The sequence below is a fragment of the Vanacampus margaritifer genome, chromosome 3, assembly GCF_051991255.1.
Source record: "Vanacampus margaritifer isolate UIUO_Vmar chromosome 3, RoL_Vmar_1.0, whole genome shotgun sequence".
In the NCBI taxonomy this organism is placed as follows: domain Eukaryota; kingdom Metazoa; phylum Chordata; class Actinopteri; order Syngnathiformes; family Syngnathidae; genus Vanacampus; species Vanacampus margaritifer.
The window spans coordinates 25,560,494-25,704,672 of NC_135434.1; the positions used below are offsets into that span (position 1 = coordinate 25,560,494).

At 40.8% G+C, this 144,179-nt stretch overlaps 1 protein-coding gene and 1 long non-coding RNA gene across 6 annotated transcripts; both read right to left on the reverse strand.

Annotated features, from left to right (window-relative positions):
* Positions 1 to 6,062: 6,062 nt before the first annotated feature.
* Positions 6,063 to 115,578, reverse strand: tncb (tenascin Cb). 5 transcript variants are annotated; one of them, XM_077560905.1, is made up of 22 exons: positions 115,447 to 115,578; positions 54,711 to 55,257; positions 52,347 to 53,567; positions 48,581 to 48,844; positions 48,378 to 48,493; positions 47,562 to 47,715; positions 45,039 to 45,308; positions 43,471 to 43,656; positions 38,239 to 38,328; positions 36,772 to 37,035; positions 26,240 to 26,515; positions 20,589 to 20,711; positions 17,001 to 17,144; positions 16,459 to 16,578; positions 16,074 to 16,217; positions 15,803 to 15,933; positions 14,581 to 14,713; positions 11,798 to 11,949; positions 10,090 to 10,186; positions 9,544 to 9,705; positions 9,292 to 9,455; positions 6,063 to 8,703 (listed from the first exon to the last, which is right to left on the reverse strand). In XM_077560905.1, the coding sequence occupies exons 2-22, from the start codon at positions 55,189 to 55,191 to the stop codon at positions 8,593 to 8,595; spliced, it is 4,803 nt and encodes a 1,600-aa protein (XP_077417031.1). In that variant the 5' UTR covers positions 55,192 to 55,257; positions 115,447 to 115,578; the 3' UTR covers positions 6,063 to 8,592. The 5 variants fall into 5 exon arrangements, with proteins under 5 accessions (XP_077417031.1, XP_077417032.1, XP_077417030.1 ...); XM_077560906.1 differs by lacking the exon at positions 115,447 to 115,578 and adding an exon at positions 71,826 to 72,096 and having other exon boundaries at positions 16,074 to 16,214; XM_077560904.1 differs by lacking the exon at positions 115,447 to 115,578 and adding an exon at positions 71,826 to 72,095.
* A 680-nt stretch (positions 115,579 to 116,258) lies between these two features.
* Positions 116,259 to 119,703, reverse strand: LOC144048392 (uncharacterized). The gene is made up of 3 exons (XR_013293332.1): positions 119,575 to 119,703; positions 118,436 to 118,632; positions 116,259 to 118,217 (listed from the first exon to the last, which is right to left on the reverse strand). It is a non-coding gene; the product is annotated as an uncharacterized LOC144048392 (long non-coding RNA).
* Between the last annotated feature and the right edge of the window lie 24,476 nt (positions 119,704 to 144,179).

The window sequence follows — 144,179 nt, forward strand, 5'->3', positions numbered from 1 at the left end:
GGGCCATCACCTGACCCACCTGGACAACCAGAATCACCACCAGCACCACCTGGGCCATCAACTGACCCACCTGGACCAGCAGTTACTCCAAATCAAAACGATCCATCTGTGCCAACACCAGGACTACCTGATCAACCACCAGCATCACCTGGGCCATCACCTAACCCTCCTGGACCATCAGTTACCCCAAATGAAAATGGTCCATCTGTGCCAACACCAGGACAACCTGATCCACCACCAGCAACACCTGGGCCATCACCTGATCCACCTGGACAACCAGAATCACCACCAGCACCTCCTGGGCCATCAACTGATCCACCTGGACCAGCAGTTACTTTAAATGAAAACGATCCATCTGTGCCAATACCAGGACAGCCTGATCAAACACCAGCATCACCTGGGCCATCACCTGACCCACCTGGACAACCAGAATCACCACCAGCACCACCTGGGCCATCAACTGACCCACCTGGACCGGCAGTTACTCCAAATCAAAACGATCCATCTGTGCCAACACCAGGACTGCCTGATCAACCACCAGCATCACCTGGGCCATCACCTGACCCTCCTGGACCATCAGTTACCCCAAATGAAAACGGTCCATCTGTGCCAACACCAGGACAACCTGATCCACCACCAGCAACACCTGGGCCATCACCTGACCCACCTGGACAACCAGAATCACCACCAGCACCTCCTGGGCCATCAACTGATCCACCTGGACCAGCAGTTACTCCAAATGAAAACGGTCCATCTGTGCCAACACCAGGACTGCCTGATTCACCACCAGCAACACCTGGGCCATCACCTGACCCACCTGGACAACCAGAATCATCACCAGCACCACCTGGGCCATCAACTGACCCACCTGGACCAGCAGTTACTCCAAATCAAAACAATCCATCTGTGCCAACACCAGGACTACCTGATCAAACACCAGCATCACCTGGGCCATCACCTAACCCTCCTGGACCATCAGTTACCCCAAATGAAAACGGTCCATCTGTGCCAACACCAGGACAACCTGATCCACCACCAGCAACACCTGGGCCATCACCTGACCCACCTGGACAACCAGAATCACCACCAGCACCTTCTGGGCCATCAACTGATCCACCTGGACCAGTAGTTACTCCAAATGAAAACGATCCATCTGTGCCAACAGCAGGACTGCCTGATCAACCACCAGCATCACCTGGGCCATTACCTGACCCTCCTGGATCATCAGTTACCCCAAATGAAAACGAACCATCTGTGCCAACACCAGGACCGCCTGATCCACCACCAGCATCACCTGGGCCATCACCTAACCCTCCTGGACCATCAGTTACCCCAAATGAAAACGGTCCATCTGTGCCAACACCAGGATCACCTGATCCACCACCAGCAACACCTGGGCCATCACCTGACCCACCTGGACAACCAGAATCACCACCAGCACCACCTGGGCCATCAACTGACCCACCTGGACCAGCAGTTACTCCAAATCAAAACGATCCATCTGTGCAAACACCAGGAGTACCTGATCAACCACCAGCATCACCTGGGCCATCACCTAACCCTCCTGGACCATCAGTTACCCCAAATGAAAACGGTCCATCTGTGCCAACACCAGGACAACCTGACCCACCACCAGCAACACCTGGGCCATCACCTGACCCACCTGGACAACCAGAATCACCACCAGCACCTCCTGGGCCATCAACTGATCCACCTGGACCAGCAGTTACTCCAAATGAAAACGGTCCATCTGTGCCAACACCAGGACTGCCTGATTCACCACCAGCAACACCTGGGCCATCACCTGACCCACCTGGACAACCAGAATCATCACCAGCACCACCTGGGCCATCAACTAACCCACCTGGACCAGCAGTTACTCCAAATCAAAACGATCCATCTGTGCCAACACCAGGACTACCTGATCAAACACCAGCATCACCTGGGCCATCACCTAACCCTCCTGGACCATCAGTTACCCCAAATGAAAACGGTCCATCTGTGCCAACACCAGGACAACCTGATCCACCACCAGCAACACCTGGGCCATCACCTGACCCACCTGGACAACCAGAATCACCACCAGCACCTCTTGGGCCATCAACTGATCCACCTGGACCAGTAGTTACTCCAAATGAAAACGATCCATCTGTGCCAACAGCAGGACTGCCTGATCAACCACCAGCATCACCTGGGCCATTACCTGACCCTCCTGGATCATCAGTTACCCCAAATGAAAACGAACCATCTGTGCCAACACCAGGACCGCCTGATCCACCACCAGCATCACCTGGGCCATCACCTAACCCTCCTGGACCATCAGTTACCCCAAATGAAAACGGTCCATCTGTGCCAACACCAGGATCACCTGATCCACCACCAGCAACACCTGGGCCATCACCTGACCCACCTGGACAACCAGAATCACCACCAGCACCACCTGGGCCATCAACTGACCCACCTGGACCAGCAGTTACTCCAAATCAAAACGATCCATCTGTGCCAACACCAGGACTACCGGATCAAACACCAGCATCACCTGGGCCATCACCTAACCCTCCTGGACCATCAGTTACCCCAAATGAAAACGGTCCATCTGTGCCAACACCAGGACAACCTGATCCACCACCAGCAACACCTGGGCCATCACCTGACCCACCTGGACAACCAGAATCACCACCAGCACCTTCTGGGCCATCAACTGATCCACCTGGACCAGTAGTTACTCCAAATGAAAACGATCCATCTGTGCCAACAGCAGGACTGCCTGATCAACCACCAGCATCACCTGGGCCATTACCTGACCCTCCTGGACCATCAATTACCCCAAATGAAAACGGTCCATCTGTGCCAACACCAGGACAACCTGATCCACCACCAGCAACACCTGGGCCATCACCTGACCCACCTGGACAACCAGAATCACCACCAGCACCACCTGGGCCATCAACTGACCCACCTGGACCAGCAGTTACTCCAAATGAAAACGATCCATCTGTGCCAACACCAGGACCACCTGATCCACCACCAGCAACACCTGGGCCATCACCTGACCCACCTGGACTATCTGAATCACCACCAGCACCATCTGGGCCATCAACTGACCCACCTGGACCAGCAGTTACTCCAAATCAAAACGATCCATCTGTGCCAACACCAGGACCACCTGAACCACCCCCTGGGCCATCAGTTACTCCAAATGAAAACAATCCATCTGTGCCAACACCAGGACCATCTGGGCCATCACCTGGACAACCTGAATCACCACCAGCACCACCTGGGCATTCATCTTACTTATTCATCAGTTACTCCAAATGAAAATGAACCATCTTTGCCAACACCAGGACCACCTGATCCACCACCAGCACCTCCTGTGCCACCACTTGACCCACCCGGATCACCACCAGCACCACTTGACCCACCTGGACCATCAGTTACTCCAACCAATAATGACACACTTGGGCCACCAACTGGACGACCTGAGCCACCATGTGGACCACCAGGGCCTTCATCCGGGCCCCCTGGACCACCAGGGCTACCACCTGGAACCCCAGGTCCTCGAACTGGGTCACCTGGTCCACCACCTAGTCCATCTGGACCACCACCTGTCACCCCTGATGAAAATAGCTCACAATGACCACCACCGAGGCCATGCAGATCACGACCAGAACCACCTGTACCACCCAACGCCTGCAAATGAAAACAATCAACCTGGGCCCATTATTTTAATCTGCACCTTCAGAATTATTTTTCGACTAAATTTCAAGGCTGCCATTAAGACTTTTGTTTTGATTGCTTGTAATCTGTGTGTCACCCAACCTTTGGTTCCAGTTCTAATTATTACCATGCAGTCTTTATTTAAATACTCGATTCCTGTTCTTGGAAGTCAAGATCAGTTTCCAAGTTCAGATCCTTTGGCGTCAAGACCACCTCCCTATTTTGTGTGGTCTTTTAGTTCGCCACTGACACGTTTCCTGAATGTGCTTGTGTAAATTATCAAGGTGAGTGGTTTATGAGTCTGCCTCAGCTTCAAGTTTCAGCGTTGAATGAATGTGTATAATTTTGTATTTATACAATGATTAAAATTAATTTTCTGGTTTCCATGGTGATTGACACTGGTTCCTGTTGGACTTTTTTGCCTGAATAAAAATCATGAAAGCTCTCATAGTCTTGACACGCGTGCATCTTGCGATTGTGTTACCATGTTTCAGATGTTCTGTGTTTAAAAAGTTAAACACAATCGTGCTTGCGTGGGTTTGCTCCGGTTTCCTCCCACATTCCAAAGACATGTGTGGCAGGTTAATTGAAAACTCCAAATTGTCCATAGGTGTGATTGTGAGTGTGGATGGTTGTTCGTCTATGTGTGCCCTACGATTGGCTGGCAACCAGTTCAGGGTGTACCCCGCCTACTGCCTGAAGCCAGCTGGGATAGGTTCCAGCGCCCCCCGCGACCCTTGTAAGGAGAAGCGGTTAAGAAAATGGATGGATGGATGGATAATAACAATAATGACGATAATAATAGTGATCTTTCAATACTTTGGCTTATCTGTGTAAAGGTTATCATAGTTAACAAAAATTAACGAAATAACTAGTGCTGTCAAAGTTAAAGCTCATTGATTAATCATAAAAAATTATCGCATTAATCATGTAATAATGCAGATTAATCACACTATTAAATATGACCACATATGATCCTTTAGCTTGACAGCGGATGGTTACGTTAAAGAGACACTCAGTAGTCCCTAGCAGCATCTAGTGTTGAACTAATAATTCATTCATTAAAAATAACGACTGCTTATGTCAGTCGTATGTAAAAAAAAAAATAATTGTATCGCATAAACATTTATATACATATATATATATATATATATAATCGTAAGTCTAGTAATCACTAATTATTTTACATGGCTGTCGTCTCACCTTGTGTCCGCCATGTTTTCCCGCCATCTTTCTCGAAAAAGACAATTTCAGCAACGCGTTTCTCATCGCGTTTAGAGACTCGTTTGCAGCCGAACTTCCGGTTTGTACGCCAACCCCCACCATACCAAAGAGAAGAAGAAGAAATTACGGTCTGCGCGGAGAGCATTGAAAAGTATCACACCATCGAACCTTCAGCTGCCCGATGTGTGAGGACGACTAGTCGTTGACTGAGATACGGCCAAAAATAAATGAGTCTTATGGTGTGTACCATTTGAGCACTTCCGGTAAGCTTCACATGCCTGTAGCGAAATAGATTTTTCATCTATATGTGAAAGCTTATGTGCATTTCATAGGCTGTACTTTAAGATGTCCTATGGAGTTAACATGCAACAGAAATTTATATTTTGTATCCTTGAAAACAAAACAAAGCAGTGGTTGATACTTCCCACTCATGAAATGTTATGGCAGAACCGTTTTAATGAAAGAATGCTTTAACATGAAAATAGTCATATTCTTGTTGGAACTATTATTATTATTATCATTATTATTATTATATATTGTTATTTTTTCTTAACATTGGATGAAATTAATGGCAACTTTGTGTTCATATAATTTGTAATTCCTGATCGTGAAACGGCCGCACTGCCACGAGAACCGATCTTTTTTTTTTTGTGTGTGTGTTTAGCTTAGGGGCTAGCTAGTGTTGACATTTAAAACAGTTAAAATATAAATTGAAACAGTTAAATGTCAACACTAGCTGCCTGGTTTGGTTAGATACTGTAGCTGTGTGTTTTTAGACAGGGAGCTAATTAGCTGCTTGCCTGGAGTCCAACAAAACATGCGTCCCTAAATGTCTTAAAACGGAGACCAAAATTGCCACCATTGTCAGATAAAAACACATTACATCACTACGGATTAAAAAAAAAATGTTTGGGGGGGGGTGAATGGTTAGTGCTGACATCCTTTTTACATACATAGAAACCTTTCATTTAAGCGCCCATGTTTGCTCATCCCAATCAAGTGTTCCTTTAAGGATAATAAATATTCATGACTCCAAGTTTCTTCTATGTATTTCTTTGGTCTGCCATTTTAAATAATGTTAGAATTGTCTAGACTAGAGAGTAAATTGTCAGAAAAAAACATAATTTAAAACAAAATTTTATTGTAATACAGTTTACAGAGAAACACCTGTTGTCCACCCAGTTATAAACAAACAAATCCATAAGAACCAAATAAACGTACACAGACATTCTATTGATGGTGAGTGGTTAAGTATCCTGCCATGGTGGGAAACAGAGGGGCTTGAAAACATTTACCAGTTTTCTACTTTGCTCATCCAAACATTTTCAACAACAAACTTATGAACTAATGAGTTTACCAGGGTTATACATTGAGAGCATCAAACTCTTTTGTGTCACAACACAACAAATCCTCTTTTTCCACATATAGCTATCGTATTCGCATTATTCCAAGTATGAAAAAAAAATATATTTACTCAATAATAGGTCCTGCCTTGGTTTCATCAAACACATTAATATAAAGGAGTGTTTCAGTGTTTTAAAGGGGACATATTATGACAAAATGTCATTTCTGGTGTACAAATGCTTGGGTAAGAGAGTTCCTGCCCGCCCATCAAGTGTGAAATTAAGCAAGTCAATCTTTTGAGATGCCCATTTCTGGAAATGCGTCTCAGCGAGCTGTTTTGAATTTTGAGTCACTGTGACCAACCGTGTGACTAACAGCACCTCCATAACAAATTTCTCCACCCATGACTTGACAGGTAGGCGTGGCCAAGATACACAGTTTTCAAAACGACTAGCATATTTGTGTCTGGCCAAATGTCTGCTGCATAGATTTGCAGAAAATAAACTGAAAAGTGTATATTTGAGTGTGGCTCGGTAATAAATTTCTGCCTCTAAGCTCGCCTTTCTCTTCGGACTCGGAAGCGTTTGAGGACAAATAGCCTCTACCATAAACAAAACACTTAAGCTGCACTCAATGTCATCGAAAAGAAAGCCCATTGGCTCTGTAGAACAAGGGGCACAGTAGATGCCCCCCCAATTTTAAGTAGAGCGTTATAAGTGGATATTACATTATTAGCTGATGAATTGTTAAAAAAAAAAAGAAAGAAAAAAAGCACAATATGTCTCCTTTAATTCACAACACAGTGGCTATTGACTCAGGGGCTCCTGAAATGAGTGGAAAGTATTGATGGGAAAATGAAGCTTCATGAATCACTTGTGATATTTTTTGACTCCTCTAGATGGCACTGTTGGTTTAAACATGTAGTGGTAATTTAAGTCATTCACTCCCAGCCATTTTCACTTCGCTCCCAGCTGTTTTACTGGATTTTGACTGATTTTGCAAGACCCACGGACTATCCATCCATCCATCCATTTTCTTAGCCGCTTTTCCTCACAAGGGTCGCGGGGAGTGCTGGAGCCTATCCCAGCTGGCTTCGGGCAGTAGGCGGGGTACACCCTGAACTGGTTGCCAGCCAATCGCAGGGCAGACCCACGGACTATTGTGTTCGATTGTTATAAAAACATGGAACATACCAAAAGAAAGATTAGAGTCTCTTCTTTCATCAGGATAAAAAGTATATTCGTATCTGTTTCTGTTTTGCAGCGATTAGCATGAGAATATAGCTAAGTTTCATCATTATTCAAAAATATGTTAAAAACACTGGGAAAAAGAGCTTTTTTGCAACATGGCCCTGGTTCATCTCTTATACTCTGCTGCCACCTGCTGGCCGTTTTTTGTGATAACTACCATTGCTTTACGCGACCTCTTCAGGTCAGAAGCTGCATCAAAACCTTCTGTGTGCTCTAGCATAAGAAAAACCCCATAAAAAACATATACATGTGTTTTTGGGACCATGGCAATATTCAAGAGAACATGTTTATATGTTTTTGGTAGCCATTACCTTTAAACCATTTAGAGTAGTAAAAAATATCCCAAGTGCTTCATTTCCCCATGACTAGTGGAAAGTATTGCATCCAATATGTCTTTCATTTTGTTTGTATCAATATCTATCCTATCATCAATTCGCTAGCTGTAGAGGGGTGTGAGGAAACCAGGGGAGGATAAAGTGGCACAGAGACGACAAGTTAAGTCACACAAAGACCAACAAACGGCAATTTACGTTGAGGGGGGTTCAAAGGTGTGGAGAAGGGGGGTCAGTGTCTTTGATTTGACTTGTGCTATTATCTCTTCTAATTTTGTAATCATAACTGTGCTTTGCACGCTATAGAGCTAACGGTGAAATCCACAAACTTAACATGGCTTGGCTCGTGAGATAGATCAATTCATTAATTTATATAACATAATGCCCAAGCTGCACACATGCCTCGTGACAAATGCTGCAAACACAAGAGATTTGGATAACCAGGTCTCGTATAATTGTTCTGTTCTCTTTGGTGTGACTGAGGATCTGTTCGGGCTTCACTTAAGTCCAGTTTGCAACAAGCATACAAATTTTGGCACAGGCAGCAGTGAGTGGGTATAGACAGCCTGTAAGAGAACAGTAGGTTGTGTTGATCTGCATGGAAGCAGCACGGGCCTTGGCAGTGGCTTTGGTTGTTGCATGGTGGGTCGAGGTTTAGGTCTGGGTTGAGGTGTCTTGTGGGGACGCCAAAAAGAATAGTAGCAATGTTGTTGTAGACGATGCGCTTATGAGCGTTTCCTCCGTCCCTCCAGATTCCTGAAGTTGGATGGCCTAATTTTCATCTCTGCAAACTCAATGGAGTGCTCGTGGCCCTTCCAGTGGAACCAGTTGACGCCCTGGGGATGAACAAGTGCAATCCATTTCAAAATAAGTCTGGTTTGGAAAAAGCCAAAATGATGTTGTAAATATTATGTTTTGTCAGAAGAATCAGCCTTGTTTTAATGAATACTTTTGTCCATATAGTGTAGTTTAGGGCTGCTCGATTATTAAAAAAATAATAATCAAGATTATTTTGGCAATAATTGAAATCACGATTATTCAAACGATTATTATTATTTTTTTGGTTAAGAACAATTAAAAAAATAGAAACACTATAATTATCTAAGTTCCTTTTGGACCAAATAGCATTTATAAGAATATAATTATTTATTTATGTTGGCAAAAACTTGAAGTTGGAGTGTAGCATATGCACTGTGTGGTAGGTAGTGTGTTTAAATGTAAAAAAACAATAATATTAATATTAAGACAAATGAAATTCTTCGAAACACAATAATTATGCAAGTTATTTTTGGATGAAACAAAATGTATTAAATTAGTTATTCTATAATTTAAAAAAGGTGTTAAAATAAGTTGCTGATAAAAATGTTCATTGCGGCGAGTGTGCCCTTCTCCCTCTTCCCAGGAACTTATTCAATCAATCGTACCTTGCTGTGACTGTTATCACCATATCTTCCCATGAGGTTGACACGGTGGCAGTTTTTATACCAGAAAGCACCCTTGTATGAAAGAGCACAGTTGGTAACAGCGATGTCATTGTCATGGTCATAAGTTGAGAAAGGACGACCATGGTGGTAGGTCATTGAATCACCTTCAAAGACAGACAATAGTGTCATTTTTGTGTACACTACCACAAGAGATTTGTTAAGAACATACAAAATACTTTTAATCATCTTTACCTGCCGTTCCACTATATCCCCCAACATGAACTTTGTAACGAGTACGAGGTTCGGAGACAGAGAACTTGTCGTAATGAGCGTAGGCTGTTTCTCCTTTATCCCTTAGGTCTACTCGCAGCTCATATTGACCGCCTGCGGTAATCTTATGCAGGTTGGACAGGCCTGCGGGCATAACAAAGTGTTAGAATTGCACATTGAAGGATAGTCAAAGACAGATTTTAAAGGTTTGATATCCACGGTGAAGTATTTTTAGTATTCACTGTAGGGTCATCTTGAGACCAAACTCTGCTAATTAGTCGCCAAATAAATATTGGTCAGCCAATTTAATGGGAAGCTAGCAAAGTAAAACATACGCCTTTTTCCTACCCATTAAACATGATCATGAATCAATGACACTACATTTTTACAGAAATATATACATGACAATAATAAAGGGATTGATGTATTACATTATTATGTATGAAAAGTATGAAAAATTTGCCCAATTGAAAACAATAACCAGAATCTTTGACAAAATGATTTGGTGTATTGTTTACTAGAAATTACCCAGCCAGAATTCATCATTCAAATCTCCGAAGCCAGTTGTGTAATTCTTCCAGTTGCGGAAAAACTCAAGTCTGCCACTTTGACGTTTGAGGAAAATCTGTAATGAAAAAAAGATTTTTAAAAAGATAAGATAAAATGCATTTTATTTTGCAGGATCAAAAAAAGAATGGTCTAAGTCATTTTCTTGTTCCCACTTTTTTTCTTCTGCCAGAAAACACAAAAAACTGAACCAAATACCGGTTATGTTGTATTTATTAATAACTTCATTTCAGGGGTAGAATTCAATAATCTAGTAAGGCGGTCAATATTAATGCGTTAATTTAGGAGATGAATTTAGAATTAACTCAGTGTGCAGTCAAACTTGAAGGAGTGACTGGCAGGAAGAAGAATAAACATGGACTATACTATATATACTGTATATATATATATATAGGTAGTTTTACTTCCTGATTTACTTGATTGATGCTTGTTGGAGAAGTAATTTGTACACTTTGCAGAGCCAAATTCAAACAGCATATTATGTGTACACCTTTGGCGTATCATCTCAGAGCAAAATTCCGTGCTCAAGTTTCTTCCATGGGGCCTCGCAAACCAATAATGCTGACGTGTGGAGCTCGTGAGTAGAACTAAACCTGTAAGCAAGAAGTTCTGAGAATTGTTTGAGTCCATTTTCATCATTTTGTTTAATACTTGTGTTTTACAGGAGAAGTATTCTATTTAAGGATCAAAGAAAGTTATCAGAAGTCTGATTTTAAATATACTTTCTATTTGATGATTTTACATTCATTCCAAGATTTTACCCAAATAAATATCTGTTATAACCTTTCAAGAAAACAGTAGAAGCAGAAGCAGAAAAATGTGATTAATCACGATGAATCTCGATTAGTTAGAGAACATTGTGTGATTGATTAGTTAGAAAAATTTGAATCGTTTGACAACACTAATAATCTGTTTAATTAAAAGGTAGAGTCTTAAGTTTTCACTCAGAAATAAACACTTCATATGAAATCCTTCTCAATCAACACCTCTGGGCGTTAATGTGTGGTGGTCATTTTGTCATCAACCACCACCCTTCCAATCTGTATTTTGCTATTTTGTTGAGTTTTGCCATAAGACGGACGTTTCTGGGCGGAAAGTCAATGTTTACCCCTCCAGCCAATCACAAAGCAGGGGGCGTGTCGCTGAAGGCAGGCGCAATGTTGACGAGAAGAGTGGGGGTTGAGCCATGGGTTGAGCCACTGGTAGAGTCCGTTTTGAATTGTTTGTTTACAAACAGAAACAGTCAAAACTTAAGACCCTACCTTTTAAATTTGAGCAAATTTTAGCAGAGGTGGCCAGCCTCATGAGGAAAACATTTTTTTTTCAGTCAAAATATGACTTATTTTTAAAATGTGTTGATACGGTACTACTGTATACAGAGGTTTCATGAAAAAAAAAGAGAGGTATAGAATACAAAAACCTGAATCATGATGATCAAACACCTCGCTATAAGGCAAGCAGAAACAATGGATATATAATGACAGTTATCAAGTTCATTTTATTATAGAGCTTTTTTAAAACAATTTTGAGAAAGTTACTAAAGTAAAAGTAAAATTTCACTGCTGCTACTATCATTTTCTGGAATTTCAATAAGTGACCTCTAAACGATTTTAAAGTAACTACGTTTACAATCTCTATTCAACATATGTGGAGTATGTCAGGAACTCACAATCCATCCACCTCCATCAGAGGTCATGTCGCAGTTGACTTGAAGGGGCTGGCTCTCATCTCCACCCAGATAGATGGTGTACAGGCCAGACGTGGTGTCACCATTTAGCAAAGCCTGGGAACAGTCCCTCGGATATTTGTAGAGCACGCCAGCTAGAGAGACAGATACACACACACGCTACATAAGTTCTGGCTCCCAAATGGAATGGATCTTTATTGTTATTGCAGATGCAAAAACACAGAGCAACACAATTGACTTAACAGATTCAACCCATCCGAGAAAAATTAAAAAACAATGATAAACAGAGGGAGACAGGACTGAAAGTCTTGTTGGTACTTGTTTATCACCGCCCCCGAGCTCTTAGAAAAGACGTTGCTCTTAGAAGAGCTGACCAATAAAGAGCAATAATTGTAAAAATAATAATGATTAAAGCATGATGTCATAGCATCATGCTATTAAGGCAATCGAAATAGTTTGAACACTATATGAGAGAGATCGCTACAGAAATACCCGAGCAACACACCAATGTCATGAGGTCGGCATGCGAGGGGGTTCTGTATAGTATTAAATGGAATTGGACAATTTACAATGGCCCATCAGTTGACAATGGCAGCGGTTGGAAACCCGCGGCTCTCGAGCCACACAAACATGACATAAACATAACGTTTTCCAGTGCTGTCAAAATGGCATTTTATGGAATGAATATTTTTCCCTCTTTTTTATTCATTCCATGGATACCACAAGTTCACAAAAACTTTTGTGCTATATACCTTATTGACAATTCCGAGATGACGTCACAAGTCAAGATGGCCGTCAATTTGTTGAACGAAATCTATCTGCTATTGAAAAGCGTTGGACTTTGGATTGTTGTTATTTGATTTGTGAAGATTATTTTGATTTCAAAATGCAATGAAATGTCGTTTGTATGATAGTCACAGGAAAAAACATTACATATTGCCATTTGTTTTCACCGTATAAAGGAAGCATTTGCATTGTGTTGCATTGGGGACATATAAGAAATGCCCGGATGTTCGGAAATGTCAATAGAAGCTCTTAAATAAACATTACACACACATAATAATAATTAATAATACCCCACAGCTAGTTTTAATGACAGCCTATTAGCCCAACATCACTGCAAGACTTGTAGCATAGAAGTAACTTACACTTATGGTTTGTACTAAATAATAGTTAATAATTTAGCTAATAATAGTTTCATGCCAGCTGATTTAGTTAGATTTAAAAATATATATTTTTCAACACAATTAACCTCAATGCAAATGCTTCGATCACCAATGACGTATTGGATTGTTTTTGCTTGTGACTACTAATAATAATACTAACCGGACACAAACAACAGTTCATCACATTTTGAAGTCAAAATAATCCCCACAAAACAAATTACAATGATTCAAAGTCCAATGCTTTTCAATGCACGGATCACAGAGAGCTTCCTTTCATTACTCTTACTATGTGGTGGTTATCACGTTATCTATTATTGAATTAGCATATAGCATTTTAATCTAGGTGGCTTATATCGGCTAATTTATGCTCAATTGTTTGTGCTGTATGAGACTTCATAACAAAATTATTATAGGTAGGGAATAGAGGACAAACAAACAATACAATTTCACTGAATTCATAACACAGTTACCTGGCTGGGGTGGAGCAGCAGGGGAAGGAGATGCATGTGTGTGTGTGTCTGTTCCACACGGCGATGTGGGTAATTAGCGTTCACGTGACAAAGGAAGCGAGCGAGAGAGAGAGAGAGCTAGGTCGAGTGTATGTACGCAGAGGACGCATATTGTTGTTGTTTTTTCACACACGATTAATCATGCAGCTTTTCTAAAAGATTGTGTCAACGTTGACCTGTCCTCAGAAAAGCGCACACTGGCAGCCTCGCTTCCGTCAGCCTGCCCCAAGGCAGTTGTGGCTACTTAAGTAGCTTATCACCACCACAGAGTGAATGTGTGAGTGCATGAATAATAATATCCATTGTGAAGCGTCTTTGAGTTTCAACAATGAAAAGCGCTATATAAATCTGATGCATTATTATTAGTAAATAATCTAGCGAATTATTATATTGGCGTGCAATTGTCAAAGGATATGGAATGAATATTAAATTTAAACATGTCTGTCAACGAAGATTTGCGTCAGCTTGGTATGGTGCCAGGGAAGTGGTTGTCGCAAACACTTCACAAAGACAGTGAAGGAAAGGGCCATTAAAATGGCCGGTGACATAGCCAATCAGCAATAATTTCAGTAATTAATCAAAGAAGCGAACATTATTGCCATTCTCGATGGAAAACAACATCAACAACTGTGGTTGTGTGTTGTCAGGATGACACTATATGATGGCGAGTTTCAAAATAAACCTTTGCATAGCCAAAGATTACACGAATATCAATGCCTTGGTTAACTTTTATTTTGAAGTAGTGTCCGGCAGCATGTGGTAGCATGACAGCTCTCTTGACTCATCTCTTGACTCGTTTGTTGAGACCAGTTCATATCGTCACAAACTGTGGCCACCAGTGTCAACACAACTCCATCCCGAAATTCACATTCAACTGTTAATTAAGGATGCTCCAGACAAATTTTTTGGTGGTACAATATGGCACAACATTTTTGGGCTACCGATCCCTGCTTTATGGTGATAAAATGAGTTTGTAGCCCCGTCTCTTTATAGGGTGAATAATAAAGTTTTATAGGACTGAAAACACTTTCTCTCAAATTGAACCTGATGTTTGATGTTTTTATTATGATTTTTTTTAAAATCTCCTTACTGGTGGCGAAGACAGTGCTGATGACTCTGCTTCTCTTGGGCCCGGCGATGGCCTGCAGCCTAGCTGAGTATTCTGTTGAGGCGCTGAGCTGAACCATGTTGTAGGAAACTGCATTGGGACTGAGAACCACCTCCTGAGATGAAGCAAAATTCTGTTACTGAGTGTATTTCTTATATTTAAAGTGAGAAATGCCAACAAATATTGTCAGTGTCTATCTTTAACCCTATAATGTCAAATGTATCATATTAACTCATTCAATCCCAAAAACATATAAATACATTTTTAATGTTTTGTCTTGCACTCCCAAAAACGTATTTATATATGTTTTATGTTTTTTATTTATTTATCCTAGAGCATACAGAAGGCTTTGATGCAGCTTCTGACCTAAAGAGGTTGCTTAAAGCAACGGCAGCTATTGCAAAAACAGTCAGCAGGTGGCAGCAAAGGAAAAGAGATCAACCATGGCCATGTTGCAACAAGCTATTTTTGCCAGTGATTTGTGACAGGTTTGTGAATAATGGTGAAACTTAGTTATATTCTAATGCTAATCGCTGCAAAACGGAAACCGATACAAATATACTTATTTTTCTTGATAAAAGAAGAGACTCAAATTTTTCTTTTGGTAGGTTCCATGTTTTTATAGCAATAAAACTGAATATTCTGTGGGCCTTGCAAAATCAGCCAAACTACTAAAACAGCCAGGAGCGAAGGAGATTGCTTCAGTGAAAATGGCTGGGAGTGAATGAGTTAAATACAAGACATTTTAAGCCCTCAATTTCATGAGTAGAATATTTTTTCCCCCCATTAAAACCCTGACGTATATGATCTGACACAAGTATTGCACGAATAATCCATTAGAGGGCAGTATCACCCAGCTGAACAACCTTGCAAGATTGCCCCATTTGAGAAAGGAGAGACACTTATTAATAGTGGGAAATGTTCTTTCAGATTTTTTTGAAATACTAATATGTTTGATATGTCTGTTTATTATATTTTTGCAAGTTATAAATGTACGAATTTAAAGCATTGTGACCGGTTGTATCAAATATGACACAGATCAAAAGCCATATGTGGAAGTTGATTTTCAAAAAAGTTTGTTTGTTTTTTTTTGTCCAAAAGGACCAATACATACTCTATTTACAAAGAATCAGAATTTTATCTCATATATTTCATGGTTGAGGCTTTATAGGGTTAAAATGTGGGAAGTGCGGTATCTATTCACCCGGATGATGCCATCTGCGGATTCAAAACTGAGGATGTAGCCAGTAATGTCAGCACGTGGCGGTCTCCACGTCAACATGCCTGACTCTGTCTGGATGTTGCTGGCTGCCAAGTCTTGAGGGGCATCCACATCTTAACAGAGAAAGAAAGGGCTGTTAGCGGCTATGAATTGCAATGTTCATTGTCTAATGAATCACAATGTGATCAACATTTTCATTAATTCAATCTGCAACATAATAACTGGATGCTTTTATACTGAAACAAAAACACACCTGTGATAAATTCCGTTGAAGTGACTGCGCTTTTGGCCAAATCTCGAATGGCATAGACCTTTACAGTATATCGTGTTGCTGGCACCAGGGTGGTCATTGCAAACTCCACCACATTTCCTGACACGCGCTCCATCACTGGAGCTACTGGGGGACACAAAAAGGCCAGAATAAAAATCATGCAGCGTGAAAAAGGCTGTGTGTAGTTTAAATGGATTAAATGGTGCGTTGAAATAATTTCTTAATGATGTTTGAGGTATCAAACCCCCAACCATGAAGCTCTTAGGATCACTTGTGTATGCCTACTACTAATATGGCAAATATGCCCCACAGTTGATTGTTGGTAATTGTCCTCGGGTTCAAGCAATGTATGCAAATTCTTACTTACCTGAGTCTGCACTGTAGGTGATAACGTAACCATCTACTGTAGCGATGGCAGGCTGCCAGAGAAGTAGAGCTTCAGTGTCTGTGATGTTGACTGCAGTCAGACCACGGGGTTTATCTAAGGCTGCAACACAAACAAGGATAGACAAACATTAGTAGCTGGTTGAAACGTCTGAAGTAGGAGGCAAATCCAGGTCCAGGAAGTAAAAACCCTGCCACAGTTTGGCTTTAGCCCCAGGTGCTAGCTAGCTAGCTCCCTAGGGCCAATCTAGCTCCCATGGTGTTTGTTTACCTGCTAGCGAGCTAGCTAGCTAGCATCAGGGGCTAAAGCTATACTGTGGCAGGGTTTTTACTTTCTGGACCTGGATCTGTCACCTCTGGTCTGAAGGATGTGGGATAAAGGCTCACCAGCCACTATTAGTGATAAATATATATTTTTAAATCTTGCATCTCATTTGATTGTGTAAGTCTACCTAGTGAAGTTTCTGGCAATTGTATAGCTAAAACGGCATGCATGTTTTTTAGTCAGTGTGACACAAATCTTACCAGTAGTGACACTGTCTGATCCAGGCTCACTCTCCCGTTGAGCTTTGAGTGCAATGATAGTAACCTCGTAGGTGACACCAGGTATCAGGTTGGGAAGGACGGTTTGTGAGTTTGATCCATCCACTGTCACAGTCTTAGCATTTCCTGAGTGTCCAAACAATTCAGTCAGTCAAGAAATATTAATGGCACTGTATATGAAGTACCACCATACAAAATGTAAATCACACACACCATGAAAATAATTCAATTATTAAAGAGCTTATATTGCACATTTGACAAAAGAAGTTGATTTTTTAACATTGACTTTAATTCATAAAAATAATGTCACACAATTGAAATATAAAAATGACCATATTCTTAATTTCATGACTGTTTTGTTACTGTCAAACAAACCGAAATGAGCCACAATTGGACCTCTCTTTCTCCCATTTTCCCTCTTTTATTTCTTCCTTGTGATATAGATAGTTTTGGTCTGCTTTGACATGTTTCCAAAGTTCTAGGGCCACATCAATGAATTTGTGCTCACAGAGAGCGAACAGTAAACCGGTCAGCCAGAAGAGTGCATATTTGGAACACTGAGGGAAAAAAATGTATGTTGGATATTTTTTAAAATTTAAAAAAGGATGGATGCATACATTTAAATCATGTTTTACCAACATAAATATGATTTCATTTTGTGCAATTTCCATGTTGGTGAAACATAATTATTATGTGTGTCCATGTCCATACTATTTTACATGTAAACTGAACAGGCTCTTTTCTTTTGCATTGCTTTAAATTTTATTCTGTTAGTTGTTTCATATACAGGCTTAGTTGTCATTGTCCAGCTTTTGTAAATACTGTAGGCACACAAAGCTTCCCCACTTGAAAGAAATTAAATCACAAATAAGTCTTATTTTAACATTCAGTAGTTTGACAGTTCATCAAGAAGTTTCATTCTGTTAGTCACTGGCAATGGCATTAGGTGAATTTGCATTTGAACTAAATTTAGCATTTTGAGAAAAAATTGCAAAAATAACAAGAGAAAATGTGTTATTGTAAATACGTGTAATTCGTTAGAGCAACATAATACACACTATTTTAATTTCCATGACAGCCTTAGATTTACTCATTTCACTTTTCTCCACATCAAATGAGACTATCACTGTTGTTTGGCGGCCCCTGCAGTAGATGGCGCCATAGGCGACCAGCTGGTTCACCTTTGGCCAGGGCGGGCACTGACTATACCAGGGGTGGGCACACTCGGTCCTCTAGGGCCGGAGTCCTGCAGGTTTTGGATGTTTCTCTTCTCCAACACAGCTGATATATGAACAGCTCATCAACAAGCTCTCCATAAGGTTCGTAACGATCCTGTTGATTGGAATCAGCTGCATTGCAGCAGGGAAACCTCCAAAACCTGCAGGACGCCGGCCCTTGAGGACCGAGTTTGCCCACCACTGGCACTATACTGTATCTGTATACAGACAAATATTTTGCATCATATGCGTATGTACCCTTTGAGTCAGATTTTAATATACTAAAATATATACCTGCTCTATACTATATAATACAGAGCAGGGATGGGAAACTTAAATAATAATAATAATTTTATTTATATAGCACCTTTCAAGCAACACAGCACAAGGTGCTTTACAAACAAATACAATACAAACACATAAAGGCCATCAGGCAGTTAAAACAGTTAGGCATAAGACAATTAAAAAAAGAAAAAGAAAAAGAACAAACATACAAATACAATAAAAGTCAAACAATGTAAAATCAGAAAACGCAAGCCCAAAAAAATAAGTCTTTAAAGGAAACTTAAAAGATGTTAGAGACTCCGCATTTCTAACATGATTAGGAATGCTGTTCCAGAGTCTCGGGCCTTAACAGCAAAAGCTCGATCGCCCTTAGTTTTTAACTTGGATTCTGGGACTACCAATAATTTTTGATTGGCGAATCTTAACAATCTTTTTGGTCTATACGGATTTAAAAGCTCATTAATATATTCTGGTGCCATGCCATGGAGTGCTTTGGTTATTAAGTTATTAATTACATTTTAAAATAAACTCTAAATTGTACCGCCATATATATGAGTGATATGAGTTATTTTACTATTTCTAGTAAGGAGTCATGCAGCAGAATTTTGAACTACTTGTAGTTTGTTCTAAAAAAAATTACTCAAGCAAGAAAATAAAGATTTACAATAATCCAACTTTGACAATACTAAGGCATGAATAATTTTCTCGGTATTCTCAAATGAGAGAACAGACCTAATTTTAGCAATATTGCGGAGTTGCAAGTAGCATGACTGCACGAGCTTCTTTACATAGATATCAAACTTCAGTCCTGAATCAAATATCACACAAAGATTTTGACAAGAAGGTCTAATATTTGAAACAAGAAGGCCAAGTAAGGATTGTAGTCTATCTGAGACTTCCTTTGGGCCAAATAAAATAACTTCTGTTTTGTTTGAATTTAATTGCAGGAAACTATTTGCTAACCACTTTTGAACATCAGCTAAACAGTCCTGTAAAACCAATACATTGCTAAAATCAGTGGGTTTTACTGAAATATATAATTGAGTGTCATCAGCATAACAATGAAATGCTATTTTATGACGGCGAATAATTGATCCCAGCGGTAACATGTAAATTGATATGCTGGAGTTATCAGTGCTAATGAAGGGCCACTTACAAGCCCACACACTTCCTGACCAGATGAATGACAATAAATAAATAATAAATACATATTAAAATAAATGTTTTGTTTATCAATGACCTCGCATTTAACAGTGCTATCCTTGTGGGAGCAGCAGGGGTGCATGGCCCTTACGTCCGGCGGTCTCGACAAAGCTCCTTCAGAAGCTGGAGGTCAACACCGCGTCCAAAACGCAGAGGGCAGCACGGCCGAAGCTTTTCGGGTGAACCGACGATCGGTAGCAGCCAGGAGTCAAAAGGGTCCACGATACGCCACAACGGAGTACATCCATGCGTTCGGGAACGAGAAGGGGATGAAGCTTGTTCCAGCGCCCGTTTTCGCTTCACCAGCTGGCCGCCGCGTTTACCCCGGTATGAGTTGTTTACGTTTTTTTCCGGTTGCCTTTAGGAATAATGACTACCGCCGCCGATGGTATAGATGGGAATTACTTCTCGCGCATGCGCTGAAGGCACGTAATAGTCGGTGTCGTTTCGGTGTGTATGACGCCACAGGGGGTAGGTGTCAGTCACATTTGGCCAACGTCAGATTGGTGTATCTAGGCCTTTAGACATGTCTGCCATCTAGTAATGAATTGTGACATTACAACTTAAAACTACAGTCGACCCCTGCATATTTGAAATTCATCCCCTGTGGAATTGCCTTTTCACAGATTAATTGAAATTTTTTAAAATATTTTTTTAATATTTTGAATTTTCCCATTTTTTCCAGGTTCCCCCATGGATTTGAATAATTATTTTTTATATTAATCAAGGGGCCGGCAGTTGCCCTTGCCTGGTATAGAGTTAAAGTGGCAGCAGTTGTGATTCAAATCTCAGTCTTGAGTTGTTTCTTTCGACAGAGCTCATCAAGTTGTCTTAAATAATGCTGGTCAAACATAATGTGACTGACCTCCATGAGCAGGCACATACGTGACCCTGTAGCTGTCCACTCGGGCTCTTGCAACTGCCCAATGGACAGTAGCAGATGAGTCAGTGACATCAGAGAAGCGTATTCCTTTGGGTGGCCCCAGATCTGGTAGCAATGACACATGGGACACAGAATGGACAAATCAGAAGGTTGTGAGTCAATATGGTCTTTGCATTGTCAGACTGCTGAGTCCTACAGAACAAGAACATAAGAGGAAGTGGGTCAATGAGCATCTAATTATGCATGAAATCAAGCACTTTAGCATTTGTTAAAGCAGAAAAGAAGACTAGCTTGATCAGAGTCCTTCACTACAAAGCACGGACGAAAGCAGAACAGAGTGAGCTTGTGAAGTGATGTAGACAGACAAAAGGAGACCAGTGGAAGCCAGCGCTGACAGAGCACTTCCCAGTAAACGGCCAGTAGTAACAGTATCTTGCGTGACAGACCTGAGGAGATTAACTTGCCCCCATTTCATCAGGAGACAAAACATCCACAAGACAACCCAAGAGTAAAGCCTTACCCCCAGGGAGGAGAAAAAGGACACAGCCATAGACACCGATTTTACAAAGAGACAGTAACCACACCTCTTTTTTGTGAAAAAGATCCAAAGACATCACTGGTAGGATAACAAGACAAAAATGACATCACAGTAGGATTGTAGGAAAGCTCAGTAAATGTCCTGAGTGGTAGTAAACTGACATTTTTGACCCAGTTTGCAATCTCTCTCGTTTTCAAGACGGCTGTAGTTCACTTCAACCACTCAGGAGTACTGGTAGACACCAAGCCACTGACACATGGCCACACAAAAAATGCATGTTCGAAATTTGTTTCTTAAAGAAAATATAGGTTTTAGAGTTTCCTGCATCAAGTGGCCTGGAAAGAACTGTTCATTGTTTGGTTAGTGAACAAATAATACGAGAAATGAGATATGACCCTTCACCTTCCCATGCTTGTGAAAATGTACATAATTAGACAAAAACACTGATCACGTTGACAAGACAAATACAACTAAAAAAAACAACAACCTGTCCCTTCCCAAATTGACATTATTATTACCATCCTTTCAAGATGTACCTGTTCTCATCCCCTCGATTAGCGACTTGGAGCGCCTTCCCAAAATTAGTCCAAAGATTTCAATTTTGTACTCTGTGTCCTGGCTGAGGTCTGTCACTTGAGCGCTTCTCTCTTCGCCGGCCAACACCAGCTCTTGTGGTTGGTCAGGGCTCTCAGCCTGGCTCACCATTATGACAAAGGTGTCGAAAGAATCTTCTTCTGCCGTCCAGACCAATCTAAAGCTCTCAGGAGTGATGTCAGACAGCAGGAGAGCCTGCACCTGTGGTTCAATCTCTGAGTGATAAGGGAAAGTCAGTTTTGCTCTTATGTGAAACTCAAGAATGCTTTGATGTTAGAGAAGCATTGTGATAAATGAGTGGACCAAGTATTGGTGATGTGGACGATCAGCAGCATAAAGCCCGAGTTTTGTTTGTAGAAATACTGTCTTTTAGTAAAGCTCAGTACAGCAAAGATTAAACTAACTAACTTTAGACTATAGTCACTCATCGTATTACATTAGGTTGGATCACACAACAAAAATATGATTTTGAATGCTACTCAAATTCACTATATGTTCTCTGCTAGACTAAGAATAAATATCAGGATGCATAGTAAAAACCTTTGTCCAAGCGCCGAAAGAACATTGTTTTTGCAAATGGTGTTTGTGTAAATGTTTTGCATTTACACAATTATTCCTACCCCAATTTATATTTAACTGTTGAAAATGAATTGAAAGTGTTAGTGTAAAAGAAACGCAGAAAAAATAAATCAATCCCGCCTGTAATTTTGAAGAAGCCAGCAAGTGCATTAAAGCCATGTTTTGTTTGATTTAACTTGCACGCCCTGGGTGCTTGTGAATTGGATTCATCCTGCCTAACACTGAGTTTAAGACTTGGGACGGCACATCTGAAAAATTGCTCCAGGACAGGCCAGCACCAATTGACACAGTGCGCTGAAAGCAAATGACCCAGATGCAAGGAAAGTTGAAAAGGAGTTTTGTCAAGCAATATGGCATGACTCCTCCTTGTGAATAGCTTCAAGTCAGTCCTTAGGTAATCTATAAACTCCTAAATTTCATTAGTGAATACAGTGGTACCTCAGAGTTTGAACATAATTCGTTCCTGTGAAGTTTTCAAAGTCTGATTTGTTCAACCTCCGAAGCATTTCTTTCCCATAGGAAATAATGTAAATGCAATTAATCAGTTTCCAAGCTCTAAAAGCTGATTTTTTTATTTTAATTTCTTTATAATTTAATTTCATTTCTATTTATGTAAAAACATGTACACCCTGTGCAGTATTTAAACAATGAAAAAAATACCATACCATTTTTTGTTGTGGTGTGATGGCATCAGTATATGGAAAATGCACTCGCAAATGTACTGTTCTAAGTTCATCCTCATTGCTATGTTAATGCTTGCTTTAGTTCAGCGCCGACTTTGTGTATTTTACATTGGGCATATTGTTAGACTACTAAGGGGTCCTTGCATGCACTGTTTATCGTCAGGGACATCGTTGAACAGCTAAGGCAGGGTTCCTCGCGCCAGTATTTACGGAAGTAGTCATGGTAGATACAATGGCGCGATTATCTCCTTCCATAAATGCGCTGTGGTTTGTTGCACTTGATTTTTTTCCTTGCTGTCACTGACAGTTGTCTTTCTTTGGGACCATGACGAAGAAAATTGTTGTGGAAAAATCAAAATCCGGGAGTGTTCACGCTCTGACTTGAAATGAGCAGAGGCTTGTCTCGACTACCGTGACGTTTACATTCGGCATCACTGAGCTTGACTCGGCTACCCACATTTTTTACTCTGATTTTTTGGTCGAAGTCCGATTTGTACGAGTTCCGAGATGTTCGAACTCCGAGGTTCCACTGTAGATGATATGCTGCAAAAACATTTATATATATAACAGGGTCTTATTTTCATGTTTAAGTGCTTTAACACTTTTGTGCAAATCATGTACGAGAGGAGAAAACACTTCAAGGGTTTTGTGCACCAAGTGCTTACAAATGAGTGTATGGGTTGATGACAAGCTGCTAGACGAGCAGCCATATTAGCAGCTAGTGAAAACCCGCAAGCTAATAAGGCATAGAAACTTCCGGTATGGCCACAAGTACACATGGACCAGGCTGAGCTTTTAAAGCTGTCTGGAAATATAAAAGGCATGTTAAAGCACAGAAAAACCTCAGAATAAAGGATAGTGCCGCTGCTCATTAAAACACCACCAAATGTGGGGTCTCAGGGGTCTGCCTCAAACCCCATTTTTCCTATGAGGAAAAAAATGCATGAGGCATTTGAGAAAAAGAAGTGGAAATGAGAAGCGGAGCAGACAAATCCCAGCGAGCTGTCACTTTTCATTAGCCACCAGCAGCAGCTTTAACTGGTCAGTGCAACAGAAAGAGGGTCACATCCATCAGTTTACAAGCCTTAGCTTGCTACTGATTTCACCCTCTCGCTACTTCCACTGTGTGTCTCAGTCGCCACACAGCCCCACGTTTGGAGGAACAGAATCCCCGCTCACCAAAGCAAGCTTGTTATTTGGATGAGGTTATGCAGCAAAGCCTGCATTAACAAGGGTCTGCAAGCAGAAATGATGTGCCACTCTCACCTGACAACTTTACTGTTAGATTGTGGTGAGCGAATTTGGCATGCTGTCCACGTCTATTTGTGGTTCCATCGGTCATTTGCTCCATCAAACTATTCGGCTAATCAAAGTTTCCTCGGTTGATGCTTTTCAGTTAAAGGACTTAATCTCCCTTGTAATGTCTTTCTCCACTTGACTAGTGTTGACGACTGTGCACAACATAATTAAGTTAGTCAGTGCCTGCATTCACTACTCGGAATGTTTAATGCTCTTGAAAAAAACATGGTTTGATCGACCATTAACATGCAGACAATAGACTGTGTTGAGTGTATGCCATATTCTGCATGGCCTCAGAAGCCCCTGGCACCCAAGCCCGAGAGCCCAGCAGCAATGGCAGCCTGAGAATGAAGAGCGGCCCAGTCTTTGGGAGACCTGGGTTGCATACAGACGAGCAGCCTTAAACAAATTCACAAAAGCTTCAGGGTTTTGATTTAATTCCTGTCAGTTTTCTCTTTTTCCCTCTTACTTGACTGATCTAAGTCTTTAAAATGTTGAATGATGCTGGAAAGACACACACTCACAAAACTGTAGACGAATGAACGAACGAAGGATCGGCTCAGTTTTACTATTATGCAGACTCTTATTATTTCTCAAGAGGTTATTGTTTTAGGTCAGGCTATATTATATTTGAAAAGGTTCTCTGGAGACATTACAATGTATCATACAGTCCACTGACAGTTAAATTCAGAGCATTGTAATTGATAATAAGTGTAATTGGTGATGTGGAGCGACACCAGCACACCTGTTTTACCATTTACACATTCAATGAATGCTCATCGATTGGTTTATGCCTGGCCACGTAACAGAACAAGGGCCCTATTTTTCGTGCCCATTGGAAGTCTAGCGTAAAGAGTGATTTAACTGTGCGCATGAGTTCATGCAGAAGAGCAAAACGCAAGTATGTTAATAAGGAACTGCAAGCGGCACAGATCACTGCTGTGAAGTGCGCCATCGTTCGTGTCCGTGTGTGAACCTCCCCTCTCCTCCAGCAACAGCTGTGCCGTGGCCAAGAAGGGTGATATTAAAAATATAATAATACAGTTGTCCCTGACTACTTTGCGGTTCACTTATTGCGGATTCACTCTATCACGGATTATTATCTGTGTACGTTTATGCTGCTATTTTTGTCCTTTTTGTAATATTTGAGTAAATAAAAACAGCTTTCTTTCATTCAACACAATCCATTACATTTTAAAACTAAATGTAGAATATTTCGTAAATTAAGAAACGTGTACCATAATAAGTTAACATTTTTCCAGACATTTTTCTTCTTTTAATTCTTCTTAGCAAGTCAGTGTCCCATCACTGGTGAGCTATTTTGGAACAGGCTACGGTTAGTAAGGCTATTCCATGTGTCTCATGACCTCTCTATTGCCTGTAATGAAGCACTAGTGCCTGAATTATGTCTTTTGATAGGGCGTTGTTTGTGAATTTAAATTGGTTACACTGCCTGAGTGGCGTGTCTGGCATCAATTCTGGCACAGTGTGTGATGGTTAGTCTGTGTTTGTGTTCTCCTTTTAATGTGTTTTTCCAACAATTTAAATGTTTATGCTCACGAATGAGAGGGAACAAAACCTTTCTTCATTTCTATGCAGAGTTTCAACCAAAGAAGATTTTCAGTCACATGGCAAATGCCAATCATTTCACCTTTTATAAAACAAGCATCCCAAGGTAATTTTCTGGCTGCAGTTTTCAGTTTTTCAAAGGAAAAGATAAGGAGAAAATAGGAAATGTTTTCTAACCTAACCAAGAGTCAGTTGAACTCTTTGGGACGATGCTGAACACAGCAAAATTCCAAGAACAGAGTGTGATAGACAGTCTCAACTACCTCTCATTTGGAAAGTCCACACAGATAGTCACTCTCACAAGTTTGAAGCAGCAAGACAGGAATCAAGCAAAGGAAAGCGCAAGGCCCCAGCGTTGACTGTGTTTATACCTGTGATGGTGTCTGCAAAGACAGGGTCTAAGACGAGGCCCCTGTACACCCCGTACAGATTGACCCTGTACCAGGTGGTGGGAGTGAGGCCAGAGATGACAATGCTGCGAGCATCGGCGGGCGCAGTGTGATTTTGACACTCAGCGCCCGTCTCTGCATCAGAAACTTCGATCTGAAAGGCTTCAAAGGCCCCCTCCTCTGCGGACCAGGACAGGAGGAAGCTGTCCCATGACACATCGCTGACAGTGACATTAGTCACCATGGGCTTCTCCTCCGCTGGGTGATGAAAAACATATCAACATGGGAGTTATAATATTGGACAAAGAATGAGCAGCCACATTTTATTTTTATTTTTTTTTACATGATCTTGTGGAACCCCCAAACACACACACGCACACACCTCACATTGTAGAAGCTCTGGGTTAGAACAATACGGAGTTAAATTTTTGCCTGGTGGTGCTGATGTCATGTTTATTTTCAGTCTTGTCTACTCCCTGTCATGTTTTCCCCTTGTCTTGTCATTTCCTGTTTTATTCTGAAAAGTCTGACTCCTCTCGTTTCTGGTCACTTGCCCTTCCTCGTGTGGCGTGTGTGTCAACCCTGACTCCTGATTGTTTCCACCTGTGTCCCCATTACCCTCATGTGTCATCCAATGCCCTCAGCCAGGTGTGTCTTGTCATGTCATTAGTGTTGGTGTATTTAGTCGGTTGTCTCCCCCCTGTCTGTGTCGGTTCATTTTTGCTGTTGCCACTGTCGTAAGTCTTTCGCCACGTCACTCCGACCTTGTTAACTTATCAGGATCCATGTCATATTTTTAGTCTCGCCTTAGTTGTTTTGTCATGTTTAGCTTCATCTTTTGTTAGTTCAGTTTATTTTGTATTTTGAAGTTAGTTTTTTTTGATTAGAAATTAAAACCTCTTTTGGACTGCACCTCTGCCTCCTTGCTCTGCCTTCCCGCATCTGGGTCCTAAAGCCCCCACCTTACTGACAGAATGAACCGACCAAGATCAGACCCAGCGGGAGCGCTGAAAGCCATGATAGGGAATCAGGAGGCGCGCCTGTCGCGCCAGGAGGAGCTCCAGCACGCCATGGCCGCCCAAATGGACCTGCTGTCCACTTTGATTGAGGGAGTTGGGCGTCGTTGGGCTTCAGATGGTGGCGCTCGGAGTCGCCAGCCGCAACTCCCCGAGCCACGTCTGCCGCCGCAGCCTCATGTCCCTTTTCCTGCCAGGACTGCCGCCGCAGCCTCATGTCCCTTTTCCTGCCAGGACTGCCGCCGCAGCCTCAAGTCCCTATCCTGCCAGGTCTACCATCACAGCCTCAAGTCCCTATCGTGCCACGTCAGCCACGTCCGCCCCAAGTCCCTATCGTGCCACGTCTGCCACCGCTGTTCCCAGTTCCCGAACCACGTCTGCCGCTGTTCTCAGTCCCTGAGCCACGTCTGCCGCCGCAGCCTCAGGTCCCTGAGCCACGTCTGCCGCCGCAGCCTCATGTCCCCGAACCACGTCAGCCGAAGTCCAAAGTCCCTGAACCACGTCAGCCGAAGTCCAAAGTCCCCGAACCACGTCAGCCGAAGTCCAAAGTCCCCGAACCACGTCAGCTGATGTCCCAGGTCCCCGAACCACGTCGGCCGTCGGAGCCTCAGGTCTCCGAGCCACGTCGGCCGTCGGAGCCCCAGGTCTCCGAGCCACGTCGGCCGTCGGAGCCCCAGGTCTCCGAGCCACGTCGGCCGTCGGAGCCCCAGGTCTCCGAGCCACGTCGGCCGTCGGAGCCCCAGGTCTCCGAGCCACGTCGGCCGTCGGAGCCCCAGGTCTCCGAGCCACGTCGGCCGTCGGAGCCCCAGGTCTCCGAGCCACGTCGGCCGACGCAGCCCCAGGTCTCCGAGCCACGTCGGCCGACGCAGCCCCAGGTTCCCGTCCCGGCTCCGCGGCAGCCCCAGGATTCCGGCTCAGCTCCGCGGCAGCCCCAGGATTCCGGATCAGCTCCGCAGCAGCTTCTGGCCCCAGTACCGGCTCCGCGTCAGCTCCAAGTTCCCGTATCAGCTCCACAGCAGCCCCCGGACTCCGTGCCGGCTCCGCGACAGCCCCCGGACTCCGTGCCGGCTCTGCGACAGCCCCCGGACTCCGTGCCGGCTCCGCGGCAGCCTCAAGTCTTCGCGTCTCGTCGGCAGCCTCAAGTCTTCGCGCCTCGTCGGCAGCCTCAAGTCTTCGCGCCTCGTCGGCCGCTTCCACGGCAGCCTCAAGTCTTCGCGCCTCGTCGGCCGCCTCCACGGCAGCCTCAAGTCTTCGCGCCTCGTCGGCCGCCTCCACGGCCGCCTCGTCGGCAGCCTCAAGTCTTCGCGCCTCGTCGGCAGCCTCAAGTCCTCGCGCCGCCACGGCAGCCTCAGGACCCCGGGCATCCTCGCCTCTGCAGCCCCGGGCCTCCTGGCTTCGGCCGCTCTCGTGCGGGGTCTCTTCGCTTCTTCCATGGCGGCGTCAGGCCCATGGGGGTGGACAGGAGATGTTCATCCCACGGCCGTCCTATTCCGGTGTGGCGTCCGGGGCGCCCTCCAGATCGGCGCCGCCGGGCTCCCCTCGTCTGGCGTCCGGGACGTCCCCCGGACTAGACTGGAGGGATGTGTCAGGTTCCCGCCTCCGCTCCCCCTTCGCCCGCCCTGTTTTTGAACTTTTTAAGGGACGTATGGAAGCCGTCCCTTGACGGAGGGGTTCTGTCATGTTTATTTTCAGTCTTGTCTACTCCCTGTCATGTTTTCCCCTTGTCTTGTCATTTCCTGTTTTATTGTGAAAAGTCTGATTTTGAACTTAGTTTTTTTTGATTAGAAATTAAAACCTCTTTTTGGACTGCACCTCTGGGTCCTAAAGCCCCCACCTTGCTGACAGTTTGGACTGGATCGCTGGTAGTATAATGACAATGTTTTGATAAAGTCCAGCTGATATTGGTCTAACTGTCAGCAAAAAAATAGAAAGCATTGCAAAATGCTTGTTATGATGCATGTGTTGAACATCCAAGCAAACACGAGAGGGCTTTTGTGAGGCAGTGGATGATAGTAGCAGAAAATGGCTGTTGACACTAATGGCATCACATTTGTATTTCAGCAATTTAATTTTGCTGTCTTGAAGGAAAATGCTGCTTTCACTTGACTGGGGTAGAAGTATTCCGCTATTTTCGCTACAAAAGACCAGACTGAACAAAGTGGCTCATTATTGATGGCTGCCTATAGCCATCCCCTCCATATTACCATATGAGAGAGAGTAGTAGCGAGACATGCAATGCGGCTTAGGTGCATTAATGACCAAGAATGAGTCATTAACATTTGAAGGTGCAGCGTAGCCCTGCCCGGACGGTAGAAAGTACGCTGTCCACAGCCATGCAGAACAATGCGCAGCAGCCTGTAATTGGAGTCCATTATATGCGCGGCATTCAGAGAATAGATTAGAATGAGATAGAGGGTGCAGATAAACATCACAACTCCTATTATCCTCTCAACACTGCCAAGCTTATGGAGAGCAGATGTCATAAGAAACAGTAAGTAAGTGACATGTGGTGAGTGCCCCGTTGAAATCAGATTATCGCTGATGAAGCATTATGCTATGCTATGCTATGCCTTTCCATTCCAATCAATCCTGTACAACTTTGGAAAAAGTCTTAATTAGTGGACCTCTAAAGTGACATTTGTTTGAAGTCCTTCTCGTACTCAGCCGAACCTAACTTATGCTCCTGCAGCAAACCAAAAAATGCTTATCACGTGTGGAGCATGCAGTCAGCTGTTGACTAGAATTATGAAGGACTATTTTACATAACAATATGAAATATATTGCAATTAAAATGAGACTTGAGATAAAACAGCAAACACAATCTCATTCACTCCCAGGACCTTCTGTGCTGCCATCATGTATTGTGTGAGCCTGAAAACTAAACTATTTTTAGTATTGTCGTGTGTCATGTAAGCGGAAAGCTTTTGCACTGGGAGGCCAGAAGTTCCACCTTCGCACCCTCAACCATCCAATCACAAATAGTGTTCGTGTAGTTTTATGATTGATGTGAGATAAAAATCCATCCATCCATTTTCCGAACCGTTTATCCTCATGAGGGTCGCAGGCATGCTGGAGCCTATCCTATGGAGGACCAAAACTGCCAAACTTAGAAGTAAATAAATGACTAAATAAATGAATAAAAGTGAAAATAAAAACGGATATAAAAAATGCACATATATATATATATATATATATATATATATATATATATATATATATATATATATATATATATACATATACATAAATACCTAAATAAAAAATAAATAAAAAAATTAGAAACGAGATTCCCCCTCCGTGAGTCATCACCTTATCGTGCGTGTCCCAATGAGCCTAGGAGCTATGTTGTCTGGGGCTTCATGCCCCTGGTAGGGTCACCCATGGCAAACAGGTCCTAGGTGAGGGACCAGACAAAGCATGGCTCAAAAGACCCCAATGATGAACACAAACTTTGGATCTTCGTTTTCCTTGCCCGAACGCGGGTCACCGGGGCCCCCCTCTGGAGCTAGGCCTGGAGGTGGGGCTCGAAGGCGAGCGTCTGGTGGCCAGGCCTATACCCATGGGGCCTGGCTGGGCACAGCCCGAAAAGGCAACGTGGGTCCCCCTTCCCATGGGCTCACCACCGGTGGAAGGGGCCAAAGGGGTCGGGTGCGTAGTGAGTTGGGTGGCAGCCAAAGGTGGGGGCCTTGGCGGTCCAACCCCCGGCTACTGAAGATAGCTCTGGGGAAATGGAATGTCACCTCTCTGGCAGGGAAGGAGCCCGAGCTGGTGTGCGAGGCTGAGAAGTTCCGACTAGATATAGTCGACTCGCCTCCACACACGGCTTAGGTTCTGGTACCAATCCTCTCGAGAGGGGCTGGACCCTCTTCCACTCTGGAGTTGCCCACGGTGAGAGGCGCAGAGCAGGTGTGGGCATACTCATTGCCCCCCGGCTAGGCGCCTGTACGTTGGGGTTTACCCCGGTGAATGAGAGAGTAGCCTCCCTCCGCCTTTGGGGGGACGGGTCCTGACTGTTGTTTGTGCTTATGCACCGAACAGCAGCTCAGAGTACCCACCCTTTCTGGAGTCCTTGGAGGGTGTGCTGGAGAGCGGTCCCCCTGGGGACTCCCTCGTTCTGCTGGGGGACTTCAAGGCAATGAGACCTGGAGGGGCGTGATTGGGAGGAAGGGCCCCCCCAATCAAAACCCGAGAGGTGTTTTGTTATTGGACTTCTGTGCTCGCCACGGACTGACCATAACAAACACCATGTTCAAACACAAAGGTGTCCATATGTGCACTTGGCACCAGGACACCCAAAGCCGCAGTTCGATGATCGATTGTAGTCGTGTCATTCGATTTGCGGCCGTATGTGTTGGACACTCTGGTTAAGAGAGGGGCGGAGCTGTCAACTGATGGCGGGGTAAGATGCTGGTCCGACCAGGCAGACCTAAATGTATTGTGAGGGTCTGCCAGAATCCCCTGTCAGAAAGAGTTTCAACACCCACCTCCGGCAGACCTTCTCTCTTGTCCCGAGGGAGGCAGGGGACATTGAGTCCGAGTGGACCATGTTCCGCGCTTCCATTGTTCAGGCGGCCGATCGGAGCTGTGGCCATAATGTGGTTGGTGCCTGTCGTGGCTGCAATCCTCGAACCTGCTGGTGGACACTAGCGGCAAGGGATGCAGTCAAGCTGAAGAAGGAGTCCTATTGGGCCTTTTTGGCCTGTGGGTCTCCGGAGGCTGCTGACGGGTACTGGCTGGCCAAGCGGAATGCAGCTTCGGCGGTCGCTGAGGCAAAAACTCGGACTTGGGAGGAGTTCGGTGAGGCCATGGAAAACGACTTCCGGACGGCTTCGAGGAAATTCTGGTCTACCATCTGGCGTCTCAGGAGAGGAAAGCAGTGCGCCATTAACACTGTGTATAGTGGAGATGGGGTGCTGTTGACCTTCACTCGGGACGTCGTGAATCGGTGGGGAGAATACTCCGAAGACTTCCTCAAATCCACAAACACGCCTTCCTTTGAGGAAGCAGGGTCTGGGGACTCTGAGGTGGGCTTCCCTATCTCTGGGGTCAAGGTCACTGAGGTGGTTGGAAAGCTTCTCGGTGGCAGGGCCCCCGGGGGTGGATGAGATCCGCCCGGAGTTCCTAAAGGCTCTGAATGTTGTGGGGCTGTCGTGGTCGACACGTCTCTACGGCATCGCGTGGACATCGGGGACAGTGCCTCTGGATTGGCAGACCGGGGTGGTGGAGGGTGTGTTCCAACTTTAGAGGGATCACACTCCTCAGCCTCCCAGGTAAGGTCTATTCAGGGGTGCTGGAGAGGAGGGTGTATCGGGAAGTTGAATCTCGGATTCAGGAGGAGCAGTGTGGTTTTCGTCCCGGCCGTGGAACATTGGACCAGCTCTACACCCTCAGCAGGGTCCTCGAGGGTGCGTGGGAGTTCGCCCAACCAGTCCATATGTGCTTAGTGGACTTGGAGAAGGCGTTTGACCGTGTCCCTCGGGGAGTCCTGTGGGGGGTGCTTCGGGAGTATGGGGTACCAGGCCCCCTGATACGGGCTATTCGGTCCCTGTACGACCGATGTCAGAGTTTGGACCGCATTGCCGGCAGTAAGTCGAATTCATTTCCTGTGAGGGTTGGACTCCGCCAAGGTTGCCCTTTGTCACCGATTCTGTTCATAACTTTTATGGACAGAATTTCTAGGCATAGCCGAGGCTTTGAGGGGGTCCGGTTTGGTGACCTCAACATTGCATCTCTGCTTTTTGCAGATGATGTGGTGCTGTTTGCTTCTTCAAGCCGTGATCTCCAGCTCTCACTGGAGCGGTTTGCGGCCAAGTGTAAAGCGGTTGGGATGAAGATCAGCACCTCCAAATCCGAGATCATGGTCCTCAGTCAGAAAAGGGTGGAGTGCCCTCTCCGGGTCGGGGATGAGATCCTGCCCCAAGTGGAGGAGTTCAAGTATCTTGGGGTCTTGTTCACGAGTGAGGGTAGGTTAGAGCAGGAGATCGAGAGGCGGATCGGTGCAGTGTCTGCAGTGATGCGGACGCTGTATCGGTCCGTTGTGGTGAAGAAGGAGCTGAGCCGAAAGGCAAAGCTCTCGATTTACCGGTCGATCTACGTTCCTGCCCTCACCTATGGTCACGAGCTGTGGGTCGTGACCGAAAGAACAAGATCCCGGATACAAGCGGCCAAAATGAGTTTCCTCCGCAGGGTAGCCGGGCTCTCCCTTAGAGGGTGAGAAGCTCGGTCATCCGGGAGGGACTCAGTGTCGAGCCGCTACTACTCCGCGTTGAGAGGAATCAGTTGAGGTGGCTCGGGCATCTGGTTCGGATGCCTCCTGGACGCCTCCCTGGGGAGGTGTTCTGGGCATGTCCCATTGGCGGGAGGCCCCGGGGACGACCCAGGATACGCTGGAGAGACTACGTCTCTCGGCTGGCCTGGGAACGCCTTGGGATCCCGTCAGAGGAGCTGGCTGAAGTGGCTGGGGAGAGGGAAGTCTGGGCTTCCCTGCTAAAGCTGCTGCCCCTGCGACCCGACCCCGGATAAGCGGTAGAAGATGGATGGATGGATGGAAAACGAGATTCAAAAAATAAAAATATGAAAATAAATATATAAATAAAATTTAATATCAATCAATCAATAAATAAAAACGCTCTGCTCTCACTTTTATTTATTTCAAGTCGAAATGTTATTCAACTGAGGAGGCAGTCCTAGGCGAGTCTTGGGTTGGGCTCCGCTGTTGCAAACTGTCTAGAGTGAGTGGGTCGGCGAACAAGGAAGTCTCGTGGAAACCTCCAGCAATGGATGACTATCTTGTCCACTGCACAACTTGCGTCTTGATTTGCTCGACAACAAGTTGTGGTGACAGTGGACAAGATAGTCGTTCATTGCTGGAGCTCTCCATGCAAGCCGGCGAGACTTCTTTGTTTGCTGACTCGCTCACTCGACCATTGAAAGGCAGTTTGCAACGCTTAGGGCCGCCCCCTCATTTGAATAACATTTTGACCTGACAAACCTGGTAAAAGTGATTTTTGCACCTAAAACTCAGGTTACAGCGCCAGCATATTTTCACACTGAATTTTAAGCTGTGATCCGTGAGGCTTAAGCGATTGTTTTTATTAATATAGTTAATAAAGCACATAACATAAAAAAATCTGAACCTTTTCTATCCTCGGATGCACGCATGGTTTTGCCTACTGGGGGCCGAATAGTTCAATAAATCTTGGTGCCAGGTGTCATACTTTGCATATTTTGAGCAACAAAAAAGCAAATGTTTTATTTCAGTTACAAGAGTACCATAACCTTCAAATTTAGAAACATATTTTAAAAATGAAAGAGAATAATTAAAATGTAAATAATTAATTATTTTCCAAAGTCACAGACAGCCACAGCAAAAGATAGAAGGGCCACATGCAGGTCCAGAGCTACATGTTGTAGACCCTTGCTATAATCATTTTCACTACATGCATTTGAGCTAGATGAATAGTGTGACATCATACCATGAAGACAGTGCAGGCCACCATTAAATTCATTATATATAAGTAGCGTGGCACAATGGACATGCTGCGACATAAAGTGCATTAAAGCACTTCAAAATCGATAAGTGGAACACTGAACTGAACCAAACTATTGTTCATCCATGACCATTCAGATCCGCAACATCCACCTTCAGAATGAAAGGCATGTGACGGTATTCCATCACAAATTGGTGTAAATCTCACGATGACAGAGGTTTGTTTCTCCATTGATCATTCATTTCCAATATTACATTTGTTTGATGTATTTGCGTCTCGTGTTGCCTCTCAGCAGGTCACTTCAAACACTCAAATCAAATTATTTTAATCCTGTCATTGACACCAAGGCAGTAAGGAGATCCCTGAAACATCCATCAAACCTCGCTTCACCTCCACCCCTCCTCTTTTCTCCAATTGCTCCTGTAAAACGAGACCAATCTATGTTCATGTCTGGAGATGATAAAGGCTGCAGACCAGCGCAGGCTGTGGATTAGAAGGCTGCTGATTTGGGAGACAATGTTTTAACAGGAGTCCCAGCATGTGGCCTTTTATCTGACACACCCAGAGTTCATCGTGGTCAAATCGCACAAAACCAGAGGGGAGCTAGGCTGACATCAACAATTACCACATGAATGAACATTGTTCAGTGCCGCACCACACCACCAATGCCATCACCCTACCCATTATACTTACTATGCAGTCCAAAAATACACAATGGACAGTTTGTATAAGCTTTCCAAGGTATCCCCCCCCCCCCCCCAACCCCGTCTTGTTCCCTTGTATTATGATTTCTGTCCACAGACGTTGTTGCATAAGTGGAAAATGTATTCATGAAATGTGTGGTTTAGAAGGCGGTTTGACTGCCACAATTATGTTATATTTTTAGCAGTGGCGTACCGTAAGGGCCTTCAAGGCTGTAAATACTGCAAATACTGTATACATTTATTTCCAACAGACTTTTGTCTTCATTTAATTGCGTGTCTTGGCGGGGCTGCCTACAGTCTTGTGGGTTATCATCATTATTATTATTATTATTATTATTATTATTATTATTATTATTATTATTATTATTATTATTATTTGTCCAATCAAATTTCAGCTTTTGTGTGTTAATATACCGGCGCCATAAACTTCCCAAGGGCTTCAGACGCAGGTTTTCAGGCTCTGTACAATTGAAACAATGGCAGCTTTTTAAAAAGAACATTTGAACCAATCAGATTTCATTTTTCAATTTCCGGGACCTTCTGGCAGGCCTCGGGGGATATCAGCACTTTTACGTCCTCTGATGATTCTGATGAGTGAGCTTCATTACATAAAGCCGGGAGCACACACACACACGACTGTACATTACTGGAAATTCATTTTCCAACTTAAAAATGCTGGAAAGCCTGGCAGGGCAAGTTGTTCAACAACTGTTTTTGCCTGTAGCTGTAATTTCCTGACCTTCTTTATGAAGAGCGCAGTCTGCGCAGAGACAGAAAAAGCATGACAGAATATTAAATGAGATAGCAAAAAGTGGTAAAGCTCATTCAAAATTGAGATGCTGCCATCACGGGACATTTGACAAAAGCAATGATGTCACTTTTATTGCAAAACAGGAAATTCTGTGGAAAAGAGCTTAAATATGGTGGTGATTTTTGAAGGAAAAGTAATGTTAATTGTTCTTAATTGCCTGAAAAATAAACACTACAACTACAGATATGTAGCCAAACTGAAAAGTGAAGCAGAAGGTTATGTATTGATCACTCTGTTTGTTGCTTCAGTAAGATACAGTATTTTGGATGAGTTAAGCATGGATCAAGGAGGGAGACATAAAAATGTTGTTATCCTCCATGAACAAATAAGTAACCCGCAAACAAACAAACAAATATGGCATTCCACATTTTTTTAAGAGCTGAAGTCTGTGTTTTACTGTAACTTCATTGATACCTTCAATACCGTCAGTTAGTCCAATATGAAACAAGGTTACATTTGATAACATCACTCTTAATGTTTCATATTCACCGACCTGTTGGTGCTGAGATGGTGGTTGGTGCGCTAGTCCTGCGACCCCGTTCAGCAGTGATGCTGATGGTATAGAGCATGCCTGGTGTCAGGCTTCTCAAAGTGTGAGACTCTGAGCCTCCTGGGACCACTTCCTCTGCCCTTTGGCCATCAGCAGAAACATAGACAAGTCGGTAGGAGTCCAGCTTGGACAGGGGGCGTCTCCACTCCAACATCATTGTTGTTTCTGTCACATCTGCAACAGTTAGACTCTTTGGTGCATCCAGAGCTGGAAAATAGAGGACAGTAGCTTGTAAATTGAGATTTGACTTCACTTCAGGGTCACAGGTGAGCCAGAGCCTATTTCTGCTGACTAGAGGTGGGGTATACCCTAGACCAGGGGTGCTCAAGTTCGGTCCTCGAGAGCCCCTATCCAGCCTGTTTTCCATGTTTCTCTCCACTAACACACCTGATTCCTGATCAAGATCGTTATCAGGCTTCTGCAAAGCTTGCTCATTAGCTGACCATTAGATTCAGCTGTGCTGCAGGAGGGAAACATGGAAAACAGGCTAGATAGGGGCTCTTGAGGACCGAACTTGAGCAGCCTTGTTTTTTAACCTTGTTACAAATGTGCAGCTTTTAAAATCATGACATGACAAAGAGAATATTGTGGCCCTTTTAATATTGTGATATCATGATATTGCATTATCGTGACATCCCTACTGAGCACCGACTGAAGCATGTTTACGTCGATTACATAGATTGGAGTGATTATGCCATGAATTTTTGCGAGGCTTCGCATCATAAAGCATTTGCTGAATATGCGGAAGCACTTGATGAAAGGTGGGCATCGTCATTAACAGGACTTGACAATTAATGTAAGTGCCCAGCTCTGACAGTAATTAAGTTACTTTTACATTCAAGTGATTAGTAAAGTAACTAAATTACTTTTTCAAGGTACCTGTGGCAACACTGCTCATCAGTCAATCACAAAGCAGGTACTTGATTTGACCAAACAACGCAAAATAAAACGATAGCTAAAATAAGGACACAGATAATGTTTGCCCCACGTAGAAGTGATTTACAGGCCCTGTGCCTGAAAGTTATCAATGGTTAATAATGAAAAATTGCAACATTTCACAAATACTCCCGTTAGGGTCTTCCCCTTCCATTCATCTTTCACTAAATTATACCCATTGATGACAATAACTGCGTTCACACAAAATGGAAGTTAATATGCTAGGTTGACAACTGAGAGAACTTGTGACACAATTACTTATAAAGGGCCAAAATTTGTTGCAAAGATGTGAACCCCAGAAGAAAAAATGTAGGTGTATAAGCTAATGCATGGACAAAACAAACTGAACAATTTTGTATATATGCTACTAGTATTACTGTAATGTAACTGTTGAATAATATACAAACATTGCTGAGTTTTCCCTAGATTGTTAAGGTATTAATTGTGTTATTGTAGTAAGAGAAAGCATCATACCAGTCACAGCATTGGTGGTCGTCGGCAGACTTTCTCGTTCCCCTTTTACTGCTGTCACTCCCATTCCATACTCGGTGCCCGGTCTCAGGCCTAGGTAAGCAAGCAAAAATAAAACAACTTAAAATAAATAAAATCATGTAATTATTTGCTGAAATCTTTCACCAGTTGAATGGCCGGGAGGCTGTGTCGTCAAGTGGCCAGCTGTTTCTGCTAATGGCTTCGGTGGCCATGACAAACACAAAAACACTTTCATGTGGCGTGATGGCACAATAGGTTGCAGCCAAATTGCATTTCATGGTAAGCTTGAGCACATAGTGGAACACGGCTGGTGTATTTGCATTGATGGATCTATAGGGCCCTTGTCGTGCAGCACAAACACTACACCCAATGATATAGCTGGCTTTGGAAACCCTCTGCTTTCCACAATTAAGCCCTCTCTAGGCCTGATCGCCTTTAATTCCTTTATTAAGTCCCACAGAGGTCATCACACACAGAGTTCTGCAGCATGAAATTACACCTAATACCCAGGAAACTCATTATCAATAAAATCACGAGCGTGAAGGCAATTATAGATAATAACTGTGTGAAAGCACTACTGAGGTGTGTGGAGAAGAGGGGGACGTCTGCTGAATGGACACAATGCTTTATTTCCATGAGATGGGCCTCCCAAGGACAAAGAATTGCGCCAGACAAAGACACTATTAGACAAAGTTTTTTTCCTCTCTTTTATTGTGGCTAAGCTATAAACAAACTAAAAAAAACAACAACCAAAAAAACAAGGCTCAAAGCGTTGCTTTATAATGTCAACAGTGTTGATCGATGAAAACATGTCCGCTTCTCTTGCTTGAGCAAAAGAGAAATAAGCTCTAGTGTGATTCAATTTAAACGGTGAATGCCAAATCCCCCTGGGTGGTTTCCTTGTAAAGTGGGCCTGTTGAACTTGGGCAAACATTTCACAATACAAAACAAAGGCAAGCCATTGTAGAAATGTGCTGGCAGAAAATAACACTGTCCATTTAACAAGGCAGACTACAGTACAAATACATGTCCATATGATCGTAAGAGTAAACATTTTATACGGTAAAACACACTTTTCAGTTGTGTTCTATTGCTATAAAAACATGGATCCTAGCAAAAGAAAGATAAGAGTCTCTTCTTTCAGCAGGAAAAAAAAGTATATTTGTATCGGTTTCCGTTTTGCAGCAATTAGCATTATAACTAACTAACTTTCATCATTATTCACTAATCTGTTTAACTGGGGAAAAGAGCTTGTTGCAACATGGCCCTGGCTGATCTCTTATACTCTGCTGCCACCTGCTGGTCGTTTTTTTGTAATAACTACCATTGCTTTAAGCGACCTCTTTAGGTCAGAAGCTGCATCAAAGCCTTCTGTATGCTCTAGCATAAAAAACAAACAAACATAAAAAAACGTATAAATACGTTTTGGAGAGTGAAGGACAAACTATTAAAAAACTTATTTATACCTTTTTATGTTCTTTTCATGTTAAGAGAATTCGTAAACATCTCTTACATTTTGTATCACCTCAATTGATATTATCATTATGTGCCCATCGTTACATATCGCTGGCTTCGGGCTAAAACAAGTCACAATTGGGTAAAATTCATATTTTTTCACAAATCTACACTATTGGTCATTCCACACATGTGGGTGTTTTTTTTTTTTTTTTTACAATATAGTGTTGAAAATGGCTTGCTGTCTTTGATGACGCAATGTACAGGGTTTAACAAACAATGCTGTTTTTGGGGTCTCCTGAAAAGTGACTTATTTGAAAGTACAAGGTTTTGGCCCGACACCAGTGATATAATTTTATTTTATTTTTTTAACTTTTTCCGAGTCTCTAAGATGCACAAAAATTTAGAGGCTGAACTGTGAAGCTGTTGCTGTGCTTGGTTAGCATATATAAAGTAATTAAAATAATCTGTCATGATCTCTGCTTTGCTTGATTTGGTTTTGGTTGGATTTTTAGTTCTAATATGTTCTTTGTGTCTGCCTTTGTTAATGTCTCATCAAGTTTTATCATGACCACCTGTGCTTGTCATCCCAGTCCCTTGTGTCAGCACCCTCATCCACGTGTGTCTTGTCCAAGTGTCTCTCATTGTCTCGTCAATTTGTGTATATTTCCCTGCTTTCATTCATTCTTTGTTGATTCATTGTTCATGTCATGTCTGTGTCCTTGTTTCCCGGTCCTGAGTTAAGTCTAGATATTTCCCAAAATTTGTTTACAACTTCGAATCTCGTTTTGGACTTTGCCAAGTTTTTGTTTTTGGATACCTAGTATCTCATTTGCCTTTTAGAAATTTTTGTTTAATTACTTTTTTGAGCATACCTGCCTTACTTCGCTGCGTTTGGGTCTTCAACCTCCATCCAAAATCTGACAAAATGAACCGACCACAAAAAGGACAAGGGCAAACGAAGTATGCTGTAGGCTGGAAGTCTGCTGCCTAACGCCCTCAGACTGCCTACCATCCCAACCTTTTTCATATAGGTTCTGTTTTTAGCTCTGTCTCGTGTTTGTCTACGTCCTTTTTCATCATGTCGTGTCTCCCATTATCCTACTAGTTTACCTCCATGTTTTTCTAGATTCCGATTCTGACCTCATAGTTATTGAAGATGGCACAATTTTGGTTAATCTGCTTTCTGACTTTGATTCTGGTACAGATTTAGATTTTTCCAGTCATTTTCCACCCCTACCTCCCAGGCAGTTTTTGTCACATTTTCTTTTGTTTACTATTGGTCCACCTCCAAATTCTTTCCCTCAGAACACTTCTGCACCTGGTTGGCCATCCATCCGGGACCTCCGTGGGGTGGCCAATGAAGTCGCTCAAGTAAAGGTTCTGGTTCCTCTTATCATTCCGTTGTCACTTCTTAAGTCACGTCGTTCTGAACCTGTCCCCACGCACTACGTTCCCCGCCATTCTCCTCACTTCATTCCCTGCCATCTTCCACACCTCATTGCTCCAAGTCACATCTTTCTGAATTTGTCCCCATGCCACATGTTCCCTGCTGTCTTTTTTACCTCTTCCCCTGGTGTCGCGCCAATGCAGCTGCAGGCTCCTCTTCCGACGCCTCAGCAGCTGCAGGCTCCCGTTCCTGTACCTTGGCAGTTGCGGGCTGAGGCTCCCGTTCCTGTACATTGGCAGCTGCGGGCTAAGGCTCCCGTTCCTGTACCTTGGCAGCTGCGGGCTGAGGCTTCCGTTCCTGTACCTTGGCAGCTGCGGGCTGAGGCTCCCGTTCCTGTACCTTGGCAGCTGCGGGCTGAGGCTCCTATCTCTGTACCTTGGCAGCTGCGGGCTTAGGGTACCATTCCTGCTCCATGGCAGCTGGAGGGTGCCATTCCTGCTCCATGGCAGCTGCAAGCTCCTGTTCCTGCACCTCAGGAGCTGCAGGCTCCCGTTCCTGCAGACTCAGGCTCCCTTTCCTGCACCTTGGCAGCTACACGCCCACATTTCTAATCTTGTTTCGACGGTGCACGTTTTGCGGCAGCCCTCTGATCCTGATCCAGCAACGCACGTCCTGCAGCCGCCTTCTGCTCTTCCTCCTGTGTTGCGTCCGGGACGCCCACCAGCCCTGCCGATCACCTCTCTTCTGCTGTCCGGGACGCCTACCCGATTGGCCCTGCTGGTCTGAGGTCTGCCTTTGTGCCCGCTTCCGCAAACCCTGCTTTGTTTGTTCTGGCTTTTTTTGGGATGCCTGGTATCCGTCCCTTTTGTGCTTTGTTTGTTTTTTGTTGGATTTATGTTGTCACGTTTTCCTTGTGTCTGCCTTTTTCAATGTCTCGTCAAGTTTTATCATGTCATCCTGGTCCCTTGTGTCATCCAGTTAGCTCCTTCAGCTAGCTGTGTCTTGTCCAGTTGTCTCTCATCTTGCAGGTTTGCGTGTATCTAGTTCCCTGCCCCTGTAAGGTTAGTCTGTTTTTTTGATTCTGGGTATTGGACTTTTAGATTTTGGGTTTGCAATGACGTATCTTTTTTGCCTGTTTGATTAAATAAACTACATTTTTCAATTCAAAATGTTCAATATAGCCGTGTAGGATTTAGGAACACAACTTTTAAGTGCAACATGAGGCAAAAACATTCTCATTTTTACATGGTTCAAGTGTAAAATATCAAGGTATTAATGGCTTTAAGTTGTGTTTCAATAATCTAAACAGCTAAGTTTGACATTTTGAGTTGAATGTTTTTCTTTTTTAATAAGGAAAAGTGTTTTATAAAATAAATGAAGACAAAGTTCTGTTTATCTTTTTTTTTTAATATATATATAATGAAAATACCTCAACGTGCAGTTTAAGGCACATTCCCTTCCAACAAACATGGAGAGTGAAATACAAAGTAGCCTTGCTCAAGAATATTGAAAAATAATTCACGTAAGCCAGGTACCAGCTGTCAAACTTAACGTCCAGCACGACGCTGAAGTTGGCTCCACGGTAGCTCTCTCGTAAAATCATCTTTGCATCGTCTTCTTTTTTTTTTTGCATCGTAGGCAAGTTACGGTACGACTCCGCCACCTGGAGCCCTCTTTTCATCGTCTTACCAGCCGGGAGCCATACACTGTGTGGTCATGCTAACAGCTAGCCGCTAGCCACTTACGTCGGAGACTTCTGCCGTAAAAAATGATGGCGTAATTAATTAGCGGTTTCTTACGTCCTAAATTAGCGATATAACATGGGTTAGGGGTAGCGTTGTGGTGATGATGGTCACAACTACAATGTCAATCAACTATGATACAGAAACGTCTAATAGGGAAGTTAAGCTAGCCATCCCGCCACGACGTGGGCAAACTTCAATGTAAAAGTGTACTAAGGCTATTTGCATTGCCGTCAATATATTACTGAATTTAGTAAACTTTATTGTGAAGTTAGGCTTAGCGTGTTAAGTATGTTTCAGCTTCCTTGCCATTTCAGAATGGTATCAACTTTGAATGCGCACTTTGCTTTGTTTTTTGTTTTATCAATCCGCCGATCAGGCGTGATCCAAACCGTGGGGCCTGATCCAATCCGACCACAGATCAATGATGATCCGTTGCACCAGTAGTTATCATGCATCGTGAAACTGACTTTCACTTTAAATATGATAATTTTCAGAACAAATGGCCACATGAGATGCTGGGCAGACTACTTAAATTGCCAATATGCAATTTATATATTTATATATTCGTAGAGATACAAACATTAGTTAGTGGGAATACTATAGAGTTACTAGGACTGTGTATACCAATGATCTTGGCCTGTGTTGTGTCTTTGAGTCCGGCAGGAAAGAGCAGTTCTCTGTGCTCGCCTCCAGACAGAGGTCCGTACTTAATGCGGTAGTTGTCCACCTGCGCTTGGCTGTTTTTCCACTCCAGAGTGATGCTTTCATCAGTCAGCTCCAGCTTCTGAAGATCCCTCGGGGCATCCAAGTCTAACACACACAGAGAAGAACGATTTCATACTAATGCTTAGCCATGACAAGATGTTTCCATTAGGGGCAATGACTGAAAGCTTCCTACCACAGGAACTACGTATTCATCATTATTCTGAACTTAGTGGAATATATGTTCCTTTGAAGAACAGCCATCATTAAATACACCGCAGTAGGATATCCTTCCTCATAAACCTATAGAATGTGTGGTCCTTCACACAAAGCTCTCTTTTTCTACTTCACCTAGGTGATATAATACATCTGATTCTGAACTTTTTTTTAGATGAATAGCTAGTTGGCTGTGGCTTTTTATTCAGGTAATGGAATTCTAGATTATTACCATTCTCAACTGTTGTCACCCTGGAATTTTCCTCTTGTTGCGTAGTTGCGACTTTTACAGACGTTAAGAACAAATAAAGAACATGCTTTGTTCAAAAGTAGTCTCGGACAACACACGCATAGTTCATTATACTATCAAAAACGGTTTAAAATGAATGGGGGATGTTTTTGTTTTGTTTTAAAAGATGTGCAAAATAGCAGATAACAAAAACACTGATGTACACACATCCACGTGACTTGTCAGATACACAGAGAACGGAGCCGGTGGACAGAACTCTGGGATAAATAAATAATAGATATTGTTGGAAACGGATTACGCTACACAAGCACACTGGAACAATTCAGAAGCGCTTTATGCTATGCTCACACCAAAATAGGGGGAAGCGTTCCGCTGTTGTGCCAAAAGTATTTACCCCCGTACAAAAATTGCATGCCCTGCCGTGGGATATTATAACTTTTACCACAGAAAAGTGGAGATTCTTTGAAAAGGTACCTTGTAAACTGATATTTAAACTTCAGACATCTGGGACAAAACAGAAAAACGGTAACATTCAGCCATCTCAGCTTTCTCTATGTATATTTGAGATTTCCTACTGCGTGTGTGGTCATTAAATGCAACGCGAGTGCTTGCTTTTCTTTTGCTTCTCTGCGACAAATACTTTTTTTCTGTTTCAAAACAAAGCCCATGTGTGTTTTTATGTATTACTTGAAAAACATATGTTGTACCCGCAGGAGAGGATACATTTTTTTACGGGGGTATTAAGTGGCTGTCCGTGTTGTTGCACGCAGGTGACGTACACATTTTTTACCGGACCACAGCTCCGGTCCGTTCCAGCCCACTTTCACCCCTGGGTAAAAGTAAAAAGTATTGTGTGGTAAAACTACTTTACTCAAGTAAATGTAACTGAGTAAATGTAACTCATTACTACCCACTTCTGATACAAATACATGTAATTTTAATACTAGCTGTCTGCGAAGCACCCACAGTTGGTCCCGATCCACCAGTTGAGCCCACCCCCAAAAAAAAAAAAACGTTTGTGTACCTGTGAGGAATGAGTCATAGACGGGGACACTGGACCGCTCTCCCCTCCGGGCTGTCAGAGACACTTCATACTGGGTGTCTGGGATGAGGCCTCCGAGGTGGTATTGAGTGTCAGTGGAGGAAAGCTCAACCACACTGTTGTCGGCAAGACTGGAGCCAGGACCGAAAGAGATGCTGATCCCATCTACATTAGCTACAGGTTGGACCCAGGTCACAAGCGCTGTTGTGTCTGTCACATCACGTATGTTCACCTGGCTCGGGGCATCAATTCCTGGAGGAGTAAAGCACACATAGATAAATGTTGTTGACTTGTTTCAAAACATGGCTGGGTTACGAAACACCTGAATAATCAACTTTTCCATCTCCTACTGTGTTTTACAGTTTTAAGACAAACCCACATCAATGCAAGAACAGGACAACACTTTAAAAACAACATGTCTGCCCACACCGACGCGACTAGTTACTCTTTTAACAACACTTGCATTTGCAATGTGTCATCAGGAGATCAGGAACTTACACAGTTCTTCAGCTGTTTGATGGGCAGTGGTGGACAATAAGTAAAGTAATTTTTCTTAAACTGTAAGAAGTACTACCAATCCTGGGTGTAAACCTACTGTTGCCCAAACTCAGCTGAGATCTTCTCATTTTAACTTCGACCCTAAAGAGGATAAGCGGTATAAGAAATTTGATGGCTGATGTTTTTAAGGATCTTCAATTTACTTCAGTGCATTTTGTTTTGGAAACTTTGGTTTAACTTCACTACATTTGAAAAGCAAATATTGTTACTGTTGCATTGGCAAATTCCAAAAACTCTGTGTATGAGCCATCTCTTGTGTTCAAACGGTGCTGCTTTAGTGTCAGCCCTTCAGCTTGCTTGCAGGTAAAATTGAAGTTGGAGAGTACAAGTGATGTGCAGCAAATGTGCACCACAAGTCATTGACTTGGCAGGCATTGAAGACGAAGCTGCTTCTGCTCTCCCTTATCTGTGGCCATACCGAAATTCTATGAGCACACAGAGCTGAAGAATGATTCATATTGTTTTATATGTCTGCTTTGTTTATCACACCCAAATTTCATCATGACATGACATGAATTGTATTTTTATTGTTCAGGTCATGCATATGAGTGAGTGTAACATGTCAAGCTTTCTGTACTTCAAGTCACAATTGTATTTAGGTACTTTTGACTATTATTGGTGTAACATTTGACCGTGAGGATCTTTGTCATATATTGAAACTTTTTGTTTTACCTGACAGTAGATGATTATTGAAATTATCTTTTGCAAAATCATCCCTAACTGGCCCCAATTTGTGCCTCTAATTAAATTTTAAATTATAATTTCAAAACTTGTCACAGCGCGACAAACCTGGCCAACCAATCAAAAACTGACAGAAAGCACAAATGAAAAATATGCCAGTCATTTTTTCGCGTACACCACACACATGAACTCTCACACACATTCTGTCTGTTTGTCTGTAATCTTGGGCTAATTATTGAATAACAAAAGTTATAAAGGAGGAATTGGACAGCAAGGAAAAATAAAGTGTAAAAATATTTGTAATAATGATTTTCAATACAGATGACTGCATCGCTGGGCCTTGTAATACACCGCCAAAGTCTTTATTTTTTATTTAATTTATAAAAATAAAAATAATCACCTATTATGTGACAGCAAGACACTGTTATCAGAATATTGCTGTCACTCTTGAAAAAAAAAAGGTCTCATCGTTAAACCACTCTAAATGAAGACATAAATTCACATTTACTTTTGCTTAGCCTCTAAACAATGCACTGATTGAATTAATCAGACACGCTTGATATGTTGTATACGTAATAATGCACGGCAGAATGAATCACTCAGCTATATCAAGGATCCTACTGTATTCATATTCATAAGGAGACAGGTTACACATTGGTTCTTATGGTTTAAAACAGTTCCCAGCTATCCTGAGAACATATCCGTCAGCGATATCCTGTACACCAAAGATTTTTAAAAAAATTACCGTTAGGCTATACACTTTAAACTCTCCTATTTGAATCTCGCTGAACTCGGCCTGTTTTAAGCAGGCAGTCCTGTCTCAAGCAAATGGGGCCATTCCTTGAATTTGATTTAAAGTAATTTTGTTTGGATTAATATCAAGCAAGTAATAATAAATGTTTAGGATCAATACTCTCTATCATGTTCTCCTCCCCTGTGGCCTAAGAGATATATTTACATTGACAACAATTAAAATACTGTATTGTAAATTATATTTTAGAAGAAAAAACCTTATATGCAATAGTCAAAGCAAAAACAACAAAAAAAGGCAGGCACATACCCAGCCCATCGAGTAGATAATAATTACAACCACAACAACCACCACCATCATCATCATCATCATCATCATCATCATCATCATCATCATCATCATCATCATCATCATCATCATCATAAATATCATCATCATCATCATCGTCGTCATCGTTGTAGTAGTACTAGTAGTAGTAGTTTGCAGCAGATATACAGTACAGTATGTATACTTACTTGTGACAACACTCTTGGAGGCAGGTGGTCCACGCTTCTTGTTCTTCACTACCTCCAGTTTGACTTCGTACTCTTGGCCAGGGCCCAAGCCAGACTGCTCAAAGGTCGTGTCTGGTCGGCCGAGGGAGCTCAAAATCTCACCATCCTCCTCTTTCTGGCAGAACCAAAAAACACCATTGATGAGTGTCTTTCAATGTCTTTCTTTGTTGTGTTGTTAAAGTATGGCCTAAAACATTTCGTGATTCACAATGCATTTCCCCCATTGGGACTCCCCACAATCCCAAACTATAAAACAATGCAAGTAAGACAGAAAAAAAAGACTCTTACAACCCTCATTAACAATACGACATATAATACTGTATATCCACAGTGTACACACCGTTTCAACTGATTGCTATTATGATTATGGCTGCAGCATGCATATTCTCCACTCATATACTGTAGGCACATATGGTTCAGACAACCATTTTTTTTGCACACCTCCAAGTGAAGCAGTGGAAATCAATCCCACGCTAGCTGCATGCAGGTGAAATTTGTTTTAGCACTACTCTGACTGACAAGACACAAACCTTCATTTAATAGACTTTGAATTAATTTGAGTGGTGTTTTCAAATGCCTCTGAGCCACGGTGGCAAAAGGTTAAAAATGAAGACAAAAACTTGTGTTTTGTTATATTGTGTGTTTTCTTGCTGTTTTAGCCCGCTCAGCCTAAGGCAGGGTGGAATTGTGAGTTAATTTTTGATTGCAAATGATTTGTAGCAATACCAAAAAACAAAAAGGCTACAGTATATAATAACAGAGGCTGTCAAGACTCACGGTGTTTCTGAAGATGAGGTTCCATCCGTCAAAGGGGATGTCCAGTGGGTCCCATTGTACCTCCACAGATGTCTCACGCACGGTCTTAAACTTCAGTCCCTCAGGCTCAGGAAGGTCTGCGATGGTTAGAAACCGTTAATTTATAAACCTCGTAATAGGCTGCAGACTGTTTTATTGTCACATATGAACTGGAACTCTCATACGTGTTGCCACCCTTGCGCTGACAGGAATGCTCCTCTTGTTGTTGAGAATAGCATAGACGCTGATCAGGTACTCAATGCCCGGTTCGAGCTCTCGAATAGTGGCCTTCTTCTGGTCCCCGGGCACCCGCACATCCAGCTCCAGACCTCCAGCGGCTGTGGGAACGTAGGTGATGAGGTACTCTGTCACACGCATCTCATTCTCCCAAGACACATCCACCGTCTCAGGTGTGATCTCTTCCACAGTCAGGTCCTTTGGAGGTGAAACTGTGGACAAACAACATAATAATAATAATACGTCAAATTTATATAGCGCTTTTCTAGACACTCAAAAACGCTTTATACTGGAATGGATACATTATTCATGCACTCACACATTCACACTGCGGTGGCGGTAACCTACTTAAGTAGCCACAGCTGCCCTAGGGCAGGCTGACGGAAGCGTGGCTGCCAGTGTGCGCCTACGGCCCCTTTGACCACCACCAAACATTCGTACCTTCCATACACCAGTGTGATTAGCACTGGAGGCAATGTGTGAAGTGTAGAGGTGTGCCAATTTTTTTTTTAATTTTCATAAGAATCGCGATTCTCATTTAATACGATTCAGAATCTATTTTAAATGTCCCAAAATTAATTTTATTTAAATTATTTTATACTGTCTTGCCTTTGTCTGTGTGTGCCTTTATTTGGAGCGTTGTTTATGTTGTACCCTATTTGGCCACTGAGGGGCAGTGTGGTTCCACGCGGTATAATACACTGTTAAGTTGTCGCCACATTAGAGAGTACTGTAGAAGGAAAAAGTCACGATCAAGTTATTCCAATAAGTTTGTATTTTTTCAGCGTGGAGCCGTTCTTTTGAGTGATAAAAGTGCCGCGGGTAGCGAGTCAGACTGGAGTAGATTGTTCCAATTTCTTGCACATCTATAGATTGAAGCAAAAATCATTGTCAATCAAATCATTTTTGAATAAAAAAATGTTCTTAATCGAAAATTGATTCTGAATCGAATCGCAGACCCAAAAATCGGAATTGAATCGAATCGTGAGACATTCTAAGATTCCCACCCCTAGTGAAGTGCCTTGCCCAAGGACACAACAACACATGACTTGGTGAGAGCGGGGATTGACAGCCAACCTTCTGGTTACTGAACAATGATTGCAGTTGGATTTGTTCACAAGGGTCATCCTAATGTGGGCTAAAGTGCGCTTAGCTTAGCACACGACATGTAGCTTGCCTGGCACAGTAAAAGTCACCCGGACGTTTACCTAGGGTGGCCACTTCCATAAGGTAAAAAAGGAGGACATATTTAAAAACATTAATAAGTGTTCCCTGGCTACAACGTGGTTCACTTTTCACAGCCTCACTGTTTCACAGATTTTTTTTTTGTGTAATTTTTTTTTACAGTAATGTGCCTATTTTATAAAATTTATGAAGGTATGAACATTGAGAATGTTTAAACAAGACAGTAATGTGAGAAAATGTAAATGCCTCGATGAGAAAAGTGTATAAAATGTGTGGTGAGGGTTTTTAGAGCCTTAAAACATTTATAATAAATGTAGAACATAAAGCTATGTTATATGTAACTACCTCGCGGATTTCATTTATTGTGAGTATTTTTTTTAAATCTAACCCCAGTGGAAAACGAGGGGACACTGTACATCAGAATTGCGGTGTATTTTCATCAACAATAAAGTTTTGCATGGTTTATAGATCATGTTTGTGCACTAAATGGTACAGAAGATCAATAAAACGCTTCTACCGTTAAAGCCGGGAGCGGTCCAGCGCTTTTCTCTCTTTAAAGCCACAAGAGTGGATAAGTCATTTGGTTTTGTTTTGACCAATTCTTGGTCTCTTAGTCGATTGCATTCATCAGAATATGCACGAGAGAGTGACGGGGGCCTTGTAGCATGTCCTGGAATTGTATTCAAGCATTATTGGTTGACGCAGATTCGCGGGAGTTATGAAATAAATGACGCAATTGACGACGGCAAAGGAGGAATTCGAATCAGTGTAACCAGTCGACAGTGACATACTGTTAAGAAATACGTTTGTAGACAATGAGGATGTTGAAAATTTTGACGGCCGTTTAACGGAATGGACGACGAATCAATCCCCCAAGGTTATTACAACTGCGCTCCAGTGTTGAAGGTAAATATATATGGAGCTATGTACCCGCAGATGCGACATTTGTTTGTTAATTTATATATATATTGAAGGTTTATAATAAATAAACTTATGTTTGTGTGAACGCCACAGGTGTAAGTTCTGAAACGTTTTTGCTTCAGGAGTTGAGATATCAATTATTTTTAACTCTTTTACTGCCAAGATAATTCAAAACAGAGCATTTCGGTGAAACTAACCATTTTCTATTGTTGATTACTGAAGAACGGAATAAGGTAGAAACAAACTTTTTTTTCTGATGAAAGATGAGAGTTCAATCTTTCATTTGGTAGTATGTGTGTTTCCATAGTCCAAACACAACATTTTCTGTGGACCTTGAAAGATCAGTCAAAATGCTTAAATCGGCTGGCACTGGCGGCATCCCGTTTCTGAAAACGTCTGGCAGTCAAAGAGTTAATATTGCCACAAAACATAACTTATTTTGAAAAACAAATACGGAAAACATTTCTTCAATGATGACGCACCTGCTGCTCGCCTCTTGCTTAAAGGTCCCATATTATGAAAATGCATTTTAGCTGGGTTTTCTATCAATAATATGCATCCCCGGACTGCATTTTACACATTTGAGAACTATTTTAGCATGTGGAAAAGTTGAATAGTATGGGAGCTTTAAGCTTCTCTGCCCCACGCGACGTTCTGACTGCTTTGCCCTGACTGCTCACGTCAACATCACACCGGCAAAGCGTGCAGAAACCGTGAAACCAGTCTCGATTGCTTTTAGCAAGGAAATTCTGCTCTTTTGTCCATTTTTGCTAGTGCTGCCTTTTCGCTGCTGTCAAAGAAGGCGCCGAGGAAATGACGTACAGTCAAATAGCCACACGTGGAGATTTGTTTACATTTATTGAACCAATGATATACGAGAAGCCACTCTTGGCCAATACAGACCAGTTGTGACAAACGGGGGTGGGGCTGATGTTGGCCCGCCTTAGGGTTGCGCGGGTCGCAGGACACAACACTGAAAAGTAGGACTCTCCAGCCTAAATCCGTACGTCTGTACACCCTATGTTTACCGTTTAGGTTAGGGACCGTCCACAGCTTATATTTCCAGACTGACCAATGTCAATGGTAACTTAATTTGAGCTTCTGTAACAGGCAACTTACAGACGGTCCCTAACTTTGACTCACTATGGGCCGGCTGAAAGTGTTGTCGTTTTTTAAGCCACGCTTTCATCTTCACTTTCAGTTGGATACAAATCTTTGGCGAGTCCCCTGTGGCTGTACTGCTTTTGAAGAAGTGCTTCTTTGCTATATGGTGTAATTCCCCCTTTGATATCGGCTGACGGTCGCAATAATTCCTCGCGAGTCTTTTTGTAGTTTGTTTACAGCACGTGATACGTCGCGATCATCACTTAACGTACAAATATTCATAAAAAGTACTATAAAATCATAATGGCTCAAGATAAATTGAAATTTTTTTCAGGAAAGTGGTGAATTTAACTATTTCACAGAATAGCTGGTTAGTTTTTAATAAATCTTGCGTTCCTTTAATGTTAATGTTAAACAGATCTTAGTTGAGAATGCATTGCAAGCTGTTTTGTAAAAATAACAATATCTGAAAGACGAAGTAATGATTCAGCTGATTGTCCTTACCCTCAGAGCAGTCTTCGCCTATGAAACCCTCATTGCAGACACACACTCCATTTTCACAGCTTCCCTGGTTCTGGCACTCCCCTGGGCAGGTTAGGATGGAGCAGTCGGGCCCAGTGAAGCCTTCGTAGCAAACACAGCTGCCGTCATTGCAATATCCTCTATCCAGACAGTTTTTAGGACATGTCTTTTCACTGCAGTCTTCACTAGTGAAACCCTTGTGACAAACACACTGGCCATTCACACAATGGCCACGGCCGAGACAGTCATTAGGGCAGGTCAGTTCACCACAGCCTTTACCGGTGAAGCCAGCAAAGCACACACACTTCCCATCCACACACTCCCCACGTCCCATGCAGTCTTTAGGACAGGTCTTGATGCTGCAGTCCTCGCCGGCGAACCCTTTATCACATATGCACTGGCCGGTAACACAGCGCCCATGATCTTGGCAGTTGTTAGGGCAGGAGAGCTCGCTACAGTCCTCGCCTTGGTATCCTTCATCACACAAACATTCTCCGTTTATACACTGGCCTTTGTTGCTGCAGTTTTCAGGGCATGACAGAACAGAGCAATCGTCGCCTTCAAATCCTGGGTCACAGATGCATTTGCCGTTGAAGCAATGGCCTCGCTCATTGCAGTTTAGTGGACAGGTGAGCTTGGAGCAATCCTCTCCACTGTAGCCACTATGACACACACACAGTCCGTTCACACACATGCCACGGTTGTTACAGTTGCCAGGACAAGTGAGTTCGCCGCAGTCTTCTCCAGTGAAGCCGTCATCACAGAAGCAAGTGCCGTTGACGCAGCGTCCACGGTCATAGCAGTCGTTAGGACAGATGAGCTCAGAGCAGTCAAAGCCCGTCCACGGGTCATCGCAGACGCATTCGTCATCAGCACAACGTCCGCGACCCAGACAGTTGTTGAGGCAGTTTGTCTGGGAGCAGTCTTCACCAATGAAGCCCTCCTCACATAGGCAAGACCCTTCAACACATTGACCATAATCACCACAATCCGGCAGGCATAGCTCAACGCTGCAGTCATCACCACTGAAGCCTTCAAAGCATGCACATTTCCCATCCACACAGCGGCCTTGGTCCTGGCAGTCATTGGGGCATTCAGGTTCTGTGCAGTTGGGGCCTTTCCACCCTGGCTCACACACACAGCTGCAGGTGTCAGCGCTCCAGTTCCCACGGCCATTACAGTAGGGCTTTGTGGAGACTTCTCCTGATAGATGAGAAGTAAGCAATAAACATTTTAATTTCAAAACAGGTCTTTGACACACTAACTAAGCTAATGCAAACATACATTATAAATTCCTTATTAAGCTTGAAATGTTCTGAAACACTAAGTATAATTATTGTTCATCACAGCCTCAATATTACAGCTTGTTTTGTTCTGGGAAAGCATTACATTGGGCACCTCTGCACAGACATGGCCTATAGCCTATACACCAATTTGATGTTGGAAGTCTGAAAGCGCTGTGCCGTCGATATGCGCCGTCTGATTAATGTATAATGTACCGTCACAACGTCGAAGCTGTTGGCGGTGTGTGGGGGGGCAATTTCGGCAGTTGAATCAACGTCAGATCGTCGTGATAATTGATCATGCTGATTGGCTGTTAGCTAGCGAACCAGCACGTGGGACAAGAACAGGAAGTGCCGAATGCCGATAAACAGTAAGCGATAGAAAGCCTTTACAATTGCGCTCATGATCTCTCTGGACAGAAGATTGAGAAGATGAGAGACCACCATTGTAAGACATTACCCTAAAATAGTATGTTGACAGAGTGATGAAAGCCAAGCTATGAACACACACTGGATATATCAGGTGGGATTTACTTTTATATTACATGACACTCTGTAATACTGAAAAATGTAGTGGGGGGCATGCTTTACATTTTTATATCCTGCCCCCGTAAAGAGCTATCCGGTTGCCTTTTTCTAACAATGAGGAATAGCGACTAGTACCGCCACCGATGGCATGGTGGGAGTAGTATTACTTCTCATGCATGCGCACAGGAGGTACTTTTTTTTTTTTTCTGGAAAAAAAAAAAAGCACAGGAGGTACTTAAAAGTTGTTTGTTGTGGCGGGTATTTCTGTCATTTTTACTGAGTGACGTGCAAACGTTCAGGTCGACGCCACACATTTTGACTGATGTCGCCTTATTCTCTTCACATTTTAGTGTTTTTTGTGGTGGTGGTAGTCTTCTGCACCTGCAGCTTCTTGATAGCTCTCACAAGGATGGAATTGTCATGATGGCTTTCCTTTTCTTTCTTTTTCATGAATCTTTGAGCAATTCTTTTAAAAATAGACTTATTTATATTGCATGCATGACATCAAAACCCCTGCAGTGTGTCATTAACCTACCAGTAACTTGAGATCCACAGCAACCTGCACCGCTGCCACACTGCTCTCTCAGGCTGGAAAGTTCTGACTCCAACATCTCCAGCCTGTTCAGGATTTCTTTTATATCAGGTAGCTGGTTGTTGCAGCCACACGCTTGCTTGGGAATATTGATGCGGTGGGTAAAGACGATCTGATTGTCACCATCCACCGTGTGCTCCATGTGCTCAGTATTCTGCATGTCCAGTGGGCTATTCTTGTGATTGGTGCCGCCAGGTGACTCAAGGTCCACGGAACAGAGGGACGTGGAGGGAACATTGATGTTGTAGACGTGGTTGAAGACGACTGGTTGTTCGGGGTTTGGCAGGGTGTGGTTCTCTTGGTTCTTCTTTGGCATTAGAGCCTCTCTGCGATGCCGTATGACCTTCCTTACCAGGCCAGCAGTGGAGGGCTGGAGGACCATGGCCACAAGCACGCAGCCCAAAATGAGGCCTTTCAGCCCCATGATGACCTTCCACTAGCACCAAGAGTGGAGTATATATTGTAGGTGTTCCAATTCTTCTTTCGTAACCTTTCATCAAAGAAAATGAAAACAGAGGGGAAGGAAAGGAATCATTTTAATTTACTCATCTTGAGTATTATGTCGGATCAGTATTAGTCGTACATACATAATGTTATAAACATACTGTAATAATTGGGGTAATAATGGGGGGGGGGGTCATGTCTCAGCGGTTGAGTGGTTGTCTACCATCCGTGAGGTTGTGGGTTCGATCCTCACCCCTGATGACTGTGTCGAAGTGTCCCCTGAACACTGAACCCCGATTTGCTCCCAGTTGACCTTGCATGGCAGCAGCCAACCACTGGCGTATGAGTGTGTGTGCGTGTGTGTGACTGGGTGAATCTGAGGCTCTAATTGTAAAGTGCTCTGGGCACCATATGGTGTAGATAAAAGTGCTATATAAAAAGCAATCCATTTCTATATGTACATATTGTAACTGTCGGTATATATGTATTTTTGCAACTTGAAATGCCAACTTTACTACAACTTTATTATTACTGTCCATTCACACGCATGCAGTGAATAAGAACACAGGGAAGAGACAAGCCAGAACCATAGTATGTTGTTTTATCGTTTTCAGTGAGATGGCAGTGTTTTACCACACATAACCAAATTTGAGCCTGCATACTATGCTTCAGTGAGCAGACACAAATTTGTCAAGCATAAAATTGTACCATAAGTACTAGGGGCGTGCATCTCTCCAGTAAAAGGCGATTCGTTATGTCACGTTCACGATACATGTGGTGAGAAATGATTCAAGGACAGTACATTTTAAATTGGAATAATTTGATTCGGTTTGATTCAGATAATCTTGCTTGCAAACTGAATTTTCGCAGTATTTGTGAGTTCCCAAACCCCGAGAATCCATTTTGTACCGACCCCTCTGATTTTCACCACTCGTGGTTCGAAACTTCGAACCAATCACAAAGCAATAGTGTGTTTGGAGGCGGTGGACTCTGCAATTAATTCTGTTCTCGCTGAATAAACCAGTTTCCTTTTTGAAAGAAGAACAGCGAGAGGCGCTTTGTAGATTTTTACCTGGTAAAAATGTTTGTGCCTTTTTATTTTTTTACCTATGACGACGATGCCATTTTCATCCTTTGATTGGTCAAAACAAAGGTTTGGTTGGCATGCAACAACTTGCCACATCGCCCAATCAGCTTGAAGTATTGTACTGAATGTCGCACCTTTCCCGAGCAGATAGGAGTGGCGCAGTCCCAGGTTGTTAGGGTTAGGGTATTGATATTGTGGATTACTCCTTTGGGTGATTCACACTATCAATCTGGTTCTTGCCAGGTTGTGATTCAGAGGGGTTACAATTTAATTTGATAATGTGTGGCTAAATTAGAGAGGGAATGATGCAATGAGTTTATTGTTGAAAGCAGACAATGATTTTACAATATGTATTAACTTGTCAGCACTGGTAATGTGGCATTTCCTTCAAACAGACTCAAAGACGAAAATTTATTTGTAGTTCTTGTTATGTTAATTAACAGGTCACAAAAACATCTACAAAAAGTCAATTAAATTCCAAGAAACAGCAAATCATCAGCAACATCAAACCAATTTATACATTTTGTGATCAGCTTTTGACCGGCTTAAGATGTATAGTGTGTATTGAGACCAATTAATTAGACACACCGTTTGTGTACTTTAATAATCTTCTAAAGCAAAACCGATTTTCAGATTCAACCCTTTTTTTTTATTACACCCCTGTGTGTTACTTTTATTTATTTATTTATTTTTACGTTTCTACATACCTGTACATGATTATTAACCATGGCAGAAACTCCAAAAAAGATTTGGTAATTTAATTTCCAATGGTGTTAATTTTGGGCATCTGTGGCAGAAACACTGAGGGGTGTCTAATAATTTATTAGCGTATAACTTAACACCACATGTTGCCTTTATATATATATATATATATATATATATATATTTCAAATCAGGAAAGTGAACTAAACCATATACCTTATAAAAAGTACTTTCTAGTTTTTTTGACCTGTCTTTTCTAGGAGGACACAAGCGTGTGAACATGGATGTCTATTTCTGTTAACTTAATACAACAAGCCTGCATGGTTGTGAGCAGGCTGCTCTTTCCTCTGTAGATGAAGACAGAGTAGAATGGCCGAACCATCTGTGGGCTGCTTGGATAGCGCACTCACTGTTCTGCAGCTTCACTACTACCTGGAAAATTGCTGGTCAGGATTCCCAAATAGCCTTCCCGCAACCACTGGGGCTTGTTTGAGTTGTGTAACATGATTCGCATTACCTTTCACCAAACCTCTCTGAGACATGATTTGTTTAAAAGGTCTGATGGGGAAAAAAATGCTTAGCTTGTGCCTTTGAGGGCAACTTTCAAACTGTTCTCATGCTTGTTAATACGGTGTGTTATTTATTTAGAAGAGTACCAGATTATGGTACTGATCAATTTCAGACTACCTGTGTCAACTTCAAGATGTGTAAGGCACAAACACATGCACAGTTGCGAGAAAATGTATGTGAACCCTTTGGAATTCATTTGATTTTTGCGTAAATTGGTTATAAAACAGCTTGATCTGATCTCCATCTAAGTCGCAGTCTGTGTAAAACTGTTACCACAAATACTAAGTAAAAGTATGAACCCTTCTCCTAATAAAGAGCCAACTCATTAGCAGCTTATCTGTAAGGACTTAGCCTTTAGAATCAGAAGGCTCAAGCCCTGTAGCAGAAAAAAACTAAACTAATAAATGACAGATGTTGTAGAGATGCTATTTTGCTTCAGTCTACTGGTGAGGTGCTCTTGAGCAAGGCACTGTCCTCACGCGGTTCAACACTATTTACACATCCCGTTCACTCCAACATCTCTCCTTGCATTACTGAATATGTGTGATTTGGTTTGGTGTTGTGTGCAACACAAAAATATAAAGCAGAGTAGTAATAGAAAATCCTCTTGAAGGAGTTGAGTTGAGTATATTATATTATAATGTCAATGTAATTTGCACGGTCAGTTGCGGTTGCATGCCGGGCGACGTGGATTAACAGAAAAATTTTGAACCTTTTATTAGTAAATCCAATCTACGCTGAGAATGCACTACTTAATCTGTCACACGCAGCACTAGCACATGTACGGATTCACAGCCAAATAATGTAATAAACAAACACACTGCATGGTGAAATAACAATATAGACAATATTGTTGTGGTCTGTGGAACCGTGATCCATACAACACAGCCAGCTTCCAATAGGTCACTTGCACATCGCAAGGCATTCTGGGAATTTTTTCTATGGGCGCCACATTGGTTGGCCTTACAGGCTCACACGGTACACTCGCGAGCTACACGCTAGACCCAGCTATCATCTACTTGAATAATCATGGTATTTTCCAAGCATTTTGACAACTTATTTTGAGCGGACCACCAGGATAGTATTTACTATTTAGCCAACACAACCACCAGTCACCAGACTGACTAGCAATGTTCAAACTGTCTTTTTTCTTGTGTCGGTGGAAAAGTCCATCCTTTTTTTCCTCTTGAAGCAATCCAAAAGCATGCAAGCCGTGGGGAGACGCAGTATTTGATGTTCGGCCTGAAATGAGTATGAATAACAAAGTAGTAACCTGGCAATAGCCAGATGATTGTGATTCACTCAAGGAAATTCTCCACAATATCAATCTGGGACTGCTCAACGGTGATTTGCCCGGGATTGTCGGGACATACTTCAAGCTGATTGGACAATGCGGCATCTTGTGCACGTCTACCTAACGTTTTAACCAATCATGAGTGTGCAGTGGATCATAAAATGTTTAAGACGTCCTCATACCGTTAAATGTAGAAAGAATTAACACATAACAGGTGATCTTCAAATTTCGCAGAAAAAAAATGTAGGTGAAAAGCATATATATATATATATATATATATATATATATATATATATATATATATATATATATATATATATATATATGTGTGTTAGTGCTGTCAAACGATAATTAAAAATAATAATAATTTATCGCACAATTTCCCGCAATTAATCACATTTTCCAAGCAAAATTTTGGGAATATTGTAAAATCATCAAAATAAAGTATATTGAGAATCAATATATATATATATATATATATATATATATATATATATAGAGAGAGAGAGAGAGAGAGAGAGAGAGAGAGATTGGCAAATTTAATATTTTTGAAAACAATCTATTCTTGTGGTCTGTCCACACATGTGGGTGACATGTTTATGAATTATTGACCAATCTAAAGTGTTGAAAATGGCTTGCAGTCTTTGACGATGCAATGTTAATAGTTAACAAACGTTTCTGTTTTTGGGGTCTCCATGAAAGTGATCATTTTGGCGGTACCAGTTTTTGGCCTGATGACAGTGATATGTTTCTATGTGTGTGTGTGTGCTACAGTTTATCTAGCAAAATGTTTATCCGGCGGTATGTGTTAGGACACAGCAGGTACTGGTCCAGGGAGACATGTTCAGTCTTCTAGTCTTCACGTGTGACTAGGCAAGTTGACAGATGAACTGAGTGCAGAATATTCCCATGGCTTCACCCACCAATCTCCTGATGAGCTGAGTTGAGAATGATGAGCGTATCCATGTTGGGTAAACTGCAAATGGGATAATGTAGCATGCTGCTGGGAGTGATGATGAACCGAACTTAGGGGGGCACAGAAATCCTCTCAGTGGCTGACACATACAGTATGTCACTTGTGTGCATTGGTGCATGCACACCAGTACAGAAACACAACTGACTTTAAGCATCTTAAACTAGGGATAAGATCAACAAAATTGCTTTGAGTTGCAGCTCAGGTTTTAGTTCTGGCCGGATGGTTGGCTTTCTCACTTTGAAGGCTGGCTGCTCTCCACATGGACCCAGAAACAAGGCAACCCCGACAGACCAGTGCAGCTTTGTGGGAAAATCTGGCTCCAGAATACCGCTTTATTCAGAAATAGATGAAACAAACTTCTACAAAGTGTAAGGAACATGTTTATTCTTATTCCACTGCTGGCACATAGTTACTGCAGGACATGCAAAATTCAGAAAATCATCCATCTAGAGACTACATAACACAAATGGCGTGCATAAGTATGTTTTGATTCTAAGCGAGAATTTATTTATTTTTACATTTTATTTAATGTTTTAAAAAAAAGACAATTTTTTTTTTCTGAGGTCAGGTGATCATAATGAGTACCAAATAGGGAGTGCGGGCGGTCAGACAAGCAAGAGTCTGTGTCCCCTATGGTGGACAGACAGGACAGAGGGGAAAAGTTGGGGTGGGTGGGGGAAATTATGAATTGTCTTAAAAAGCAAGATGAGAATTTTTAAACTGGATGTGACATTGGAGAATTGTGGTATTACATGCCATTTAAAATGTTTTACAATTACTTAATTGAAAACAAGTCACATTTTACTTGGTTAATCAGCAAATAATCGCACTACTATCTTATTCATTAACATGCGTGAAAGTGAACAGTATTCTTGGACCAACCATAGACACAGTCTGAAATTGAATTAGTGTCGGACATAGTTTTCAATTGTAAACTTTAGATTGTAGAAGTTTATTACAGACAGAATGAGTGTCAAAATAATGACCCAGTCTTTTACTGGGGCAATTGCGGTGTATCATTTAAGCCTGTGAGTGTCCTCTGTCCTTTCATCAACCCAAATTGACAGCAAGTGTCAACATAAAATGGAAATCTCATGCAATTCAATGAGGGGCTGAGAGTTCAAGCTTAGTTGCTCAAATTATTAGCCAATTTCACACATCATTAATACCAATCAGACAATTTTAAATGTATTTCATTAAATTTTTAGCTTGATCTACCTTGAGACATTCATAATCATGTATGTAGTAGTGTTTTTTCCTACCTCTCCATAAAACTGTGAGGAACAACCCAGGTGTTTACATACACAAACTAAACTACTGAAACAAAAGCTAAGAATTAAAATACAGTACAGTATATTACTTTGCACCTGCTGTTTAGTTGTCAGTAGTGCAAATGCTCCTTATGAATGCAGCAATTAACATTTTAACAAGGCGCATATTGATGGATATCTGCTATGTTTTTGTTTTTTTAAACGTAGCGTGCATTTGTTCAAAAAGCTTAAATTTGCAAAACAAGACAATGAAGAAAGACGCTCAGACTGCTGAAAGATACACAGTAAATTATATAGAGTAAATTTTACTTTAAACTGAAACTATTTGGTCTCACTCTAAATAGATTGCTCTACAGAATTTACTGTGTAACGATCTGGGCTCGGTTGTTCAAAACTCGGTTATATCTTTAACCACTGGTTAAGTAGATTTAACCGATGATTTACTTTAACGGCACTGTTATCTTGTTATTCAAAACTCTGTTAACTTTAACCGGCTGTTAACTTGCTGTTAAAGTTAACACACCGCTAACTTTGTCACAGTGTGGTTAACTCTTTGCTTTCACGTCAATAATCAAACAGACAACAACACTGTGAATAGCAGCTAATTATTTAATTTTAATTCATAAGTTTTTCATTTTTTTAAATTTTAATTCATACGTTTTTTTAAATTATTTTAATATAAAACAATTACAAATATTAGTAATAAACACAAATATTATATGAAAAATACACACATATTTGATGTATGTAAATAATAACAAATAATTCAAAACTATTCTATAAAAATATTACAAAAAATACAAATCAGGCAAAAATACAAATATATTAGACAAAAAAACTGACAAAAATATGAGAAACAAAATCAGACAAACATGCACTATTATATGCTACAAAAATATTGGCAAAAATACAAAAAATATTACACAAAATATTCACTGAAAATACACACAGTAGAAAAAAATAATTATAAAGAATAAAAAATAAATCAATTAATTATTTCACAAAAACTGATTGAATAACGTTTTCTTCGTCAGTCGAAAAGTTCCTGCTTATTTTTTTGCACCGAGTGCGAGGGGCCGTTTAGATAGTATCCATTTCTTTCGCCGACCCGGAAGTAAACAAAAAGAAGAATTGTGGGATATATCGGTGCTAACCAGTGACGTAAACGGCATGGTTAACTTTGACGGTGCTGTTGAACAACACATAATTAACGGCCGGATAGTTAACAGCGTGTTAAGAATTTAACCGCCGGTTAGGGGTTATAAAACAGTGGTTAAAATAACCGAGAATTGAACAACTAGAACTATTTCTTACATTGCCCTATCTCACCAAATGTGAATACTTGTTCACAATTTGGATGCTGTATAGATATGTCATACAGACATCGTTCATCCATTATCCATACCGCTTATCTTCACTAGGGTCAGAATATGACGTAAAAAGCATAATAAATCGTAATCCTTGTGTAAATTAAGAACCATAGTTATTTTTGAACTTTTTAAGACTCAAATGAGATAGGCAGGAAACGACAAAGACCAGCCATGCATTGTAAGTCTAGATACGACCCATTGCCATAGGTCCTGAATGGTCATTTGCAATCTCACATGTCATACTGCAGCTCCATCCTTGGGATATACATTTGTATTCTCGCTGTCAAGCAGTATTAATAATACAAGGAGAAGTTAGGTTTTCTCTCAAACTCAGCCGGTCGCACTTGCTCATGCATTGGTATTATTAGTTAAGTCAGACTTTTGCTTAAGCCAGGTCCAAGATAATTAAAAAGATCATGTTCAACAGTAGACAATCTGAGCAACTACGTGATGATGAGTTGCAGAAGCCAATGAGATCAATTACTTTGTACATTACTTGTCTCAAATTAGCCATTCTAAATACAATAATGTTCAGTTTCGAGTTTAAAACTGCCAGACAGACAGATTAACAAAATATTTATTGTTGTTGTTGCACCTTGCCATGTATGTAAAACTGTATTACATTATACTCAGAGCTATGTTTGATATTCTAACGTAATACAGCTACAATAATAAAAAATACTGTCAAACTTGATCATGTCAATCAAAACTGGAGCACCGTTATTGTTATTGCTATTGCTATTTTTGAGGGCTGAATTTCTGAAAAGAGTTAAAATACATTTCCAAACTATCAGTAGCTGAGACTGCACAGCATCTGCCTAATATCTTGACAACAAACAAACAAACTGAATAATGGAGCAACACAGCCCACTTGGTGTGTCAAAGCTGTAAATATTCAGTGACTACAACAACAATCCGAATCCCAGGATGTATTGTTGAAAGATTTGATCGGATGCACGTTTTCTTTTAGTTTCTGAAGAATTTATCAAGCTTCTCTTGTTTTGTAGGTCACAAGTGACAAAAACTCAGTTGCCTTCAATGGTACATAATCCAAATCTGGGTCATGGGTTATGACTGAATGTGGGGTTATTGCCTGGAGCTCCTTAAACCTTGAGAAGGCATCATGCAATGATGAGAAACCCAACTACGGACACCTGAATCATCAAATACATTACTGCTTCAAATCATGACTTAAAGCAATGCCATTTCCCCGCCAAATACATGTTTGGTGATATATATATTAACCACAGTCAGCGTGCTGGAAGGCAAAAGAAAGCTAGAGCAGGTGAGTATTGATTTGGATCCTGCATCTCCACCAAGGTCATAGTCAGAGAGATAGCGAGTTGCTGAGGGCAGCACTACAACTGTGAGTTATGACAATCAAACACAGAAATTCATTTCCAGGACGACAACTGTAGCTCGAGTCGACCGCTCCATCGGAATTGATGGCTGAATTTTATGCTGCTTCTCAGAAAGGGTTTTTAACATTTTATCATCGCACGCTCTGAAGGGCACACGCCATTCTCTCTTTCTGGCTGTTATGACAGATGTGGCTGTCGCTGTTGTGCTGAACTACAAGAACCATCGACACTTGCGGAAAAAAAGATAACTGGTGTGCTCATGGACAAAGTGATGCATTACTGGAGAATATGACTGTGTACAGATTTCTTGAAAAGGAAATTAAAATGGAAGATAAGGAAAAGCTTCAGCTAACTCACTGATTGGCTCGCCTATAATAATGATAAAAAAATCTTCCAAAGTGGTCATGGTTCCATTACGGATTAGCTTCATCACCTTCAACAACTGGAAATGTTCTTTTCTTCAAGTCTTTTCATCTTTAAAGGGGAAGTCCACCGAAACATTGTCTTTAAATGAAATAATAATATGTTGTATGTCCCCCACTAGTCTAAACACAGCATTCTGATTGATACTGCTATTGACTAAAAATGACATCACAATTTCTCAGGTTCAGATATCGACCAATCACAGCTCACCTGTTTTCTGAAGGTGAGCTATGATTGGTCGTTACTTAAGCTCTCAGCAACTGTGATTTGTTTTAAGTCGACAGCAACTGGCAGTACCAAGATGGCCGTTCGCAGAGATGGATAAAAATGGGTGGATTTAGCTGCTTAACTCATACTTACGACGGCGTATTAGGGCCACATATAAATATTTATTTTTTACAGGGTGGGGGCAATATTCAGAGAAAAAAACTCGGAAATTTGCGAGTTTATAAAGTAGCAAATTTGCTATTTAAAGTTTATTTAGTGGCAGATTTGCAAGAAAAAAACTCAGAAACTCATAAATACACGTAGCGTACTACTCAGATGTTTGCGCCAATACTTTTCGGTCGGGTTTTCCAAAAAGAAGATAGTAATTGCTTTAGCAGAGATTAACCGTATGATGTTAAGCATTCACTCTTTGAAGCATTGGGTACGGCCAGCGACAAATCCGCCTTGTTTTGTGAAGGTCCACACCCTGAGTATCAATCATTTAAAACCTGTAGGTGGTATTGTGACCCATTTTGGGCTTTTTGATGGTTCTGACCAAGCTATTTGAAAATAAAATACCACCCACGGGTTAAAGTTAATTTGTTAAAATAGATATTTACTTGTACGTTTATGTTTCCAGAATTATTATTTCCACATTCATACATTTTGGTAGTTTTTTGTACAAGTATCTAAGTTGATGTGTCGAATCTGCTGCTCTCCATCATTCACTTGCATTTATCTAAACTATGCTAAATTCTGATTGGTTAGTGTGAGTCAGCTGATAGGGGATCAGGAAGTGTTGTCGCTCTAGCTGCTATGTATGACGAGTAAAGTTTAAATTAAGAATGAATCGGTCTCCATCCTGCCTTTTCATTTTATAAACAGTGTCCCATTAACCACCAACAAATTCTCACATGATACTATAGCTACGCTACGTCTATTTGTCGTAAATTTCTGAGATTTATTCTTGCAAATTTGTCATTTTATAAAGTCGCAAATTTGACACCTTGAAAAACAAAACAAAACAATTATACTTGGCCCTAATACGCTGTCGTACATACTCCACAAATGCAATATTAATCAGAATACTGGGTTTAGAATAGTGGAGCTGCATAGAACATATTCTTGTAAAGACAATTTTTGGTTTGACTTCCCCTTTAACATCTAACTGAAAAAAATAACAGTAAATAAAATGCTTCTGCTATCATGTTACCTTTTATGATAACGTATGATGAATGGTTTGACTTGCCAACAGATGATGATTTTGGAGGGAATGGTGTTGACAGGTCCTAACGAACTGAGGCAACACATCAGCTCTCAGCTCTGACCCCATTGGGTCCGATGACACAAGAGGGAGTAGTGGGGGGAGTGTGTTCATAGCTGATAAGACCTCAACACACTGGATCTAAGATATCATGCATGAGAAACACTATATGGGAAGTCAATGCCAAGGCTGAGCCCTAATCGGCCTTACAGAGCTGCTAGAGTAATAGAGAGCTTCAGTTAACATGCCTGATAGCATCCCCAAAAACAATTTCTCCAAACAAAACCAATTTTGATGTTGACAGTAAGATATGGAGACAAAGGATGTAAAGTGGATGACAGTGCTTACCAGGTCAACCGTACAGCAATCAGGGCTCAATCCTGTTTGCATTGTATTGTTATTTGGATGACTTCTTGCTGTGAGGCCCATCAATATTCTTTATGGCTCTTCCCCTGCAGTGCCTCTGTTTTCCGCCTCTGTTCTCACTGGGTCCAGATGGATAGGTTGGATGCAAGTCATTGTTCATCAGCTTTTTAACATTACACGATCCTGCTTTATTAGTCTATCCCCTGTGTGGTGCGGAGGCTTGTCAGCCTTATGTGTAACATTTACACATCCACCTGCTGTTTTGTCCAAAGGATTGTAATACCTTAGCTTCTCCCCAGCTTTCACGTTGCACTATAATTACAATAAAACCTGGCTTGTACCTGGCTGCTTAAAGTAACGAGCGAATGACGTAAGCTGATGCGGCGAGACTTGTCAGATAGATGTACTCCTACAGGCATTCCTTCACATAATAATCAGAATCTATTCCACCAAATTAAAACTCTTGTGATGTTTTAAGGTCAGACAAATGTATTTAGGGCGTGAGTGATGTATGGGCCATGTATGTGTGTAAAATATGACTTAAATGACTGACAAGCTGAACGATCCCATCACTGACCCATTTCATCTCTCTCGTTGCTTACCCAAAATGAAATAAAAAATAAACTATGCAAAAGAAAATGCCACACTCTACACAGACTATAATAAATGTATGAGATAGACGCTAGACGCATTTCATAGTTTACATTATATTTTTGTTTTAGCATTTTGTATTTAACACTTCTTCATTACTTCCTTTCAAGCTCGATAGCAGGAGTAATTATTTTTCCTCTAGAAGGCGATGAGTGAGTTGGCAGTGATACTGGGACATCTGTTAGCCCTTGTCGGTGATGAAAGCCTGAAGCGTGTTGCGTGTCCCAATTGGGAGTGTCGTGCATTCAGACACTTGTATGAGTCTAATGACCATAGTGCCTCAGGTCGGCTGCTCATTGGCTTCCATTTTTTAAAACTATTTTTTTCAATTTATGTTCTTTGCCACTTCTAAAAGGAGCCCCATCCTTTTCCAAGACTCCTTATGGTGTATGCATTCTATTGTGTGAGGTCACCAGTGCAGGCACAGTGTCACAGTGAAGAGTCGAACATATGTGTTCATCTGTTGGCTGCCTCCATTGGTGGGCTGACCAAGACAAAGCAATCCTGAATACCAGTGCTCCAAGACTTCCACTCTTTTTACTTGACACATTAGCATCAGAGGAACATTAGAAGCCATCTGGATGGTTTAAATGCAGAGATAGATTTTTGAATGGCAAGGGGCAAATCTGGGTTAGTCAGGAAATGCAGTAAAGACCTCAATACTCCAATCTTAACGTCGGGAGTCAGGAATTGTATGGGCATCGGGATGCGCCGTCCGATTAAAGGTGCATTGTGCAGTTCAGTTTAAAAAGGTAATATTACAGCTTTTTCAACATCATGCATGCTCCACCAATGCCCAGATGAGTACGAAGAACCCTGACTGTTTTACTCTGGCTGCACCTATCAGCTTTTATCTTCTATTTACAGTAGAGTGTGCGGACCCTCACACTCCACAATTGCTTTGGGAAGGAGAGGGGCTGAGTTTTTCTTACCTCATTTGAAGTCATGTCTTTGTTTGCCAACTGTGGCTGTTGCTTTAAGATCGTGCACGTACTCGCACGTGCGCCATTAACGAGCCTGACATAGATGTTGCAATAATGCTTTGGGCTCCATACTCGCGAGTGCATTTTGATTTTTCCACGACAATTTTCTTCGCCATGGGCCCAAAGAAAGACAACAGTGCCAGTGGCAGCAAAGAAAAACATTGCTACGAACCACAGTGGAATTAGGAAAGACATTATCGCGCTGTTGTAACTATCGTGACTACTTCTGTAAATACTGGCACGAGGAAACCCCTTAGCTGTTCAACAACATGCCTGACGTTAAACAACGCATGCAAGGACCGCTTAGTAGTCTAACAATATGCCCATTGTCAAATACAAAAACTCAGCACTGAACTAAAGATAGCATTAACATAGCATTTATCACCCACTGATGCCATCACACCACAACAAAAAAGGTAAGGTATTTTTTATTGTTTAAGTACTGTACTGTAAATGTAAAAAACATAAATATAAATTAAAATAGGAATTTTCAGTTTTTTTGGAGCTTGGGAACGGATTAATTGCATTTACATTATTTCCTATGGGGAAAAAAATGTTTCGAAGGTTGAACAATTCGGACTTTGAACACTTCACAGGAACGAATTATGTTCAAATTCCGAGGTATTACTGTACTAATTTATATTTCCTGATCATATAATGGCCACAAGAGGGCACCCAATGATGATATCGTCCAGAAGGTATCGTCCTAATGCAGAATATTTATTTTTGAGTCAGAATTTATTAATAAGGGTACACTGAGGACAGCAAACACTCAACTTCGGTACAGCACATTCTCTTCAACTGAACCGCTGTAAAATATCCATTATCTCACTTTACAATTTGACCAAAAACAAAAATAATAGAAGTTCCAGTATGAACATTTCAAGTTTACGGTTGTTTGAGTCTCAAGGTATATTTGTTCTGTGGAGCCATCTGGTCCACAGACAGTCCTGTTTACAGCAACGATATAGACCACATGAAATTATGCAAACAACCGAACCATAAGTTATATCAAGTTAGGTTACATTTTAAAGAATGCCCCTGAATATATATATGGATTATTTTCATGAGTGTGATTCAATCTCATCACTTCTGAGACTTTCCAAGTGTTCATGAATATCAACAATTACTGTTTGTGCTCCATCACCAGTCAAGGAGCTAAGTAGGGTTAAAACCGCCCTCTCATCGAGCTTTGTAGGGCACGGGGCATAGGGAGCTAACAGCTGTGCAAACAATGGCCCATTTCCCACTTCACGTTATGCTGAGTGTCACTGTGTGACAGCGGCTACTCACATGTGTAGCCAAACAATCATAAAAGACCACCTATGAATGGATAGCGCACATATTGTTTTGAAGTTATCACAACATTAGCAGAGAGATAAAATGGGGTTACATAAAAATGCAGTAATGTCTTTAAGTTGCAAAAGATGTATCTGTGGTAGTGGTGTAATGGATCACAAAAGTCACGGATCGGATCACGAATTTGAGTCCCGGATCGGATCGTTGTTCGGATGAGCAAAAAAAATAAAAAATGAAGATAATCAGTATTTTGTTTTCATTTATTTTGTAAAACACTTTTTCCCATTAAATAAGTACAAAAAAAATCTATTCAAAATGTCTAATATAGCCGTTTAGGATTTAGGAAGACAACTTTAAGTGCCAAATGAGGCAGAACCATTCTTATTTTTACATAGTACATGTGTAAAATAACAAGGTATTAGTATTAATGGCTTAAAGTTGTGTCTATCTAAACAGCTAAGTTTGACATTTTGAGTTGAACGTTTTCTTTAATGGGCAAAAGTGTTTTATAAAATAAAATGAAGACAAAGTTCTTTCTATCCTTTTTTTTAATAATGAAAAGACCTCAACATACAATCTAAGGCACATTTCCTTCCTTTAAACATGGAGAGCAATTACAAAATAGCCTTGGTCCAGAATATTGAAAAAGAATTAAAGTAAGCCAGGTACCAGCTGTCAAACTCCCGTACCAGCAAGACACTCGTTGATAATGCCAACAGCTAGCCGCTAGCCACTTACGTTGGAGACTTCTGCTGTATCATACAATGACTGCGTAATTAATTAGCGGTTTCTTAGTGTCCTAAATTAGCGATTGAACATGAGTCTCGGGGTAGCGTTGTGTTGATGTCACTCAACTATGATACAGAAATGTCTAAAAGGGAAGTAAAGCTAGCCATCACGCCATGTCGTGGGCCAACTTCAAAGTAAAAGTGTGCTAAGGCTATTTGCATTGCTGTCAATGTATTACTGTATTTGGTAAACTTTATTTTGAAGTTATTCTTAGCATGTTAAGTTGAGTATGTTTCATCTTCCTTGACATGTCAGAATGCTATCGACTGTGAATGTGCACTTTGTTTTTTGTTTTCCCCACCAACCAATCCGCGGATCGTACACGATCCGAAACGTGGAGCCTGTTCCGAACCGACCACGGAACAACGATGATCCATTGCACCACTAATCTGATGGGTAGCCTATATGAAATTAATTGTAAAAAAAAAGCCTCACTGAACTTTGATTTACAGCTAATGAACACCAACATGATCTTTTCATGTATTTGAGGTCATACAAAATTAGCATGCAGCACACAATGCTGTGCTATCCTGTGGTGGGTGTCTTCCATTATGATAATTCTTCTCCCACTGGCTCACGCTTTTAGCTCTCTTACCTTAACTCTGATTTTCCGCCAATAACTTTGGGGCAGGGAAAGTACTTCATATAATACTTTCAAAAAAACTTTCAAAATGTCTTTTAATGTCGATTTTTGGATTCCAAACACTTATACTAAAACTAAATCTACTATAGAGTATGTATTTTAAAGTTGGCAATGGGAAAACTAACAGCAAAGTTATCATGACAAATAAAACATTCATGACTATATTGCATACTGTATTTCCGTACATGACAGCCATGCAAATGTAATTTCTTTTGCAAATATAGGTTGTCGATAACCGGTCACCTCAGTTCAGCGGAATTGTCAAGTATGACTGGTCTCTATTCACACCCACATTAGCATTCAGCTTCATCTTATGATTCATTCTGACCACAGCGGACACTGCTCTGCAAAATTATGTACAATTGCTTAACCCTCAAAATATACAGCATAAAAAAAAGTGCTGCATACAATCCGCCTAACTGATATATACTGACAAATAAATAGGTTGTTTACAAATTCAAATATCCTTTTTTTCCAATCATGTCTGCTTCCCATTTAGCAATCTCCCCATGGGACTGAAGTAACTAACAAATGATGTTGATGCGGAAATTGGAGATAAGAACCACAGTGAAAGAACAGTCAGTGATTGTATGTGTGCATCCGCGAGGCTGCCAGTTTACAGCCTGCAGTGTCGATGCTGGAGACCTGAGAGAGGAACCAAGCGGCAGCATCTAATGTAAAGCAGCTGTCTGTTTCCTGGGTTACAGAAGCCCACTGTCTGCTGCCATGTACCATAAAGTATACATCTGGACCTACTCTGGCAAGCAGACAACACACACTAACCCCACACCTACACTGACACCCTCTAATATGCCACAGCTCGACATCAGCTAATGTACTACAATAACACAGTAGCTCATTCATACATTTGGGAAGACATCGCCTTTAAAATATTTTTTGACAATGGGACAAGATGAAAAAGTTGACACCAAAGTGTATGCACCTAGAACCCTCACTTAGCTACAATCCCAAAATTCTTGAATTCAAGTCTCATTTAGCAACATATTCATTAAGCGTTCTTCTCTGTTGCTACAGCGTTAGACATGCATGGTTACCTGATAGTCCAAACAAGTGCCCAATTAGCTGGTAATTGACAGAATATACAATCCAACTACATCCTTACATATGAGACAAATTACTTAACCATAAAATAAGCTAGCAAGTTGAATAATTATTAGTCCATTATTTTGATTATGTTTTAATATTAGCATATGCATAAGTCAAGAAACAATAGACGAGAGTCTGTGGCCAAAGCTGTGAAATCTGTCACTTTGCAAATATGCATTACGTCTTATCCTAATTAAGGAATAAATAATCAGTTCTGCTTTTTATCCACAGAGGTAAAGAAGGTAACTTACCTGCTGCGCAACGCCCAGTGGCTCTTCACTGATTTGTGAATCTTTGCCCAAACAGCCGTGAACAGCTTATCAGTCAAGCCTGTTATCAGCAGTCTGCACCTCTCAGAGCCATGACAGCTTTGTCATCATCTTGCTTCTCTCTCCTCTCTTTTGAGTGTTTACTGGAGTCTACCAAGAGAGCCGGCTGATGTTGTGCAGCCAGTGAGAAAAGAGAGAGAGAGAGACGGAGTGTGAGAGAGAGCTAGAGAGTGTGTGTCTGAACGAGAAAGAGAGAGAGAGAGAGAGAGAGAGAGAGAGAGAGCAAATGAAAGAGAGAATTCCCTTTCGCTTAAACAGTGGACCCTCCGCGGTCAGACTCCACTCCCACTTACTGCTCTCTTAGACGCCCCCCACCCATTCACAGCATTGTGACTGAAAGCGAAAGAGCTCAAACGGGATGCCTCAAGGCTGGGGGGTGAAAAGAGAGAGAGAGAGACAGAGAGAGAGAGAGACATAGGTGGGGGTAAGGGTGAGGAAATGGGTGGGGGTAAGGGGTGCCTGTAGTCCATTAGCTGCTAATTGTAGCAGCGAGCCAATAGTAAGTGAGATAAGAGTGAAAGCACACCCCACATTAACATAGTGTGTAAGGATGTGAGAGTAGTGGCTGCAATGAGACCGCATCTCAATTTCAATATAAGAGGGGGTAGACCTTTCCCGATAGGAACAAGTAAAGATGAAAAAATACACTAGACCAAAAGTAAAATGTGCAAGAAAGTTTCCTCTCCTCCAATCTTATCAGGAACTGGCCCTCTACAGTAGACACCCTAGTGACTACTTTGTTGCCACTTTTTCCAAGCCGATACCGGTGATAGTACTCAAGTCTTGAGTAATCACTTATACCAATACCACTCATATATTTGATACATAAAATTTCCCAAGAAAAACAAATAATTTAAAAGACCTACATATCCCAACATAGCATTTTCCCTTAAAATTGAATGAAATTCACGAACATTTTCTATTCTTTTAGCTGCTAGTTTCAGATTGTAAAGTAGCCACAAGAGGGCAACCCCCATCGCTAGTACCGATACCTTGAAATAAAGCCGGGTATCGGCCCGATACCTTGTATCAGTGCTCGCCATCCCTGCAAATATACATTCCACAATTCTCTGATCAGACATTTCTTACGCTCAAGTATCATTACAAGAAGCACATAATTGATCAGCATTTTTTAATCAAACCCTACCATAGTCATTTCCAAAATTTAAAGGACTAATGTGCAGTTCAAAAAGGTAATATTAAATCTTTTTCTACATCATGCATGCTCCAGCAATGCCCAAATGAGTACAAAGTGCCCTGATTTATTTACTGCAACTGTCCTATCAGCTTGTCATTGTGGAGTGTACGGGGCGAACAGGCCACGGTATCTTGGGTGGGGGAGGGGTGGAGTGGCGCCATGCACAAGGCAACACAGAGGCTGCAGTTACACTTTACCCCAGAGGTGGCTGTTATAAGTAAAAAAAAAAAAAAAAAAAAGTGACAAACTCCACAATGATCCTTCAATGAGTGCCAGGTTCCAATTTAAATTCTGAAGACCAACAAAACCACAACCCGTAAGACCAATGTCAGTAATTCCCAAATGTATAGTTTTCATAACCACGATAATTTATGTGTACTAACAGATATACAACTGCAGATTATTAATCAGTGTAATTTATTTGTATGCAACCTCAATGTAATACCAGCTTTTATCCATCAACGTAATAATTAAATACAATCTGACCAAGAAAATATGAACATTAAGTTTTGTTTCATTATTTTTTTCCTTTCGGACCAATTATGACAGGGTACATCGATGACAAAGTTAAAGTACCACTGATTGTCACACCCAACTAAGTGGGGCGGAATTTGACCATCCCCTAAGGGAGTGGTGAGCAGCAGCAGGGGACGCGCTCGGGAATCATTTGGTGACCTAACCTCCCAATTCCAACGCTTATTGCTGAGTGTCAAGCAGGGAAGCAAATGGGTCCCATTTTTAGAGTCTTTGGTATGACCCGGCCAGGGATTGAACCCAAAACCTTCCAGTCTCAGGGCGGACACTGAGCTGGTCATCACACATCACATCACATTATTTAACATCCGAAAGAAGGGCTGACGAATAGAAGCCATGGCTTATTAGTAACCCATCCCCAATTTTTTTTTACTAAACGCATCAGTCATATACATTGAATATTATTATTACATTGATAAATCTTAGCAGTCTCTGGATTACACTTTTAACTTTATGACACATGCATTGTGTATTTAAAATATCCATAATATTTGATCTAAAAGATCTGCGGGTGATAATAAGTGTGACAATAATGACCAACTCACTCCACATTATACCTTAAAGTTCACACTACCTCTTAATTTGTCAGAAATTGGCGAAACTATCAATATGTAACCTACAGCTTTAATTAACACTTACATTGCTTGTTTGGAAAAAATTGTGCTGTATTTTATGCCCCTTAAGTAAGTGTTAGAATAAATGTACATAAGTCCCATATGTACTCTTTTAGTAATTGCAAAGCATTTATTCAGCAGTGTGACCTATGTTTGAACCATGTGGGTTGGGGGTTGTCTATGGAGAGAAAAAGCTGCAGTTGCAACACAGGAACTGAAACCTGACAAGATAGCGGCTGGAACAATTTGCGGTTGAACTGTGAACTTTGACTGAAATGTTCCATGCATTATTGTTTGCATTATTGTCTGCGCAATGACTCATATCCGGGATGATTGTCACGTTGCTGCTATGTGTATTCCCAAACCCTTTAGAGCAGCAATAGGCTATGTAACTAGGGCCTACCTAATAAAAAGAGGAGATTCGGCGGAATGTGCTTCAGAACGAATTGGAGATTACAATCTGGGCATTCATTCTCCTCGCGAGCAAAAATAATCTAAGTCTGTCGTCTTCCTTCCTGGTCTGAGGTTTATTGAATGTTCTAGGTGGACTGAACCTGGCAGTAATCCCCTTTATGTGGGCTGTAGGAAAGAGCTTTAATGCTTATTGTTGCCGGTCCCTGTCCCTTGTGTTAAAACACATTTTTATTCTTTGGCTTTTTTGATAATAATTTATTGTTTTCACTGACATTGCTTTTTACGTCTGATTTTTACTTTGGATGCAGTTATGGTTGTTTTTAAACTGCTCTATAAATAAAGAGTTGAGTACTATATGAATATATTTGAAACTATTAAAACAAATGTTTTTCCAACTGGCTTTTATAATTTCCAATTGGCAAATGCAGCGCATGTTGATAAATGCTGATGCTATGTGAGTGATGATCTGTACTGAACGGCTGTGTGTGTGTGTGGCAGCGTGTGTGAGATGATGGTTCCATCCTGGATGAGTAGCGCTTTTCTCAGCAGGGGAAATGATCCTCATCTTGTTGCTGAGAGCTGCTGTACCCAGTCAGGCAGAAAGAATCCTCTCTTATCCTCTATACAGCACAATGACACATATGAAGCACAGCTTATGGGTGGAAAAAAATAAATCAAATTCAATGACTTAAGGGGCACTGAATTCATTTTCGCCCTTACCCCCAAGGGAGGAGGAGGATATCTGTACTCTGGAGGAAGTATGTTTATTAATGATTTGTGGCTATAATGATATCATTTAGATGAGATGATGGTTCGTCTATGGAGAGCACCTGTTTTAAATGAGTGTCAGTGTAGATTCCCTGCATCACACCATCTGTTCCTCTTCTCACCTTCCTGTCGCTCTCTCTCTCGCTCTGCCCTCCCTTCACAGCCTCGCACCTCTCTGTTTATGGAAGCGTACCTGTATATTGATTTTTATCTAAACTGAGCAGGTTTGATTCCCCGTGACAGTCACGAATGTACACTATGCCAGTCATCGAATTTCTTGAAGTAACCCATTTTTGTTCACAGAAAGCACAACAACTGTCTGTTTCTCAAGTGTCAGTCAACATACACAGACTGTGGTGGCAGGCACAACATTGAATGGCATTCAACACAATGCACATGTAATCCCAGTTTAGAGCAACATCACAATGAACTCCTTTACAGATTCACATCCTGCATATACCTTGTTTTTCTTTGAGGACGTGCATTATTCAGGTTTGTAAAAGCCACAAATAAACCACAATACTCTGGGAAAAATATGTCTCTTCAGCAGTACAAAAACATTTAGAACTTCAGATGCCATTATTCAGATCATCAGATCATGACTTTTAATTCATCTTTGTGTATCTTATGTAACCAGAATTAATAAGACATCTTAAGGGAAATGTTAAATAAAAACAACAGAAAAATCGAAAGCATGAGGTACATCTGCACATGCACCATTTCTCATTAATTTTAAGTTTTGGTATAAACAAGTGATACTTACACTTATTATGTCAATTAAAACAATGCATGCCCACTTTAACTCTGTAACTGGAAGGTCCACTACCAAGGTCCTGCAAATTTATTGAGATCCAAAACTACAATTTATTGGTCTCTTCCTTGGTCTACTCGGTGCTACCCTGCAGTGGCCTGGCTTGGGTGCCATGTAGTGGCTTACTACTGTATAGTGGCAAACACATTTGGATATTTTTCACATTCCATTATCTTATTACAATTGCAATATCTTTGAGTGTACAAACATCTGTATGAGTATTTTTAACTGATACTGCAATTGGCCTGTATTTTGTATCCTCACTAAAATACTTCATAGCTTTGTTACTGTGAAGAAATGTCTTATTTCCATAGGTTAAAAGATTTTAGTTTGAACATTTTTGTTTTCAACCATGAGTATGTTTCAAGTTATTTGACATTTAATTGCCTTGAATTTTCTGTAATATACTAATTTACTGATGTTTTACCGGAAGTGCATATGGCAATGTGTGTTAATGTAAAATAAAAATGTTTACCGTTCACAATTTTTTGTTGCTTTATGAAAAATGATGACAAACATTGGTTACAGGACCCCAAATTTAATTTCTGGTTGGGACACTGGAATCGCCTCTGCCTATTACTAACATACCAAAAGGTCTGCATTCAGTTAGAAACATCTTTCAAAGACCCCACTTTAAAAAAAAAAAAAAGAAGGAAAGAAAATGAGCAACCTTAGCAAGTATAATCTCAGTTGCAGAAGTACGTAGAAAGAAATCATGATGGTGAATTTGCAGTTTTTGACTGATAACCTGATGAAAACTGGCCAAGTCTCCAGAAGCTAAAAGAAGACTTTCTTGGCTCGATATAATTGGTAGCGTCTAACCTGGAGCATAGAAACTGTGAGAAGTGAGACACCATCTCAATGACAGTGCGACCCAATTATGCTATGGAGCCCCTGTAGCCATAGAGAATGTCAAAGTGGGCAGTAATAAGGCAGTGGTGAAAACACACCACCAGCCACGGGTGTGTGTGTGAGAGCGTGCAGGTGACCTGCAAAGACCTGTTTACCTCATTAAAAATGAATCACAAGGTACTCCTATACTCCTCTCTTCCAATGTCTGTCCTTCATCCATAATGTAGCAGTATGGAGGGATGGTGTGGGTTAAGTCCTCAGGGAGGGACACTTGGACGACGACCCAGACCAAATTCTCCTTCTGGAGCCCCCGCCTTTCTGACGTTTTAATGAGACAATAGCAAGGAGATCGGATGTATGATGACGGTGATAAGCACCAAAAATGAGTGCAAGTGGAAGCAGACGTCAGCAATAAGCCAGTCACAATGTTATGTTAAACGCGGATGGAAAGAATCCATTAGGCTTTCACGAGCTCACAGAGTACATAGAACCCAGTAGCTTCCAGATAAAGGTTAATAATTTAATGATAAGTGTTTATAAGTGATAAATGATAAGTCAATGCAGTGCACTCACCATTATCCAAAAGTTTTTGCTCGGTTGCGATAGCTATTGGGATCTGGCTGAGCCGTTTACCTCACACCGGTCATGTATTTTAACACTGGAAAAACATATACAGTTAGAAAGTTCAGCTTGGCACCTGGACCCAAGATCCAAGGCTCAAAATCAGGATTTTCCCGGCCAAAATGGGACGACTGGTCACCCTACCTAAACCGGCTGTTGACACAGCGTACCAACCCATGGAAAGGATAACCTTTTTTTGTTAAAATAACTCTAAACTCCAGGATCCTGCACCGTACCCTGGCCAATGGCAGAACAAAGGATGTTTTTCTTTCCTTTGGTCCCATTTTAAATCTACGTTGCTGGCCTGAACCTAGCTAGCATTAAGCTAGTTTCCCTCTAAGGTCTGGCGTACAAATTTGCAAACTCCCTTTTGTTTGTTGGTAGCGCTGCATTCGCTGGCCAACAGTGAGGCATTAGACCGGCCAAATATTCCTGTTGCTAGGACGGCGTTAGCCAGTCAACAGCAAGATGTTGGACATAGCCAGCCAACAGCGAGGCATTAGAAGGCCAAATAGTCTCATAACTACTTCCGGGTGTCTGCTCGAAACAACTGCATGCGTACTGTAGCTTTCACGCATGTGCACTCCCAACATACTAGATGGAGCAGTCATAGCTATAGGGAGACGGGATATGCCATCCAAATGACCCTTCCTGACGGCAATATGGTATGCCACGTCCTGACTCGAGAGATTTGATTTCACCACCACCACCACCTATTTGTCTCAAAGGCGATCCAGTACCACAAAGTGCTTTCATGTGGAAAGCATGGTCCTATTCTCAGATCATAGGTCCACCAACGGGCTAAAAACCAACACACAGCTAAAACATGCAAGTATAGTCAACAATAAAAAATGAACTATTCTGAATGGGCCATCTATGAGCTTCTGATGCCCTACTGAATAGAAACATGAAAGTATCTGAGACATGCAGTGAAGGCCCCTCATACCTGAGACAGCTCAAGTAAAAACAACAACAACATACAATATATACAATCAATACAACAATGTAATACAATCAAAGGGCACAAATAAGGATAGAGCACAACATCTTGTCAGTTCCAGTACACAGGTTGTACATCATTTATTTGCATCTTTTCTGTATTCTAACATTTAATATTATGGCAGCACACTAAGCACAGTAGCATTCATGGCCACAATCAGGAGATCAGGGTTCGAATGTGTGCATTCTTCCCGTGCTTGTATAAGTTTCTCTGGGTACTCCAATTTCCTCCAAGAAAATGATGGGTAGATGTTTGATGATGTAATTTTATAACATTTTCATACTTCATTGCATCATACTGGGAGCACTTTTTATTATTATTAATATTATGTTATTATTATTTCATTTTGATATATTCCACTAATGTGCAGTGGTATATTCGCCCGACTTCAGTGCCTGCATCATGGGTTCAGCTTAGACTCCGTGTCGGTGTCAAAGCGAGCGTGAAGGTTTTTCTTGTCTCTATGTGATCAATTTTTGTGAATGACTTTAATGATTAAGAGATGTAAATGCATAAAATGAAGCCCAGTGTGGCAGAAAAGAATAGATGCTCTGCATTAATAAGACTTTTCGGGAGAGCAGAGAGCCGTCCAAGTTGATAACGCCCTTTCCATTTTTGACAAACGTGACAACAGCTTTGTTCTTGGCACAAAAGGCAATGCCTTCAATTCCCATGAATTGTTGAAAAGGTGAAATACCTGACATACATGTGTGGATGGTAATAGATTTTGCACGGCACATAAAATGATAATGACATCTTTTCAGCTCTTTGTTGAAGAAAAGGAACCTTCTGTTGGTGCATACAAGGTAGGGGTGTGTTAGGACCACACACAGTCACAACTGTTGCAGCCATTTGTATAAGTGACCTGGAAATTTCCTCAACATAATGTCAAGACCTTGTATCTGTGTTCTGGTCTCTGACCTCTGAACTCTATCTGTGCTCCTCTCACCTTGCGTGTTGATACAGTTGGCTCCCGGTTCCCCTTGACATTCCAATTGCTGCAGTCATATTGGCCCGAAACTGCACAGAGGTACAGCTATGAATCTGTTTGGTCTTACAAGTACACATAAAACAAGTACACCAAGCAAAGCGCTGACCACTTTTGTTTCCTATAATCAAGTAGTACACTGAAATGCCATAATAGCCTTTCTTGAAAACTGGTTGTCCTTGGTGATTAAAATCGGTTGAAATTTCCAACTAGAAGTCAGAAATGTGTACTTATATGACCTTTGACCACAATTACTGCACAATGACCATAGTCACCTTGGTCAGTATATCACTCAAATGCAGCAGGGCTCTTTCTCAGACAAAGAACGAGTCATTTAAAGACAATCTGTTGAAAACGGGGACATTTGACCTCAGCTGTGGGCAGCTCGGTTGTATTGTGTGTGTTTATCACTTCTGCCTCACAGGTTTGACGCACGGGTTTGAATTACGGCTTCACCCTTCCTGTGTGGAGTTTGCATTTTCTCTCCGTGCTTTTTATGTGTTTTCTTCAGATACTCTTGCTTCCTCCCTTATTTCAACAACTAGTATTTTATGTTAATTGAAGATTAAATTGTCAATATATTGTATGTGAATGTGTGTGTGACTGGTTGTTTGTCTATCTATGCAATGCCAATGACTGGTGAACAATAATGCAAATCTCTCAATGTTAGCTGGGATTGACTTCATCTCATCAGCGTGAGAATAAACATTTATAGAAAATGGATGGATGGATATTACATATATATTATTATATTGCTCACTGTTATAATATCTGTAATATCGCAGCTGAATGCAAGCCAAAGTGGTGATAGGTTGATGTGGGGAAAAATATATATATATATTCCTAGAGTTATGAAATAAATCAAACATTCATTAAAAAGAAGACTTAAATTTCCTGTGCAGAAAAAAGGTTTTCATGTGCTATTCCTCACATTTCAATGGAATGTAGGAGCTTGGACTTCCTGGGTGAAATGACCTTATCTGACCCCCGCCAAAGGTAAACTGAAAAAAGCAATGTCAAACTGACCCATGGGACACTCAAAACTTCAGAAGATGGTGTGGAATACCATTTGTTTCGCGTCTTGAATCCTATGATGTGACTACTTTGATGATAGTACTTACAAAAATATATTAAGTGCTGAGTAAGCTATGATTTCAGATGCCAAAATCCAGGCAATAGAATAGATAAAGATGCAAATTGATGAAACACAATATGCTAATGCAACTCTGAAATAAGGTTAAAGTTGATAGGATTTGGAGATCTTTTTAAGCTTCCGATGTTTTGGCATTTGGATAACAATTCATACCCATATTAACACATATGAGCGATTTAGAGTCAACATGAGTATTTTTCGATGTGGAAGGAAACTCATAGCAAACCCATGCAAGCATGGAGATTGTGAAAACATCATGCAAAAAAAAAAAGGGTGGGGGGGGTTGATGAGATTCAAACCCAGAACATTTGACTGTGAGGCAAGTATGCTTAGGTGATGAATTCAATACACAATATTATTTAATAATAATATAATATTTCTTGAAAGACTGTTGCATAGTTCAGCAATGGTTTTAAATAATTTTGACCTTTAAAAAAATAATACTAAATAAATAAGCAAAATCTTGTGGGTGCTGTTTGAGAAAAAAAAAGTTAATATGACTTGACAGTAATATATGATGAATATGATCTGTGAAAGAAAAACAGATTACACATTTACTGCGCTCTTTTATGTATACTTTTATGTTCGCTTACTGTGTTATTTTATATACACATTATATTATTATTATTATGACATAAATTGCATTCTGCCTTCTTGGCTAGCTCACCCTTGAAGACGAAACCTTGCTCTCAATGGGTTATATTTTCTGGTTAAATAAAGGTTTTGATTGATCGATTGATTGATGATGTACTACTGCCAAGCTATAATGACTATTTTAACATTTTTTTATTTGTATTGCAGGCTCTCTCTTAAATGTGAAAGATTACATTGCATTACTCAATTATGAGCTTTTTAATTTCCTGTGGAAATGCTTGACTAAACAATAGAGTGAAGTGAGTGTATTTGATATCATGGAGCAGCTTGGTAAATTACCTTTCACAATACTTTTCATTCACTGTGTGTAACGGAAAAGCAACTGACAAAGAAGGGTGTGATTTATTTGTTGCTGTGTGTGTTCACTCTCATACCAACACAATTTTCTAGGAGTTGACATCGCTTTCATCAGATAACAGGTATAAAACCTTATCACATTTTAAGCCTCAAATTTCACCTTGGCATTCTACATGCCTCATTTCTCCGTGGAACACATATCAGCATATAAATAAATTTTCTCCCCGTAATAATATGTCCACAACGCCTCCAGAGACTCTGTGCTTATCTCTTCTATTTTAAGCTTTGCCGAGCAGCCCCTATAGAACATTATGGCAGATCCCACCCGTCTCCTAGCTGAACCCCAGCTCACATTTAGCATCAAACAGGTGGAGACAGATACAACAACACTATATGTCAGGCTTCCTTGCTTTGTAGATTAAAATGTCAGTGAGTTCAGAACATTCTAACAAGCCTATAAAGTTTACATTAATAGAGCTGTTTCAATAGGATGTAATTTCTGCCACAAGCATAAACTGAAGGAGTCAGTTTGACAACATGGAACCAGAGTTCATATTTCACCATCAGAAGCAATTTGCCCTACTGCTGAGGGAAAATTAAAGTCTTGTATTATATTTCTTCAACAGCTCACACAAGGCTCAAACACAAATTGGCCTATAGGATTGTCTGTGGAGTCCCTGAAGACTCAGTGCATGTGCAAATGACAAAAATGCTAGGAAGTAGTTATGGGTCCGGCAACACCGATGCATCGATGCGTGTGTCAAATTCGTAGAGGAAGTCCCGTGTCGCTGCGTGTAGCGCTGTGTGAAAACCAAGCCGGTGTCGAGCTTTATAAGGAAGTGCCGAAGCGCGTCTGTCAGCGGGTTGCATCTCTAATGATTTACACATCTTTTGAGTCACTTGGGGTTCGAACCCAGGTCACCACTTCATATGTGAAGGGTTGGGGTGTGCTTAAGGTAGATGAATAGCTCAGGAAATTGTTAGAGGGTGTGTATGTAGAAATGTGTGCGTACGTGTGTGCGTACGTGTGTGCGTGTGTGTTGGGGTATCCATTGCAAAATTCTTGAATGAAATAATGCTATTGCTAAACAATAAATCACACATAATGAAACTGTTGTTTGTCTGCAATGCCAATCACCATAAAACGTTTTGAGAACTGTGTATGAAGAATCATTTATGAACAACAAATTTACATAAATAAAAATGACTATATATAAAACATACATGAAATCTATATTTTAAATAACACAATTAGGACTTTCCTATATTGCAAGTACCATAAGAAATTTCCTACTTTACATTTAGCTTGATTCAGGTAAGAGCAAATGCCTTTTATTATCTTTCTGCAGTTGTAGATGTTAATATTTTATTATTGGGACTGTACCCAACAATTACTGTAACTGCCACATCTCAGCAAGCTACATTGTTTGTTTTTGATAAAACGCTGTGATTGTTGTTGTTTTTTCTCCTTCTTCTTTTTTTGGTTCTTCATTTAGGGATGTAACGATATCCAAACATCACGATACGATATTATCGTGATATGAAGGTCACAGTACAATAATTATCACAATATTGTGGGGAGGTTGGCGATACAAAAAAAAGGTCACAATATTGTAAAAAAAAAAAAAAAAAAAGAGCTCATACTAAAACACACACACACACACACACAATATTGTGCTTTTGGACATTACAGCAATGCAAATTATTATAAATGTTATATTTAAAAATATATAATTATTATATATTGAGGCACTTACTTGCTAATGCAAGAACACATTGAGTTCCTACACATATTAACTCTGTTCACAAGCATATTATGTTCCCCTTCATCTGACCATTAGTGTGGATTTTAAACGTATAAGGGCTAAAACATGCCTTGTGAAAATTAAACTGCACTAATAAACTAGCCCCTAGAGAGTGCTAGAACTGCACAAATCGAAATCAATCCAACTTTTTTAACAGATGTGCTGCTTTCAATATCGTGACATGACAACGACGATATATTGTGGCAAATTCAATATCACAATATTGCTGTTATTGTTACATCCCTATCTTCATTGTCCCCCTAATTTCTGAACACACTGCTACCTGTTTCTTATTAGGACCTTACTGTGACCGCAAACCCCCCAAAACGAGCTGTTCGTTAAAATATAAACAAAGATCATGTAGCAATTTCCACATATATCTTGAAGTAGATTTCAATTCAACTATCATTGAGTGCATGCTACAAGTTGGGAGTCTTCAGGAAGAGTTTATTAAAATTCTAAGCGAAAGTTACAAATTCCGACATATTCTGTGTACCTTAAATGCATCAGTAGTTGGAGCAGAAGTCACAATGGAAGAGGAACATTAGTTTTACCAGAGATTTTTGCCGCGGCGAAAGTGGACGGGAAGGATTGTGGTCTTTATGAAACTGAGGGAGACATCTTCCCCGCATCCTATAGAGCCAACTGCGGCCAAATGTCAGACTTCATCGTAGTTGCTGCTAGGCTGATTACAACTGATTTCAATTGAAGCTAGGCTAGCACGCAGCATGCTCTGTGATCATGTCGACAAGATCTATCAAATGAAGGCATTAGTTTTGCTTGAGTTTTCTGCATTCTATGACCTTGGCTTTTGATTACTGTGAGTCAGACTACGTAAATACAAACAGAGAGACCAACTTACCGACCGCAGGTGTAGTGGTGAGCGACCTAGCAGAATGGGGCGCATCTCGTAGTATGACGTCATCCAAGGATAACGTAATAATAATTCGTTCTATGTAAATTATGTTGCTGAATTTTAGTTTTGAAAGGCAACAAAACTACTTTCACAAACATTAGAAATAAATATATAAAATAGATAAATAAATAATTAAATAGACAAAGGAGCACTTTGGGCATCAGTGCCCAAAGGGCATGTGCCCGGCACACACAAACACACACACATATATATATATATATGTTTTAATATCGCTCACCAGCGATAACTACTCTTCAAAGAGCTGCAGCTTAATTCCGACATATATATTACAACAATAATAACACAGTACCGTTAAGTATTATAAATAAGTGTTAATTAAGTGAATAAAGTCATCTTTAGCACACAGGTGTTGTCTGTGCATTAGTAGACATAATAATCTAACGATGAAGTTTCACTGTGTCGCTGCTGATCCTTGCTACTCATATGAGTTTATCAAGACTCGTGGAAATCAGTGTGAGCCTCAAGTTGTTAGCTTTCGGCAAACGTTGGACTCGTCTGCTAGCTTCCACCACACGTGTGAGAACTGCTTTACTGGAGTATACTAGTAGAACAAGGCCGCATCTGCAATTGCCGTGTTGTCAAATATGGTAATTATCTACATAGTCTTTTGCTGGTTTTCAACCTGTTTGAGCAATGGCACCCATGATTTTTTTTTTTTTAATAACCGGTACAATCAGTGTTACAGATGTAAGAAGCTAGCGCTCTGTGATTTTCAAAACAAAATGCAGACATTCCGTAACAGTTGGCAGCTCTGCTATTGATTGTTTTTGCATGCTATTGATTGTTTTTGCATATAAGGAAACACAGGACGCACACAGGCTACAGTTAAAGCTTGTGAGTGCTCTGTCATTGCGTAGTTCCATTCAAGCCTAGCATCTCTTTATGGTCGCTTTACCACAGTCTGTCTGGGCAAAGGGTTCAGGCCTGTGTCTTTTCCTCTTTTGTCTGCTCTCAGAGAGGATGTGAATGGAAGGTTTGGGCCCAAACAAAAGGCCGATCTTGGGTCTATTGAGGGGGACAAATGAGCTTAGTTTGGGTAATGTCAACCCAAAGGAAAAGGGAGGTCTGAGGCTCACCTAGTACCGGAACGGGAGGGGAGATGAGTTCTGCGGGATGAACAGCTGAGATCCTCCTTCCACACAGCACATGCTCTGTCACTATCTGACAACAACAGGCTCAGACTGTTGACGGGTGGAGGAAGGGGCAGAGCTGACGGGTGGTGAATGGGAGACGAACACCAGCTGATTGCATGCTTCTCTATGGCAACCATTAGTTCTGATTGGGGATGTGGTTAACATGGAAAATGTAGCAGGACCTATGTGTAGTGATAATTAGGCTAGCCCAAATCTAAATGTACTACGGCTGAAGATCTGGGTTTTATACCAGCTATGGTGGATCCTATGTACCGTCAGAGCTGTGAAGGCTTTGAAAGAGAACCAGAGAGTCCAACCTTGAGAGCTGTTGGACCTGTTCATTGACATCCTTGAAATGACCTGCCGGCTGCAGTTTAACGTTTGGCAAGCCCCCCTCTATGTGGTTATGGCTCATCAAAGGTCTAATTAATGGTCCAGGAGTTATTTGCTTTTGTCTTTCAGAAAGAACCCAACGAAGACGGAGTCTAAAAGTCCAAAAGTTGCTGTTTTTCAATATATAGGGATGTAAGACATGTGCTAAACTTCACAATGTGGTCTTAACTGGCCGCATTTCATCTTTGATACTTTGCTGAGAGCCGGTAAATTTTTGCCTTTTATGGATGAAACACTGTTTTGTACTTTTTAAGAGTTGTGTGTTTTTTTTTCTCTCCAATGATTGACTGGCGACCACTCCAGGGTACATCTAGAACCTGCTCCCAACATCTGTATAAATGTATGGTTGCCTTCTCAAGCACACCTAAATGTCAATTTGCTTCTATATTTCATTTTTAGCCAGGCTTTCTGTGTGTGACAAATAGCCACATAATGTCAGAGACCAAGTAAACACATACAAAACCAATCTGGCTTGCTGCCACCTTCGACCTGCCATGAGAACCTCCAGTGGCAAGATGCGGGGCGCTGCTGCTAGGACCACTCAAAACACTTCATCCATCAACGGGGAGGAGGAGGTGGGGTTTCACCTAAATGTTGCACCCTATCCAGCTGCAGCCTATTGATTTGAACTTACTACAGGTCTCCTTCAAATAATAACATCTTACCAGAATGTGGTTGTTTCAACTTTCACCCCCGCCATCCAGGCAATGATCGACACTTGGGTTGCATATTTGTTACAAACTTTGCACAAAAAGAGAAAGCTTTACTACCCCACCTTTGTCTTTTAAACAGTACAAATGCTGGGAATTGTTGTTGTAATTACAACAAAAATACATATTGGTGCAATACTAACTAGAAAAGTAATATGCAGTAATATTTTAAATAAGAAATCATGTTCTTAAAACGACTGAACACAGAAAATTCAATTTCAAATCGCTACTGCCATTTGTTGATGAAAAATGAAACTGCATACACCCCATTTTCACGTACACAACGCGCACAGGATGTCACATCCGACGACAGAGGGCGGAAAATTTTAACCGGAATCCAGTCTGAAAACTATTGGCCAAAGGCTTCCACGAGTACCCATTGTGAACAGCTAAGGTGTTAATCTACTAATTATATTTTTCAGTCATAAATGAAAATGGCCAAATAAAAAGGCTATTGTATTTTTGGCCAAATTGTTACAAAGAGCAGCTTTAATATATTTCAAATGTATTTTAAATTCCATGCGCAAAATGGATGGATGGATGGATGGGGGGAAAAAGTACTTGTGAATTGCTTTTCACCTCTGGTAAAGGCTTTTAGATTTGTGTTTTGGTGACTCACCAGAATAGTTACCAAATAGGGAAAACAACAAACATTGTGCACAAAGACTCTTGTTTTGCCAATATGTCATAGTACAACTGCCACCGTCAGCTCAGTTCTATTAGATCAATATCAAAGAGCACACAGCAAAATAATTTTATATATATATACAGCATATATAAAAAAAACTATCAACGCTATGTAGTCTCTCAAGAGAAATTTGAGATAAATAATAATGGCCACATTTTACCACCCTTGCTGTCAATGCACAAACTACAATGCAACACTCACACACACACAAAAAAAAAAACTGCTTTGACAGCTGCTCCATACTGTCACAGAAGTTCTGAACATAAATATTTCCCCTTTGTTATCGGTGACAATATATTCCTTTGCCCTTTCCCTGGGATCAAGCAAATGTTTATTCATTTTAAGATTATTATTTTTTAAATGTCACCTTATCACAAATGTAATTTGAGTTAGTTTTTTTTAATTCATTTTTTAACCCAACCAGCTTTCTGCAAACTCCTTAGTGGATTTTCTGGTCTGTTGCTTGATTATAACCTCACTGTTATTTCATTTATAGAACAGAAATGCAAGGGCACATTGCACTTTTTGCCCACAGCTACAGTATATGTAACCCAAATAAGAAATATTGATTCCTCTCAGAATCATTATTTCTTAGGAGAGAGGAGAAGCTGAAGTGTGGCCCAAATCTAATTAATTTAATAACTGGAATTTGAACAAGTACGGGCCCGTTTTTAGTGAAGAAGCCAGTGTTAAATAAATAAATAAATAAATGTAGTTCTTTGTTATTAAATTCCAGTAAATGTTATACTTTAATTATGTAAAGCACCATTTGAATTCTTTGATATTCATATTCTCTTCTGCTGCTACTGTCTATTAAATAGAATAGACTGAATTCTCGTGGGATTTGTGAGTTCACGAAACCCAGAAAATCCATCTTGTACCGAGCCCGCTGATTTTCACCGATCTGTACCATTAGTGGGTCGGACCAATCACAAAGCAACATTGTGTTTGGGGGCAGGATATGTGTTTGTGACGAAAACAAGAAGCGCTGAGGCAATGGGAAACAACCCAACACGGACGAATGCATGGACGTTGCAATTAATTCTGTTCTCACAGAATTACTCACAGTTTCCTTGTTGAATGAAGAACAGCCAGGAATTTTAGCTGGTAAAGAAATATATATATATATATATATATATATATATATATATATATATATATATATATATAGCATAACGAGGAGGTTCCTACAGGTGGCACACTGACTGTGATGTGACAGACTTAAACGTGACGTGAAGTGACAGGATATGTGTTGAATAATGGACCTTTATTTGTCGTTATTTTTTTCTGAGCATGTATAAAAGACAATGTGGTACAGCTCATATCACTCACGCTCTGACAGATTGCTGTGGTCCTTGAAGGTGGATGAGTTGTACCTCTTGTCTACGTCATATCACAATGACACAGTTGTATTTTCGAAGACAGGCGTCTATGTGCTTGGCGTAAAAACAGGCACATCATCATTTTCTTGCCACGGCAAATCTAGTCTACCGTGTTTGGGACTGTGTTACACCTCGCTGAGCTTTGTGGTGCACACACACAGCTGCCGTGCCCTCGGCGCATCTGGAAATTTGGTGACGGAAAGTACACTGTGCTTGTTGTAAAAACGAGTATATCTTCTTTTTGTGCCGGGGCAAGTCTAGTTTAGCGAGTTTGTAAATTTGGTAGATAGCGCTATGCCTCACTTGGCATTCCGGTGGAGGGTATCTACAATGCCACAGGCGCATCCGTCAATTTGGTGACATAAGTATAGACTCCCAAAAGACAGGTCTGAATGGTGGCGCAGGTGGCGTAATGCCCATTTTGGTGCATTTGATCTTGGTGCAGGCAGACATATTTGTCACTCCGCAGACATGAATGGTGGACGTCATAGTATTTCATTCATAAACATAGCTGTGTGGGACAATCTCTGTGAATCATTATAAAAATCAATTAATTGAACAAATTATTATCTTAAAAATATTTTAATTGCCCTCACCCAACCCCCTCCCTCCGACCATGTGGCTTAACTTAACTTTACCACGATCTGGGGGTGGGGATGGTGCAAGGCGGTCTCCAAATCCCCACATCACATGCGTGGTCATCATCTGCAAGGGGAGAATAGTTTACCTGTATAAACGCACTTTGTGTGCACCAATCTTATGCACAGACCACAGTCAATTTCTGTGACTGTGTGCGCTTCGATCAACCCTGATTTTAATGAGAATGAGGGGAACCCATTCGATTGGGCAAGAGTCGGCTGTGTTCTACCCACAAAACACCCTATTCTATCTGCGCTAGTCAAATTTAGATACCAAAGAAAGAAAACTTCATCCATCCGCACAGGATACACTTTGCACTACACTTAAATAGGGTCCAAAACCTTATTTTGCTTTGTAGCCCCTTAGGACCCGCATTTTTTCTGCCTGGCAAAATTTCTTTTTTTTTGCTGATTTTTACTCTTTTCCCACATAAGGAAATATAATTTTTTTGGGGGGGTTGTTAGTTTAGTTTAGTTATATTGGACGCCAGGATAATATGGCGGTAACGTGTTGTAAACTTACCAAGCCTATATGCAAAATTTTTAACATGAACGTCATGCAAATAAACTTGCAATTGTGATTGGTTAGTTACGATCCAATCATGAACCAGAAGTGTTGACATCATCCAAATTATGGGTTTTATTGGTTTAGTCACGCAAATATGTCATGTCCACTGGGATCATCTATGAGTCTGAAGGATTTGCTCAATGAAACTGCACACTCCCTTCTTCACGGAGTACATGACATCACAACTGCAGAGAGAGGGCGGCAAATTCAAAACCAAATCCAGCCTGAAAACTATTGGCCAGAAGCTTGCAGGAGTACCCATTGTGATCAGTTAAGGTGTTAATCTGCTAATAAGAAGATGTTTAAGTTAAAAATGGTCAAATAAAGAAGCTATTATAAAGACATTTTTGGTCAAAATCCTCCATATAGCAGCTTTAATCAATGACAAAATAAAATAATAATGATGATGATGATGATAATCATAAAAAATAATCATCATCAGAATCATCATGATAATAATAATTTTGGAGACACTTTTATTCAACTCAAAAGAAAGTTGTTTGGGAACAAGGGTTCAATTAAATTCTACTGTGAGTTTAAGTCTAAAATAAACACAATGACGGATCTATTTTGATGCAGTGTGTTAACTTTTATAGATTATCTCAACAGATTTTACTATTATGCAGAATAATTAGAGGCACATTAAATGCACTGCAATTTAGGCATCTATACATTTTATTTTATTTATCACTATATAAACGAGATATTATGCATCACAATAACACATACGCACGCGTGCACGCACGCATGCACACACACACACACACGCACACACACACCCCTATCTATCATAACTTGATGGCTGCTGTGATGAATACAGATGAGGGGTGAGGGCAGACAGGCGAGCAGAAAGCAGGAGCAACAGAAAGAGTCGCATTAAGCAGCTGGGAACTAGTGCATGAGATACTGCACTTACTCTCCTCATCCATTATTGTTCTATTAGTCAGCTTCAAGAATGAACCATTAGTAAACATGCTGTGTCAAGGTTGTGCTACACACTGAAAACGATGATTGTGAATTGCTCACTTTTCAAACATTTTTTCATCATTCCCATTAAATCGATACTGTGCTTTTAGTTCTCTCCTGATGGGCCAATTAAAACATGTTTAAAGTCCCTGTAAAGTTTAATTTAATTAAATTTTTAAATATAAATTTGGCACACCACTGAGAAGAGTGTTGTTGCCAAAGCCTGTCAAACTTGAATCAATAGAAACATAAAGTACTGTAAATGAAATTAGAATTTAGTCATAATCTCAGCATTCAGATGCTGTGGGTGTGATTGCTGAATGCATTGGAAACACACCCAAAGAGACTGGCGGTTGAGTTGTTCAATCACTGAAATCACTTTATAACAGTGGTGGCCAACTAGTCAGAAGCTAAGAGCCACAATTGTTACTGCATTACCACATCATACACATGGACTCATATAAACTGCTCTGATCCCATCCCCTCACTCCCTAGTCGTGTTGAATCATTCACGAATGTTTCATTCAAAAAAACAAATCGTTTCAGTGAATGTGAGTGAAAGGGTGACTTCCTGAAGTGATTTGTTATTTTCTATGTTCATTTGAGCTCAGCTACTGTATGTCATCAATCTTTGTGAACGACCAATCATCAGCCAGTGTCAGACGAGGGCGGGACTATACTGTATATATTGCCACGCTATTGGCGTTCACAAAAAAGCCAGTGATGTAACTTCCCATTCCTTTTAAAGAACTGATTCTAATGATTCAGTTCACTTAAAAAAACTGACATACCCATCACTACTCCCTAGATCTCTTGCATGTTTTGACAAATCCACTTCATTGACTATGTTTACATGCTGTCAATATTCGGGTTAAGGTCAGAATTCTGGTTTCTAAAACATTCAACATGCGTATGGTTATTGTGCTCACCTGGAATACCCCGTTCATGTGCGCGACGTATGGACGTCATTTCCACTTTTATCGTTCTGCGTTCAATAAAAAAACATATTAATGTCACTCACCACGCTGAAAAGTAGTCAGTTTCCTCCTCGCTCGAAAAGTGTGATTTCTTTCCTGCATCACCATGTTTGTTTACATCTGCGTGAGAAATTTCCGGTGGGTTGCGCGCCAGAAGCACGGACTGTGGCATTGTTGCCTTAGAGCATAGGTGTCAAACTCCGGTCCTGGGGGGCCGCAGTACTGCAGGTTTTGGATGTTTCCGTTCTCCAACACAGCTAAAACACAACACAGTTATCTGCATAAGCCTGATAACGATCCTGCTGATTGAAATCAGCTTGTGTTGGAAGAGGGAAACCTCCAAAAACTGCAAGACTGCTGCCCTCGAAGACCGGAGTTTGACACCCATGCCTTAGAGACAGAAAATGCCACGGAGAAGTCAATGTATTCAAGTTAGTAATGGGCATGACAGTTATTTTAAATGAACTGAATCATTACAATCAGTTCATTAAAAAGAACCGTTCAAAAGATTTGTTCACCGAATCGTTCAACCAACTATAACACCCCTGCTCCTCCCCAGACGAAGAAGAAGAGGTGTTCTGAATGCCGTTTATATGAACAAGAATTTGGGCTATAAAAGGGGTAACCCAGGGGCCGTATCTGTTTTTTATTTTGTGTGTGTGTGTGTGTTTTCACATACTTGGTCAATAAATATGATTCTGACATTTTATGATTGATTTTACTTGCCGATGTATGATTTTTTCCCCCCCCCCCCTTACTATAAAAAGGTTTACTTCTACTCTCTTAAAGATCTTTTCATCTTTGCCAAATTTGATGGTACAAAGGCTGATGGGAAAGGGAATGGAAATTGCACTAAGCACTTAATGATAAACGAGCAACTCCGGTGGGCTTCAAGTCTGCTCTATTTAATCAAACAACCTGCCAGGCATGTTCAAGAGAATATGCTATATTTGGAGCCCCCACTGTGTTTAGTTATTAAGCCTCACAAAATGTCTAAAAAAATACATACTGGGTTAATTCATTGCGTTCCTATTTGACATTTGTTCTTTGGGACATATACCTATTTCACGTGAGTGAAAGCATGAAAAACAGGAGGAGAAGGGGTATGGGAGATAAGGGATATAATGCAACTGTCGCAAAAATGTTGCAGCAGCTGCACACAGACAGAGCATAGTGGAATTGTAACCTTGAAACAAAAAGATGGATCAAATAACTATTTCATGTGCCACGTGCCACCAAAGCCAGAAACAACCAACCATTAGCTTATCTCCATCAATGCAAATTTTCACCAAAACAATGGCAGCGTGTCCACATTGACTTTGCAGCTCCACCAGAAGACAAGATGTTCTTGGTGACCATCATGCATCCATCAAGTGGCCTGATCATTCAGTAATGAGGTTGACCACTACATGAAGACCATTAAAAAGCTCTATTTGGATCTCCCATCCAACTAGTGTGAGATAATGAGCTCCAATTGAGATGTCCTCTTTTCTGTATGCCAAAGGAGCCCAAAACATCTCATCTTCTTACCACCCTGCCATGAATGACCGAGCTGCAAAGCTTGTGCAGACTCTGAAGCGTGCTATTAAAATATCTCAAGGACAAGTAACTCAACACCAAAGACTGCATAATTTTCTGCTGGCCTACAGAAACACCCCATGCAGCACCACAAGGGCGTCTGCTACAATATTAACGTTCAAAGGAGACTTGCTCAAGACCTCTCACCTGTTGAAGCCATCAAGAGTAAGCGACGTTCAAAGCTAATGGTAGAAAGAGGTACAATGGAAAGCTCAGGGCTGACTCTACAAGTCAGGAGAGATATTCTTTGCTGGGAACTATAACTGAGCACCTAAATGTATTCAAACGATGGTCATCGTGATTCGTCCAGACTGAACTAGGCTCCTTCACTGTCCAGGTAGGAGACCTGATATGACAGAAGCTTATAGCTTAGCACTTATCACTGTCACCCGGATCAGATGTGGGGCCTTCTGAGGGCTCGACCGATGTATTGACTAATGTGCCTGTTCCTTTGCACAATATGGCATTATTCATCACCAGACACAATGGCCCCCACGACAAACAAATAGTTAGAGGGAGTTGAGCTAGCTGTGCAGTTGAGTATATCTCCCCGTCAGGTAATGAAGGGACTGATGCACCAATGGAGTGCACATATTTTACAAGAGTCTGACAGCCTCCTCAGCATTCTAAGTCTTTAGACTAGTAAAGTGACTGTTCCAAATTCAGGGCAAGATAATCCCCTCCAAATCAGTAGAGGAATTGAGACAGTCGACCCTCAGTACTTAATCAGTCTAGATGGTCTTAACTGGTTGACGGTGAAAAAAAGAAGAAAAAAAACCATTTTGACCTCACGTATATAAGGGGATAGTTAATGTCAGAGGGGATATGTCATGTATTTTGTGTTAGTACTATACTTGAATGTGGGCTAATAACTAGCATGAAGTATGTGCCGAGATGTCTAAAGTTTGACACCACTACGCTGAGAGATCAAATGACAAGATTGCATCAAAGACTCTTGAGTTTAGAATATACTGGAACAAGGCTCATGATTGCCACATTTTATTGTTTAGTTATAGTTTTCAGTAGTGTACAAATGCATGGCATCACTTTCATCTCATATTCTTCTTCTTATTATTATTATTATTTGATAATGACCGATGGTCATTTTACAATCAGGAACTAGAAATTAGAAGAATAAACATATTGCCTTCATGCAATTTCTATTTTTTTAAGGAAAATGCTATATTGGGATATTTAGGTCTTTCTTTTAAAACCCCTTCAGACCCATGGATGGTCCCAGTGGACATGACATATTTGCATGTCTAAACCAATAAAACGCATAATTTAGATGATGTCAACCTTAATTAACCAATCACAATCACAAGTTGATTTGCATGATGTTCATGTTAAAGATGTTGCATTTAAGCTTGGTTTACACACACATTACAGCCATATTATCCCAGCGTCCACTATATAACATGATAACCCTCCAATTTTTTTCCCCATGTTCTTATGTGGGGAGAGTCAAAATCAGCAAAAAATAATAATAAAATAAAATACATTTTGCCCAGCAGAAAAAGTGTGGGTCTGAAGGGGCTAAATTGTTTTGTTTTAGGTTTTTTGGGGTGGGGGTGGGTGGGTGGTGGGGGGGGGGGGGGGTGTTAATGTATTAAAAGTACTAGTGGGATCGGTACTTGGCATCGGTATACTCAAGAGTTGGGTACTCATACTGGAATGAAAAAAGTGGTATTGAACATCCCTGATACAACATGAACTGGTTAAATAGTGTTTAGTCTGCATCCTTATAATGAGGGTCTTAAGAGCTACATCATCAGCATTCATCCCTGGAGTGAGCTTTGTGCTTTTGAGCCTAAACCTGCAGATGCATACGAGTACTACAAGCAAATGGTAAACGGGTTTTCACTTGTATAGCGCTTTTCTACCTACGTTGTTCTGAGAGTGCACGACAGTATATCTCTCTTCCTCTCTATTTCTGCAGCTTTCCATTTTTAAAAGCTGATTTCCTACATGTTTGAATAGATTTGTTGCGTTTCCACTTCCACAATATTTGACCCCCTTTTTAAAAAAAAAAAACTAGCAGCCATGTTGCACATCTGTATGCCACCAGCACACCAGCCAGAAACTGCGAATGCTGCCGAGAAGAGAGAGAGAGTGCAGCTGAAGGTTGCTTGCTGCTCTGCTTGTTCACGATAATGACTACACACTGCAGAGGTGCACTCTTTGAAACAGTAGCACAGGAATGTAATAGCTTCCATGTGTATGTTATACTTTTGCTCATACAAAAATACACCACACTTAGCTCAGCCACCAAGCTTGTTTTTCCAGCTGTGTCCTTCTATATATTCACACTGCCTCAAAAACACTGTTTACTACTCAATTGTGTGTACAGTATATGGCGTGTACATGTTTCCTACAAATTCCTTAGCTGCATGTGTTCCTGCTTGGACATCTATGCGTGCATGTTCTTGTTGATTACACAAGTCTGGTCCACAGAGAGGACAAACTATAGCTCCTGTACCAGAAGCATATACTTTAATTATATAGGCAGCTCTGAGAAGAGTGCAGGTAGCCTGCTGGGTAATTGCCACTAAGAATGCAAAAGGAAGTAGGCTCGGGCTCCGTTATTTTCAGCACTTATTCAAATGGATGAACTCAAGCAATTGAGTCCAAAAGACACACTGTATGTAAAAGTCTCGCTGCACTCCTTTGTTTTACTGTTAGAAAAAAGGGCACCTTCACACATTTTTAATAATGATCATTACCTCTAGTTGACTAGAATGCCATTGAAGTCGAGTTGAAGTTGATTCATTGCTGTCATTGATATTTTCTCACCACAGTACAGCAATCGCCAACATTTTTTTGTGCCACTAATTGTCATGTACTGTAAGTTTAAAGAAGTTTGCTTCTCTTGAACGAAAAACAAACAAATAAAACACTGTTCGCCCTTTTAGGTTGTGTAATGTGTGACGCATAGGATATACACAGGCAAGGCAGAACTTTTTGACATTATCATTGTAATGTATAAAAATAAGGCAATTGCTGAACTTAAATGTGATGACATGTAATTGAATCTGTTCAGAAACCTACTACGTATTCTGCTTTGACTAAACAGTTCGTTTTCTCGAGCACACAGCATTTAAAAAACAAACAAGCAAACCTTAGCTCGACTTATTGTGAGTTTCCTCTTACAAGTTAGTATTCATTGTTCAACAGCCTTCTCAGCGCATGTCTGGTGCAAAGCACAGTCTAACTGTGCTTTTGGGTAGATTTTCTTTGTAAACTGCGCCAGTAGAATTAGGCATAATAGGTCTGTTTGCGCCGTTGTGCCCCTTGTGGGATAGCACAAATTGTTTTCCCGGCCAATCGTAGCAGCCTCCCTCATTTACAGAAGGAGCAGGGTTCAACGCAGTCAACCCAAGTATGCCGGTGTAACAGGTTATAGTGTTCTGTTCATTTCACCAAAAGCACTCATGATATTTGGGATCAAATATTAATGCATTTCTTTTGTTTTTATGACTTGTGCATGAGAGAACGTGAGCTAGTGCGCGCGCTGCGGATGACAGCTACACGGTGACGTCACTTTACGTGCGCGAGCCTCGGGCACTATCGCTCCGAATGTGGCTGAGGTAAGACACATATGCCGCTCTCTCCCGTTACTCGTGACGATTAATGAAATAAAAACTCGGTGTTTTATTAATTGGGTTGCACCATATTATTGTGTCTATTGCTAAGGATGTTTTCCGTGCTTAAGAGCTAGTGGTGTGCTCGCTATACTTGTATTATATATTTTGAGCCGTGGTCTGTCGTTGAATGGCGCTAATGCTGCTAACAATAGTAAGCGCCTTTTACTGAGATTTGTTTTCGTCCAGGAGAGCTAACGAGGACGTCGCGGGTGCACACACTTATTGTTTTATGCACACAGGTATGATGTTTATTGTTTGTAATTTCTTTGTACATTTTTGTTTTTGTTTTTTTCACTCTTGCTCCGAATGTGGCCGAGGAGAGCTAACAAGGACGTCGCGGGTGTACACTCTTATTGTTGTTTCATTGAGACCAAATTCAACTCCATTTATTGAAAACACAGCGCAGAGGAAACCCACCCCCGCGGGTTACACCGAGCTTGACATTGGGGAAACAGAAACAGCCTTGCTGGGGTCTGTGCATCACATCGGCTGATAAACTTTAAGACCTCCCCTTGCATGATGTGACGTGGGCAATTTGAAACCACCTTGCTTGTACAAGGTATTTATGAAGGACAATTGACATATATAAAGCAACGAAGAACTGTCAATTAGCTATTTGTATGTCTTTTGCATTTGTGACATTATGTCAACTGTATTTATGTCCAAGGAACACAAATAATGTGGCCTCTTCAAAGCATGACCAAGTAATTACAGCACAAGACGCTAAATACACGTACACACACATGCCTTTGCAAGTCAGTAGAATCGGAAGCATCCTGAAGGGTTCAGCAGAGGAAAATGTTAGTGAACTGGAAGCAAATGCTATTGAGACTAAGCTTTTTTGACATACAAGTATTGTGGAAGTCGAGTCCACAAAGAGTTTGCTCGCCGCATAATAAAACAACAACAAAACAAATGTGTCTGCTACATGCACCACATACAAAGATCTGCACGTTAATTTACACTCGCTGATGAACTGCTACCACCATAAGGGAAAACGTCATTCATGCTGTCCTTGTGAGGGCTCATGTGTGTCCATCAGTTGGTAGTTTCATTTTTAGAATCAGAATAAGTGCAGTCACCTCCAACTCTGTCCTCAGTGGACCTGGTAACAAAATGAGTACTTGCCATGGCCCCATTGACAAATTAGCTAAACAACAAGACAAAACAGAGGGTGTGTAAAGTGTTCTATAACTCATGGGGTATTTTGACACATGGCAACTGTTTTAAATGTATCATTCTGACAAACATGTAGGATATCAGCACACTGGTAGTCAGCCATAAAGCCACGAATGCTCCCAACATCAAGTACAATTTGATATTGGATTCTTCGGTCAAATGTGGAAGAACATGATAGATGACCCGGTGACATCATAGAGTGGGTGAGCGAGTGTGTTAAACTTTCACTCACAAGTGAATGTGTTTTATTACCAACAATGTAACTTCCTAACAAAAAGGCTCACACGCTTTATTCAGAAGACCCTCCATGCAATGGAAGCATCTGTCACATGGGCTCAGATACAAATATATATATATATATATATATATATATATATATATATATATATATATATATATATATATATATATATATATATATAATTATTTTTTTTATATGCAAATAATTAGTACAACTTATCCTCATTGAATAATTTGATTTATTTCAAATAAAGTTTCTCACCTACTGAAAATTACTGCTACACTGCAAAATCTGCAAAAGTAGGAGTAATGTAAGTTATGGCCATCATAATTTATACTTGTAATTAGGGCTGTGCAATTCATCAAAATTACAATTTCAATTATTACACTCCACATTAATACTAATTTTGAGTTGTTTAAATTTATACATTTGCACCTTTTAAAAAAAAATCCCCAAACTAATTTTTTTATTTTTTTATTTTACCAAAAGGAACTTGCATCATTATATTTATTAGTGTTGTTCCGATACCAATACTGGTATCGGCAGAGGCCCCGATACTGCATTAAAACTGTGGTATCGGTATCGGTGAGTAAAAACATGTAACATGCCGATACCATTAATTCTGACACTAATATAGAACTTTGGATGCAGCATCTTGTGTCTTGCTCGTGCACGACATTCACTGATGTGTGATATGTTCACTGCATGCTGAGCTAAGGTATTCGATTGGCCCTTGAATGCTCTGAACCAATGGCAGGACAGCTTTTTCATGTCCAAAAAAAAAAAAAGTATCGGAATGGTATCGTCATCGGCCGATACTGCAAAGCTGGGTATCGGAATCGATATTGGGGGCCAAAAAATGGTATCGGAACAACACTAATATTTATTTGTCTTACATTTTTTTTTTACATTTAAACATTTTCTTGTTTTGTACCAAAAAACAAATGATCGTCCTAATCATGATTTCAATTATTTCCAAAATAATCGTGATTAAGATTTTCTTCATAATCAAGCAGCCCTACTTGTAACAGGACATATTGACATTATTGACTGCCTTAATTTCCGCTCCCTTACTGATCCATACTTGTTTAAGGGTCCCAGTCAGCCATCACCAAAGGAAGCTGTGAGGTTTTGGCAGCTTTGCCATATTTGTTTTACTTGTGCATGTAAATGGAGTGAGTGCCACAAACAAATCCATTCTGACTTGAGCTTAATGTGAAACCAAACTGTTGTGGTCCTTGAGGCACAAGTCTGGTGGACCCATGGACACTAAAGGTCCACGGATCAGATGCTGGAAATATCCTGCTTGCTTTGGGCGCTGGCAATCCATGCTACGACACTGAGTGGACACATCCCGACATTTTGACTTATTTCCACAGAAAGGATGTTCAAGCAAAATATTTGTGCCTGCGTAAATCAATGCTGGAAGAACAGAAAAGCAAGGCTTTAGCCAACTTGTGTCAGTGTGTCAATCAATATGTACGTTGCTCATGCTGAGATTGCGAAAAGGGCTTGTAAACCGTAGAAGTGCAACTAAATTGGGTATAGCATGACGCCAGCAGGGGGTTGCCAAATCCAAATATTTTCAGGAGTTCATGTTGGCAAACTCAGCCTGCGGTGGCTTTGCAGCTTTGCAGCGTGATCCCTTCCCAGTGGGCCAAAGCAACATTTCAAAGTGTAAACTTGGGCAAACTTTGACCAAGATCGCACAGAATACAGAATACCTTCTTCCTCAATAACCCAGAAATCATTCTGCGGCATCCCTTCATCCTATTTGTCTGATTGAGATAGTTATGCATCAGCAAGATTGCATATTAAAAGCTGGAAATACGTACAGTGTTTTACCTTTTCATCACTCTAAGCCCATAAGAGTTAGGTATTATTGTTCTGTACTGTACTTGTGTTTCGCTAGTCTTGTTGCATGGGTGAGTGACTCAATCCGTGTCATATGAATAAAGCCTTTACATCGGCATATGGACTGAGTCCTTGGATTGAGTAGATAGACACGTGTGGTTTCCTCACGGTCATTTCCACTTCTTTCCCCTTCCACTAGCATACACAATCAGGCAAGTGCCTGTCAAAGTGATACAAAGAGCTCAGTGTGTGAATGTGTAGGTGAAGAAAAGAGTGACAGGAACAATGTTTATACAGTAGGTTTGTGTCAAACCAAACACAGACACCATGACTCTTGGATTAACAGATGGTGAAAATACCTCACAATATGGCTTTTCTTTTCGCAACATTGGATTTGAAAGTTTGAGTTGGATTTAGGGAAAGCAGACATAGTGATTAGTTGCATTTAAGTCGATACATAACTAAAAGACAGAGTGACCTGAACAAGCGAAAAATCTCCCTCAATTGGGTTTCGGTGTTTAAACTATGAAACTAAGAAATTAAATAAAAAATGATTAAAAGGAACTGAATTACTAAAGAGAGAGAGCATTTGGTAGACCATCACCAACTATTTGTCTCACAGACGATCCAGTATCACAAAGTTATGGAGGACCAAAACTGCCCAAATTAAAAATAAATAAATTCTCCAGGAAAAATAAATAAAAATAAAATAAAATAATAATAATAATAATAATATATATATATATATATATATATATATATATATATATATATATACAATATTTTTTTATATCCATTTTTATTTGCACATTATTTATTTATTTAGTCATTTATTTATTTTTAATTTTGGCAGTTTTGGTCCTCCATGCAAAGTGTTTTAATACAGCCTGGGATATATACTTTAAACATAGTTGTATCAGCTTTGAGATGATGTCTAGCTAATCCAAGTAAAAAAAAATACTGGCATTTGGGACCAATCCTGCATGTTAAAGAAGATATCTTGAGCTATCGTTTTCCATGTGGCCACAAACACATTTCCTCACCAGACACCACCTGGTTCAGTTGAACTTATTTCAAGGGTCTGGTTTTGATCCACTTTGATTGAATGTAGAGGTAATTTGAGCTCCTGCTAATTCAAAACAGTTTTTGCTCTCCTCCACTTCCCACCTTCTTGTGTCACAAATTCACGTGAACCTAAAAAACGACCATTTGACGGCAATAGAAAGGAATGGACGGTATTACATTGTTAAGAGCACTGAGCCATGGCCTGATTGAGCGCTTCTACACAGACGCTGTGATGACATGTCAACCAAAGCCTGGATTGATCGCACGGCTACTTTGCTGTACCGTTCGCCTGCACCATTTGTTTCAAGCCCCTATCTCAAGCAATTCTCCATTATTGGAAAAGCATTTTTAAAAGTGAGTGGTGAAATATTGTCCTATATTGTTTCCATTCTCATCACTTTCAACATATCTTTTTCGATTCATCCTGAAAATATATGTTTAAAAAAAAAAGGTGATGGAACTTTCACCTAAAAATGACCTTCTTCGACCCAGAGATTGCCTACACGTTCATTAATTTATTTAGCCTTATCAGAACAATCGGTCTGGTCTAGGCAGGCTAATATATACCTACTGATTTATATATGTGTAAATGTGTTAGTTTATTAACTAAATGCCCAATGCTGTTGGCATATCTATGCACGTATAAGGGCAGTTATTTATATGTGCAAGTTAATGTTGTTTTTTTCCTATAAGGGGTAGGACGAGATACGTTTTTTTTTTTTTTTTTTTAACTCCTTCCTACTCTCTTTTCAACATGTAAACTGTGCTTAATGATGACAATGTATGTTTCTTTTTTAAATCATGTTTTTTTAAAAAAATCTTTTTATTTTGAATTACAATATTTCCGACCGTTACTGGTTTATATGTTTAATAAACAAACAAACATACATGTAAGTAATATTTTCTATAGTTAGATGATAACAACTGTTCTATGGTGGTGTTGTGTGAATGTTTTTGTGATAAAGCCAATATAAGCATTTCAGCGAACTAGTCTCTGGAGTACTTATTTAATTAGAAGCTACAACCTCTAAAGGGGCCTGTTCATATAATGTAATATAATAAGTATGCTGGGTGATATAAAAGATTATTGTGCCATTGGATATCTGAGGCTTTGGAACATCTCTATTAGCTTACACCTTGATCACTGTCATATAAACTGTTATTGTTTATTTGGTGCTTTTGAACTTTATGTGCTGGATTCACGAATAAATGCTTAACAAAAGCACAGAGATTTTTGAAACGATGTAAACAGAGACTAAAAAGGTTGATTTGACTCTTTTAGGATTGTGTGTGAGTGGTTGTTTTCCTGATATGCTCTGTGATTAGTGGGGTTTCCATCCAACCATTTTTTTTTTGAATTGTCAAGAAATGCAAAAATAAAACTGAATGGAAACGCTACAAATTCAAAAAAGCGCCCAAAATTCGCAAAAAAAGTTTTTACACTTAGAAGGGGTAGATTTTGGAGCGTATCAAAAAAAGGGAAAATGCAAATTTTGGTTATGGAACCAGGTTTTGCGAATAAACACTGACAAGACCGGATACACGTTGCACGTTTTGACTAGATATTACGTCACACGTACGTTTGTAGTCACAAAGCAATGGCAGACGATAAAATAAGGTATGTTTGGGGAGACGTCAAAACAAATCTTTTTGGAATTAATTAAAGAAGCAAATATTGATGCAATTTTAGATGGAAAACAGCAAAGAAACACTACGGTTCATCAAAAATTACAAAAGCAAACTCATACGACGTCATCGCAAGGCAGAGTCGCTTCCTGTTCTTCTTCTTTTAAATTACTGGTGGATCACATCTCTATGGTGTATACCGCCACCTACAGCGGCGGAGTCCCCTCTCAATATTCGCAAAAGAAGAACAGATGGAAACGGGCATAAGTCACATGTCCGTTTTGCGCATTTTTAATAAATTCGCTTAAAAGATTCAAAACAATTGGATGGAAACCTGACTATTGACATGGTATACGCAGCCTCTCACCAATCAGTTGGGAAAGGTGGCATAGTATACATACATCTAGTATACAATGTTACCGACAGGACCTTTATGGGGTGCACGTTACATCTTGTTGCCTTTTAGTATTCATGAGTGGTTGTGCTCTAGAATTTATGAGCAGTCACTCCAATAAGTGCCTTTGTAAATGATACCACCTCAGAGTGTGGAGACGTATTACAAAAAAATGACCAGTAACAGATCCTACTGTAAAAGCACCTGCAGTCCATAAATACACAAGCTTTAGATGAGGTCTGTCTTGAGTGATGCTGTAAATCACATTTATAAGAACCTGAGGTTAGAATGTAGACATTGGGGCATTGTTCCCGCCTGTGGAAATGATACACACATTGTATTATATTACATGAAGACTTGCATGAAGATAACATGCATGTTTTCCGCCAACAAAAGCCAATCTTATCATTTATTTGTAGATCAAATTCAAGCTACACAAATAGAACCTCTCCAGGGAGGTGTCCAGGAGGCATCCGAACCAGATGCCCGAACCACCTCAATGGTTCCTCTCAACGCGGAGGAGTAGCAGCTCGACTCTGAGTCCCTCCCGGATGACCGAGCTTCTCACCCTATCTCTAAGGGAGAGCCCGGACACCCTGCGACCCGACCCGGAGAGATCACGCCACCCTTTTCTGAAATGAGGACCATGGTCTCGGATTTGGAGGTGCTGATCGTCATCCCAACCGCTTCACACTCGGCTGCGAACCACTCCAGTGAGAATGGGAGATCACGGCTTGATGAAGCCAACAGCACTACATCATCTGTAAAAAGTAGCGATGCAAAGCTGAGGCCACCAAACCGGACCCCCTGAACACCTCGGCTGTGCCTAGAAATCCTGTCCATAATAGGTATGAACAGAATCGGTGACAAAGGGTAGCCTTGGCGGAGTCCAACCCTCACTGGAAATAAATCCGACTTACTGCCGGCGAGGCGGACGAAACTCTGACACCGGTCGTACAGGGACAAAACAGCCTGAATCAGGGTGCTCGGTACCCCGTACTCCCGAAGCACCACCCACAGGACTCTCTGAGGGACCCGGTCGCACGCCTTCTCCAAATCCATAAAACTCATGTAGACTGGTTGGTTGAACGCCCACGCACCCCCGGGGACCCTTCAGAGGGTGTGTTCCATGGCCGGGACGAAAACCACACTGCTCTTCCTGAATCCGAGGTTCGACTTCCTGACTGACCCTCCTCTCCAGCACCCATGAATAGACCTTACTAGGGAAGCTGAGAAGTCTGATCCCTCTGTAGTTGGAACACACCCTCCGGTCCCCCTTCTCAAAAAGGGGTCCACCACCCAATTCTGCTAATCAGAGGCACTGTCCCCAATGTACATGCGATGTGGTAGAGGCATGCCAACCACGACAGCCCCACAACATCCAGAGCCTTTAGGAACTCCGGGCGGATCTTATCCACATCCAGGGCCCTGTAGCTGATGAGCTTTCCAACAACCTCAGCGTCCTTGAACCCCGAGATAGGAGAGCCCACCTCAGAGTCCCCAGACTCTGCTTCCTCAAAGGAAGACGTGTCGGTGGAATTGAGTATTCTTCCCACCGACTCCGTCGCCTGCTCTGCGCCTCTCACCGTGGGCAACTCCAGAGTGGAAGTCCAACCCCTCTCAAGAGGACTGGTACCAGAGTCTAAACTGTGTGTGGAGGCGAGTCTCACACACCATTTCGGGCTCCTTCCCCACCAGAGAGGTGACATTCCATGCCCAGCCCACTCTGCACCCGACCCCTTTGGCCCCTCCCACCGGTGGTGAGCCCATGGGAAGGGGGACCCACGTGGCCGGGCCCCATGGGTGCAGGCCCGGCCACCAGGCACTCGTCAGCAAGCCCCACTTCCAGGCCTGGTTCCAGAGGGAGGCCCCGGTGACCCGCGCCCGGGCAAAGGTAACGTTTTGCCAATGGTTGTATTCATCATCAGGAGTCATTTCAGCCGTGCTTGGTCTTTTCCCTCACCTAGTTTCCCATGGGTGACCCTGCCAGGGGCATAAAGCCGCAGACAACATAGCCCCTAGGATCATTGGGACACACAAACCCCTCCACCATGATAAGGTGCGCACATTGTGCGCACCAATTTCATGCACGTACCTCAGCCAGTCAATTTCTGCTTTTGCAACGTCAAGCACTGTGTGCGCTTCCACTGCCCTGATTTTGATGGGATTGAGGGGGAGACACTTCGATTGGCCGGAATCAGCTGCATTCCATTCCACAATGTGTGCAAACCTATTTAATCTGAAAAATACCAAAAGAAAGAAAACTCCACCCATCTGCACAGTTAGACTGCGCTTTGCTCTAGACTTGCACTGGGCACGAAAATAGGGCCAAATGTGTCCAATCCCTATTGTCTTTATACTGTGTATGACCTCATTTTCATGTTTTTAAAATTGACTTTTATAGACGTGGTCTGAATACAGTATGCATATAATCCCTGTGTATATAGTCTCAACTGTTACATCAATTACAAGCACTTCATTAGAATAATGACATCAGTTTTGCTGCATTTAGATACAGTGAAACAATCATAACTATCTGTTTGGATAGTGGAAGAGAAACCCCAGCGAGTGTAATGACAGCAAACAGCAGGCAGGCTGGCAGATTGCTCTGACACACTGTGTCACTGGCATGGTAGCCTGCCATATGACCTTCAACACATCAACATTTGGCCATTAACCAGGCTGAGGGCAAGAAGGGTGGCGTTTTAACTGCTACTTAGTGAGGCTGTTGCACTGTCGAGCCAAGTCTGCTTGCTGTCACTAAGTTTGTTTCAAATGTTTGCTGGTTGAGTACATCTCAATGTACTTGGTTATGTAGTACTGTAAGTCTGTAATGCAAACCAACAAATAGTACAATCCGTTCTTTTTTCATGAATGGACTAATCTAGCTAATTATTCTTCCCATTGAAACGCTGTTATCGTTATTGTATGTGAAATGCGTTGCGTTACAATTCATTTATTAGTTTCAAGGCTCGAAGTAAGCTACAAGACGTTGTGCAGTCGTGTTGCTCTGAAAATGTCATTTGCGCACAGTTAGAGGCAATTTTGTTGTCGGGCCTCGTCACAATAAAAGTGTCTTGACAGCTGAAAGATAAAGTGACTTTTATTTTGGAGGTGCCGCGAGAAGTGTAACATGACATGAAGGACGTGAAGAATGAATTATAAACTGAAGATATATCACCATATTATCTTAATTGAAAGTGTGCAAAAGTTTTTCAGAGAGATCAAGTGAAAGATTATGATTTTCAGGAGAAAATGTAGTAGTGGTTATGGCAATGATTTTGGCCATGATAGCATTAGGCACTGTATATGTCATAGCATTGCCGATTTCTTTTATATATTATTGATTATTTTAGCCCGCAACAATCATAAAAAATGCCCGTGAAATCCTGGAGGGACTGGCTAGGACTGTCTACAAATTACCTACAGATGACATATGTGCCAAAAATCACCATATATCCATTATTTATTTGATTTTATTTTTTTATTACGATTGCTTTAGTAATTGGCAGTGGTAGAACATACATCACCATTCCCATTCCAAATTTAATTTATTATTATTATATGATATATGTCATTATGGAGTGAGGCCTTTGTGTGACATAAATATTCACAAAAATAAATGAAAACATGATACATGGACATAATTTGAATTCATTGTATAAAATAATAATAATAATAATAATATAAAAACATTTAAATTATTTTATATAAAACATTTTTTTAAGTAGTGAAAATAGTTACTTTGCCTGATAACGAGTTACTTTTATTATGAAGTAATTCAATTACTAACGCAGTTAAAATTTTAAGCAAGTAATGAGTAACTATAACTAATTACTTTTTTAAAGTAACGTTCCCAACACTGTTGTCAACTGAAAAAGATCAATAAATGAATGACTGTGATTTAAAAAAAGAAAGACAAGAAAGAAAAAGAGAACGGTTCCAAACATCCAAACCGTGTTGCCCTGAAAAAGACTATTAAAAGGATATAGATCTAACTTGAACGGTGAACGTTATCTCTTCACAAGTGTGTCACTCTGCAGCCGGCAAGTGCTGTTCTAGAGTGATGGCAGTCTGAATAATGCAGCCATTTATTCTGTGTGAATGAGGAAGAGTTGGCACGACTTTAGCTCTATTGGCAGACTATCCTGAGACAGAGTGCCACCTTCTCTTTGGGGGAGCAAAAAGGGTGGAAAAAGTGATGGGAAACAGAGTCTTCCTTCAGAAGTACAAGAGAAGGGGGGCAAGGCCAATTCATTCATTCCAGTCTTCAGGTTACAATATTTGCTGGCAAGTAAAGACATCCACACAAAGTTGGATTAAGAGCTGGCTGAAGCCGTAGTCTGGTTACCTCTTTCGAGCAGAAGAAGACATTTAGAAGGGCTTGTGCTATTGGGATCATGGACAAAGAGAATAATTCAATTGTTGTTGTTTTCCAAAAATAAATTAATTTCCACTTACTAATACAAAAATAAATGCCAACACCAACTGGGCACCAAATGAGATGCAAGTTTTGCCAGCAAGCACGAACGATTGGATGCTTAGATTAGGTTGAGATTATGGGTCACACAAGGCTGGTTTTAGCCTGAAAGGACTTCTTGACTTTCTTGAAAAGAAATCCCTGCTTAGAGCAAATCACGGAAAAAATGTTGTTCCTCCCAGGCCAGGGTTCACAAAGACTAGGATACTACTGGTTTCCTAACTAGGTCACTAGATCAAGTCAAGCGAGAGTCGGGAAGCAAGAGATGCGCCACAAACGGCTTACACACGCCACCACCCCAACCACCACTACAAATACCGCCCCCAACACACACGCGCACACACACACCACAGGAAACCTTGTTAAGAGGTGGCACAGAAAACTGTGAGGGGAAATCATTGCTCAGCCAGGCAACCTGGCTAATTTAAAACATCTGCACTCAGTGATGTGCAATGCATGACACACACTGCCCAACTTTTGGCAACGGAACAGCTCTTAATGTCACTACAGAATTAGTAATGTTCAAATGGTTTGGAAAACGTTGAACTATTAAACCAACTGGAAAATGGCATTTCTGCCTAAGAGTTCAATTCAGGAATCTAAGACACAGCATATAGCAATTCCCAGATACCTTGCAATTATGATCCCTAAAAGCAGCAGAGGGATGACACCACAGCAATATGGATAGACTCTTGGAAAGTGATTTGAGGCAGTCGCCATGGTGTCATTGAAATAGCATCTTTTTTTTTCTGTGAAAAAGTCCAATATTCTTGAAGTGATTCTTTGTCTTCCTCTTCTTCTTCTATTATGTCTGCATCATTGTCAAAATGCCTGGGTTTGAATCCTGGGTTCCTCCCTGTGCTTGCGTGAGAACTGGCCTTGCGATTGGTGACCAGTACTGGTGACCAGTTCCAGGTGTACCAAGGCAGGAGGGTTTGCTTTCTTCTAACTGTAACCGGTAAACATTTAAATTTAGATGATAGATAGAATGCAGTAGCATTGCTGTTAACTCATGTACAAAAATCATATGTGTATAAATGTTTTTCTAAAAAAATTAATTCAATTAAAAAAAAAATTCTTGGAGCACTGAAAGATGACCCAACAGGTTCTGTTTGGTGGCGTTATGACTGGGGGAGTTTGCTTTTTAGGGATAAAGTAATATGAAACTGAATAATATTTCTTAACACACAATAAGATTTAGTATGCATATTTGATTATTAGCAAATACTACTGTACATAAAACCTGCTCTCACGCACACCCAAAAATGATTTACTGTACTACAAACAGAATGCAGCATTGCACGGTTAAAGTCAAATTATTGAACAGTTCATACACTTTTCAGTCCAACACATTTTTCTTTTTTGTTGAGGAAACTTAAAGCTTTCAACTGCAATGGGTTTATGATTTTTTTTGCTGGGCTTTTCTTTCTTTTTTTTTTTTAACAGATTTTGACTCTTTTCTATGACGGCGTATTAGAGCCACAGCCAATATTCTGAGAAAAAAACTCACACATTTTTATAAAGTGGCAAAATTGCAAAAAAAACCTCATAAAATTGCAATAAATAAACTCAGAAACTTACGACAAATATACGTAGCGTAGCTATATTCTGTGAGGATTCGTTGGTGGTTAATGGGACACTGTTTATGAAATCAAAAAGCAGGATGAAGATGGATTCATTCCTAATTTAAACTTTACTCGTCATACACGGAAGCTAGAGCGACAACACTTCCTGATCCCCTATCAGGTAACTAACACTAACCAATCAGAAGCTAGCATACTTAAGGTAAATGCAAGTGAATGATGGAGAGCAGCAGATTCGACAAATCCACTTAGCTACTTGTACAAAAAAATATCAAAATGTATGAATGTGTAAATAATTCTAGAAACATAAATGTACAAGTAAATATACATTTTAACAATTTAACTTAAATATTTGAACCTCAGGGTGTAGACATTCGCAATGCTAGGCATCTTTGTCGCTGGCCGTACCCAACGCTTCAAAGAGTGAATGCTTTGCATCATATGGTTAATCTCTGCTAAAGCAATTATTATCCTCTTATTTGAAAACCCGACCGAAAAGTATTGGCACAAATATCAGAGTAATACGTGGGCAAATTTGCGTTTTTTTTTGCGATTTTTTTCTCGTAGTATATTGCCCCCGCCCTCTTATAAAAAATATATTTATACGTGGTCCTAATACGCCAGTACTTTTCCCGCATAAGAACAACATGGATTTTTTTTTGTGTGTGGGGGGGGGGGTTCATGTTTTTTATTTGTTGTAGTGGACGCCAGGATAGTATGGCTGTGTTGTAAACTTACCAAGCCTATATGTAACAATTTTAACATGAGCGTGATTGGTTAGCTAGGATCCAAGCATGAACCAGACATCATCCAAATTATGCGTTTTTATTGGTTTAGACATTGCAATCATCTATGGTTCAGAAGGGGTTTAATGTGTGCTTGATTTTCCATGTTTTTGTATTATTATATAATTAGGTTATGACAACCGTACTGTTTCATTTTCATGTAGTTAATAGTTGAGTCATCCATTGGTTTGCAAAGTAGTTTAAGGATTTTAGTTATGGGTTATTAGGTCTCAGAGAGTCAAAAGGGCTTTCTTCAGTAACCTTGAAGTCTGCCAACAAAAACGATTGTCACAGTCATTTGTGGCTATGGAAGATTTTCGCTTTATCCAGGAAAATACTTTCACTTCCACTAATCGTGAAAGCAGAAATGTTTGCATCATGGGATAAGCAGAATTTCCTTCCAGCTTGACCCCAAAAGTCTTTGATTTTGACTGCTGCAGTAAATCTCTTATCATTTTATAATGAATGCAAAGTACAATCATCTATGATATCTATTGTATGATTATTTATATGTTTAATTGGCAAAATTGCACTCAGAATAACAGTGTGTATCCCTTCGCTGAATGTCATTAAGCCATCAGCCTTCAGTTTACCGGGAGCCTGACTGAGATCAAAGCTGAGTTGATGGAAAGCAGAGCTTAGAACTTATGCTGCACCCTCTAAAGACGTAAGCATATGCGTGCTGTCTGCTGAGCCAATACCGTCACCCCCAAGGCCTAGCCTTAAGTGGAGCAAAGCCTGGAGGCATGCAAAGGTAACGTGTGTGGAAAGGCGCTCTCCAATCAACTGGCTGCGAGGGCCTGGCACTCCTGAATGGCCACAGTTTCCTCTGCCTGGAGCTATTTCCCAAGCTTTGTTATGCCCGTTATCTTGGCTTGCAGATAATCCTGTATTTGCTGCATGGATCACAGCTGCTTCCCCAGAAGTCTACCACCAGCTCAGTATGCATGTTAAACTCATTACATATTCAAAAGGAAACTAAATCTCCTGCATATCTCGTTGCTGGAGGGTGTGGGCATGAGTGCTTGCACGCGTGTGTGTATGTGTGTTAAAGAGAGCTCTATTTCCAAACTGGCTAGGTTACCATTTTCATCCTACGTTTCATCTTCCGCTCTATCCTTACTTTTAATCACCATGGAAAACCGAGTGACCCCAAACTTTATTTTGTCTGTTTATTGTTGATTGGACAGCTGTACCATAGCAACACAAATAGGGATATGCAGATGTGTCTGTTGCCCTTGGAAACACTGTAGACGTTGAATCTAGATGTGAACAAAATATGAGGTGTGCCATAAAGATTCCCGGACACGGATATATTTCAATTCTAAACTACAAATGGCAAGTTTTTCCCTTCCAAGTACTCCTCACATGCACAACTTTCTCAGCCTTCTTTTCCATGTCTTGATGCACTCCTTGCAGAATCCTCTGCTGCTCCCTTGATATCATCCACTTCTTCAAATCTGGTCCCTGAAAAGACCCACTTGAGCTTGGGAAAGAGGGAGTGATCACAGTGGGGAGATCCAGCACATGAATGTTCTTTTCAGCCAGGAACTTTCGGATGCTCAGGGCATTGTGAGTTGTCCTGCCACAACTCTTGTCTTTTCTTGTGGACTGAATGATGGAAAGACAACAGGACCTCTTTGTTGATGTGCTTGTTGATAATCAGGCCCACATTGAAAGGAAAAACTCGCTTTTTGTTGTGTAGGATTGATATATCTTATGTATCACCAGTCCTGGAACTTTGCAGATATGCCACCATAATGGAACCTCCAAAGTCGACCATTCAGAGATATTAGTTGACATTTCATTTTGCTGTAACTTCAAAAAAATATTTTCTACTAATTTAATTAACTCATTTACTCCCAAAAACGTATAAAAAATGTTCTATTTTAAATATTACCATGGTCTCAAAAACGTATTTATATGTTGTTTTTTAAAAATGTTTAAAATAAATGTTTTTTATTTATTTATATTAAAGCACACAGAAGGCTTTGATGCAGCTTCTAACCGAAGAGGTCGCTTAAAGCAATGATAGTTATTACAAAAATGGCCAGCAGGTGGCAGCAGAGTATACGAGATCAATCATGGCCATGTTGCAACAAGCTCTTTTCCCCAGTGTTTTTAACAGGTTTGTGAATAATGATAAAACTTAGCTATATTCTAATGCTAATTGCTGCAAAATGGAAACAGATAGAAATATACTTTTTTTCCTGATGAAAGAAGAGACTCTAATCTTTCTTTTGGTGGGTTCCATGTTTTTATAGCAATAGAACACAATATTCTGTGGGCCTTGCAAAATCAGACAAAATCCAGTAAAACAGCTGGGAGCGAAGGGGGTTGCTTCAGTTAAAATGGGTGGAAGTGAATAAGTTTTAATAGTTTTCCCACTAAGGTTTTTCTATGGATTCAAGTATGCTGGCAAGTTGTCTCCTTGGGCACTGTTTTTGTAGACAGCACACATGCGCTCAGGCATGAGACCTGGCACATCTTGATTTTGTTGCGAGTGCAAGCCTCATTTAGTAAGTTTGGGAATTTGGAAAACCGTGCCGCGCCATACCTTTTCGGCATTTTTTTTTTATTTCATATGCCCCCGGCACACCTGACAATTTGGTGGCTGAAAGTACACAAAATTTTAGACCAGCTATAGGGAGGTCTAAGTTGTGGCACAGGTGGTTTAACAAATCTTTGGTGAATTTGATTAAGGTGCAGGCAGACAGATTCTGAGCCCTGTGGATATATGTGGCGGATTTCATCATATCTCATGAATAAATAGAGTGGTCAATACCTCCGATTGTAGAAATCAATTCATTGAACGTATCATTATTATTATTATGATCATTATTGTTATCATAGCTATACGGGGTTTCACATGCGGAGACTTGGGATGTCTCATTTGATTGTTGTAATATACTGTATGACATGTATGACCACTCATATGCTTCATGTTGACTGTGTAATTATCGTATTCTCTCCCCCCTGAGTGTATAAAGCTCCAGCTCGATTTATAAGACAGTCGACTGAAACGCGCTAAGTGGTATATAAAGCTAAGTGTTCCTGTTGCTAATCTAATGCGCTTGTTTGCATGAATGGCTCAGCCAGTGTCTGTTGATCTAACAGCAAGTCCTCATCTCTACAGCACCCCTAATCCTGTCCCCAGACAGACTGATGCCAGATCAGCGGACTTCAGGCTGGAGGGACTCCTGTCTCACTCAAAACGGTAATACTGTTCACTAGTCAATGAATCACCCCCATAAGTTACAGCTCTAAAATACATTTGTGATTGTGTTATGCTACCTTTCTGCTATTCATTCACATCATCAAGCAAAATATTGTGTTGGATATTAATTCAGCAGCATCTGGCCTTTTATCAAAATGAGTATAGCATAGATATCTTAATATGGCCTCCAAACAAATGAATTGCCTTCAATGTGAACACTTTTGGCATTCACCATTAACAGTCTCTTTATTTTATAATTCTTCACACAAATGATCAGAAAAATCTCACAACTTTTGAACAGTACGACATATTATACTTCCCCAGAAAATCCATCAGTTGAATAGAATCCATGTTTCTTAACATAAATTATTTTCATCATCATCTGCCGATCAAGACACTCCAAACAAGGGCATATGGAGGACTTTCCTCAGGGTAGATTTGACGTGAAGGTCTTGGGGACCTTTCGTAGGGTTGCTGTAGCCTCCATTATAAAATTCCCAGCTTTAAAATAAATGAAAAAGGAAGGGTAAAAATGAAGAAAAAAAACAAGAGAAGCACTATGCTTAATCTCACTACTATCTGAATTTGCTCTAAGCTCACAACGTTTGAGCAGGGGCACATTCCGCTCATGTTCAAGTGCCTTCAATGCACAAACATACAAAGCGCGCTATAACATAAGATCAATTTCACCTTCTGACCTTTGGTATTTACAGATGCTTAATGGAAACGGAGATGCCGAGACGCTGTGTTGGTTCAAGAAAAAAGATTGCGCGATCCGAATGAAATGATGTCGGGCGCCACATTGCTTGAGAGCAAGTCATTACCATGACACTTCATCTTGTCACAATATGTTTTTCCCATTGCTATTTCGATCATTCGCCGATATTTCCAAGTACTTGAAATCTAAATCATAAAGGTTGCAAATTTTTAGTTGGACAAACTTGACATGAAACACTTTATAATCTATTGTTTCTTCCACTGAGTTTTGAAATAGGTCAAATCCAAAGTGTTTTCTCACACATTGCGTGGGATTCACTACCATTCCTGTGCATGCTCAGAATGTCTATCAGTTACTCCTCGCAGCTGCCCGCCCCTCTTTTGCCCCTAGTCCAATATCGGCACAACTCCCTCAACACATCATCCTCCTGCCACCCCCACATTCCACATCATTCATTGTCCTATTACAACCTAGAGAGATCTATAAGGAGCTTTTGGGGATCAATGTCTGTTCGGCAAACTCACAAAGCAAGACAATCTGATGCGAATGCCAGTTAGAGCTACAAAAATAGTCTGTATCTGTTACAGCTGCGCAGCGCTAGTCAGCCAGAAGTAAAGGGGCTCCACAGAGGCTTTGATTACACTACAAAGTCTTTTATAAATGCTCTTGGGTCAATAGAAGGCAAAGTTGGATCGATGCGCCTGAATCGACAGCCTTGAGGGTTTGTCAACTTGATTAGATTCAGAGGAAAGTGGGTTGATGAGTAAACATGACAGCATCAATATTACATGAGACTGAGCATCCAACGATTTCCTCCTTTAATGTTTGGAAGGGATCTGGGTCGAATCCTCTTAATACTCTGCATGAAAACCTCTTTTTTTCATGGCTTAAGCAGCATTGAGAATCTGAATATGAAATGTAGAAAGTGTCAAGCACAAATGAGACTAATTATTCCGGAAAAGAAACCAACCAACCTCTAATATCTGCTTCATTTTATAGTCACAAAAGAGAAGCTCCCAATACAACACTGCACGATTTACCCCTCTGGATCCCAAAAGTGAATCAAGAAGATGTCTACCTTATTTAGAGGGACCCGGGACACTCCAGTGGCATAGTCTCTAGCTGCAGGGTTCTTGTGTTTCCCCAGAGAAGCGAAGCAGATGTCAGCACAGACACCTGCTCTGGCTCAGCCTCCTTCAATGCTGCCTGCTTGGCCCGGGTGTCGGGGGTCGCTGCCCTGCCCCAAATTATACCCATCTCTCAGCCCCCTCACATGCTATTGTCTTAAGCACTGCCGTGGATTTAGGCACTCATTAATACTTTTCCACACATTTCTCAGCTGTTGCATGATCATATCAGTAATTGACAATGGGAATTACAGCAGCTGACTTAGTGCAAATATATTCTTTAAGCATTTTGTAGGGAGGGGGGAAAAAAACTATGATAGATTTAATCAAAGAAACTAAATTAGTGATAATCATGAAAAAAAATCTAAGGAGCTTACAGTCTCTTACCAAATGACTACACCCAGGCTGGAAGGGGGTGTGCGCATGTGGTGGTGGTGGGTGGCCATCTGTTTGGGATGTTTCATGGTGGGCTGGCATCACCGCCTATATGATTGATTGACAGTTGGGCTGTCCAATCTCTGAGAGTAATGATCATCAGACACTGAATCAGGAAGCCTGGACAAGAGCAAATAATGCCAAATGTTGTGTAACTTGCTTGTGGACTTATGCAGGTTCCTCCTTTAATCAGGCACTGCTCGGCTAAGGCACGAGGAACGCTGACCTACATTTGTCTTCATCTGAATGACAGATGTCCCCAGTGTCTTTGCGGCGGAGTAGTAGTATGTGCTGAGTCTCTAATGATTACTACGGCACGCCATGCGGCTCAAGTATTCACAGCTTCCACAGCAGGAAAGAAAAGTCAAATATTTGCTGATGTGTTCTATTAAGCTCAACAATGATACCTTGCACGGAAGCAACACACATGATTTGGCCACATTTTTTATTTTATTTTTTTTTTAAACGAGTGTCCTCTTACCATTCCAGTTACAGTATTGCCCAGTGTACGAACGAGAACAAATTGTGTTTTTAATGATTTGAAACTAGCATTTTGTTTGTCTCCACATTGGTTTATTTTGTGAAGAAATATATACTGTAAAATCTCATAACATAAAATGATCCCAAATAGAGGCGAAAAGAGAATGTGAAAAGTTTTTGTTTATTAAGCCCCCTTTATAAGCAGAGGTGGCAAATCCAGGTGCTATAGCTAGCCCCTGGGGATGTCCAGAAAGTAAAAACTTGTCACAGTTTAGGTTTAGTCCCTGGATTTACCACTTTGATTTGGACCACTTGGACTTGGATTTACCACCTCTAATGATAAAGGCTTAATAAGCAAAAACTGTACACATTGTTAGACATAGACATTTACCAGTACCTAGGGTTGTAAAATGAAATAGAATCATTAATTAATAGCACATTGTATACCCAACATAACTCAAAATGCTGCATATACTGTAATCAAAAGTATAACATTTGAATGCAGTTAAAGTGATTTAAAAGCAAAGTAATCTTTAGCAGTATAAGTTTAACAGCGACAGGGTTCACCACAGAGTCAACAGTGAATGGTCCAATGTACTTCGGGTCCAACTTCTAGGCCCCACCAGCCAGGTGCAAGTCCCTTGCGGACAACCAAATCTTTTGCCCCGGACAATAGGAAGGAGCCGGCCTCCGGTGGCGATCGGCGAGATGACTGTTGCGAGCAGCATTTGGAGCCAGCCAGCCTAGTGTCCCTCCAAATCCGGTGGTCCCGTCTAAGGTAAACCTGCACAGAAGGCATCCAATTCCTGGTTCAACCTTTCAGTCTGGCCATTCGATTGTGGGTGATATCCGGACAAGCTTGAAGAGGCCCCCAATGCTTTACAGAATCGCCTCCATACTTCAGAAAACGAACTGCGGGCCTTTATCGGAAACAAGATCAGAGGCGATGCCATGTACTCTAAAAGGTGTTCAACAAGCAGGCTCGCTGTCTTCATGGAAGAAGGTAGTTTAGGCAGTGCAACAAAATGAACCATCTTTGAGAACCTCTCAGCCACATTCAGAATCAGTCTTTCCTGATGAACTTGGGAGGCTGGTGATAAAGTCCAATGCAATGTGGGACCACTGGCAAGAGCGAAGGGGGCAGCGGATGAAGCAAACCAGCAGGCGGACGATGCGAAGACTTGCTGCATGCGCAAACAGGACAAGTAGAAACAAACTCTTCAATGTCTTTGCGCATCGTAGGCCACCAAAATCTCTGAGCAACAAGGAACAGTGTCAGTCTTACTCCTGGATGGCAGGCCACTTTTGATGAGTGTCGCCACTTTAACACATCAGCTCGTAGTGCCACTGGAAGAAACTGCTTCCCCGTTGGAGTGCTGCCTGGAACTTGGATTTTGCTTGCTGCTTCCTCCACCAGCCTCTTGACTTCCCACAATCTGTGTCCCAGGGATGACCGTTTCCATGGAATGCCCCCTCACCATTGGGTCATGTAGTCTTGACAGCACATCAGGCTTGCTATTCTTGGAACCAGGACGATAAGTAAGGATGTAGTTTAATCGGGTCAGGAACAGAGACCAACGTGACCAACTTCTTGTGGTCCGCGAATATTTGAAATGGTTCTTTGGCACTCTCCGGCCAGTGCCTCCATTCCTATAAAGCCAAGACAATGGCGAGCAACTCTGCCTACAACGTAATTAACCTCTGGCGGGCTAAGGCGTCGAGAGAAGAAGGTGCAGGGGTGCAACCTTTGGTCAACTGGGGATCTTTGGGACAGTACTGCTCCCACTCTGGTATCCGACGTGTCGACCTCGACAACAAAAGAAAGATCAGTGTTAGGATGGATCAACACGGGTGGGGTAGTAAACAATTGTTTTAGACCCGCAAAGGCGGCCTCAGCTCTGGGAGTCCATGTAAATGGAATTTTCTTAGATGTCAGCCTAGTCAGAGTTTCCGCTTTCATGCTGTAATTGCGGCTAAATCGCCTGTAGAAATCGGCAAACCCCAAAAACATCTGCAAGCACTTACTTGATCTTGGAATCGGCCATTCGACCACAGCTTGGATTTTGGCTGGATCAGCACGAAGTTGACTGTTCTTCACTAGGTGTCCCAGGAACTGGACTGACTCAGCGTGGAATTGGCCTTTTTCAGCCTTTATGTACAAGCGGTTCTCTAACAGCCGTTGAAAAACCCTCCTAACATGCTGACGGTGTTCCTGCAGATTCCTGGAAAATATCAGGATTCATCTAAGTAGACGAAACAGAACACATTCAACATACCCCGTAACACGTCATTAATCAGGCACTGAAAAACAGCGTGCGAGTTTGTTAGGCCAAACGGCATCATTTTGTCAATGAAAAAGAAAGCCGCGCCAATGGGAGACTAAAGGACGAATTAACCCTGCGGCTAGTGAGGAGATGTATTCTCGTAAGGCTTCTTGTTCTGGTTTGGAAACTTGGTACATCTTAGAAACAGGTAATTGAGCGTTGGGGACCAAATCAATGGTACAATCATACGGCCGGTGAAGAGGCAAGGATTTGGCATGGTCCTTACTGAACACCAATTGTAGGTCATGACAGTCAAAGGGCACTTTTTCCAAGCTAATGGGTTCCAATTCCTTCTTAGATTGAGGAATTGGATTGGCAGCAGACTGCAAGCAATGCATGTGACAATATAAACAATAATAAATAATAAATGTGCCCGCTGTGCAGGCCCTGGTGGCCCAGATGACAGCAGTAAAGACAGAGCCTCTCCCGCATCAGTCTATGTCTGTCGGTTGTTGTGAGCTGCCCCCCGCCGAGTTGCATCGGTTCCTCTCCTACAGCAGCAGGTCTCATCAGTAGCGCACTTGTAGATGATTCCCGGAGGGTGTCCAACAGGATCCATGTTCAAAGGTCCAAAGGACTGTTATGAGTTTGGTTATGCCGAGTAAACTGAATCCCAAAGCAGACTCAAAAAATGTACAAAAAGGTTTATTAAACACAAGGCGCACAAAACATGTGGAAAGAGCAAAAGACGAGGGAAAAAAGTTCAACACAAAACAACTACGTTTTAGATACAAAAGATAATGTACTGACGGTAGCAGGGGTAAACGCGAAAGACAAAAAAAAAAGAAGACCTTAGCACATGAATTTGACAATAAAGAGCACTATACACTGACAGCTTACAGGCACATGGCAGAGAGCAAACAATCCTTTGGCAGCAACACACTGCTGCAGCCACCATTAAATAGCTGCTGATTGCAGATAGGTGACAGGTGTGTTGCCAGGGCACCGTCCACCGCTCACCAGTACTCTGCAATAGGGGGAGACAAAGAACACCAGATAACAGACATAACAGAAGGATACCAGCAAAGCAAGGGACCGTATTATACACAAGTACAGAGGGGAGGGAGGAAAAAAACATTTTAAAGGGTTCAAATGCATGGGAAGAGCAGCTGCAAGAATCACGTGAGTCATCACTCCCTTCTTGATTCAAGTGAGCACGCACACATGCAGACAGTGAATGGCGCCTAGTATCACACAGGAAATATTGGTATTTTGGTATTGGTAAAAAGATTTGCGATAGCTATGCAGCACAGTATTTAACTGTGAACCGTTGTGATGGCGCTAAGTATATTACTAGCTTGCAATGATCGAGTATCATCTTCCATTAGAATTTCTGCTTGGCAGTACACTTTCACATGCAATTTAAAAGAGAATGTAATTTCAAGTCAACCCAAAATACATGCCCGAGAAAAAAACAACTTTTAAAAGAAAAATTACGCTATTGCAATTGCACTGTTGTAAGTCAATATGTCTGCTGCTTTGTCGTGGATGTTCTTTTGTTGTCTTTCACTAACCTTTGTGACTGAGTCAGTGGATCATAGTTAACCCTGTAGTATTTTTACTTTGACATGACAAATGATGAAAGTGTGTGATTCATCTTCACAAAGCAACAGAGATCCTTCGATCATTTTACACACCCGTGCGGCTGTTCTTTACCATAATGGCTCGGTCGGATTTCACTGTGCAGCACACACACTAAATCAGTTAATGACAAGTCATCTGTCATTTAAGACTGTTCGGCGTTGTTTGTATTAGGCATGCAACTGGCTTTTGTGTTGCTGCGTTTAATTTCAATTTATGCTCATCACAACTTTGGACTCAGGTTTATAAATAATGTCGGATTTTTAATTATAGTAACTTTTTATTTTATTTTGTTGGTCTCCCTTCATGTTTATCTTATCACAATCTCCAGGAGTATTTATCATTTAAATTCAGACATACTTTAGTTTTTTTTTTGCATTATCAGTGTAATGAAACTGAAAATTATTGCAATATGTTTATGTACCACAATCAGAATAGATTAGAATAGAATAGAACCAGAATAATTTGTTGTACTTTGTACTGTTGTACTTTTTTAAAATGACAGATTCCAGCACAATCATTTGGTTTATCCCTCTCGTTCTCTCTTACAGGGTTTTTCCATAGCATACTGTAGGCATAGGTGGTACCATCCTGACTACAGATAACAGATATCGTATTGATGCCAATACCAGTCTTATTTTAAGGTATCGGTACTCGCAGCGGTGACAGATACCATTATCGGCCACCCTCCTGCAACCGTTTTACGGTCAGGAACTAGAAAGGAGAAATTATATGAATAGAAAGTTGCCATTAATTTCATGCACATTTAAGGGAAAATAATATATTGGGATATATAGGTCTTTCTTTAAAATCATGTCATTTTTGGGTGGGGAACTTGACTTACTGGTGGTATTGGTATTTGGTATCAGTATCGGTGACTACTCAAGAATTGAGTAACAGTCCAAAAAAAAGTGGCATCAAATATTCCTAATCCTGACCATGCGCAATGACGTGCATGTATTCTGTAAATTTAACTGCCTCGCTTTCATTTTTTTTTTTTACAGCCAACAAACTTTAAGAGTACCAATAAGAATATGACTATTATCACGTTAAAGCATTCATTCATTAACATTTCATGAGTAGGAAGCATTGGCCACTGTTTTTTCTAGGATTCAAAATATGAATTTCCGTTGCAACTTGCAGAGTGCAGCCCATCAAATGCACAGAAGCTTTTTACATATAGCTGAAAAATCTATTTCCAGGTTTAATCCAGAAAGGCAACCAGGCACTAGCCAGCCGGCCAGTGTCATGTCAAAAATGTACAATATATATACACAGACTACAAACATTTTGCATTTCCACTGTGGATGAAATTGTGCCGTCATGATTTCACTACAGGCACGTGAAGCTCACCGCGAGCGCTCATTCATTTTGAATGGAGAGCTCAAATGGAACACACCCTCACAGTCTCATTCATTGGGCCGCGTCTCAGAGTCAACGGCTAGTCGTCCTCACTCACCGGCAGCTGAAGCCCTCCAGCGGCCATTAAAGCCGCCATTTTTGAAGCTGGAGCCATGGCCATGGGCCGTGGGAGCGGAGTTTCCGTGCTACGCCGTTTCAAAGAAAAATAATGTAAATGTATATATTTACATTTACAGACATTTTAATGTCTCTGAAGCTGGGATAGGCTCCAGCGCTCCCCGCGACCCTTGTGAGGACAAGCAGTTAAGAAAATGTATATATATAAATATATATGTTTTTTTTTGTTTTTTTTGTTTTTTTTGTTGGTTTTTTTTGAGGGGGTGGGAATAAAATGTAAGCCATGTGGTCTGATGCCAAAAAGAGAACCCAATCTGTTGGACAGCAATAGGCCCAGGTGCTGGGGTCTTCTGTGTTAAGGGGTTGTGTCAATGCCCATGGCAACAGTAACCTGCCCTCATAACTAATGCTAGAAAGGACACCAAATTTTGGAGCATCATATGCTGCCTTCATGCATATTTCAGCAAGACAATGCTAAACCCCATTTCGCTCACATTATGAAAATGACTGCTGAGATGGAGAATGAAAGATTTGCTTTCCTGACATCCTGGTGTCCACTATAGAATTCAATAACCTGTATTATTGCATTTTAATTGCTGTAAAAAGCAACAACAATGAAACAAAGCAGCTACAAACTAAAAAAAAACACGCTCACAAAAATTACATGGTCATGAGTTAAATTAAGAACATTTTACTTCACATAATTTAATATAAAAGGTCTCAAATTAAAATTTCAAACTCACTGTCCCTCATTTTCAAAAATTTAAGTCGCCGATGCATGAATGTGTAAATGATAAAAAATGTGATTTCATTACTTTAAGTTAAATTTTGAAACTTGATTCAGAGCTGAGTGTTCGTGTTTATTAACTTTAATTCCTAATTTTCAAATTGGAGTAATGATAATATGTAGGCTATTGCAAATTAGTGAATCATTTTTAACATTTCATATCACATCCACCATTGTGACACTTTGTTTTCATCTCGAACCGCAGTAAGTCGTTCATCTACATTCTGTTGGCTTGTTGACTGAAACCACTACATGCAAAAACATTATAATAAAAAACTAAAGACAAATCTCATGGTATATTTACTTGCATAGTTGACACTGGAAACAAATATCCTCAGAAATCCTCAAAACGTCTGTTAAAATATATGACATAATGTATAATGCACCTTCATGGGCTGTGCCGGCATGAAATGGCAAAGGGCTTTACTGTTGGGTTCATCAGCCCCTTGAGTATTAATGGAGGATGAACTAATAATAACATTGACTATTAGTCAGAGTCGCCTATGCAGCACTTATGAATGCTGTAGAGATTTCCTTGGAAGTTGAGAAGTGTGAATCCTCTAAATTTGAATACATCCTCCTTTCATTCATTCTTGAAAAGGGAAACCAGTGCACAGTCTGTCAATTTGAGGTAATATTGACTACCTCAACACAATCACACATCAATTACAGTCAAAATCTTAAAGTAATAGAAATTTACTGTTACCTTTCTTTTTTTTCTTTTTTTCTACCAATCACCACGTGCACACGCCAACATGTAATCACTGGATACATTCTAAATAAATCCCTAACTCTTCTTTTACGTTGTGTGTCTTTCTTGTTAAGTACATTGTCAACTGAATTTCGTATTTGCACATGTTACTGCTATCACACCAAACTCATTTAAAAATAGTTCAAACATGGACTGTGCTACAAATTCTAATAATTTATTGCAAACAAAGATAAAAAAAAAATTGGAGCCACCTTTTTGGATCTACTTTTCTCAATTTACGCCATATATTATCCTGAGGGAAAATGGCGAAGCTATCTCTTTTGAGGTGGTAAATGATTCACTATGCTTCACAACTGCAGTACAACGGCCATTAACTGTGTGTGTTTGTTGTTAACTGTATGGAAGTGAGTACATAGAAGGCTGGAAACAAGCATAAATTTAAAAAATATAGTAGAGTTCCTTTGGCCAAAGAAGCAAGATACAGTTTTATTTCAGGTCCTGAGGCCTTTTAAAATGTACTGTATGAATGTATTTTTCTCTTGAGATGTGTAGTAATGAGACCCTTTTTTTTTTTTACCTTTATGTTACTGTGCACCATAAGGTTGATTTGTTTTTTAGCTGAACAAGCAACCTTGATAAACACCTTACTTTCCTTGCTATGGGGAGAATATGAAATCATCGTGTATTTATTTATTTATTTATTTTTTGGTAGGAAAAAGAAATGCTATAGTATTTTAACCATCAAGAGAAGGAACCTTGAAATGCAGACTATAAAATGTTGCATTATTCTATGAGCTTGATCTTGAGGGATGTAACAGAAGCCAATTAAAATTATATTTGTTCTTATCATAGAGCTTGTCAGCTCTAATAGCAGAGCACATTTTTAATGAATGTGATATTTCTTTATATTGCCTTGCATGAGAAAAAAAATTATATTGGAATGAAGGCAATGCATTTTTCAGTTCCGTTGACAAAAAGCAAACAACAGCAAATTATGTGTGACGGATGTGTAGTAGAGTCCCATTTGTGAAGCCTATTGAAATGAATGAGGACCAAAAGAATAGGTTGGATTTTTCTATGCTTGCCATATGATGTGAGTTTTAAATTGATGAACAAGAGCTCCTCAAATTTCGATTATGGCCATTTTCTTCCTCATCTTTGATGACACACGTCACTCCTGACTTTGCTATAATACCTGTCACATACATTAAGAATTACTAGTAAGTTTTGAAAATTATGCTAAAACAGAAATATTAAATTCCATGTTGACTGAAAAGGAAACCCTAACTTCAAAACATTTGTCTCTTAGTTCCTTTAAAACACAACCAATTGCCAATACCCGTTAATTAAATTAATTATTTATATCTATACATAATATGTTTTTGGCTCTCAGTTACAATGCATTTTGTAATTCATTTATTAATGCATGGTAGCTTGTATAGAATTGTCATTGTCTCTGTGGCAACACACTTAACACTCAAAATAGCAAAGAGAGTTTTTGTAGTGTGTGGGGGTTGATCCATTCATTAACATTGCAAACGGATGTGAATACAGTCTAATTATAGTCCAATTCTTTGAAAAGCAAATTTAGGTCACTGGGACATAAGATTCTGTCTTGCCTTTTAGTGAAGTCTCTTGGTGTTTGTCTGTTTAACATGAAAGTGATGGAATCTGGGGCTTAAGAAAGAAAGAGCATCATTTCTCTGTCACTTTTTTTTTTTAGGGAGTCCTGCATTCAGCTTTCCAAAATAGATCCTAGAACATGACAAGAACTATCAAAAGATGTGTTAAGTGTATTGCTTGTTTTTGAAGCTATGTGCAGAATACATTTCAGTGTCAGTAATAGACACAGGGATGGACAAAGCACAGTATTATTACAGAAATAGTGTTGAGGAGTACCTTATAAGTAAAACTCTTTGGAAACAGGAAATCAATATGGGATTTTTTTCCTCCATTTGAGCTTTCAAGCAGTAAAATGATGCTTGATGGATTTCCATCTTTAGTTCAATGTTTCCTGCTACACTGTCTTGAACAGCACTCCTGTAATTTAGCTTAGTGACACCCATGCATGATGATGACTGCACCATCTGAGTCACACACACAGTAGGTTTCCAACCACAGCAATGGTTAGGATTTCACAGTCACAGTCATACATTTCCATTAAAGACCATCCATGCTGATATGGTGTCCTTACAATTCATTAATTCATGGCACTCGGTTGCATCTGCCTTTTACAAAAGCATGTTCATAGTTCCAAAATGTCAAACACTAGTTTGATAGCTAAAACTCTCGTTCAAAAGACGCCTTGCTGCGGAACAGCCAGTGGATATACTGTACTGGTGGATATCATGCCTGTCCATGATAGGGCTGGACTGGCCATTTGGCATTCAGGGCAGATGCCCGGTGGGCCGGGGTCTATTGAGGCTAATTTGGTGCTTTTTATTAATTATTATTTTCCTCCATTTTACCTCAAAAGACTGACCCACAATTTAAAGGGAGCAGCCCATTAATCCATTTACAATATAGAAAAGGCTGACGGGCCGGTCTCATAGTGTAAATGCCAGGGCCATTTTCATTTTTATTTTTATTTATGCCAGTCCAGTCCTATTTCATCTGACATTTATCTTCCCCTTTTGGAAGGAGAAAGGTGACAAGCTCACATTTAGCAACCACAGGGGCATTACCCTCTTATCTATCCCCAGTAACCTGTTCACCAGAATACTCCTCAGCCGTGCTCTTCCAACAATCAGAGGCAACAAGTCCTCCAACATAATACGACCACATTGGTTTTACCATGAACCAAAATACGACCAGGTGTTATGTATTGAAGTTTAGCAACCTCTATCGGCTATGTAAATAGCAAAAAATGAATAAATAAATAGTAACGTGAACCATAAGTGGAGTTATTGGGACTAGAACCCGAGTCATCCGATAGGAAGATGAGCATCTATCTGACTGAGGAGTTTGTATATGTATAAATACCCACCCCCAAGTCAATAATTTGACTGGACAAATGTGTGGGTTATCAGAAGTTAATGCTGATAACACTGTTGGCTAATGTTAAGATTACTAATAATCTGTCCTACAGCTGGAAATCTATTTACCTTTTTTGTCGTTGACAGGAAATTGCTTTTCTGGAGTCATAGCAAGGAACATTGCCAGACATTCTCCCAGTCATAGGTGCAGAAACTCAGTATGGGATTTTACACACATTAATCAGGCAGGTCCCAGATTGGATCTATCATAATAGATGGATGGATTGACATTTCGCCAATTTACACTAGTTACACTATAAATACACTTCAGTATCAGATTTGTGACGAAATGACAAATAAACACAAGTGCAGGAGCCTTTTTCTATGACAGCGTTCCGTTCCAATAACTAAACATGAATTTGTACTTAAGTCAGAACTGTTATGTTCCTGGTTCTATGCCTGTGTGTGTTTTGTTTTTCAGTTTCCTTGGTGAACATTGGTGGATGGAGCTGCTTGCTTCCCACATTCTGTCAATGTCAAGGTCAATCGCAGCAGTGTTGGAAGGAGGATGTCAGGCTTACCTCCATTGTCACATTGGAGTTTTGTATTTTTGCAGTTTGTAGATTTGGTGTATCCAACAGTTTTGCCTACTGTTTTTGCTCTCACGTTTACTCTAAGCACAGCACACATCTACGGTTTCCTTTGTTAGCATTCTGTTCCTTGTATATTTGGGTAATTTGGCATCTCCTTACCGCAATGGCTACCTAGTTCCCGTTTTGGCAGCGCATGTGCTGCGGCCGCCACCAGTTCCCGTTCCGGCGGCTCACGTCATGCCGCTGCAGCCCCTGGCCTCTTCGCCTGTTTTTGGTCTTTTCATAACTTTGTTGGTTTTGTTTATTTAGAGTTTTACGCAGTTCCCCTGTTAGTGTTTTTTGTTAAATAAATTGTTTTCAGTATTACATGCATCCCTGCCGTGGTTCTCCTGCCTCCCTGCATTTGGGTCCTCCTCCCCAACGTGACAGTGTCACTCACAAATATTGGATTTCAATGCAATTCGCTACCAGTCAAACATATAGTAAAACTGGTATGCCTGTCTTCTTAATGTGTAACTTTTTTTATTTTATTTATATATATATTGCTTGTTTTTGTCTGGAATAAATTAAATTGAATTGATGTGTATATTTGAGATAGAAGCATAATAACTATTTTTGTCTAGTGAAATACAAAAGGAAAAATTCAAATAATGATACGTATGTGGAAATCAAAGCAGGATATTTAAAGGCCAAGTGGAGTATTGGAGTCATCCTAAAATAAACGTGTTTCAAAAGATAAAACTAGTAGACATTTGGTCAAATGAGACAACTTTTTATTGATTCCAGGGTGGAAATTTGAGATATTACTGTTATACTACTTTGCAATACCATCATCAGCCTGAGAGGAAATATTTGATTAGAACGATGAATTTAGAAAAGAAAACATGGGATGGGAAAGCAGCACATGCCTCTTGTCTGCTCAACTCAATATGTCAACCGTGCTGTGTGGTCTGCATGCTTTTGCCATGCGTGTGTGCGTTTATTTTTTGGATACCCTTCCTTGCATGTTTGGTTCATTAAAGACTCTAAATTTTCCATAGGTGTCAAAAGATGTGGTCTATATGTGACTGGCAATTGACTGGTGCCCAATCCAGGATGTAGACCGCCATTTGCCCAAAATTTGTTAAGGTTGGCAATATAAAACAAATGTGTGAAGGAACAATTTTTATTTGCCTCGTACTTTTTACTATATGAAAATGCTTTATATGTCATATTACATCACTTTCTTGGTCTATGCTGTATATTGACTGCCTATAGTCAGTCATTACATTGCCATTGAGTGTCTTCAACACAAACTGTGCCGTACACGTCAAATAAAATGCTGCTGTCCAACAAACACACACTTTTATAAAAATACATAAAAGTCCATTTTGTGGAACGTACACAGAAAGATTTTTTTTCAAGGTTAGGTTTTCCCCTGTTAAGCCACATATCAGCATGACTGTCTCTCAGTCAGATGTTTTTCTCATTTGAAAAAGGAACACTTCCCCCATAATACCAGAATGGAAATCTTAGGGAAAGAGTACTTAGGCCCTGGGGAGCATGATATTCTCAGGTTACCAGATTGATCATAACTCACTTTGGACATGGGGAGACTTGTGTCAGAGGTGGAGAGAGAAAAAAAAGAAAAGAAAATCACCCATTCATAAAAAAAATTTAGAGAACAAACTGAAGCCAAGACCATGAGCCAATTCAGCACCATACACTGCAAAGCATGATTTCAAACAGATAAAAAGTTGTAAAAGATACAGTACACTGTTGATTAATTGGCAACATAAGAGCTATTCTTTCTCAGGTTACAAGAAGGTTGCTATTTCCACCGTTCAATCAAAAAGTCCTCAAATAACAGAGAATATATGGGGAAAGTAGTGTGAGGCTGTGATGATGCCAAAGACAATAAACGTGTCATGACTCAACTGCACAGTGTCAGTTTGCTTGTTTTGGTTTAACAATTTTTATTGTAATAGATTGCTTCTTCATTACCTTGACTTCCTAAAGAGGTTTTCATTCGCAACTATGAGTCTCTGGACATCAGGAAATTGATGACTTATTTGACTACCAATCACACATCTGTTGTTTACCATTCCAAAAAGAAAGGTGATACGGAGCTTTACAGCTTTTCAGTTAGTGCAATGGGAACTACAGATCAGTATTGAATCAAAAGAGACTTGCTTGCAACTAGTGATATTTTGTTAAAATGTATTCATGCTAAATTGGAACTCGTGTTTCCTGTCAGTTGTCCATGTACTGTAATTCTCGATGCCCCTTAGTGACAGGTTGAACTTGGCGGCCACTGTAAGAACTACCTACCTTATAACCTTCTATCGTTTATATCATGATCTAAGGGATACTGGGCTAGCTCTGGTGGTAATGCAACATCAGTTGTCTTTCTATTTCATCATCCTTGTGCCAGACCTGACCAATCAACCCCGGCTTAATCCAACTATGAATGTGGTCTAACTAAACTCAATAAATTGACTGGTTTAAAATGTTATTTGTTACTATTTAAGATTTATATTTCAGTACGTCTTCCCCAGGTCTTCTTCAAGGGTTGCTAAGTTTGCCTGTCAGAGCAAAAGATGGTCACTTCTGGCTTTCAACTGAGATCCAGACTTTGCATGTTTAGGATGGCATTCACTCGTGTTTGCTGAGGATTTACAACTCAACAGCTACCCAACATGGTTAAGCTGAGTTTCAGCTGCTGCTCATGTTACTGCTCCTTGGAGTCACAGCTCATTGTGTTAGGAGGTTGACCAGGGACAACCTTTACAAGAAAGGGCACAGCCAATTGTCAATAATTTAACCATTTTGAGTTGACTGTAGTAAATGTAGTCAGTTTGCTGATATTGACAAATATCATCAACAACATTTTACATTTATGGGACACTATTGTTGTTCCTTCTACTCAGCTAACACCGAGACAACGCTAAAAAGAAACGAATGAAACACCATAGCACATTCCTGTAAAATCTAGGAGCATGTTATAAAAAAAAAATCACAATTCATGTATGTCATTTCAAATTGAGGAAGATTTAATTGTAAGTATTTTTTTTATTCCAGCTTGCAAAAAGATTTTGTATGGACAACGGGAAATCCTTTAAGAAAGTATTTCAATGCCCTGAAGTCTAAGGGCTCTATTTTCGTAGACAGCACACATGCAGTCAAAAATATAAAACAAAAACGAGTGCATCTTAATATTTATGCAGGTGCAAGCCTCATTTAGCGTGATTGAGAATTTGGCAGACCACGCTGCACCATGTTGGGTGTTCCGGCAGACTGAGGGCATTTTCTTTTACAGGCCCCCGGCACACCTTACAGTTTGGTGGCAAAAAGACTAATCTTTCAAAATAAATTAAATAAATTAAATTTAAAAATACATTTTGGCGCAGGTGGTGTAACACGATATTGATGGATTTGCTCGAGGTGCAGGCAAAAAGATTCTCCAGGGACGTGTGTCATGTGATCGTATCTCACTCATAAATAGACAATTGTGTGCATCAATTTCTCTTAGTAATTGAACACATTATTATTATCATCTTTGATATATTTTTAAAAGCACTTAAATATGAACCTGAATATGAATATGAACATTGCTGCAACGTATTATAACGTGCGTGCGTGTGTGTGTGCGTGCGTGCGTGTAAAAAAAAAAATTCCCATACCGTTCACCTAAACCGAACACTTCAAAATCCAGCCAGAGTCGTGGGGCCGCCAGGAGACCCGAAGAGGGACCAAAGAAAAGAAAGAAAAGCGAAGCCCAGCACCGACCAGACACCACCCACCGGGCCACTAACCAGAGTCCTTCACCAACCCCAGAGACATCTAAATTCCAACAAATCAGGGAGACCTCAAGGGCCCAAAGGAGAAACTGAGGAAAGGTAGAAAGGACAGACGAAGCAGAGTGAGATCCACAGACACCAGCCTCCACCGATTCAATGACCTGAGGGAGAAACAGATTGTGTCTGAGTTTCGATAGATGCTGGTGTGGTGGATCTGGCATGCATGAAAATCTCCACCAAAGAGGGGAGCCGTCGACCCCCGCCAGGACAGAGCAAGCGCAACACCTCAGGGCCACACAGGCCGCGGCAGCGCCAAAGGACGACCCCCGGCCCCGCAGGGGCCACCGGCCGGAGAGCAAACCCAGGAGCAGGAGCGCCCCTCACCCCAACGCGGCCCGCGCCCCCAACCCAACGCAGCAGGACGGGGCACTGCAGGCCCACCAGGCACCCCACCGGCCCACAACCCCCGCTCCCCCCACGACCCCCATCCACCCCCGCCATCCACCCCAACCCAGCCCCAACCGCCCCCAGGTCCCCAAATCCCCAGACACCCCCCCACCCCCATCACCACCACCCCCCCAACCAAGCCGCCCCCATCCCCACCAACCGACAGCCCCCCAGCCCCCGACCCCCAGACCCCGGGGACACACCGCACCCAGGCATCGGCGCCGAAGAGGGGCCGGGCAGCGGAGCGGAGAGGGCATCCACGCCCACCCCACCCCCCACCACGCGGAGGGACGGAACACCAGGGGCAGAAGGGGAGATGGGGGCACCGGAGGACGGGCGGCACCCCAGGCCCAGCGGGGAGAGGCACCGGTCGTCAACCCAACGATCTAAGTGAAAAACTAACCCAGGACAGGGGACCGCAGCACTGCTCCATACTGCGGCCTGCCCCAACCGATGACCCTCTATGTCCCTTATGTGCCCTCTATGTCTAAAATGTATTGTGCAAAACTAGTGCAGTTAGTTAAGAGGGGCGACCAGCTGGGCCCCCCCAACCGGGCGGGGGCGGGAGGCGCACCCACCCACCCCACCGGGACCCCGGCTCGCCCCCCAGATACTGGGGCCCGCCCGAAGTGCCCGGAGGCCCACCGGAGCGGGGCGGGCACAACACCAATCCTGCCCACCAACCCGGACCCCGGAGCGCCGAGACTCGGGCCACGGATGGAACCCAGGGGAGGGGGAGGAGGGCGGACAGGGGAGGGGGAGGGGACGGGGGAAGGAGACGACAGGAAGGGCAGGAGGCAGCGGCAGGGCCGCAGAGAGAAGGGGAGAGGAGGAGGAAAGGCGACGAGGGAGAAGGGACAGGGACAGGGAGGCACCTCCACCACCCGGTGATGACAATTTTCAATGGGCACCCAAACGTCTTTGGCCGGGCAATACACCAATCACATTTGGAAAGTGGAAAGTGAAAATAAATGTCTTAAAAATTTGACACAATTACAGATACTATTGTGTTAACAAACCTGTCAAATGTGAATGATTTAGAAATAATGTCACTGATGTAAAATGAGGCTACAAAATTGTGGAAACTCAGCTGTTTTCTCAAATGTCACGTCAATCAAAGACCAACGCTACAACCTGAAAAAATACCTAGCATCTTTTTTGTGCCCACTACCACCATGTTCTGTTGTAAATGCTTTGCTTGGATGGGTGTCTGCATAATATAACAATATTGTCCCCCTCCCTTACTTGCTAGGAAATTTACCCCAGTATTTTCCCCTACATAAATAAATGAAAGTCTTCACATAACACATTCTTTATGAATTATTTGCTATCCACATTTGCGGATCCAGTCTCCAAGCTCTCAAAATGTCTGAAGCATGACATTTAATCCATCAGGTTTTAAGATTTCAAAGCTTTTGTCTTTCAACTAAGCTTTTATTTAGCATTCTGATACACTGTTGAAGGATTAACATAAACCGATTACCGACTTGTCCTGGATCTCTGAGTGAGGTTTTTAATTTACACATGGCTAAGTTTGTAATTAATATGCCTTGCCTTTCCCAAAGGTTATTATGATGTTATTAACATCAAGGCAACTTAAAGTTAAAGCCCCATCATGCAATTATACTCAAACCAAAGATAGTTTAAATCACTTTACAGATCTATTCTAAATTGTTACAAGGCTACGTTGTTTAATACTCACACTATAATTATTTATGTTGGTTTCATCAAATCAAAATTATTCAACTTAGCGGTTAGCATGTCTGCCTCACAGTCAAGAGGCTCTGGATTTAAATCTCAGCTCAGGCTTTTTTTTTCGTGTGTAGTCTGCATGTTTTCTCCATGCTTGTGTGTACAGGGGTTGGTTAGTGGTTGATTTTAGACTAAATGTATTTTTTCAGTAGTATTGTACGTACGGAAGACCAGTCAATTTTCCAGAGGGAATAGAAGCACTGCTGCTATAGCAACAACACTCCTTAAAGTGTACATATAGTCCACACAGAAAATATAGTTATACAAAAAAAAGTATACTTTAGGTTGTGAGACTGTCAAAGGATCGTGTGGCCAACCGTTTTTTCGGGGTGACAATCTATTGACGTGCATCATATGTGGTGCTGGCCCACATTTGAGCTATTCTTTTAATCATCTATTTAACTTGCCCTGAGGAACGACCCAATTCTCATTGTCCATTGTGCCACTATGTCTCAGCACAGCCCCCTGCTTGCCTAGATCTTGTTGCTTGCTTCCGGGTCGCCCGCACGAAAATCCGTGTGCCTGTTGTAATTTGTTGTACTTTGTACATTTTTTAAATTGGTCCTGCTCTGTACCGTATGTCTGTAACTTTGTATTCTTTTGCGGCTGCCTGTCTTGGCCAGGTCTCTCTTGAAAAAGGTTTTGAATCTCAATGGGACCAACCTGGTTAAATAAAGGTTAAATAAAAAAATGCCCACATACGGTTCCAGGGCGACTCACCACTAAACAAACAAATGGTCTTTCCGGCGAGAACTGCGTTTCTCACTTCCGCTCAGCAAGGCAGCGGTGAGAGGGAGACCAACCAGCCCGGGTTGGCCCCTGTCCAGCTTGCACATGTACTGTATTTCATGATGTCCATTTCATCAAAGTTAGAATGAATTCATTTTGATGGAATGTTTACTGATAAAAATCGTTCGTCAAGCAAGTTGGCAAGGGATTAAAACCAGGACAAGCAGACTAAAAACAAGATGACCTAAATGACCACTCTATAATATGTGCTGATTATTATCTTGTTTTTTTTTCTCTGTTCTTTTTAGTTTTTTATTTATTTATTATTTTCATAGTTTTTACATTATTTTATTTTGGTCTTTGCACTGAATGTTTTGCACTGTTTTGTTGCACTTGTAATAACAACAAATCTGAATCTGAATTTGGTTGCCACCTTTGCCACCCCGTAAAACTGCCTATTTCTAGTACCAATAGCAGGTACAGTATCTGTATCAGGTTGATACCTGGCCTTATTTGAATGTATTGATACCCACGTCCATACAGGTATCTTGTGGCCATTTTACAATCAGGAACTAGAATTTAGAAATACAGGTATTATAAATATAAATTTCAGTATGGACACAGGGTTAGGGTTAAATTCTGTACAGTGACTTTTACTCTAAACTGAGTCTGTTTGGTCTCACTCGGAAGGGAGTAAAATTTAAAAAAAATAAAAAATAATAATATATATATATATATATCCTAATGTAAATATTACTTTAAAACTGAGTATATTTGGTCCCACTCTAAATAGTGTCAAATTTACTTAACAGAATTTATTTAGTGTGTAGGTTTTTCTGTAAAATTATCTGTCATTGTTTATTGGGGAGGAGATTTTATGTATCATAAGCACTAGTGGTATCGGTATCAGTGACTCTGAAAAAAAAAAAATGATATTGAACATCCTTACTACAGTATATATTATTACGATCATTGGGAAGATGTTGAAATATAATCTTGTGGTTTTCTCTGAGAAGGACAGGAAAATCAAATCTTTTTTTTTTTTTTTTTCTGGGAGATCTCAGTATTGATCATTTGAAATGTCATCATCATTGTTCTCCCCTTTTTTTTTCTTTTTTTTTTTGTATGTGTGTTTGTGCGTGTGTGCGTGCGTGTGTGTGTGCGTGCGTGCGTGCGTGAGAAAAAAATAAAAAAATAAATAAGAATTCCCATACCGTTCACCTAAACCGAACACTTCAAAATCCAGCCAGAGTCGTGGGGCCGCCAGGAGACCCGAAGGGGGACCAAAGAAAAGAAAGAAAAGCGAAGCCCAGCACCGACCAGACACCACCCACCGGGCCACTAACCTTCACCAACCCCAGAGACATCCAAACTCCAACAAATCAGGGAAACCTCAAGGGCCCAAAGGAGAAACTGAGGAAAGGTAGAAAGGACAGACGAAGCAGAGTGTGATCCACAGACACCAGCCTCCACCGAATCAATGACCTGAGGGAGAAACAAATTGTGTCTGAGTCTCGATAGATGCTGGTGTGGTGGATCTAGCATGCATGAAAATCTCCACCAAAGAGGGGAGCCGTCGACCCCCGCCAGGACAGAGCAAGCGCAACACCTCAGGGCCCTCCAGGCCGCGGCCGCGCCAAAGGACGACCCCCGGGCCCCGCAGGGGCCACCGGCCGGAGAGCAAACCCCGGAGCAGGAGCGCCCCCCACCCCAACGCGGCCCGCGCCCCCAACCCAACCCAATAGCGGAAAGTTTTTCTAAGACTTTAGTCCAGAAATACATAACCGGGGTGCATAACCATAAAGCATGAAAATAAGTGTCTGTAGTGTTTTGTAAACACTGGAGACAAATGTCGGAGTCGGAGAGGCCCATTTTCTTCATCATATATTGAGTAATGTATGTTCTATGGATTATTTTGTATTGGATAAGTTGTAAATTTGTGTGTTTTGTCATTTTAAATGCATTTTCACAAACTTGAATCCAAAAGTCAGATTCCGGAGCTATAGACAAGTCTGTCTCCCATTTTAAGATGGGTAAAGACATTTTATCCGTATATGAAAGTAACTTATATATTTTTGAAAGTTTTTTTGTTGTTGTCGGAGAAAGCTTGGTAATATCTTTAGCTAAGCCAGGCGGTTGGAGCGTACCCTGAAGTGTTGGAATTTGTTTCTTTATCATATTTTTAACTTGCAGATAATGTAAAAAATTTCCGTTTGTTATTTTGTATTTTTGGAGCAAAGATGTATATGATATAAACATATTATCTGAGAAGAGATGGTGAAGATGTGTGATTCCTTTCTGCTCCCACACACCTAAATAAAACGTTTGGTTGTTAATTCGAAAGTCAGGGTTATGCCATAGGGGAGAAAGCCCACAGGGCTCCACTTGGGCTTTTGTAATTTCTAATGCCTTGCACCAAGCAGTCAGGGTGGCGGAGATCATTGGGTTTTTAAAACAATTATGTCGCTTAATCGATGTTGTAATAAAGAGTAAATCTAGAAGTCTGAGGTTATTACAATTCTTCTGTTCTAGTTCCAGCCAACAGTTAGTATCTCTGTTGGGTTGTGCCCATAGAACGATATATTGTAGCTGGTTAGCTATATAGTAGTACATAAAATTTGGTGCCTCTAGACCACCTTTGGATTTACTTTTCTGAAGAGTAGATAGACTAATCTTTGCTTCTTTTTTTTTCCAGTAAAATTTTGTAACGGCTGAGTCCAACAACTGGAACCATTTAGCCGTAGGTTTAAATGGAATCATTGAGAAAAAAATAGTTTATTTTAGGTAAAACTTTCATTTTAACGGTGGCTATTCGTCCTATTAAAGAAATAGGAAGATTATTCCAGCGTTCCAAGTCACTATGAATGTTATCCAGAAGTGGAGAAAAATTTAAATGAATTAAATCAGTTAATTTAGGTGAGATTTTTATGCCCAAGTATTTTAAATTACCTATAGGAAATGAGTAATGTGCGTCCTGGCTTGCAGGGTTCCATGAATTTTCTGTAATAGGTAGAAGTGTTGATTTTGTCCAGTTAATAGAATAATCTGACAACTGTGAGAATTTAGTTATTAAGTTAAATACTTCCCCTAACGAAATCGCCGGGTTTTCTAGATAAAGTAAAATATCATCGGCATATAGATTAATTTTATGTTCTGTTACCCCAGAGTGAATTCCTTGAATCCTTCTTTCCTGGCGTATGGCTATTGCAAGTGGCTCGATAAATATTGCAAATAATAAAGGGGATAGTGGGCATCCCTGTCTTGTGCCTCTCTGTAAAATAAAGCTCTTAGATATAATCCCGTTAGTAGTAACTGTAGCTTTGGGAGAATCATATAATACTGACACCCAGTGGATAAATGATTTCCCAAAGCCAAATTTATTTAAAACAGCAAAGAGGAAGGACCAGTTAACTTTGTCAAAAGCTTTTTCTGCATCCAACGATATAATAACTGCCTTCTTATCATGCCGCTGTGACATGCTAATAAGGTTAAAGAGCCTCCTAATATTATTAGTAGAGTGACGATCTTTAATAAAGCCTGTTTGGTCGCTATGAATAATTGTCGAGATTACTGTTTCTAATCTAGATGTGAAAGCCTTAGTAATAATTTTGATATCAGTGTTAATTAGTGAAATCGGACGGTAACTTGATGGAAGGGTGGGGTCTTTTTCTGGCTTTAATAAAAGTTTAATTGCTGCTGTATTCATGTGTGGACGTATGTAACCATTAGTTTTAATTTCTGTTACTACTCTTAAGAATAGCGGAGCAAGCATTAACCAGTAGTGCTTAAAAAATATAGCCGGATAACCATCTGGGCCAGGTGCCTTGCCATTAAGCATACTATCTAGAGCACTGTACAACTCGTTTATAGTAAATGGTGCTTCTAACATATCTTTATATTCAGTAGTTAACTGAGGCATATTTAAGCTACTGAGGAATGCCTCAATATGCTCAGGGTTAGGTTTGTTAGTTTCTGAGTATAGGTTGCGATAATAGTTATAAAAAATTTGATTAATTTCTTCTGGTGATTGTGTACATTCACCAGTTGTCCCTTTAATAGCCGTTATAAGAGATTTTTCCCGATTACGTTGAAGTTGGTTTGCAAGAAATTTACCTGATTTGTTATTATATTCAAAGTTGTTGTATCTCAATTGTTGTATTATAAACTCTGTCTTTTTAGTTAGCATATCGTCTAACTGTATTTTTGTATTTTGTAAGTCAGTCCATATTTGGTCATTTGGGTTTATTGCGTACTCATCCGTCAGTTGTTTAATTTTATCTTCCAAGTCATTTTCTAATTTTTGATCCTGTTTCTTTTTATCAGATGAATATGATATAATTTTACCTCTAATTACTGCTTTCCCAGCTTCCCAGAGAAGAGATGGCGATAGGCCTGGAGAGTCATTTATTTCCAAAAAGTCTGCCCACTCTTTCCTTATAATTTTATCAAACTCTGCATCGTTTAGCAGAGAGATGTTAAAACGCCATGTTGGTGGTGGTTTAAAGGTATAATCAACTTGTAGGGAAAGTGAGACTGGTGCGTGGTCGCTAATAATAATAGGATGTATTTTTGTAACAGTTTTATCAGCAATAGAGTTATTTGTAAGAAAATAATCAATTCTTGAAAAAGACCGGTGTACAGCGGAAAAGAAGGTAAATTCCTTCTTATTTGGGTTTTTAAGTCTCCAGCTGTCGACGAGGCCAAAATCATCCATATATTCCCCTATTACTTTAGTAGATTGTAATCGCCTTATACATGTTGTGTTATTAGAACGGTCTATTAATGGATTTAAGACTGTGTTAAAGTCTCCTCCAATAATAATAGTAGAGTTCGCTGCTAAATCAAACAGCTGAGAGAAAAATTCATGGAAAAAGGCCGGATCATCATTATTAGGGGCATATAAATTGCCAAGTGTATATATCTTATTAAATATAGTTACCTGAATAATAATGTATCGGCCCTCTGGGTCTGTTATTGTATTATTTAGAGTAAAGAGTAAATTCTTATGTATGAGTATACAGACTCCTCTTTGTCTGCTGTTATAAGGGGCAGAGTATGCTTGGCTAAAATTCTTATCAATAAGTAATTTTTCTTCAGATTTTTGTAGGTGGGTTTCTTGCAGGAGGCAAATATCTGCTTTTAATTTTAAGAGATGGTCTAAAGTTTTTATTCTTTTTGCCTGTGAGCGAGCGCCACAAACATTCCAGGAAACCAGAACTAATTTATGCATACAAACAATATAGGCTCTGTCCTGTGTAAATATCTGCATAGGCCATTTGTCAATACTGGCATGTTATAGGATAGAATCAAAGTAGTTAGGTGATTTATATAATTTGTGTAAAATATAAGGAAATGTGTAAGTAAATATAACAGTGAAAAAACAGGTAGGGATGTGAAAGTGAAGGACGTTAGTGGGGAGTCAAACAACATTATAATACACCAGTAACTGGTAACCCAAGCGAGATTTTTTTTTTTTTTTTAATCTACTTTTAGATATAGTTATGTATTATTATTATATTTATAATATAGCGTAAACATAATGAGTATTCATATTTTAGGTTTTATAACCACATATACATTATATGTATATGTATATGTATACATCTAATAATCAAACAAAGTTTAGTTCCATCGATGCTAATTAGAACAGCCAGGGAGTGGAGTTGGGGTTCCGGAATAGTTGGCCATCGATGTATAGTTTATCAACGACCATCATAGTCCGTTTACCCTCCTGCCTATTTTGTTTCATTATAGGAAACAGTACCTTTCGCCGCTCATTAATCTCTCTAGGGAATTGGTCATTCATTCCGAATGAGGTCCCTTTAAGCTCCCGTCCTTTACTTTTAACAAATACTTTTTGTTTAAAATGCTCAAATTTGGCGATAATAGGACGGGGTCTGTTGCCCCTACGGGCTCCAAGCCGATGTACCCGGTGAAAGGAGATGTTATTTACCGTCTCCTGAGGAATTTTTAACGATGTCGTCATAAATTTTTTTATCTCAACCTCTGGATTGTCAGAGGTGTTCTCGGATATACCTAAGAATATTAAATTATCCTGCATGCTACGGGATTGAACATCCAGAATAGTTTCTTTTAGCATTTTATTTTCCTTTTTAATGGTTTCTAACTCGGCTGAAACAGTCACGAGTGTAGCGTGTATCTCGGCATTGTTGCGTTGGAGATCATTTATTTGTTGGCTGAGGAATTCCATACTTACCTTAAATCCTTTCACCTCCTCGCAGATTAGGGAGAGGACCTCTAACTTTTTATTTATGGACTCCAGCATACTGTCCGAGACCTCCGTAGTAGTTAGGTCGTCCGTGTCCGTCGCTGAGTCATTCTTTCTCTTTTTAGAGGGTTTCTTAGACGGTTTCTCGACGGAAGAGTCCTCCATCGCGCAGTTGTAAAAATAACCGTCAATGAAGCGTTCGAGGTCCTCCACGTTGGATGGTATTCCAAATCTGTCGGATGAAAGCGAAAAGAGAAAAGCCACGATATATGATGGTTAAACTCGAATTAGTTTAGCATAATAGAGCTAGTTCTATCTTAGCAGCAGGGCGCTGCCATGTTGGGGTGTCCCGGTCTCGCTGTAGGTCTCGCGATAATCACAGCATCTCGCGCATGCGTCTCCTCTCCTTGTGAAAATCAAATCTTAAGATAAGACTGCTTTGTGAATTATCTCTTTCTTTCTCTTGATGGTAGTTAGTCAGAACATTATATGTAAAAAAAAGAAAGAAAAAAGAGACATTAAGATTTACGGAGGTAACATAATTAATGCAGGAAAATTGTCTGATCGGCTTCTTGTTTTTGATTGTTTGAAGCCGTATCATCCCCTTGCCGTAGTGCATGACATGACGAATCACCCATACTATTTACGCGTTGAACACTCAGTGGGTAATCATAAAATAAATTGTCAAGGCGCCAGGCAAGAGCCTACCTTTCCTACAACCTGTCAGTTGGAATAATCCTCTGTCATCAATGGACTAGTGTAATGGACTGTGATCCTCTGAAGTGTTTCATGAAGTAATATTCTCAGTGATGAGACTATCTTCAAAGAATGCCTCGACTCCACAAATCCTCGTACTTTTTCTTCACCATTAATCATACTATTCCTCATACTGGAGTGTCTTGGTCTCTTTTGAGGGATTTGCGGAGACAATATATGTAAACTACTTCTAACAAAGTGTGTGTCAAATTGATTTTTTTTTATGTTTGTATGATGGCAGCACTGCTGTACAAAAGGAGCTAGCTCATCATAATCATCTGATAGCCGGAATCTCATTAGGTATGGGTATGTGTCATATAATAAAAGGGGTCAAGTTATTGCTGTGATCTGTCATTAGAGGCTGTTGACATTACTACCATAGTAATCTGTCTGTCCATGTCCTATTGTCTACTACAATCACATGCATACTCATGTCATTATCTAACAGTTAGACCAGAGGTGGGCATCGAGGGCCGCAGTCCTGCAGGTTTTGCGTGTTGCCCTTCTCCAACACAGCTGATATATGATCAGCTCATCAGCAAGCTCTGCATAAGCCTGATAACGATCTTGTTGATTGGAATCAGCTTGTGTTGGAAGTGAGAAACCTACAAAACCTGCAGGACTCCGGCCCTCGAGGACCGAGATTGCCCACCTCTGAGTTAGACTGTCAACAGCAGCATGAAAAAACAAATATGGAGAATTGGTTCATCAATGACACTGAAAGTGCCTTCAAATGACATCACACACTCACAGAAATAGTTTAGCCTTACATTTAATAAGATTTATGTAATTTTATTACATAACAAATTCCTATTTACTTTTTTTTATATGCCAATTTTTCGCCCTGTCAGCACCCTCTCGGTTGTATATTTATGTATGGAATTTGTTTTTATCCATGTTGATGTTTGTTTTTTTATCTTGCCAATGAACCGAATAAATTTTCATTTAAAATACATAAAGTATATTGTTTGAATTGCATAATAATCAGGTTGTCTAGATAAGATAAGATAAAAAGCATATATTTGTTTGAATGACATGTTATTTATGCTTATATAATAAACCAAATAATCCAAATCCATCACATTTATGTAATTATTTTCCATTCAATACAAATAAGCAACCACCTTGTTGATTCCAGAGATTTATTATAATTCTCACTTCTCCATCCAGAGTTGGGAAAGCCACTGTTAAACTTTCTATAACTGTAAAACAAATAAAGTAAAAATAAATAAAGTTGAATTTTCAATTGTAAAAAAAATAAATAAATACATTTTCATACAAAGCATGACATTAGGCAAAAACACAAAGTTCAATAAATCTGTCTAAAAAGTCATAAATAATTCATCCCAACAGAGCCAAATGCAAAACTGTCAGTGCAATAACTTAGTAAAGCAACCATAGTAACATAATAACTTCATACATGCATTCAAAAGGCACTTTGAAGCAAAATTAGTCTATAGTGTACATTCAGAACAAGACCCTACAGTACATTTTGGCCATAGTTTCCCTTAAATATTAGGCGGTGAGGAGGTTACTTAAGTGATGACAGGCTTTGACAGGAACTCAAGTGCCTTTTCAGAACATATTGTTTAAATACTTAACTAACTTCCACTGAATCTGTAAACAATTGAAGAAAAATCTGGTAGCACTGCCAGCTATCACAATCTATGAGCCTACCTACACAGCCATACTCATACATCATTTCATTCCTCTGTTAAATGCTTGGGCACCAAGAGAAAAATAATTTACTATTAACTTTACAGATATACATTTATCAAAAAGGTATTTCCCGGGAGCAACCTTCAAGAACTAAGAGATCATTTAAACACAAGATCCAGTTTGATAAGAAAAATGAAGAAAAATCTGAATAAAAAAAACAGGAAGGGCTGTGTAAGTGCTTTATTACCAGCCAAATCACTGGAGCAATTTGAGTTTCAGTGCCCGTGCCTTTGTTGAAAGTTTGGTTTAGTCCAGGTCCATCAGGATTTTCTGGTACACCTGGAATGTACCCTTTTGGGATACCTCAAGTTGAATGCATAGATCAGTCCATAAAGCATACTTGGGTCACACTCTGCAAGTTGTGGAAAACTTCAACACCTATATCAACAAAGTGTCCATCATCTGGACCATGACCCTGTGCTCGGTTTCCCTCACATCAGTCCCACATTTAACATTGGAAATACACCGCCAGAAAAGCTCAGCTTGCATTGGGTCTGACTGGCAACCACAGAATCAGGCCATTTCCCATGATTCTTAGACACAGAAGCAGGAAGTAGTTCTAGCTCCGGTATGATGAAAACACACCTACTAGCGGATGAGAACAAGATTAAGAACGCAAATGGGAATGTAAAAGTACATAGGAAGGAATATAACAGCTGAATTTCTTTTTAATTGGTTTCATGTATGCCTTGTTATGATATCTTTGTGATTGACATACACATGGCCCAAACAATTGGCTAAAAATGTGGGACACCGGACCTGGGCCTGTGTAAAAGTGAGACAGAACCTGTGTAAAAGTGGGGTAAAACAATGGGCTGCCGTAATTCGTTGGGACACAAGGCTCAAAACTGAGACTGTTCCAGGTAAATGGGACGTCTGGTCACTCTGCTAGACCTGCACCAGCCAATTTTTGCACCTTAAATAGATTGGAAAATTAATTATATTAATTAAATAATTTTCCTGAATATTATATTCCTCAATTTGCATTTAAAATGTTTAATCCTATTCACTTGGTCACAAGATTATTTGTTGTTTTCAGTGCCCCTATGCTCACACGGAGTTGGGTAAAATGGCATTCGTTTACTCTGCTCATTATGCCTGCCGGAATATTTTAGAAAACGGCTGGAAGTGCACCAATTTAATGTCTTTAAATACTTTTAAAGGTACTATATCACAGTATTTTAAGCCCTCCCACAGTTAACTATAGGCATATAATGATAAAATCTTATCTTTGACACCATGGCGATGTAATTTATTATGAAACATTAGGTATTTGTATGATGGCTATTTTTCTAACGCAGAAGTAAAACCCCGCCTCTCCCCGTGTGGTTGCCGCGCCTGTTCCGTCCTAAGCCGGCTGCTGCGCCCTCCGCCCACAAAACTCTGGAGCTCTTCGTTCGAGCACTCCTCTGAGTGGCCACGCAAGACCGGCCAGCCCTTGCAGTACAACCGCGTCTTCTTTAAGTATCAAAAGCACTAGTTGTACTGTCGGTACTGTCACAAGGGTAAAGTTTGGTGGAGGACCCAGACGCAGGGAAGCAGGGCAAGGAGGCAGAGGTGATGGACAAAAAGAAACTTAATTATTCAAAACAAAAGCAAACTCCAATTGGCAAGTGAAAACAAAATGTGGTGAGGACAACAAGGCAAAAACTGGCAGCATGACAGGAGGAAAATGACAATGAACCGCCACAGACAGAGGGGAGACAGGAGACTAAATACACACACGCTAATGACACAAGACACACCTGGGGCAAGACACAAGTGGCTGAAGGCACTGATTAGTTGACACGAGGAAGGGCAGGATTACACTTAACAAGACCAAGGGAGACACACAAGGAAAAACAGAACCCAAACATGACAGGTACTTGGTATCAATATTATTGACTACTCCGGTGTTGAGGACTCGT

Bases quoted from the DNA above. Each gene is read 5' to 3' on its own strand.
- tncb (XM_077560908.1), bottom strand. From the start codon at position 55,191: ATGGGGCTGAAAGGCCTCATTTTGGGCTGCGTGCTTGTGGCCATGGTC. The intron at 48,494-48,580 runs GTATGAGAGTTC...TAACCATCGCAG, and splicing joins CAGCGCAAGGGTGGCAACAC to ACCTTCCTGAGCCTGAGGGA. The intron at 16,218-16,458 runs GTAAGTAAGAAT...TGTGTCCCCCAG, and splicing joins CACCTACAGTGCAGACTCAG to TAGCTCCAGTGATGGAGCGC.